At 42.4% G+C, this 144,179-nt stretch overlaps 1 protein-coding gene across 1 annotated transcript; it reads left to right on the top strand.

Annotated features, from left to right (window-relative positions):
* Positions 1–49,046: 49,046 nt before the first annotated feature.
* LOC308169571 (cadherin-18) lies at positions 49,047–113,770 on the top strand (the record flags this gene model as incomplete). The annotated part of the gene is made up of 11 exons (XM_080544252.1): positions 49,047–49,277; positions 59,539–59,833; positions 63,076–63,195; positions 73,291–73,458; positions 74,163–74,350; positions 74,936–75,189; positions 85,650–85,786; positions 101,221–101,342; positions 104,207–104,324; positions 110,819–111,070; positions 113,268–113,770. 11 exons carry the CDS (start codon positions 49,047–49,049, stop codon positions 113,768–113,770), a joined length of 2,388 nt encoding a protein of 795 aa, XP_080400378.1.
* Positions 113,771–144,179: the final 30,409 nt, after the last annotated feature.

Raw genomic sequence — 144,179 nt, 5'->3', positions numbered from 1 at the left:
TGCTTTTGTCACCTCCCGCCTGGATTATTGTAACAGAATTCTTCTTGGAGTTTCCAGCAGGGCCCTGAATCGGTTACCATGTGGCGGCAGCTGGTGAAAGGGGGAACAAGTCGGCAACCGACCAATTTAAATACATTGGAACAGAAAATGTAAGCTAATTTGTGGGTGGTGAATTAATTTATTTCAAATCACCTTTAAAAGAGCATTAATTCAAAACACATTGTTTTACTGAAACATTGAAAATCAATGACACACTCACTAGGCAAGCCAAAATCTTGCAAAGCAATGGATTTGGTGAGTAATCACCATTACTACCTAGTTAACTATAACACTATTTTACATTGTTAGCAGGCTCACAAAACAAGCTGTTAGCAAACTGGCTAGTTGTGCTAGTCCACGGTTTGAGGATGTTTTCCAATAAATGTTTTAATTGAAGTTGGCATGCAAGCTAATCTTGTTTTGTGAGCCTGCTAACAATGTCAGTAGAAGTTATGATTCATGGTAATATGATTTATTTTTTTACTGCGTTGTTTCCAAATTATCCGCAATCGTTAACGCGTTAACATTGACCGCCCTAATATATATTGTTACATATATATTTTGTGTCATAATTTGTTCCTCTTTCCAAAGATCGTTTCACTTCGACACACATTTGCAGCATGAGATTGGTCATTCAGTGGTTTTCCTTTCCCAACATCGATGTAACAAGTCGTTTATCAGCATATTGTAGCGAACGGCACTGGGAGAGTAACTCGCTCCAAGCGGGTCCCCGATCTCCCGCTTACCAACCGGCCGTGCTAACCGCAACCCTAAGAGAGTTAACTCCCTTGGTGGAGCTGCTAACAGGCCTTATACAGGTTAGTTACAATAATAGTTGTTTTCATGTACGCCTGTGGATTTCCCTTCAGCAGGAAAATACTACCGGAGAATTGTTTCGCAATAGCGGCCATTCTAAAGTTGACTTGTCATGGGAAATGCGCAATAACGTATTGGCTTAGGTCTAGTAATGAATGTATAATTTCACATAGCATCACTCATAGGCTATACGGTTGCTATTAGGATGAAATGACAGGGCTGAAGAATATCAAACGTGTTTTTTTAATAATGTAGCACTGGCCATAGCTAACGATTTAGCGCAGTTTGGTCGTTTGTTTCCTTTGTTTTGCTGTTAGAAATAGGCAATATGAGTAATCTGGGTTAGCTAGCTGGGTACCATTATCTGTCTCACCCACCCATATCTATATCTATATCTATATATATATATCTATATCTATATCTATATCTATATCTATATCTATATATATATATATATATATATATATATATATATATATATATATATATATACCCATATATACCACTATCTATCTCATCTCAAGTTGTGCAAAGAAAGAGGCGTTTCTCCGGCCTCTCTTCTTGAGCACTACAGGACGTTAGCCAACTAACCTCAGGAATGGGGTGTGGGGAGAAAAAGCTCATTTGGATTTAAAGCGACAGACACAAAAACAGCCCGTAAAGAAAAGGACTAGAACAGGGGCTTATAGAGGTTTGCTAGAATGCCTTTAGATTAAAATCTGAGTGTTTTGGGGACCCCAGAGACCTACATTAACTTGTGGAAAAAGAGCCTAATATGTTTCCTTTAAGGCACTCCACTGACCTACTCCACCCCTACACCCATGCACGTGGTCTCCCATCCTCCGACACTGACCTCCTTGTCATACCCCGCACTAGGCAACGCACACTTGGTGACCGAGCCTTTTCTGCTGCTGCACCCAAGCTGTGGAACACCCTTTCACCAGCCATCCGATGCTCCGATACTTTCAATACATTTAAGACCAGACTCGAGACCAAACTGTTCAGACCCGCCTTCCTACAGCACGGCTTGGGTCCTGAGTAACACTATTCCCTTCAGTTGCCTGAGCTCTTCCACCATTTTTGATCTGGACTACGAGTTTATGTTTTGTATTTTTGATTATTTCTTTTCTTAACAAGTGTCCTTGAGTTTTTTTTTTGTACAGTGTCCTTGAGTCTGAGAAAGATAAATAAAGATAAATATATTATTGAGATTATTGTTATTATTATTGTTGTTTTCATTGTTATTGTTATTATTATACTATATGTTAGAATGTTTTAATTATTATCAAGACGCTTAAGAATATACAGTAGATGTGGTGTTCAGATAAAGCTCTCCAGGCATAGCCATGGTCCTGATACTTACAGTGTGTCAATTCTCCCCAGTGTTACATGTACTCCCAGAAGTGGTGCTGCTGGTCTGTTTGTCAGTGTGAGGGGAGAGTGTAGAGTGGGGCTAACTAGGATCCCCTTGGACTGGGGGCCTAGCCCAGAGTGTTAACTGACATGTTGAGCAAGCTAGGCTGGAGATGTGGTAGTGGAGGGTTAGGGACAGGGATGGTGGAATAGGGGTTAAGATCTCAAAGTCAGATAACTCCGCTAAAACGACCTTTACTAGTTTTGTCACACTCATTGACTCAAAATAAACACCCATTTTGAATACATGCTTGTGATAGACCTGTGACATGATTAATCAAATGCATGAAACACAATCCAAACAATATCACTTCTTCTGGTACAGACACAACCCCTTAATGTGATGCACCCCTTCATGTCAGAAAAGAGGACGGTATTCATGACTCTGGAATTTATATCAGCACTGTTGCAAAATAGAAGCTTCTTAATCGCGTCCATTAGCTTAGTTTAAAGTAGTGAATAGATTAGTGTATTATTGGAACTAATGGGGATGTGGACTAAACGACAACTGTGACACCCGCATGGTTTAACATACTGTAGCTAGATCCCCAGGGAGCTCAAATCTAACATTGTGTGGGCCTGCCCTTGATAATCCACCCCCTTTACCATCTCTTCTTGCTCATTTTATAAATGTGTCACCCCCAGTTGACAAATCACCATGCTAGGTGACAAAAGTAGTTAGAGAAATGCTACATGTAGTTGAAGGTATTTGCATTAGGCAATTAGATACTCTATTCTTGCTCCATGCTAGCTAGTAATTGCTAAAATAAATTTTCCTTGGGAGACAAGCCTCTTTGTGCGGGGTGACCATTCTCTCTCTCTCTCTCTCTCTCTCTCTCTCTCTCTCTCTCCTCACTCTATCATTCTCTTTTCGCTCCCTCACACTTTCCCTGTGTGTGGCTCTTGCTCTCTGTCCCTCCCTCTCTCTCTCCCCCCCGCTGCGTTCTTAAACATTGTCATCTGTGTTTTTGCGGCAGCGGCAGTAGATCAACAGGGCCAGCAGCGTGGCAGCAGTCGCAGTGGCGCTGTGTGCTCCATGTCAATAAGCCCTCAGCTCAGTGGAAACCCAGGGCTCTCAGCGCGGCAGTCTGATCACACGGTGTGAGCACCAAAGAGCGCCCGAGTAACCGATGTAAATAGAACTCCCTTTGGCCCTGCAGTTGTGTAGGAGAAAGAGCACCAATGTGACAGATCGTGTGATACAAGCAAGCTACCCACTGAGCCAGGTCACTTCCATAGAATTAAGTCATTATGTGATGGAAAAACAACAACACGTTGGGGGTCATCTTCAAATCGAAAGTAAGGATTGGGACTGTTGTTGTGATGCGACGATCAGAGAGGAGAGGGTCCTTTGTCCTTTCAGAACTGTGTACAGTGCAGATACACAGCTCAGAGGACAGCCAATCGATACGGGCTGCTCGCTGGCTCCCATTACCGTTACAAGAGAATGATGAGGGAGATCATCCACTCTGCCACTCTACCCCAGCACAGGTCGCGCCAGGCCACGCCAGGCACTCCTTCTCCCATGTTTCATTTGGTTTCCCCTCGGCTCCATCCCTCTGTGGCCACTGAGTAATTCTAACATCCCAATGAGATGTCACATGTGGTCAGTGTGTATCTGGGATTGGAAAACATTGCTCAGTTCCCTCTTGTTGCTGCAATTCGAAACATTGGCATTGAATAACCCGGCGTCTTGTAAGTACTTACTCAGAGTGCCAACCTGACTGGAAATACGTACACGTCCATGTTTGTTTAATGTTTGTATGGTTTCAGAATTATCCAGTTGTTGTTGTCTTTTTGCCAAAGCTATCGGCATAAAAAGCACATTCGTTCTGACAGCATTTCATACAAGTCCTTGCACATTTGCCTTCACGTTCTTAAAAGCAAATGTAATGTGATTGAAGTGGAAGCATAACTAAGGAGAAAATGAGGGATGCCATTAGGATAACTCGGAGAGAGTGCACAACCCAATGGGAGGAGATCTATTGATTAAATCCACTGTTAACATAAAAGCTCATGGGTTGCATGTCTCTCCTGTGTTAAGGGGGATGATGAAAGCCATCAGTGACTCTAAAGCTGACTATAACAATCGGGAACTTTGCATTTGTAGTTCTCGCACTAGGTATGATCATAGTGGCATCATTAAATTGCTGTGTTGTCGTTTGAGTAAATCAAGTGTGTTTCCCCATTTATAGGGACATTCTGAGAGTGCTGACATTGCCGTAGGTCCTGGAGCTAAGAGGCTTTCTGATTTACTCTGGTAATCCCAGCTGTAAGTCCCTTACATGCGACAACTGTAAGTGTGCAGTGCTACATAAGAGAATGGAGAATAACTGTCATTACTCCCATTTAAATTCATTTTGAGGCAATTAGCAGCGTGATATTTTGACCTTGTTGGGAGTTGTTTTCATGCCACCCTCGTTACAATAGCGTGTGCATTGTACTGACAAGTGGATGTCAAAGTCATGTCTGCAGACTTTAATACAGTAATTGTTCCATGTTAAATACAGTAACTCCTCCATGTTCAGCATTCTAATGAAGGCCTTTTGAGCTAAAACCATCGATAGCATACTTTGTAATGTTCCTTTGCTTTGTTTCCAAAGCCAGAATAATGATCTCATCCAATATTGTATTCGTGGGACTTTTTATATGGTTATATGAAAGTATCATGTGGTCTTATAATTTAATCATGAGGAAGGAAACATGACCTGTCCTTTGAATGATTGGTTAGGCAAACCAACTAGAAGGCTAACAGTCTAGTAAGAAAAGTACATTTTTAGGATAATCTTTTTCCCTGGCTGGACCAATCATGGTTGTGTGTTGGAAATTGTGATTTTCAGAGATTGGGTACTGCATAATATGCATTACCAGAGTGCATAGTGGAGGAAAATGACTTTCATTAAATTACACTGAAGTTTATACATCAGTGATGATAAGGGTGGTATAGGCCAGCACTCCCCAGACATAAGATTGAAGTATTCCATCTTCTTCAATATAAAAAAAATAATGATTCTATTCATTTTCAGCAGATGGTTATATAGAGGTAAATTAAATTGGTAGATTAAGAAGAAGCAATGTGAAAGTGAAAATATGGAAACTTCATGTGCTGCACAGCTGCACTACGCAGGCAATGCAGTATTCACATTTGAATGTGGAGAACAGAGTTTGAATACTGTGTTATGAAGTATGTGATGAGTAATAATGATTACCTTGTTACCTACTTACTCATAATGATCATAATTACATTGCCTATCATAGAGACAATACAGGGAATCAGGCTGGAAAATGAACTGATGCCTGTTAACGTAATGTCATCTGTCAATACCATATGATGAAGTATGTGGTGTGTTAACTTAAAATAAGACGATAATTACATTGAAATATATGGGAACTTAATAATGCAACTTTTAACACGTTATTTCTATATTATAACCCAGTAATTAACCTTCATTATGCATGTATTACAGATTACGGTGTAATCAGTGTAGTCATGCAATAGTAATATGGATTTTAGTGAGAAGCTATTAACTGCTACAGTGTTATTACTATGTTATTACCCCTGTATTCTGTGCTGTAATAGAAATCGTTACAGATTTTTAATTAACAAATGTAAATATCATTGGATTCTGGAATAAGCTGCACAACTCCTCTCTTTCACTGTGTGTTTACAAAAACACCTTACAGCAATGAAAGGGCAACTCACAAGTGTCAACCTGCTTGTATAGCTTGTCACAGCGTATTTCAAGCATATCATACAGTTTTACCTGCTCTTCCCCAGTGGCCATTCTAGAGCTGGCAGGGACAGCTTCAGTGCTATGAGCATGTATCCCCTGTATATCCTTAGCTTACCTTGGGTGGCTGTGTTGGTAGCTGTCCCGAGATCAATTAAAGTGTGAGGTTAAGAGTCAACGGCTTCATTGTGGGGAGGAAGTGCTGCAAATTAAAGCTGGAATGCCTATGTCCGCAGTTAATTTATTACCAATTAAAACTATTGGACTTTGCACTTGTGTGATTGTCAGCTACACTGCTTTGATTGGGTCTTCATCAACAGAAATAGTGCTTCGGAGAGGAGCATCCACCATGATCCACAGGATGTATGCAGGAAGCTGGTCTAGACAAGAGGAGAGAAATATGGACATGAGAAACCGAGTTATGAATAGTTAGCCTTTTGTGCTTGTCAATTAAGAGACGGTAGCATATCCGGATGCTCCCAGATGGTTAAGGCAAGCTACCTAACAAGCCAGCATATGGAAAATCATATTCATAAATGTGGAAAACACAGTTGCCATCTGGAAATTGTGAATTTTTCTACCATGGGTTATGCATCTCCATGCTATTGATATGCAGTTTTCCTTTTTCATAACATAGAGATGGAAAGGAGGAATGTGTCCAAATGTGTTATTATTCACTGCTGTTTTATCTTTTGAGGAAGTGACGAGAGGCTAGCTTTTTGAATCAAACAAACACACTCACTCCTGCCTGAGTTTGTTGTTCCCGTAGTAGACCCACATAAACCATATCTGACTGGAGAAGGTTGAGTAGAATTGATGGAACCAGGGTTTTTATAGGGTCAAGATTCACGACCTGCCATCCCTACATCACTTCTCAGGGTGAAGGTGTTGTCGTTTAGACCGTACTGGGCCCTATTAATTTACACTGCTTCACAGAGATGTGTGTGCCTGAAGAGAAATGTTGCCAATGATCCTGATGTGTTATAAATCCTACGGTTTCAAAGCATGTGCTCCTCCTCTTTTGTTATATCATAACGTGTGTGTGTGTGTGTGTGTGTGTGTGTGTGTGTGTGTATGTGTATGTGTGTATGTGTGTATGTGTGCTCATGCTTTTGTGCATGGATAATGTGTAAAAATGGACAACACTATGCAGGGAACCATTCAAAACATGTGCGGCTGTAACTCCTCCGTTGCCGTTCACCCCTGCTCATATCGTTGACACACAGAGACGAGTGCAACAAAGGAGAAACTGTGAATAAAAATGTTTGCTGTGCATTAACTCTAAAAAAATTGGCCAGCAGCTCTTAAAGTTATTCCGGAGAGTGTGACCCTTATCTTTGCTCAGAAAACCATTTCCAACCTCTTATCAAAGTCCTTTTTATTCATTTATCATTTCCTGTCTCTCCGCAGTGCCCACTATCGGGAAGGTTGTTTGCATTTGGCCTTTTCACTGTTCATGTTTGTTAAGCAGCAGTTCGGCTTGATACCGAACCACAACACTGGGAAAAGCGATTCACCTAGAGGTGGTTGATTTGTATTACACAGGGAAAACCAAGCATACTGTAGTAGGCAGGGCAATGGCTTTAGCGTTTTTACTGTTGTTCGTCGTCTACATTTGTTTAGAGAAATATCTTCCCTATACACCCGATTCACCTGCTTGCATCAGTCCCAGCGGACTACAGTTGCTGTCAGAAGATTCAAACATACTGTAGGAGCACTAGTCACTATGTCTAGAAAAACAACTGGGTTTACTGTCAGTTCATGGTTTTCCCGTGCTTGTCAGATATTGCAAGACCGTCGTCAGGTGTACAGGAAGCTGCTGATTCATTCTTCATTTCAGACTCCGAGACAATGTGTCGTGATTTATGTTGGCCGTGTGTCCTGTCGAGATTACGGTATGTGGTTGTCATATCAAATAGCCACTCTAGAGAGAGCTAGAAAGCATATTCACATGAGTACATGCATGGACTAACATGGAAAACAGATAACGTCTCAAGGACACAAATACAGTTTATACAGTGTATATTACAGTAGAAATATACGTAAACAAATTTCAACTCTATATTCAATATTGTCAAACTGTATGAGCAGTAAGTGGCACTTGCAGTTCAAACCAATGCAGTCCACCAACAGTCCATACATTTATGAGCAATTGATGGCAGAGAGAACCAAAGAACTGACATGACAGGGTTTGACAGAGAAGTGCTATGAGAGGCTCACCTCATTTGTGTGTGTAAAGCTCACTGCCTGTTCCTCGCTCCTTAAATTGAGACATGGGCCAAACAGATGGGAAATCCATGTGGTATGAACTCAGCTATAATGTCACAAGAAAGTCTGGAGTGCATTAAGTATAAGGTCAGTGTAAAGTTCCTGATTTTATTAAGATAGCTCCCATTTTCATTAGAACAGATGCACCAGCTCCTACCATATGCACAAGGTCATAAATCCAGATTACCTACACCAAGTGTCACTGAGTGGGCCATATGGTCAGATTTAGGAGGGACACTTTACACTTAAGCTGAGGACAAAAATCCTCTAGGACCCTCTCAAATGAATACCGTTGCCATGTATTTTTCTCAATTAAAAACATTTTAATTGAGATTCTCAGTGTGTGTGCGTGTGCGTGCGTGCGTGTGTGTGTGTGTGTGTGTGTGCGTGTGTGTGTATGTGCACGTGCCACATTTGCATAACTGCTGCTATGACTACAGCTATTCTCTGACTTTGATTGTTCATCTTGCATTCCAGAAGATGACATTTCATATGTTTACCATGAAAAAGTCATCATCTGAACATGAAAGGTAAAGGGCAGATATGTCATTCCAAATACCATCCCCCCCCCCCTTTTGCACGATTTCATCCCTCACCAGGGACCAAGCATGAGACTCAGCCATCAGTATGTCTGTCCCTGTGGAGTCTTTTATCCTTGGAGATGGTTGAGGGAATATGCCTGGAGTAAGGGCTAACACACTTGCATCCTCTCTGTATAGACAGGTGTTAAGGGGGACAATTTATGGTCAGTGACTATATGACAAATTCATATAGTTCAGTCTTTTTCTTCCATGTATGAGCAGCAAATTAAACAGTTTTTCTTAAACAGTGCTTCTATCTGTCGGCCTTGGGTTTTTGTGATATTGTATGCAGGCCTCAACCACGACCCTGAGAGCATTTGATTCAGTATATCACGTCGCCCTCAGGTTCATTACCAACCACAATCGTCTGACACATCATTGTGATCTCTACTGTGGTTTTGGCTGGTTGTCATTGACAACAATCATTATGTAGGCTCAAACATTGGTACAGAATACTCTGTCTTATAAAGCCATACAGGGGAAAAAGCCACTATCTCTCTTCCTTTTTGATTAGGGCAGAAAATAAATATCAGGTACGGTCTCATGGCAATGGACTGCACTTATATAGCGCCTTTATCCAAAGCACTTTACAACGGCCTCTCATTCACCCATTCACACACACATTCACACGCCAATGGCGGCAAGCTACCATGCAAGGCGCCGGCCCACTCACTGGGAGCAATTTGGGGTTCAGTGTCTTGCCCAAGGACACTTCGACATGTGGCCAGCCAGGGCTCGAACCGCCGATCTATCAACCTTGCGTCATTAGACGGCAGGTCTACCTCCTGCGCCACAGCCGCCCCGTCTCATTCGTGCTAGCTTTTAACAGTACCTTGAGTAAGCCCTCAGTTTCTCCAGGGGCAATGTCCATGTAATTGTAAATCGCTTTGGATTAAAAGCATTAGCTAAATAACTAATTCTATTCTAATTCTAACTTTGTTGTACTGTACGTGTGTCTATAGTTTGTTCAATGTTGTGTCTGTTTATGTAAGTTGTTTTGCCTGCATCTTTCCCCTGCGGCTGTCGAAACAGGTCTCTCTTGAAAAAAAAAGATTTCATCTCAATGAGACAATCCTGCATAAATAAAGGCTAAAATAAATCTTCCATCTGGGAAGGACTGTGCAGTGGATGTCCTACATGTAAATAGCTCATCCTTATTTGGCCGAGTATACACAGAGACACACTCAGGAGACGGGAGAACCACCATGAGCAGGTGGCATTATCTCGGAAGGCCATGTGTACCAGCCAGGACCCCATAGAGAGTCCATCCCCCTCCAGGAGGTGTGCTGGCCGGGACAGATGCAGACACCTCAGCCACCCCAGGCCCCAGTGACGGAGGATCTTTCTTTGCCAGGTGGACAACCTCATTGTCTGCTTGCCTTATCTCTGCTGGGCCATTCCTCTGGGAGATCACTGAGACTGACAGAGCACAGGCATGTAATTCCTGCAGATTTTCTAGAACAGGGGGAATGCCATGAAGAAGCTTCTGGCTATGCTATGGCTATGTACTGGGGATCCACCTTTCTAAAAGACTCAGCTGCCTCCATTACCCCAATCATCACCCACATAATAAACCTCTCCATCAAACAGGGACACGTCCCCCTTGACTTTAAAATAGCAAGGGTAACCCCACTGTATAAAAAAGGAAGCAAATTAGACCCAGGCAACTACCGACCTGTTTCTATTCTTAATTCCATCTCGAAACTTATGGAAAAAATAGTTTATGAACAGGTCGATAGGTACCTTACCGAAAAAAAGCTGATGTATGAATTTCAATCAGGATTCAGAACATCCCATTCCACTGACACATGCCTTCTCTATTTGAACGACCACATCAACCATGAGGTGGACTCGGGCAAGTACTGCGGCATGGTCATGCTGGACCTCCAGAAGGCCTTCGACACAGTAGATCACCACATATTGTTAGATAAACTGAAAGCAATTGGGTTCGATAGAACATCGGTGAGCTGGATGCAATCCTACTTAGAGGGGAGGGAACAGGTGGTTAGTGTGAACGGAACACTGTCCCCCCCCCTCCCAGTGACCTGCGGCGTTCCACAAGGAAGCATTTTGGGACCTTTACTGTTCCTAATATATGTGAATGACATGTCATCAGCATGTGATTGCAATTTGTTCCTGTTCGCGGATGACTCGGCTCTGCTGGTCTCTGACAGGGACATATTGCAGGTGGAAAAAGCGCTAAGCACTGAACTGAGTAGAATCTGCATCTGGCTAGCTGACAATAAACTATCAATACACCTAGGTAAAACTGAAACCATCCTATACGGATCCCCATCTAAACTCAGAAAGGCTGAAAATTTTAAAATAAAAGTGGGTAACATTAATATCACAAGAAAAGAGGATATTACATACCTGGGCTCCATCTTAGAGGCAAATCTTTCCGGAGATAAAATGGCAGCAAAAGTAATCAAAAAAGTGAACCATAGAACTAGATTCTTGTACAGGATATCCTCACTTGTCAGTAAAAACACACTGAGGACCCTATCAGGAGCTCTCATTCAATGTCACTTCGACTATGCCGTAACATCATGGTACTATAGAACCACAAAGGCCCATAAAACAAGACTCCAGACAGCCCAAAATAAACTGGTTAGGCTTCTGCTAGGCCTCAACCCTAGGACACATCTAACCGCTGCTCATTTTTTGAGCCTTGATTGGCTACGAGTAGTTGACAGAGTGCAGCAGCTTGCACTGGGCCTGGTCTTCAAGATACGCTACACCACAAAGACACCCAAGTACCTGTCAACATACTTCCAAAAAGTGAACAACGTCCACACATACAACACCAGAGGAAGCTCCACGAACCACGTTCAACCGCGTTGCACCACAAACAAGGGGTTAAACTCGTTTGCAAACTATGCAGTAAAAATGTGGAACGCCCTTCCTATAATCTTAAAGGAGTGCAAAACACTGCCCACCTTCAAAACCACTCTCAAAAAACATTTACAGGAGGCTGCAATCCGTAACTGGACCCTCTAAATCAAAAATCAGATTAAAAGACCCGAACTACCCACTGTACATACTTTGTGTTTTGTCCCCCGCCCCCACCTGTGGTGTATGTCCCCACCTGTCCTACCCGCTGTACATACCCTATGTTTTGTTGTATTGTTCTTCCCATGATGGATGTGTGTTTATCTTGTAGATAGTAATAGTTATTTGTCTGTATTATCTTGTAGATAGTACTAGCTTTTTTGTCTGTCTTACATGTAACGATGAATTGAGAATCAAGGACCCCAATTGAAATAAGCCAGTGGCTTTCTTGGGTTTTTATCCTGTTAGTTGACCTTGTATGTAATATGTACTTTCATGTACCTACTTCTGCAAATCTTCTAATAAAGTTTTCAATCAATCAAAAAAAATCTATCCAAACACTGTCTGGATGGAGGGCCCTACTGTGGGACGGGAACGAGCCTGGCTACTGGCTCGTTTGGGACACTGGGAAGGGTTATTCTGGTACTGTGTTGCTACCTACATTTGGTTATACAGCTCTGGTGGTCCAGTCCTATTTCACCTGTTGCAACAATGCACCGTCCTGAAGAAGTGCTATGAATGTAGCCTAATCACTTGGCATGCTGTGTGGAGAATAATTGCACTACCAAGATGTGTTATCTGCACACAAAAAACACACAACATATACTATAAACAAATGATGTACATTCTCTCTATGTTAGCATGAATTAATTAAGTAATTAATAACAAAGAAAATACAGCCCTGTATTATAAACTTAACGTGCACATTCTCGTTTAAGCACTTTTCCTTATTGTCAGATTACTGTATTGATCAAGGCTATGATACAAAAAGAAGTCAGATTACAAAATAAGATAGATGAGAATAAGAGATGATCATAGCTCTATGATAACTTACTTTTATTTTGATTTACCTAGAGGTCTTCCATTTGACAAAACCGGACATAGACATTTAGCAGTGATACTGTGTTGCAAAATAACAGTGTGGTTGGTTAACATGGTCAGTTATCCAGAAGTTATGGATGAATACAGTATGGCGTATGACACCAAATGTTCAAGGTTAACTAACAGGTCACAGTTAAAAACATCATCAGTCTCTAACCCTGTGAGAAGCATTGTCCAACTTTTGATATCCTCCGTCCTGAGCTTGCGGATATTTGGGGGGTTTGAGTGACCTCTTGTGTCACAATTCGATCGCCTTTGGACACCAGCTCACATTATGTATTCTGAAGGCCGAAATATTGAAAGTGCAAAGCTAAGCACAAGCAGCAGCATATTTGTTGGGACTTAAGATGGGATGTCCTTTCATGTCCTTTCCTCCATAATTGTCCCCTCACGATAGGGCCGGCAGTGGCTCAGGAGGTAGAGCCAGCGTCTAATGATCGCAAGGTCGGCAGTTCAGCGGTTGGAACCCTGGCTGGCCATGTGTGGAGGTGTCCTTGAGCAAGGCGCTGAACCCCTAATTGCTCCAGGGTCGCCATCTATGGCCGATCCCTTGCCTAGAGCATAAAATACCAAATTCCAACAATTGACTGACGAGTTGATTGCATAGCAAAAAAACTATTAAAACTACTATAAAACGTTTTTAATAACTTTATCATGATGAAATCAGGAGGGGACTGTGGATCGACCTCTATCCGTTTGTTTGTTCGTATGTCACATACAATATCTCTGACACCACTGGGACAATTGGTAAAATGTGGGTAAATGATGTCTTGCCATAGAGATCCAGCATTTACAAAATGACACTAATTGGCCCAAAGGGGATGCTATAATAAACAATTGAAATTCCAAAATTACACTAATTGGCCCATGGGGGGAAGACCAAGTAACAACTGAAATTCCAAACTTTGAACAAGCATCTCTCCTATCTCCTGAAAATGTACTTTTCACCAATTCACACAAGGAGAGCATGGCATTAGGGTGTCAAAAAGCATTAAATCTGAGACAGCTGCACCGAGTGGCTTATGAGTATTTAAATGTAAGATGTACTTGTACATCATAATCCAAATGTAATATTCATTCACACCTACAGCACTTTTTTCCAGTTGGTGTCTTATAGCTAAAGTCGTGCTGAAATTGGAGCCTTGTCCCCACAGATTAAAAGTTTCAACGCACAAATAGCCCTATGGAAACGACATGTTGGAAATCATTTACAACAAGGTAATCCCTTTATGTGATTTATTTCCCTAAGATGATAAAGAGGGATTAGCCAAGAATTAACAGCAACCCCTGGTAGAAGAGGTTGTTCCTAAGATTATTCTCTGTTGCCTCTCAGAGAAGTCACCTCCGTGTGTGTGATTTATCATCACAAATTGCGAGAACATTGGACTACAAAGTCAACACTGTATGCTTCCCTGCCTGGGATGAGATAATTCCATGTTACACACCTTAATGAGGTAAGAGATTAACATGCTGTCCCTTCAATGGCTAAGGCTCTATTAGCACAGAGGGTTCAACATGACAAAAAAAAAAAAAAACTCACCGTCGACCCGCTCGCTGCAATGTTTGAGTAAAGTGTGATTGAGTGCTTTGCTGAATAAGACTTAAAGCTCCCATTTGAAGTTCTTGCCATTCAAAAAAAGGAGAGAATGGAGTTCAGTATGTGATCTGTGATCAGTATGGGGTTCTGTGTGTCATGAAGTACACAAGGTAGTTGAGGTTATGGTTGATATGATTGATTTATTCAGACAAGGAGTTCAAATTAAAAAAAAAAAAGTATTTGTTTATTAATGATTATTAATGAGTGAGGCATTAAAACATGTTGTCAGGAGCTTCCCCATCCCTATCTGTCCTTCACTCCAAAGGGGTCCAACTGTGCTATAATGATTAATGTAGGATAGGCAATATGCTTTGTATGAGATGTGTGTGACAGGGGGTAGGATTTATTTCAGTTTATATTAACCTCGTAGATAAAGGACCTCCACCTCCTCAGGTTAAGATTTGACTCCAAGACGCTGTTGCATAACAACACTGCGGGCTGTTCTTGGTAGTATTGATCGGCCAAACGTCGAGTCAGTTTCCAATGGGAAAAGGAGTTCACAGCTAAGATAGTTTGCCTCCTTGAACTGCTTATCAAAACCCAAGTGTCTGGAATGTGGATTCTGTCTTACTCAAATCCCACAGGGTTAGCATGTGTGTCTAACTGTAACTGTGAGAAATTCACCATGACCCCCCTAGAGATATGTGTTTTCTTTATCTGCTTTGAGGTGAGATGTGTGACCCCGTGCTTTCCAGTAATCAAGATCTTAAGATTACGCGCAGCGTTAGCCAGTCCTCCACTGTGCTGGACAGCAGTAATTGGCCTCATAAACTGTAACATTGATTACACATTACATTGTTAATAGCCGTTGTGAGTGAAGCACGGTCAGATCTATTTCTCATAAAAGGGTGAAGAGAATGATATTCTAAGAGGTGGAGAACAAACGTATCGGTTCTTCAGAGCATCAGTACCGTATTGACCAACTGGGCTGACCAATTGGGCCCATCTTGCCCCTGTGTTGACTTGACCTACTAGCGGTGCTTTGGTAATGAGGCGAAAAGCTTATCTCCCTGGTTTCTCTCAGTTATACTGTGTCGTGTTCAATGTCGGCTCTATTTAGCAACAGACGCTGCCATCCCTGACCTTTGTGTTGGTGAGACACACAAGCTGGATTACCTGGTCAAACAGTATAATGTGCTCCTGATTCTGTAATCCTAGTTCTACCAACTTCTCAAGAAGTCAACTGCATGCAGTACTGTACTTAACACGTTCACATGTTTGCACATTATGATTCTTAATCAGCATAATACACATATTTAATTAAATAGCTGCCAAAGCCAGCGACTTTAAAATATTCAGTCAGTTCTCAAATTGTTTTCCAAACATTGCCCTCATTCGGTAATGATTTTTGCCTATTAGTGTGTGGTAAAAGAAGTTGTACCTGTATGTACCTGTATGTTTGCCATATTACAAAAATAAACAGATCTAGGACATACATTTGAGCTGCTGTAGGACCCAGAGCCATTTCCTTTTAAAGGCCTGGCTTTGGTTGGACAAAACATAATGAGTGCCACCTCTGGAATAGGAACACATTGTGTGGGAGAGAGGAACTGAAGCGGACCCACATGCGGAACGAGAAGCTTGGAACATTTGTGATCCGTCTCACTTCACAGTGGGAGAGCGCCTTCTCGCTCACAGATTATGGAGCTCCCTCCCAATAGAAGAGATACTATTTTCTGGCAGCCGTGGTGAGGAAAACAAGAAGCAGGAGAAGAATGCTCCTCTCTGGCTGCATAAACAATGTCACCGATTCTGTCCTCAAAAGTGTTGTCCTCTAGCTACTGTGTCAAAGACAATGACTATGGCCAAGCTATAGGTACAAATTCATTAACATTAGGAATATAATTACATTAGGCAGAATTGCTGAAGAATCTCAGACTTGAATTTTATTATTATCACTTTATTTTCCAATGTATGTACATAAGTCTAGAGTAATCTCAAAGTAAACATTCAATAACAGCATGGTATTAGCCCATTGTTATTTAGCAATAGGTGAGTATGTGAAACAGACGTCAAATTGCTCCAAATAGTAGCCCCGCAGTTCCAGTTGCTCTGACCGATTTTTGAACTTGCGACCTCTGACATGCCAACACGTGACCGTCTCCTCAAACCATCTCCTATAATACCTGATGTAAACCATCTACATTATCTAACAGCTAGCAAATTGATAGCGCGAGTTGGGGTATTAGAACTTAATATTATTTACAGTATATGCAGGAAATAAATTCCAGTTAGGGTGTAAATATTCCTGTCTCAAGACAGATTAGCGCTTCCATGTCCACCGATTGTGGGCGAACCGACAGCATTGCAGCGAAGAGACTCCAAATCTGACAACCGTCCTCTTTGTAAAACAGTTAATCTTTTTCACTAGGATGTATAGAACTTTAATCTCATTTCACTGAGAGAGTTTTGTTCCAATGTCTTTAGAAGCACAACACAACTCTGGCACAATGTACAATATTACACTTGCATGTTCATACGAATAAAATATGGGCGGGGGTGGGGGTTCTGAAAAAGAGAAAATGGGGCTTAGGCCATAGCCAACACTAATAGGTTACTTTACCTGCTGTTATTGTTATGACACGGGGGCGAGGGAGCTCAAGGACACGACACCGGAGGCAGAATATAGTGTTAGCCCCGTAGGGTATTTATTTACAGTGCAGGTGGGTGGAAACACAGATGATGAGTCCGGAGGTTTCAGCCTGGCAGGCTGGGGGTTTCAACCTGGCGGGATGGCGGTAGTGGTTGGCATGGGCTGTGGAGGAACAGGAAAGCAGGGTAAGTCTCCACGGTAGGCCAGTACATAAGATATCAACGAATCACAAGAATAGGCACAAGAGCAAAGTTCATAACTAATCACAGAGGATACTTGCCAGGTCATTCTTAGGGAAGAACTGACGATGAATGAAGGGAGTCCAGGGTAGATGTAGCCAGAGGGTTAATTGGGAGTGGAGACAGGTGTGTTGGTTTGACTGTGGCTGGATAACCCTCCAATCACCGGGAACGAGTTTCACCTGCGGCGGAGAGCACGCTGTGCTCGAGTTGTGGGGGCGGGTGCTCGAGCTGTGGGGGCGGGGGAGGGCGTGTGTGACGGCCCAGCCGTAACAGGACCCCCCCCCGAGGGGGAGCCTCCTGGCGACCGGCCCGGAGCCTCCGGGTGGGCCCAATAGAAGTCCCTGAGGAGGACTGGGGACATGATCTGGGACCGGGGAATCCAGCTCCGTTCCTCTGGGCCATATCCTTCCCAGTCCACCAGGTACTGGAAACCCCGGCCACAGCGACGAGCCCTGAGGAGCCTCCTTACCGCCCACTGGGGGTGGCCATCCACCAACTGAGGAGGGGGCGGTGCAGGGGCTGGTGGCATCAGGTCGCTGGCGACATGGGGCTTAACCCGGGAGACGTGGAACACCGGGTGGATCCGACGGAGGGAGTGAGGGAGGACCAGCCGGATGGCAGCGGGGTTGATGACCCGGTCGATGACGTAGGGGCCGATGTACCTCGACGCCAACTTCCGGGAGGGGACATTGAGGGGGAGATCCGCCGTGGAGAGCCAGACCCTCTGGCCCACCTGGTACACCGGAGCTGGAGTGCGACGACGGTTGGCGCTTCGGGTAGTTCGGCCGGTGGCCCGAAGCAAGGCCGAGCGTACGGAGGTCCAGACCCGACGACAGCGAAGGAGGTGTGCCTGGACTGATGGTACCGACGCCTCGCCCTCCTGGGTAGAAAGCAGGGGTGGCTGGTACCCCAAGGAGCACTCGAAGGGGGACCGGCCGGTGGCTTCATTCACCATGGCGTTCAGGGAGTACTCCACCCAGGGTAGGTCCTTGCTCCAGGAGGATGGATGGAGGGAGGACATGCAGCGGAGTGCCGACTCCAGGCTCTGGTTGGCTCTCTCCGCCTGCCCATTGGTCTGGGGATGGTAGCCGGAGGAGAGGCTGGTCGTGGCCCCAATCCCAGAACAGAAGGCCTGCCACACCTTGGATGTGAACTGGGGGCCACGGTCGGAAACCACATCCTGGGGAAGCCCGTAAAGCCGGAAGACGTGGGTGGTGAGTAGCTCCGCCGTCTCCGCCGAGGTCGGTAGCTTTGCCAGAGCTACCAACCGCACGGACTTGGAGAAGCGGTCCACGATGGTGAGGATGACCGTGTTGCCTAGGGACGGGGGAAGGCCGGTCACGAAGTCCATGGCGAGGTGGGACCACGGTCGACCGGGCACGGGTAGAGGCCGCAGCAGTCCTGAAGGCGGCCGGTGGGATGCCTTGCTGCGAGCGCAGGTAGGGCAGGCCGAGACGAACTCCCTGACGTTCGCGGCCATGGTGGACCACCAGAACCGCCGGCGCAGGAAGGACAGTGTGCGTAGGGCCCCAGGATGGCAGGCGAAGCGGCTGGCGTGGCCCCACTGCATCACCTTGGTCCTGACGGCGTCCGGGACGAAGAGACGGCCGGGGGACTCCGGTCGGGGATCTGGCTGGGTGCGCTGTGCAGCTCTGACCACCGCCTCGATCTCCAGGGTGACCACTCCAACGACCCGGGAGGATGGAACGATGGTGTCCGGAGTGGTGGGTTCCTCCTCTGCGGCATGGAGCCGAGAAAGGGAGTCAGCCTTGGCGTTCAGGGAGCCCGGACGGAACGTGAGGTGGAAGTTAAACCGCCCGAGGAACAGGGCCCAGCGTGCCTGACGGGAGTTCAACCGCCTGGCCGACTTGATGTAGGTTAGGTTCTTGTGGTCCGACCAGACGGTGAAGGGGTGCTCTGCGCCCTCCAGCCAGTGCCGCCACTCGTGGAACGCCTCCACCACCGCCAGCAGCTCGCGGTTCCCGATGTCGTAGTTGGCCTCGGCGGAGGTATAACGGCGGGAGTAGAAGGCGCAGGGGTGCACGGTCTGGTCCTCCGATCGTTGAGAGAGCACGCCACCGACGCCCGTGTCTGAGGCGTCCACTTCCACGATGAAGGGCCTAGAGGGGTCTGGGTTGATTAGGACCGGCGCCGAGGTGAAGAGCCTCTTCAGGTCACTGAAGGCAGCGCTGGCTGCTGGTGTCCACGTGAACTGGCGCAGGGGGGAGGTGAGGGCAGTGAGGGGGGCGGCTACCCGGCTGAAGTCCCGGATGAATCGCCGGTAGAAGTTGGCAAAGCCGAGGAATGACTGCAGCTGTTTCCGGGTGGTAGGTTGGCCCCACTCGACGACGGCCCGAGTCTTCTTGGGGTCAGGGCGAGTCAACCCACCCTCCACGATGAGCCCCAGGAATTCCACAGAGTGAGTGTGGAACGAGCACTTCTCAGCCTTAATAAAAAGGCGATTCTCCAGTAGGCGCTGGAGGACTAGGCGGACATGTTGGACATGCTCCTCAGGGTTCCTGGAGAATACTAGGATGTCATCCAGGTAGAGGACGACAAAGATGTCCAGCATGTCCCTGAGGACGTCGTTCATGAGGGCCTGAAAGACGGAGGGAGCGTTAGTGAGACCAAAGGGCATGACAAGGTACTCATAGTGGCCACGGGGGGTCTTGAACGCCGTCTTCCACTCGTCACCCTCACGAATCCGGACCAGATGGTAGGCGTTCCGGAGGTCCAGCTTAGTGAAGATGGTGGCCCCAAGGAGGGGCTCAAAGTTGGAGCTCATGAGGGGGAGAGGATAGGTGTTCCGGACGGTGATGGCATTGAGCTCACGGTAGTCAATGCATGGCCTGAGGGTTCCATCCTTCTTCTTCACGAAGAAAAACCCCGCTGCCACCGGGGAGTGTGATGGACGGATGAGCCCCTCAGCCAGACAGTCGGAGATGTAGGTGTCCATGGCTGCCTTCTCCGGGGGGGCAAGGTTGTAGAGGCGACTGACCGGAAGTTTGTTGCCAGGGCGGAGCTCGACGGCACAGTCGTAGGGCCGGTGAGGCGGCAGGGTGCGAGCACGCTCCTTGCTGAAGGCCTCTCCGAGGTCGTGGTAGACCTCTGGGATGGAGGAGAGGTCAGGGGGAGCCGGAGGCGGTCGCAGAGGCGATGTGGGGGTATGGGCGGCACGGAGGCACCGGGCGTAGCATGCGGTACTCCAGCTCAGGATACGTCCCTCACCATAGCTGACATGGGGAATGTGGAGCTCGAGCCACGGTCGTCCCAGGATGAGCGGGGACTGGGGGGTCTTGAGGATGTAAAACCGGATCTCCTCCACATGGTTCCCAGAGACGGTCAAGGAGAGGGGTGTAGAGCGGTGGGTGAGAGGCCCCAGGCTGTGTCCGTCTAGGGCTGAGACGGAGAGGGGGGTCTCGAGGGCAACGAGGGGAACGGCAGCTGAGCGGGCCAGCTGGGCGTCCATAAAGTTCTCGTCTGCTCCCGAGTCAATAATGGCCTCGACCGTGAGGTTCTGCCCCTGCCAGGAGAGGGTGACAGAGAACCTGGCTGGGCTGGTGGTAGGTGGGGATTGAGAGACACGGCTCACCCGGATTCCCCCTTCGGGTGAGCCTGCCCTTTTGATAGGGACGGGCAGGTGTCACGGAGGTGTCCCTTCTCTCCACAGTAGAGGCACAGGCCCTGGGCCCTTCTCCTCTCCTTCTCCGCCGTGGTGAGGCGGGCTCGACCAAGCTGCATCGGCTCCTCGCCAGTGCATGGGGTGTAGGTCGACTCCCGTGCGGAGGAGGGGTTGGCTGTGACGATAGGGTCCTGGGGGCGTGGCGAGCTGGTCTGGTAGCGCCCTCTCTCTCTCCGACGCTCCCGGGAGCGCTCGTCAACGTCGATGGCTAGGGCCACTAGTTCGTCCAGGGCGGCGGGTCTGTCCCGGACGAGCTCGTCCTTGATGGCCTCACTCAGCCCCTGGCGGAAAGCAGATCGCAGTGCCCTGTCATTCCATCCGCTTCCGGCTGCCAGGGTGCGAAACTCGGTAGAGTAGGCCGCCGCGGTCCGGTTCCCCTGGTGGAGTGACATCAGTCGCGCCCCGACCTCCTGTCCTGCAGTGGGGTGGTCGAAAACCCTCTTGAACTCCGTGAGGAAGGTAGCGTAGTCACCGAACAGGTCAGGGCGGGCGCAGAGGGTGGCCTGGACCCAATTCAGGGCGTCGCCGGTGGTGAGGTTGGTGATGAACGCCACCCGGGCTGCCGGCGACCAGAACTGGCTGGGCTGATGCGAGAACACCAATTCGCACTGGAGGATGAAGCCTCGGAACTGGGCGAAGGCTCCGTCGAAGGGGCGGGGGCTGGCTAGGTGGGGCTCCCGTGGCTGTCCAGTAGGTGGTGCCGGTAGCTGGGCAGGGTCAGGGAGAGCAGGGGGGGGGGCAAAGGCTGCGAGCGCGGCCACCTGTGCTGTAAGCGCTTGGGTCGTAGAGATGAGGTGCTGCATCTGGGTGGCGCGGTGCTCCTGGTTAGCCTCCTGGGTTGTCATGCGAGTGTTCAGGGCCTGGCACGCTGTAGCGGCCGCCTGGAGGAGGTGAGTGTGTTCAGCGAGGATCTGGATAGCCGTCGGACCGGATCCAGGGGTGGGAGATGGTGCCCGGTCCTTCGTGTCGTCTGAGCCCAATTGCATGGTCAGTTCTTCTGTTATGACACGGGGGCGAGGGAGCTCAAGGACACGACACCGGAGGCAGAATATAGTGTTAGCCCCGTAGGGTATTTATTTACAGTGCAGGTGGGTGGAAACACAGATGATGAGTCCGGAGGTTTCAGCCTGGCAGGCTGGGGGTTTCAACCTGGCGGGATGGCGGTAGTGGTTGGCATGGGCTGTGGAGGAACAGGAAAGCAGGGTAAGTCTCCACGGTAGGCCAGTACATAAGATATCAACGAATCACAAGAATAGGCACAAGAGCAAAGTTCATAACTAATCACAGAGGATACTTGCCAGGTCATTCTTAGGGAAGAACTGACGATGAATGAAGGGAGTCCAGGGTAGATGTAGCCAGAGGGTTAATTGGGAGTGGAGACAGGTGTGTTGGTTTGACTGTGGCTGGATAACCCTCCAATCACCGGGAACGAGTTTCACCTGCGGCGGAGAGCACGCTGTGCTCGAGTTGTGGGGGCGGGTGCTCGAGCTGTGGGGGCGGGGGAGGGCGTGTGTGACGGCCCAGCCGTAACAGTTATTCTCTTTATTACCATGAAAGTACACAGGAACAGCACAGTAAAATGGATTGGTCGATTACCGTTTCATTTCATATGAAAATGTAATTACGGCAGACACAATTCTAGGCAATGACAAGGTTCTCTGATGATACTGTATATCACATAATGGTGTATCTGTACCGTATACTAAAGCAAGCTGTTCCCCTGTTGTTCCTGTCCACTTTCATGATCATTACTTCCAAACAGACACATAATTACAAGCACACTGTGAACTTTAAAAGTACTTATTCATTACGTTATCCCTAATTACGTTCTAGCTGTAGCCTACCATAAACTAAACCAAGCTAATTTCTTCTGTAAAAAAACAGTTTCCAAATAAATCATTTAATAGAGCTAGAAATAATAATAATTGAAAAGAGCTCAAATGTATTGGATACTTTGTGTACTATGTATACTATGTATTTATTGTACACCATTGTTTCCATTAATGCAACAGATAGCAGTGTTGGTAAGCCATACATTGTAGGTACGGTATAGTCTTTACACAATTAATTGCACGGAAACAACACAACTTCAAAAAACATAAATATTTTAGCTAGCTCTAGGCTAACTACTGTATGTTGTACAGTCACAACACAGAACATTGCTAGCTAGCCAATCATACTAAGATGGATAGATAGAGACAGAGGCAGCATTTCACTATATTACACTTTTCAATAGCAATGCTATGTCAAGGACAATCTCCAAAAATCACAACAGTATTGCCCAAAATTGTCCAAGGTTGTATAGTATCACAGGTCAATTACTTGTGGTTCACACCGAAAGCACAATACTTTAAGAAACAACCTCATCATTTGAATGCAGAATCACTGATTTGACAGCAGAGCCCATAGCCACTGTGTCAAATTAATCTGTTGCTGAATAATTGTGTGTGTGTGTGTGTGTGTGTGTGTGTGTGTGTGTGTGTGTGTGTGTGTGTGTGTGTGTGTGTGTGTGTGTGTGTGTGTGTGTGTGTGTGTGTTGTTTTTACTTGAGCTGTACAGTATCTCAGACATTGATCAGATACTGTAGCCAATGTTACTGCTGTGTTGCCTCTCTGGCCCCCTCTGAGACAGTTTAGTTACATAGGTGCCTCCCGAAAGGAGACCTAAACCTTAGTGAATTACATTTTACAATAGAGACATCTAACTATGCACTTTTGGTTGGTAGGGGTGTGCTGAGTACTCGTTACGGATTTTGAGCATTTTACGGATACAAGTATCATCCGATCATTTTCTGATATCATGCTTAATCAGAGTTGGTTGATCTAAACATACTGTAAGTGCACCATTGGCCAGTTAAGCTCAGAGCATTGAACTGTATGCTGTGTCCTCCTCCTTCTTCCCCCATGCCATCTTGTTCACCTCAGACAGACGGTTCGAAAGAACCCCCGGGGAGAAGGTGCAGCTGCAGCAGTCTGTGTTCATCTCATCTTAAAACATACCACCCAATTTTGTGTCCAAAGATAAATAGAAACTATTGATCTTTGATTTCGCGTGTCAATGAATATATGAACCCCGCATGCGTTTGAAAAAACAGGAATTTCTCAGGAGGAATAGTGACTGACATTCGCTAACATCGGTTCTGACCTACCGACACAGCTTGACTCTATTCTCAGGTGAGCGGAGTATCAATACAAGAGGTGTGTTCACCACAATGAGCAGCTCAAGTAGCATGAAAATGAAAAATACTTCTGGCATTGGAAAAAAAAGCATTTACCTCTTTTTCAGTTTTTCTCTAACACTAACATCGGAACCTCAAACACAATGACCAAAACCTGAAACTGGTGTATTTTTATCTCACACCAATTCTTCACAATGACAAACACATTTCTTGCGTATTACTCATTTTGCAGCTCTAAACCACACAGTTAACAAAACACTAAATACAAGTCTCTACATTTGGTACAATCTTCCTTGCTAAAATCTCTTGTGTTCACATGGAAAACACTACCATTCACAATGCTAAACTCAAACCACCAATCACACAATCACACTCCTCATATGGGCAAACACCTATTGCTTTTGAATTAGAAATCATAGCTTTAGCAATAAAAGATGAGCTCTCCTGAGGCCTGTGGCCAGACAGAAACTCAGAAGCTTATTGTATTGTTGTTTGTTCTGTATGAAGAACATTTTACAAATCCAACTGTGTTTGCTGAGATATATAGAGTATTTCAAATAAAAAAAACATTCTATTCTTGTATTTGTGTGTTTTATATTTGAGTATGAAGACATAACAGTTTATATAACAGGCTCTGTATGTATGTAGTGTAACACTGAAAATGCAAAAGGCCTTCTGATAATCTTATCATAGTATTGTTTTCTGCTGATCATAGTGTTTTCCATTGTGCACATCAGTGTTCAATTGGTTGTTACAAGTGTCTATTCATTTGATGGTCTGTGTTTGTCATTTGAAGACAACATTTCATTTTGAGAAGACATAACATTATTTCTAATGCAGTGTTAGCAAAGCAAACACTGCATTCAATGTTAGTCACATGAATAGACACTTGTAAGAACACAGATGAGAGCTCACCTTTGGCCCTTTTATTGCTAAAGTTAGGATTGCTAATTGAAAAGAAATAGGTGTTTGCCTATGAGGAGTGTGAGTGTGTGATTGTTGGTTTGAGTTTAGCATTGTGAATGGTAGTGTTTTCCATGTGAACACAAGGGATTTTTATCAAGGAAGATTGTGCCAAATGTAGAGAATTGTATTTAGTGTTTTGTTAAATGTGTGGTTTAGAGATGCAAAATGAGTGATAATCAAGAAATGTGTTTGTCGTTGTGATGAATTGCTGTGAGATAAAATACACCAGTTTAAGTTTTTGGCCATTGTGTTTGAGGTTCAGATGTTGTTAAAGCGATAGAGATAAACTGTAATGTACGGTTCAAGAATTAATTAATTGTATGTATGGAAAGGGTACGAGTAAATACAATCATACCATAGACTTTAGAAACGGTTTTGTAGAGAAGAAACATTCATGAGTAACATAACATGTTATTGAGAATAAAGGTCAATATCTGGCGCCATTTCCAAAGAATCAATGACCATTTCATAGTGGTTTGGTTGAGTTGTGTCATGTTTCCGTACCCATGAAACTGTAGATCTGCCAATCAGATATGAGTGTTCAGACTACCAGGCAGAAGGGGATTTGAAACAAATATGATCTGGCTTGCAGCCAAAACTGCATAAGTAGCCTCTATACTGTACTGTATGTTGTTTACAAAGCAATAATGAAATATGATTAGATGGCCTTTATTCCAGGTGTAATACTAAATAGAGTGTTTACAAAAAGAATCCTCATTGAATCCAGTATTGAATCCAGTATTTAGATATCATCACACAAACAGTCTTGTGTACAACTTTTATTACAGATGACTCACTGGCTTTGTGGTTACTATGCCTACCCTGATCTCCAAGTCGTCACTTGGTTTGCTGGGTTTGGTTTGCTTGTGAAAGGTTTGCTGTGTTGTGATGTCACACCAAGATCGCCTCCTAAATGCTTCATGCTTCCACAAGGTTATTTAACAGCACCATTCCACAAGTACCGGTAGCTTGAATACCATGGCAACTGTCCCTATGAAAATAAGGCTGGCAGCACTGTGAGGGTAATGTTTGTTGGCTTCTCCAGTGCATTTAACATCATACAGCCCTTACTACTTGTGGATAAGCTGCTGAGGTTACAGGTGGAGTCCAACAGTGTTTCCTGGATTACGAACTACCTGACCAATAGGCCACAGTTAGGGCTTTCACACCGCCAAGGAACCGCCCACCACATGTTTAGAACGTGTCTTTTTTATTTATTTATAGAAAATAGTGTTTATTTCAGATACTGTGGTGGAAGATATTATCCAGTGAAGTAGCTGCCATCTTGTTGTGACATTTTTGTTTATCCCGCCCCTTCGTCAGCCAACGTTGATGATGACACTGATGGTTCCGGTTACACTGGTATGAATGCAGGCTTGTTCGCCAGACAGCACCGAGGTTCAGAGGTTCCAGAACTGGCTTGTTTCCTGTTCACCCTCTATACCTCAGACTTCAGGTACAACACAAACAGTTCTCGGACGACTCTACTATTGTGGGATGTGTCAGTGGAGGCCAGGAGACCTATTACAGAGGACTGGTGGACAGTTTTGTTGAGTGGTGTGAGCGGAACCACCTGCTATTCAACATCAGCGAGACAAAAGAGATGGTAGTGGACTTTAGGAGAACTAGGGTATCCCTGTCTCCTGTTTCCATCCTGGGAGAGCACGCGGCGGTGGTCCAGCTCTACAAGCACCTGGACAATAAACTGGACTGGACTGGTAACACAGATGTCCTGTACAAGAGGGGCCAGAGACGGCTTTATTTCCTGAGAAGGCTCAGGTCCTTTGACTTGTGCAGGAGTATGATGAACATCTTCTACCAGTCAGTGGTGGCCAGCGCAGTCCTGTACGTGGTGGTACGCTGCCTGGCGGGGAAGCACCAAGGAAGGTGACATCAAGAGGCTGAACAAGCTTATTAGGAAAGCTGGTTCTGCCCTCGGTGTCACCCTGGAGACAGTGGAGGAGGTGGCCAATAGGAGGATGAGGACCAAACTCCTGGCCATCATGGACAATCCCTCCCATCTCCTACATGACACTGAGGCAGGGCCGAAAAGCTCCTTTAGCAACAAACTATTACGACCACGTTGCACTAAGGAGTGCTATAGGAGATATTTTTCTGCCTGCTGCAATATGACTGTACAACTCCTCATCTGGCTGGCTCGATCGGGGTGATCAGAGTCAGGTTGGGGGATGTTGAATCATACTGGACTGTTGTTACTGTATATAATGCTTCAGATGACTGTGTGTCTATTTAGTTATTTTCATTTTATTCTATTATTCAATTGTCACTTTATTTTGTTGTTGTTGTTGTTGTTGTGGTATGCTGCTGTAACGCCTTCATTTCCCCTCTGGGATCAATAAAGTACCTATCTATCTATCTAAACGTCCTTGTGTCTCCATGTGTCATTAGGGAGTATGATAAAAGCAGCACCATCCATCCCTGTAATATCCCATCATAGATTTTGTGTGTGTGTGTGTGTGTGTGTGTGTGTGTGTGTGTGTATGGTGTATGTGTGACCTAAATGAAACCCATCACTCAGACTGCCCAAGTATACTACCACGGCTAATTAGTATGGTGGTTTTGCAGTGTTGGGGCGGAATGCATGTAACCTGAATGGATAGAGTGAGACTTACATGATGAACTTGAAAACCTCTGTTCTAACCACAAAAGTAGTACCATTTTGTGTGATTTATATCATATACCATGTTTCTATGAACCTATGTCATCAGAAGTGCAGTTCTGCAAATGTGCATGTGCACATGTTGCACTCCAGATTAAGTTGCTGTTATGCTTGTGTACTGTAGTAACAGAGAACATCGTATTGGTGTGTTAGTTTACAAGTAAAGCAGTTATTGACTTAGAGAAACAAAAGTCTGTTTGTATGGCATTGTCTATAATTCAATATCAGTCGACCGAGACTTAATCAAAATTAAAGATCAGTTAAGGCACACTCTGAATTAATTGTGGAGACGATTGTAGCCTTCGAGCTTCCTTCCCCCTATGCATTCCCTGCTTACTGTACTTATGTGATGTAGGCAAACCTGGATTAATTTGTTCCTGTATCAGATTAAACCTTTTTGGATTGTATCACACATGAAATCCTCTTCTTGTCCCCTATATTGGTAGAGATATTGTCTCTACTGGACTACTAAAGGAAGTAATGGAAACAATCAACATTGTGTCTATTATGAATGGCTCCCTGGTCAACTCTGGACCCATCAGTTTTAAACAATTTCAGACCCATTTCTAAACTCCCTTTTTAAACCCTTTGTTATGTTCACCCTTTTTATCCAAAGCTAGCTTTCTGGATAGAAATGTTTTATTTGAAAAGCTACAATCTGGTATTCACCCCTGTCATCACACTTTAAGTAGAGCAGTTTCAGTCACAAAGGACCTACTTTTAGCAGATGATTCAGGTCAGTGTACCATTTTAATTCCCCTTGATTCTAGTGCAGCTTTTGATACAATCGATCATACAATTTTAATAAACCGCCTCAGATATTGTGTAAGGATTACAGACACTGCCTTAAAATGGTTCTTGTCATACCTCTCAGGTAGACAGTTCTCTGTTGGTCTAAGAAAGTGTGTCTCTTCCTCAGCCCAAGTGAACTTTGGTGTGCCACAAGGCTCCATGGTTAGGCCCAATTTTACTCTCATTAAACATGCTTTGGTCAGATTATCCGTAAACACAATATTTCATCTTACTGTTATGCGGACGCAGTTATATCTTCCTATTAGACACCATGATTCTTCCAGTCTAGCTTCTGTTAATGATTGCTTGGAAGATATTACATGTTGGATATCCCAGAACTGAATGACAGTAAATCTGAGGTAATCATATGTGACTGCAGCTGGTGAACGGGGGAAGAAGTCGGCAACCGACCAAATGTTTTATATAAATTTAAATAAATGTCAACGTTGTTGAAAATCAATGACACACTCACTAGTCAAGCCAAAATATTGCAATGCAATAGATTCGGTGAGTAATCCTGACTACTTTAAGGCTTGCAGCTGATTGTATTGCTAAGCCTGTCATGTTTTTAATCAGAGCCTCCAGACTAACTCCAACGCCAAAATCGGGAAAGCAGCCTATGTTCTCCTCCTACTGAAGGGTGGGGACCCTTCGGCCTTAGATAACCACCGCCCTATAACCAAGCTCCCTACCCTTGCCAAGATTTTAGAATCTCAAGTAAACTCTCAATTGAAACAATTGTTGGCTAACAATAATAGTTTAAGTGAAAATCATTCTGGCTTTAGTCCAGGTCATAGTACCATAACAGCGGCCATGTTGGTAACACAAAATATAATTAATGCCTCGGACTGAAAGCACCACTGTGCTGCCCTGTTAGTTGGTCTGTCCAACCCACTTGACTCTGTTGCCCTGGGCAACTTGTCCACGAGCTGCTGCTGGGCAGACTCAGTGATGTTGGCATGGGTGACATGGCTATAGAGTGGCTCAGGAACTACCTTGCAGATAGAACCCAGTGTGTATTTACAGATGGTCACAAGTCAAGCTTCACGGAGCTTCAAGGGAGTCCCCCAAGGCTCAATTCTAGCCCCTGTCTTGTTTACCGTACTATCTTTATATAATAACATTGGGAAGGACATGCTTACAGCTAAAGTGCATCTTTATGCAGACAACACAATAGTTTACTCAGTTGTCTCTTCCCAGTGCCAGTGTTGTTGATGAGCTCCAGACTGCCTTTAAACAGCTGCAGGCTTCACTATAAGATCTAAAGTTGGTTCTCAATGTTAAGAAAAACTAATTCATGATATTTCGCTCCCAGATCTTAGATTCTGTTCACACATTAGGAGGGGACTCAATTGAAAGAGTGTCATCCTATAAGTACCTGGGTATTTGAGTGGATGACAGGGTCTCTTTTTGAGTGCATATTATGAACCTAGTAAAGAGACTAAAAGTTAGGTTGGGTTTTTATTATCAAAATAAAGCCTGCCTCAATTTAGCAGCGAGGAAAACACTTGTTCAGGCTCCGTTCGTGTTCTAGACTATGGGGACATTATATTACATGCATGTTGCCTCCTCTACACTTTGCTGCCAAGACTCTGTATATCTTAGTTCTCTACGGTTCATATCCAGCTCATTATCCCGTACACATCACTGTGTATGTTATGACCTGGTTTCATGGCCTTCATTAAGCCTAAGGAGACAGCATCACTGCTACATCGTTATTTACAAAGCCATACTAGGCAAACTCCTAGTAGCTATGCAATCTCATGTCACTCACCGAAAGCTGTTATGATTTCCGTTCCACTAGATCTAGATGGTTGCTCTACCGTGTTCCCAGGTCTCGCTTGGAACTTGGCAAAGCAGTTTTCTCTTGTTTGGCGCCCTGGTCATGGAATAACCTCCAGAACACAATAAAGCTTAACGACCTCGTCACCCTAAGAGAGTTCAATGCTCTGATTGGAAATTGTGTGACAGAAATGTGCAATTGCCACTCCTAAGATGGCTTTTGTCATATTTATCTGTTATCTTTTGTCTGTTATTTAGCTATTATGTTTCATCCACCAATTGTGTAACTTGTACCTGTACTGGTGTGCTTTCTTGGCCAGGTCTCCCTCAAAAAAAAATATTGAAATAATTATTACAATACAATACATTTTATTTTCGGAATAAAAGTCTGAACATTTTGTTTGGTTGCCGACGTGTTCCCGGTTTCACCACCTGCTGTCACATATTTTGGCTTTTTGAACCAGGTGCACGTAATTGTGGGAAGGGGGAATGAGTCCATGAGTGCCCACCATGTAGTATTGATTTTGCAAATCCTTACTGATTAGAGCTTAATAAGAAGCAAAAAAAAAAATGCTTCCTCATTGGAGGATAAGAACAGAGGAGAAAGAAAAACCAACCCGGCAGCAAGAATTCTTATTCCTCCATAGCCCAAATAATCTGGGATCAAGGTTATGCAGCATTTCTGCTAGAGAATACTGGTCTCCTGCTGAGAGACTGTTGCCCCTCAGAAAAGCCTTAAGATAGAATGAGAATGTGTACATTGGAGCATGACTGATTATTGTACATTAGAGAGATGTTCAAGGTCATTGCGGAGCAATGGAGCCTCCTTTAAATCTAGAAATGTCCTGCATTTTGTTCCATTTGCCCCTGTGATTTGAAGGCTATCCAGTATCAGGCTACTGTATGCTATAACACAAGAGCCTGTTTAAGTACATAAGGGAAGCATACATTATATGAGTTGCTGATGAGTATAATCTTCAAGGGTTTGGGATTATGATAAACATTCCATATTTAATCAGGATAATCCTATTCTGGTAACAAACACATATTGTTTTTTTTCCTCTTTTTTTTCTCTTACAGTATTAGACAAAACAAAAAATGTTTTGACTGGGTAAACCAATCAGAGTTTGAGAGAAATTAGATGTTTCTGTACTTTGAAAAGATTGACACGTATGCCCTGACCCACTTACCTCTTGTTTTCATTACGTGTGTTCTATCATTCAGTTATCACTCTTGACTGCCTGTCTGCTTTCACAATTTCACTCAAGATAGCAGCTGAGAAACAGAGTAATAATACAGTATATCAGAAATAGATTTAGATAATAGAATTACAAACTATTGCCCTGGATAATTACTGTAAGCTTTTTTGAGGTTTCTGGTTTCAGTATCTCTACCTACCTACTGATAGAATGGTATGGCTCATTTTGATGCCTTGTACCTTTTTGGGGGAATACAAAACCTCACTCATTTCTATCACAGCTAATAATAATATTTTGTGACAGGTGAGAAAATGTCATATACAATACGATGCATAAAGAGGATATTTTCTGCACAATTAGCTTGTCCTGCAGTAAATAGATGAGAAGGGACAGCAATGTGTTCAGCTGTGGTTGAACCACATCTAGCCAAGCCTTGTAACTGACTCTCTTGTGGACACGAAAAGAAGAAGTAAATAGATTGTAGACTGTGCTGTCCTCCTCCAGCATGGGACTGTCATGCTAGAGTGTGGGGAGATCAAGTCTCTTGAGTCACGGTTTATGTGATTATGCACAGGGACTAGTAAGCATTGTGTGTTGCTATCCCTGCCCGCCCACTTAAACAATCATACTCTCATCCTCACCTGCTGTTGTAGTACAGTAAGACTGTCTATTTACATCTTAACAGCTATTCTGAGTGACATTTTGTTCTTTGAAGGCTACAGATTTGTTATAGAGACTTTGGTAGAACTATAGATATTTTATCATATAAAGGTGATTCATTTTTACAGAGAAAAAAATAACATATGTCTGAGCAGCTATCAGGATGACAGTATTCACTGTACTTTGAACATTGCAGTGGAACGGAAGGCTGTTTGGATTGTTAATGGAATAATGCAATGTAACCTTGATGCTTGCCCAGAAGATATAAATTAGAGAGTCATGGGAGGAAAATAAATTATTTATGCTGGCCCAGCGAAGTGTGTCTCAAAGCTCCAGTGAAGCCCACTTAGTTTGCCATTTGTCTGTGTCCCCAGCATGTCCCACGCACACACCCACCCAAACCAGTAGCTTGAAATGAGATTCACTCGACTGCATAGTCTCTCTTTTCTGCTTAGCTGTGATTAATTGACCATAAGCTTTCTTATGGAGGGACGACAGAATCATCTCACATCACATCAAATCAATGTTTTGACTTTTATGGTCACACCGGTCCATACTATTGAACCGACAAAATGGCGTTTCATGTACCGTACTCTGCTGCGATCTTCTCTTAAGTAAACAATTTGTAATCAGATGTGTCGTTAAAGTCACTCCTAGAATTAGCCCCTTTGATTAAACGATTTAGAGACCCGTCATTAAAGACCGCTCAGGGAGACGGACATCATGCAGGGAAATGACCCTGCAGATCAATACACAAGCAGACATACAGACCGTGTCATTTAGGAGCAGCGCTCTCCTCAATGACTTAATAATCAAATGACTGGAGACTGCTGACCCCCATCAATACACCATTAATAAACTCTAATCAATTTCCATCATACCAGGTGCCTGCATATTACTGCAGATGCTTGGACCATACATTTGTACATAGGGGCGGGGCGGCTGTGGCGCAGGAGGGAGAGTCGCCGTCTAATGATCACATTAGGCTCGAGCCCCGGCTGGCCACATGTCGAAGTGTCCTTGGGCAAGACACTGAACCCCAAAATTGCTCCCAGTGAGCGAGCCAGCGCCTTGCATGGCAGCTATTGGTGTGTGAATGTGTGTGTGAATGGGTGAATGAGAGGCTGTTGTAAAGCGCTTTGGAGCAGCTTTGGAGCAGCAAAAAAGGTGCTATATAAGTGCAGTCCATTTACCATTTACAGTATAAAAGGGGAGGATGGAACCCTGGGTCCCCTCTCTTGCTGAAGACAAATCTCAACGATTAGACAACCGTGCAAAGCCGGCCAGAGATGTTTAGCCATGTTTGAACATAAATGGGAAGACCTTGAAAATGCAGACTGCTCTAACAAATAGAGTCCTGCATGTATCCCAATGGTACATTGTGGCTAATTGTGCTATAGTTAGCGAGCATGCAGATGCATCTTTCAAAATCAATTTCATAATCAGCTTGCTAGCCACTTCACAACTATGAAAGATGTGTTGCTGCATATTTACTTATACATATATATTTACTTATATGACTGCATAATTGTATATCCTCCCTGTGATTAAACACTAGGACTTAAGGTGGTCTATTCAATTAAGCCATGTTGTGTGACGTCAAGAATGACACACATTACAGAAACAACTTTAAAAAAAGGTTTTCAAAATGTAACATTTGTAAAAAATATAATTTTCACATTTTCAGTGTTTATTCAATATCCCATTATGCTAATCCCATTCATAAGGCAGGAACAGTAGCATTTACACTGGAGGGGGCCTTTAAAGATGCAAGACTCTAAAAATTAAACAGAGACACATTCTGGAGGCTGAGAACTGGGTTTGGTCAATAGATGGAGGAGGCTATGTGTCGAGGGGCAAGAAAAAAACAGATGTTAAAAGACCCTAAAGGGGCTCAAAGACCTGTGATGTCTTTCTCTGTCTTTTAACATCTGTTTTTTTCTTGCCTCTTACTTTGGTCTGAGCCTCCTTGTCTCCCAAATCTAATCTGTCTCTTTACCAAGTGCCCTCTTTAGTTAGAGACCCCCACCCGCCTTCACTGTCCACTTGGCACATCCTGAACTCTCTTCTTTCTTGTCTACCTATCTAATGGATGGCTGAACACCTCGATCCATCCCTTTCGATGTGCCATGGTCCTGAAGGCCTCCCTCTCTCCCTCTGCCCGTCTCCTCCACCCCTACCCGTCTCTAAAACTCCTCTGTTCATTATTCATTAAGTTTGTCTTTGGAGCCAGAGAGAGTGAGTGTGTGTGTGTGTGTGTGTGTGTGTGTGTGTGTGTGCGTGTGTGTGTGTGCGGGTGTGTGTGGATGAATATGGGAGGTTAACATTCAGAAAGAGAGACTGAGGAAGAGAGCAAAAGAGAGTGAGAAAGAAGAGATGGAGAAGGGGAGCATAAACGACAGAGAGGGCTGGCGCAAGCCTGACAGACGTGCGTTGAGCACAAAACGGACCAATCAGCGCTCTCCCCCTGGTTGAGCCGCTGCAGCTGAGGAGCCGTAGCCAGGCAGGATTAGAGTACGGCTCAGTGCACACACTCACTCATTCCATCGTACGCACACACACCACAGAGTAAGAGAGAGAGGGAGAGAGACAGAGAGAGAGAGAGAGAGGAAATGATGAAGAATGCACAGAAAGTCCTGCACACTCCGTACATGCCGAGAGCTGTCATGCTTGTCAAAGGGAGTCCCTCCAGGTATGGAAAGATTATCACTTGTGCCATTGGTTTTGTATTGTTATGCACATGTGTGTGTGTGTGTGTGTGTGTGTGTGTGTGTGTGTGTGTGTGTGTGAGAGAGAGAGAGAGCGAGAGAGAGAGAGAGAGAGAGAAAGAGAGGGAGTGAGAGAGAGAGAGAGAGAGGGAGCGGGAGCGAGAGTGAAAGAGAGAGAGCGAAAGAGAGAGAGAGAGAGAGCGAAAGAGAGAGAGAGCGAAAGAGAGAGAGAGAGAGAGAGAGAGAGAGAGAGAGAGAGAGAGAGAGAGGGAGCGGGAGCGAGAGTGAAAGAGAGAGAGAGCGAAAGAGAGAGAGAGAGAGCGAAAGAGAGAGAGAGCGAAAGAGAGAGAGAGAGAGAGAGCGAAAGAGAGAGAGAGAGAGCGAGAGAGAGAAAGAGAGAGAGAGCGAAAGAGAGAGCAAAAGAGAGAGAGCGAAAGAGAGAGAGAGAGAGAGAGAGAGAGAGAGAGAGGGAGAGAGAGAGAAAGAAAGAGGGTGCTTTAACTCCAAAGTCATTTTTTGGGTACCAACAAGTCAACTTGAAGCTTGCTGGCTTGCCTCTATCTCCTGTAGTAATGATGTATGCACTCTATAAGCCTCTCTCCAGTTATGGATGGACTGCTGTAAGGGAAGTAAGGACATATGATCCATCTGATGCATGTGCACTGCTATTGTAGCCAGACAGAAATATAAATGCACTGCAGGAAACGGGACTCCACTCATCGATTTCATCCTTTTATTAGCTGAGGTCTTTCTACGCATTATGTTCCATCTCTCTCCCAAGAAAAAAAACACTGAAGCTGATGACGGCATACTGTAGAAGTAAGCAGAACATTTGGACTACTTTAAAATGCTGTAAAAACTACAATTGGGTTATATACGTATATAACATGTGTGAGCCAGATGCTATGTTGGGTATCTGAATCTACAGCACTTTGTCAACCACAGCGTTGCAGTGTTGATGTTGTGGTATCTTTGTCGCTGGCAAGGTATGCTAAGGAGAGGGGATGACAGTGGAGTAGTGACTATCTATACATGTTTCCACTGGGGTATAACTTTGCATTATAGGGATACTGTATACAGCTTGTAGAGGATGTGTTATGTTATTGTACTTTGTTAACAGCTGCTAAGCATTGCATCATTTAAGTGTATATTGCATGTTTCAAACACATACACTATGCATTATACAATAGTTTGTTTTAGTAGCATGGTATTTCACCTACTAATAGCAAGGAGTTTCAGCCTGCCATCATGGAGACATGCAATTCTCCTCATTACTGTAGCAGAAATCACCAGTAGTTTCCAGTACCAAGAAAGACAAACCTTATTATAAGGTTTGACTGTAAGTTTCCATGTGATTATTTTTCCTAAAAAGTGCTTGAACAGCGACGGTAGTTACTATGAAATAAGATGGTATCAAAGCTGGAAAATGCTATATCAGACCTGGTCTTAACCTCACTAAGAGAATGGTTACTTCTCAAATGTGCCTCAGTGGGGAGTAGCTAGCTCTAAGGATAGCTGTGGAGCTTGAGCCATTGGACTAGATTTGTATTCTAACTGGTCACAAAACTGTATTAAATGTTAGGTTAGGTTAATTAATTAATATGTTGTAGCTAATGTGTTGTTATTGTTGGGAATATTGTGGTGAATATCATTGGAAATGTTAGTCCAATAGAACAGCCAATTCCATTCCCAATGGCCTATGTGCTGCTGAGAAGAGAATGGAATGCATTTACGGGTAGAGCAAGCATAGTCTATAGTTACAGTATGAACATTAATAGGTGCTTTCTTTTTACTAGTCCAGCAATGGCGTCGATATTGGTAGATAAATTTGATATAGATATAGCACCATGATTACATACATCAAAAGTGCATGCTAACACTGAATTACCACCATCAACCTTAACACTCATAGTGGCCTTTGATTTAGTCAATAGACAATAATACAATAGTCTGTCTCTGACTCCCTCTACTGACCTTTTAACCTCTAGGTTATGGTTGTTTATGGTTGTTTACAGAGATCAATCCACTATTACAGGCCTTATGGAAGGCTCCTTCATGAATGCAGCAGTGCCATTAATGATGACGAGAACACGTTCAGCTTCTCAGATTGAATAGTCACACACACATAACACTGGGAACATAATGATTTACTTCTCAAACAGCATAATCAAAGTATCATTAAAACTAGCAATTGAGTGCATATTCAGGTTGCCTGTTTATTCATGGCCAACATCCAGCCTGTGCTGCTTTAGCTAGAGACAAATGTAACATGAAAGAGAATGCTGTTGGTCAGTGAATGGCTAAGTAGGAAGGCACCTACTCATTGAAAGGTTAGTATTAAGAAGAAAAGGTGGTACATTAGATGGTAAATTGAAAATAGCAGCGTTATACTAGATTTACATTTACATTTTAGCCCCTTCAGACCTGAATAATTTCCAGCCATAGGAAAAGCTTTTTTCCTATTCATATTGCATGTAGAAATGAGGCTCAAACATGACTTTTGACATTTGTAGTTTTCTCTTAAAAAGAACTGGAAAACACATTTTTGTCATTCTACTTTCCGTGAGCAGCCTTGAAACAGTTCCTGTAAGGCAAAACACACAGCTGCGACAAATTTCCATCAGACAGAAGTTCCAGGACCTCTATTGCTGTATACCCTGAATATGACAATTTCTTGGACAAATATTAACTTTTTGTACTATGCTAATACATTGTTGTTGTTGTTGTTGTTTTTTATGTCAAAACACAACTTCCATAATATAAATAGACTTGCTCAGACCTGATGTCCATTGTAATGGACAATGACTTGACACACATGTTGTTGTGCTATGAGATATATATTGCTTAAAATAAAATGTTCAATGTTTAAATATTATGTTTAACACATCAAATGTCAAAATTAATGTTTAAAAAAATATATAATGATGTTATAAAAAATCCTTTCTTCAAAGGTTCTGAGGTGCCAAGAAAAGAGGGAAAAAGGGGAAAAAAGAGAAAGAAAACAAGAAATAAAAGAACACTCCACCAAAGTTTGCAATCAGCATTGATGGCACTTTAAGTGCATTCATCTGTGTCCACAGAGACGGTGGGCTCGACTCTCCTGGAATGATTTACAAAAACTTGTAAGGTCAAAACCCAACAGAGCACTAGCAACGTTCCAAACAGACGTGCTCCCTCATTTTTCTTCTTTTTCGGCAGTGAGCAGGGCCTTTCATAATTTGAATATTATTCATATCATGATTCCTATGTTGACAGTAAGACGAGGCCTGGGAGAGAATACAAATGTGGATGATCCTGTTGATAAACATTTCATTACGGCTGCTTTGGAGGAAAACATAAGGTGGCAATTGCCAGTATGCCACTTGCTTTTCAATTGTGAGTGAGCATGATCTTGCTAGTTGCACTGTAGATTTAGACAGCGCGGATATTCGCATGATTACTTGAGAACGGGAGGATTTGTTCCTTGGGTGTGAATGCCTTGTTTGTCTTGTTGAAACGGGTGATGTTTGATGACTATCAACAGACATAGATGTGGTGGATCTGGGGCCGAGGTTATTTGCTTGTTGTTCACAAGCTTTCTTCCACGTATTCTAGAGAAGAGAAGGCTGGGCGGTGTTCACAATTTCCTATTCCACACACACACACACACACACACACACACACACACACACACCAAGCTGATTGAGAGAATGCCAAGAGTGTGCAAAAATGTCATCAAAGCTAAAGGTGGCTACTTCCTCATAAGTATAAGCTCATAAGCAGAGTTTAAGTTGCTATTTTCTGCTTTCTGGTGACTGATTCTGGTGGGAATCATGCTGTGTTTTCCTTCAAAATGGCCTTTGATGTTAGCAACCTTGCTGACCACTACTAGTTTACTGTTTGTAAACTGATTAAGCAAGCTGGCTTAGCATTGTCATGTCCAGGTAGAATGAAGCAAAATGTATCAGTCCAATTTGCATTAAACAGTGTATTTTCGGTATCAACTTTACGTTTCTTTGTAGCCATTTTATGAACGTACTTATTTGTCTTATCTGTCCTGCTTTTCGATTCACTACAACTGACGTATTAATAGTATGTTGCGCGCCAAGGAAGGGGGCTGGACTATACAGGAAATGCGGGGTGGAATTAAGAGGGAACATCTTCTTATGAATTATGTTTGGAATAGTGGGCAAAGAAATGCCAGACGGAAGAAGAAAAAAAAAATCCTTAACATTTTAATTTCACTATCAGGCTGTGGCGCAGGAGGTAGAGCCGGCGTCTAATGATCACAAGGAAGGTCGGCAGATAGGCGGTTCGAGCCCCGGCTGGCCACATGTCGAAGTGTCCTTGGGCAAGACACTGTACCCCAGATTGCTCCCAATGAGTGGGGCAGCGCCTTGCATGGTAGCTTGCCGCCATTGGTGTGTGAATGTGTGTGAATGGGTGAATGAGAGGCCGTTGTAAAGCGCTTTGGAATATGATGCTATATAAGTCAGTCTATTTACTATCAAATGGGAGTGGGAGTCGTCCCATTTCCTTGTTGTTTCCTTGAGTTTTTGTTCTGAGCTTTTAGTCAAAACCCACAGGTTTATAAGAATAGATGGTCCACCAGTACAGACAGATTCATATATTGAATAGTGTATTACATTGATTATTGTATTCCTGTGCTTTGCATAAAATGAATCAACTGGGGCAATTAATTCATTCCAGCATGGTGTTCTAGTTCTATATGAACTAATTATTTCATATTAAAGGGACAGATATAGGATGAACATGTCTTTATATCAGCACTGAAACTTAGCTCTAGATTGATCTGAAGCTTGTACAGAAACCAGAGTCACCTGAGGCATCCTAGGTTTCTGTCATAGCCTCCATGTTTGCATTAGTCTGTTAGACTAAAATAACTCCAAATGTAATTACCAAGACAGAACAAATGTCCTACTTCGTGCGGTGGATTTGAATGATGTAAACGGTTTACAATACATATTCATCACTGAGTTGGGAAGAAAAAAAGAGAATAATATATTTGCAGAAAATCTATAAAAAGAGAAATTATTGTATGACTGGCAATATGCTACCTGCATCAATATTTCATGTAGTGTAGCATTAGGGGATTGGATTTCCCCTCCTTCGCTTGAGAGTGCTCAGAGACTTCCTTCCTCTTTAAAGAGCTGTTAGGAGGAATGATTAGTATATACTGTGTGAGCTGTTCTGCTGGGAACCTCGGGGGCTGCCTCCCAGTAGTTTCCCTTCTTTCTTCTCAAATCAAGTGATGGTGGATCTGCCTCCTGGCCACCTTTCACACCATTTTTAGTCCTTACCCAGGGAACACCTGCTGTATTCACCTGGGGGGTGTTTAACACCCATCGTCCTCATCACCTCTCCTCTACAAGGGTTGAAAGAGAAGCAGTCAAATATTAGTGTATGCAGTATAAGATATGGGCTACCATTAATGTACAGTCTATAGTCTATTATTGTAGTATTTTGTACCTGAGATTATGAGAGGCATACTGAATGAACAGACGTTTAAGAGTTAATCTCATGTTGGTACGACATCCCAGGCAGAAGGAAGTTACTAGGACTAGTCAAACACTCGCCGACGTCGGAGTGCGAAGGGGAGACCTGATGTGTTTCACTGATAAAGCATCAGTTGTGCCGAGTACCTGTCAGCCCTCCTCACCCTCCGCGTGCAACGCGGAGACGGGGAAATGTGAGAGAGATGCTAATTGGACCATGCCAACGCTCGGAGAAGAGGGAGAGGGAGATGGACAGCACGTCCCTATCGATTCGCAGATCTAAGGCGAGAAGGGAGCCGCAGGATGCTGTCCACACATTACCCACTCACTTCACAATCCTGCCTCACCATCCATCCATCCTCCCCCCTCCCCCCCCCCCCCCCCCCCCCACACACTCGAACTGCAGTCTCCACTGCTTGCCCTAGCCTTTATCAGCAGCACAAGGCTGCGTATGTGTCTGTTGTCGCTCCTCTCCCCCCCTTCAGATGTCTCAGTGGGCACTTGAAAAGCTGCGCTGTAGAGGGGCTGTGAATCCTAACACCTCTCGCACTGTCTCCTCTCTCACAAGGGAATCCACCTGGCAGATCTGTGTATGAAATGCTAATGTGGATCGCCTGGCTCTACTTTGATGAGGGGAGCATAGGGGCCTCTTCTCAGTAAAAACCAACCTGCTCTGTGTATTTAGCATGTGCGTAACGGTGGAAGCTGCCAAACTCCGGTAGCTTCACCCAGAGTTTAAGCTTCCCAGACGTGAAGAGAATTCTGCCGCTGCAGGTGATAAGAATAGTATTACCGACCTGCTTATACACCATTGTTTTTTTCCTTTCTGGTTTCTATCTGAGGACTCATCTAGGTAGGATAATTCGACATTGTGTGGAACAGCGTTATATGATTAACTCTTATAATAATAATCAGAGAGATCTTGAAGATGTTGTATTCAGGATGATGATGGACTTGTCTATGGTTTGCGGCAGTACTGCAGTAAAAGTAAAAGAGAGAGGGAGAGAGAGAGGGAGAGAGAGAGAGAATACAAGAGTGGAGAGTAAATTGTGTATTTCTCCCTGCAGTGGCCAGCAGATGGGTGCTGTCTGCTATCATCCTGGCGCTCCTAGTCTATGATGAGAACTCAAGAATCCAGCCATTAAACACACAACAGATGGGACACTTTCCCTCTCCTACACAGCCCTCATTAAAAAGCCAAACAACATATAGGAAGGTTGAGGAAGTGTAGGGATGTTTTCTAATTCACCCCCAAAAAAGGTCCTCTTGCACAGATATAATTAAGCCTGGTTAATTTGGCATGTAAACACAGGGAAATGGGATCATCAGAGGCATTTCTCATCTAAGGACCTTCTCCGTCATGGCAATGCAGAACGCTGCAGCCGGGAGTCAGGTAATCAAGGCTGATGTGAGGTTAGGACAGATGGCGTTTGGAGAGTGGTGGAGGACGTGGTGTTGTTGACTTTGGGAGAGGCAGTGGGAGGGGGGTAACTGACACACCGAACCTGCCCACATGACTCAGTGGGAGACATTACTGCAATGGGCCTAATTAGCTCCCAGCCTAATCTGTGTTTAAAACCTGCTGCTGCTTTTCTTTAATTACCCATAAGTGTTGGGTAAGATTGAGAGGCGTAATGGTGCTCTCATGTCTGTTTGTGTGTGACTTATGGAAGGGCAGGTGCTGTTTCCCCCCAAAAAAGGCACAACAACGGGCGCAAGGGGGCTGGGCCCACGGGTAAATACGATGCGATGGGCCTATCCTGACCTGACAACCATTTTTCTTTTTTTTTTATAGAAAAGAAACATCTACGAGAGCATTTAGGAAAGCATTTTGGGAGAAGCAGGGCAAAGGGGTAGGAATCAATGCTCCTTTCGCCCCTACCTGTGTGTGTGTGTGTGTGTGTGTGTGTGTGTGTGTGTGTGTGTGTGTGTGTGTGTGTGTGTGTGTGTGTGTGTGTGTGTGTGTGTGTGTGTGTGTGTGTGTGTGTGTGTGTGTGTGTGCGCGCGTGTGCGTGTGCGTGTGCGTGTGTGTGTGTGTGTGTGTGTGTGGCGTACACACAATCTTTAGACCTCAGAGTGTAAATCAACATTTCTGTATTTCTTAGAATGCCAACACAAGGCCAATTGACTTGTTTAACATTCCACGGTGAAGGAGACTGACAACCAAGCAAGCGTGTCCTCATCTGTAGAATTTCCACCTCAATTTCCAACATCACTTAAGAGTCCCATTTGTTGTAGTCGGGAAAACAAAATCATTTCCCCTCACCACGTTGGAAAGGCAGTAACGGAGTAAGCCTTCTCAGATCTCAGTTTGACAGGGGGGAAAAGTAGAAGGGAACTGCAGTCTCCGTAACAAATCATAATTAATACATGATATGGAGATGTTTTTTTTCATCCTCCTTGATTTTGTGATGAAATCCAAACCGTCATCTTGTGCAGGTGCCGGGCTGTCAGCTCCATCAGCTATGCGCAAAAAAGGAAAAGTCGTTCATGCTGCTGCCAACAACATTTAAATTGATGTGAAATGTACATGAATATTCATTACGACTTCGCAATCTTTTTGACGGAAACAATACATTGCAGGGTTCAACTGGAATGTCTTGTTTCATTAACTACCAATTTGAATATGATGACCTTTATGATTAATTTGGTAAATGGATGGAGAATGTTTTTATTTTCCTCTTTCGGGGAGATAACGTTGAACAGACTGGTTGTTGTCGTTCTCTCTCTGTCTGGCGCTCTCTATTCTGGGGACAGAGCAGCAGCACAGTGATATGTGTTTGACCCTCCCATTCCTCTGCTATCTTCTGTTTGACATCAGCAGAAAGCTGATGTTGTGAAATCGAATACATCGGGTGTGCACTCAGTGGGAGTCGACGACATTAGCCATACGCGGCAGAGGACAGAGAGCGCTCTCTCTCTCTCTCTCTCTCTCTCTCTCTCTCTCTCTCTCTCTCTCTCTCTCTCTCTCTCTCTCTCTCTCTCTCTCTCTCTCTCTCTCTCTCTCTCTCTCTCTCTCTCTCTCTCTCTCTCTCTCTCTCTCTCTCTCTCTCTCTCTCTCTCTCTCTCTCTCTCTCTCTCTCTCTCTGTCTCTCTGTCTCTCTGTCTCTCTGTCTGTCTCTGTCTGTCTCTGTCTCTCTCTCTCTCTCTCTCTCTCAATTCAATTTCAATTTCAAAGGGCTTTATTGGCATGGGAAACATACATTTCCATTGCCAAAGCATGTGAAGTGTGAAGATAAAAACAAAAAGAATGTAATGTACATACATGTACATACTAGAATAAATAAATAGATTACATACTAGATTACAAATAAATAGATTACAAATAGATTACATACTAGAATAAATAAATGAAATAAAACTTATTTAAATTCTTATGGTGGTTTTAGCCCATTTGATTGCCTTTTTCTATCACAGCAGCTAACAAATCTTGCTGCTGTGTTTGCACATTGCTGTACCTCACCCAGCAGATATGGTAGCCTTTCGACATTGGTCAAGTCCTCAAAGTCTCCCTGGATGTTGGTGATCAGTGGGAAGTATGCGTCCCTGATGTCCTTGTACAGCTGGCAGGTAGTTAAGAAGTGCAGCTCTGTTTCCACCTGGTTTTGTGTGCAGTGGGTGCACAGTCTGTCTGGTCTGGGGAGCCAGGTCTGCCTGTGGCGGCATTTCTCGATGGCCAGGTTGTGTTCACTGAGTCTGTACATAGTCAAAGATTTCCTTAGCTTTGGGTCTGTCACAGTACTCAGGTATTCTGCCACTGTGTATTTTCTGTTTAGGGCCAAATAGCATTCCAATTTGCTCTGGTTTTTGGTTGATTCTTGCCAATGTGTCAGGTAGTTTTCTTTTTGTTTTCTTATAATTTGGTTTAGTCTAATAGGTGGCTCTGCTTGTGACTGTGAGAGTCCCAGAACTAGCTGGCTGAGGGGGCATCTCCCTAGAGTCTCTCTGTGGGTAAGGGCTTTGTTGTGGAGCGTGTCAGGGTGACTTTCTTTTAGGTGGTTGTAAAATGTAAACGCTCTCTTTTGATTTTTTATCATTAGTGGGTATCGTCCTAATTCTGCTCTGCATGCGTTATTTGGTGTTTTGCGTTGGATACGAAGAATGGATTTGCAGAACTCTGCATGCAGAGTCTCAATTTGGTGTTTGTCCCATTTTGCAAAATCTTGGTTGGCAGGTGGACCCCAGACCTCGCAACCATAGAGGGAAATGGGTTCTATAACGGAGTCCAATAATTTGAGCCAGATTTGAATAGGGATGTCTAACTTGATGTTCCTTTTGATGGCGTAAAAAGCCCTCCTTGCCTTATCTCTCAGGTCGTTCACAGCTTTGTTGAAGCTACCTGTGGTGCTGATGTTTAGGCCGAGGTAGGTATAATTCTTTGTATGTTCTAGGGCAATTGTATCTAGGAAGAATTTGAATTTGTGGTGCTGGAGGCTGGATCTTTTTTGGAAAATCATAATTTTCGTCTTAGTGAGATTCACTGTCAAGGCCCAGGTCTGGGAGAATTGGTATAGAAGGTCGAGGTGCTGTTGTAGCCCTTCTTTGGTTGGGGACAGCAGCACCAGGTCATCAGCAAACAGTAGACATTTGACTTCTGTGTCTACTAGGGGGATGCCAGGTGCTGCAGACTGTTCTAATGTTTTTGCCAAACTGTTGATATAGATGTTGAAGAGGGTTGGACTCAAGCTGCATCCCTGTCTAACCTCCCGGCTTTGGGAAAAGAAGTCTGTGTGGTTTTTGCCAATCTTAACAGCACACTTGTTGTTAGTGTACATTGACTTTATGATGTCGTAGGTTTTTCCTCCAACACCATTTTCCAACAGTGTGAATAGCACACCTTTGTGCCAAATTGAATCAAAGGCTTTTTTGAAATCTACGAAGCAGGCGAATAGTTTGCTTTTGTTTTTGTTTATTTGGTTGTCAATTAGGGTGCTGAGGGTGAATATATGGTCTGTTGTACGATACTTTGGTAAAAAAAACAATTTGGGATATGCTTAGGACATTGTTTACAGTGAGGTAATGTAGGAGTCTGTGGTTGATGATCATACAGAGGATTTTCCCAAGGTTGCTGTTGACATAGATCCCACGGTAGTTATTTGGAGCAGATTTATCTCCACTTTTGTGGAGCGGCGTTATCAATCCTTGGTTCCAAATATTGGGGAAGATCCCAGAGCTAAGGACAATGTTGAAGAGTTTTAATATAGCCAATTGGAATTTGACGTCTGTGAATTTTAACATTTCATTTAGGATGCCATCGACACCACAGGCCTTCTTGGTTTCGAGTGAATGTATTTTGTCCTGTACTTCCTTTAGTGTAATTGGAGAGTCTAGCGGGTTCTGGTAGTCTTTTATGGCTGACTCTAAACTTTGTAGTTTATCTTGTATGTGTCTTTGCTGTTTATTTTTCTCTATTGGACCAAAGAGATTGGAGAAGTGATTTACCCATATATCTCCATTTTGGATGGGTAGATCCTCATGTTTTTGTTTATTTAGTGTGTTCCATTTTTCCCAGAATTTGTTTGTTTTTATGGATTCCTCTATAGAGTGTAGCTGGTTTCTAACATGATGGTCCCTTTTTTTCTTTAATGTATTTTTATACAGTTTTAATGTTTCACCATAGTGAAGACGTGTGCTCTGGTTGGGTCTATGTTTCTGGTTTGATAGGTTCCTTAGTTCCTTTCTGAGGTTTTGACACTCGTTGTCGAACCATTTGTCATTGTTGTTATTTCTGGGGGGTTTTCTATTTGAGGCGTTTAGGTCAGATAAGGAGGCTGAAACGTCAAATATATTATTAAGGTTTTCTACTGCCTTGTTTACACCTTCACTGTTGTATTGAAAGGTTTTTTTCAGGAACTGGTCTAATAGTGATTGAACTTGTTGTTGTCTAATAGCGTTTTGATATGTTTCAACACTACCTTCCTTCCATTTGTAGTATTTTTTAATAGTGTGTAGTTTGGTAGGTTTTACTACTTCATGATTGGGTGTTGAACTGTTCAGGTAGACTGTGGTTTTGCTGTGGTCTGACAGGGGTGTTAATGGGCTGATTGTGAACGCTCTGAGAGACACCAGGCTAAGGTCAGTGCTGAAGTAATCTACTGTACTGTCTCTCTCTGTCTCTGTCTCTGTCTCTGTCTCTCTCTCTCTCTCTCTGTCTCTGTCTCTGTCTCAGTCTCTGTCTCTGTCTCTCTCTCTCTCTCTATCTGTCTCTCTCTCTGTCTCTGTCTCTGTCTCTCTCTCTCTGTCTCTGTCTCTCTGTCTCTGTCTCTGTCTCTGTCTCTCTCTCTCTCTCTCTCGCTCTCTCTCTCTCTCTATCTCTGTCTGTCTCTCTCTCTCTCTCTCTCTATCTCTGTCTGTCTCTCTCTCTCTCTCGTAATTAAACATCCACTTCATCACTAGCGTAATAAACAGAAACACATCATTGAGTAGGTACCTTGACATGCATCTGCGACTTTTAACTATAATCTGCATTGAAAGAATAGGCAAAAATTATATTGGCAAAGCCAGCTGCAGCTGATTTCTTGGCTATCTGAAATGTGTCAAATGATCAAACAATTAGAACACTGATTGAAGAGTTACTCAGGAGGTGCCCATTTAAAACCAATGGACAATGGGGCATACCGAAACCCAGAATAATATGTATTATAATATAATGTATATCATATAATGTATAATAATAATAATAATAATAATAATAATAATAATAATAATAATAATAATAATAATAATAAATGATAGAAGTAGTTTACAGGACTGTCCATTACCATTCCCATTCCCATTCCTCTTGATTAGAGTGTATAGTTGCTTTTTGAGGACAGATTAAAGATGTTGTTGATGAGTTGTTAGTAGATTTGCAGTGTTTGGAATATTTACATATCTTACCTGTGGAGACAGGAACTCTTGTCACAGATTATAGATGTTGACTATTTGTCTCATATTAACAGCCGTGCCATAATCAATGTTGACATGGAACAGCCTCTGCTATGTCACTCAGTGGCTGTGCTGGCAGTAGGTATTACATATTACAACTGCTCCTGTTGGAGTACATCACCAACAACTCAAGATGAGCTGCATAATTTCCATGTAGATTTTTGAAACATGGGGATTAGTCAAGGATTGTAACCATATTTTAATCCATGTATTATTCTAAAGGGATTCTGTGATCATCCCCCCAAGTGTGTGACAGCCATGACTCTATTAATACCGTGTCTTGGTAAAATACTATTTCAAAACATTACATTGCAAGTAAGTGGTAGCATCAGAGTAGTTGGCTTTGAAAGTGGCTAGTTCCTATATCCATCTAAACATCAAACCAAGTTGTTGTCCTCTCAATCTTTTAATTTCAATTTTAATCTTAATTATACACTGGTACTTTGTGAACAATATTATGTAGATGTACTGTTTACCTGTGTTGGATGTTAAACACGTTCTATTGTTGTCGTTGTTCCATTTTGCTTATGATTGGTCTGTCATCACTGATCTAATAAGACAGTTGTAATCTACTACAGTATGTACACATGTATGTGACTTTACAACTAATATGCTTATTCAAGAGGCCTTCATTAATCCTTTATAAGATTGGGACCAATATTTCCCTCTCCCTCACTCTTGAACACAACAGTCTTCAAACTTCAAACTCAAACCATGAATAACTAGTATATTATATGTATTTTGTATAGGTCTGAAGGTTCATTTTAATAATGTATATTACATTAAACATTAATGTAGTGTACATGTGCAATAGCAACAGTACAGGATACATCAAAACGATAAATACAGTCATATCTTATTACGGAAATGTCTTCAATATGTAATTACAATTTTTGAAAAAGGGCATTTATCTGGGCATTTATTGTGGATCTGTGTTTTCTCTTGTTATTGCTATGCCTACCGAATTCACAGTCTGCCATGCACTTTCAGTGGCTTAATGTCCTTATCACTGAAAAGGTATTTCTTTCTGTCCTGGTTACAGTGCACAAGAAACGAGTAAACCATTTTCTGATATTTTTCAACAAAACCAACTCATGTTGTGTGAGTAACTGGTATGGCCCTGTGCTGGCCTGATACATGGATCAGAACTCATTGGGCAATATCGTTCTCCAAATAGCTCCCTGACCTCACAGGCACAGACAACCTTTGAAAATAACTGAGCGACTCATCACATCCCAAATTGTTTTCATCTTTCATTTGCTGAAAGTGTGGAGAATACTGAACAGTGTCTTCAAGTCTGTTTGAACTGCTTGAAATGCTCGCCCATCACAAGCGTTTTTATGGGTTGAAATGTATATCTTTTTTTTTTACGTTTAACTCACAACTGTATTGAATTAATCTCTCTCTCTGTCTGTCTGTCTTCCTCTCTCCCTCTCCTAGGAAACACAAAATGGTCATGGTAATCAACGTCTGTCCTTGGTAAAACTATCCAACATTCGTCGACCAACAGTTGTTTTTTTTCATCAAGACCCTGGATGTTCCATGATGTAAATGTAGCTTGGTCGTTACCCTCAGTTGACGGCTAGGCCATGAGCCTTAGAGGATCTACCTGGACCAGGCCTTTCTCTGTTTGGATTTAGTGCCACTCTTGTCGAGACCGCCAATAGAGGCTGCAGCGGTGGCTGGTGGTGGCGGCGGCGGCAGTGGTGGGAGGACCTTCACACACACAGACATTGGGATATATTTACAAAAGCACGTTCCACCATGAGGATATCCACCAGCTCCTGTCTCTGTCCTTTCCTTGTCTGCCTCTGTTTCTTCCAGAGGTGCTCTGGAGCCAGCCACCATGGCCCAATCAAAGTGCCCACCAAGAACCAGACCAAACTGGCCAATGGAGAGACAGAGGTGCACCACAGGCCTAAGAGGGGATGGATCTGGAATCAATTCTTTGTTTTAGAAGAACACATGGGACCAGACGCTCAGTATGTGGGAAAGGTATTGTTTGTCCTACTTTAAAACAAAATGTGTATATAACGAATGTAATAATTCATAATCATTTCAGTGCATATGTTAAATAGCTTTTTGATCCCAGGAAACTTGAATAGCTAGCTTGCTCTGTCTTTTTCTGTGTTCTTGCACATTGGAAATATGTGTTGTGGCAGGAACAGGTTCTTTTTTTAAGGAGATTGTCTTGTTGGTATTCCAGCTGCTTTTGTTCTCTCTACTTATGTGGTAGAAAATATCATTTGTGAATATTTCAAGACGTCTGACCAAGCTCTTCTCATGTTAAAGTGCAATGTATTATTCAGTCCAATTAAGGACTCTCATCAGAAAGTCTAGCACTTTAGGCACCTCTGCTAGGGTGGATGAGGTTTGACTGTGAAAATAGAGATCTACATCAAACCTTCAGTTCCAAAAATATAAAAACGTTGCCTCTCTTTTGGAATGAGCCACAGTATGAAAATTGGCCGGCGATACATTATGGGGCCTCGGGCTCTTGCTTGCATTAATAGTTAAAATACTGTAATATATGAATGCCACACTTGCAATTTGTCACCCAGACTGGGAGAGAGAGAGAGAAACAGGAGATAACTGGTCTCTTATTCAGAGGGCAAGAGTATCCTAGCAGGTCTGGTCAGCGGTCACCGCAGTGACTTATGTGTTAGTTCCACAATAAGCCAAGGGAGACTGGTTAAGACCTATGCTTGCAGATTGCCTTGCCCTTATCTCCTGAAATGTTGAAATGTGTTTCTCTGCTGCAGTGATCATTATTCTCGGCACTCAGGCACAAGCTAATCCCCTCAACCGCACTCAGAGAGACAGAGAACGAGGGAGGCGGATCACTCCTTTGACTGCCCCGTATGTCTGTATTTCAACAAGAGCATGGTGCGGAAAAAAATTAAAGGTCCGGAGGGACGACAGATAGAGGGGGGGAAAAAGGATGAGAAAACAAACAGTAAAACCTCAATATCCTCTGAATATTATCATGACAACAGAGCATACATGCATGCATGTCTTAATCACAGATGCCCTGCAGGAAAACATGTATACTTAAAGGTGATATTTATTAGTGAAACATGACATGCTAACATTACATACGTAGATAACATAGATGCCTGACTGAACAATACAATCCCAAGGTGCCACCAAAACATCCTCTTAGCTGGAGAAGTATTAGCTGAAGAATTCTGATCGAAATGGTATTATTTTATAATGGTTAGCCTAATCAGTGCACTAATTGCATGAAAGAGTAATTACTTTCATGGATTATATTATCATTAAATACAGCAGCTTGCTTTGAAGTTTCTGATTGTTTAGCAGGCTCTATCATGTTGAAATAAAATTGGCCATCCCCCTTGCTCACCTTTGTGTGTGTGTGTGTGTGTGTGTGTGTGTGTGTGTGTGTGTGTGTGTGTGTATGTATGTGTGTGTGTGTGTGTGTGTGTGTGTATGTGTGTGTGTATGCATACAGTATGTGACATAAATACATCAAAATATATATGTAAAAATATGTATAACATAGATATTGGAAATATATGTAGATACACAAACCTACAAACCTTTCATCTCATCCATTGGGAGCAGCAAAATCTACCACTTAAACTAAATTATTTTAAGGGATGTTCCACTCTAAATAAACTAAAATATTGTCCACTTACCTTGGCTACAGCTGACTCTCCAAGACAATATTGAAGAACATTTTAAAATGCAGTCATGTGATTAGTTTAGTGTAGTTTATTTCAAAAATATATTTAAATCCATTTTGTTACTAATACATTTTATAAACTTAGTATATAGACATACACTCACCGGCCACTTTATTATGTACACCTTTTCAACTGCATGTTAACGCAAATATTTAATCAGCCAATCATGTGGCAGCAGTTCAATGCATTTAGGCATGTAGACATGGTCAAGACGATCTGCTGAAGTTCAAACCAGCATCAGAATGGGAAAGAAAGGTGATTTAAGTGACTTTGAACATGGCCTGGGTGTTGGTGCCAGACGGGCTGTTTTGAGTATTTCAGAAAGTGCTGATCTACTGGGATTTTCCTGCACAACCATCTCTAGGGGTAACTTTTTTTTTCTTCTGAAAATGGTCAGAAAAAGAGAAAATATCCAGTGAGCGGCAGTTCTCTGGGCAAAAATGGTGGTGATGGTGTAATGGTGTGAGGGATATTTTCTTGGCACAAATCTTCAGCAACTGTCTGATGTTATAATGTCAATATAGACCGAAATCTCAGGAATGTTTCCAGCACGTTGTTGAAACTATGCCATGAAGAATTAAGGCAATTCTGAAGGCAAAAGAGGGGGTCCAACCCGGTACCAGCAAGGTGTACCTAATAAAGTGGCCGGTGAGTGTATATATAAATAAATGTGGATTTTCTACCATATATTTAAATATATTTTCATCCATTACCTTTCCAAATGGGTTTCCCTGTAGGTGAATGGCTCTTTTTGATGTCAATGTTCATAGTGCTGTAATAGTAGGTTTTGAAGATCAAGAATGACAGTCAACAACAATCAACGAATCAACAATACAATATAATATATGTACAAATAAAACAGTGACAATAGTAGTAATAATATAGTGTAGTGTAGTGTAAGTACTGCAGCAGCAGAAATGGTTGCAATTTGATGGCAGCTACTAGATTGTTATCATAAGTGCAATATTGAAATACAACTGTGAACATTTCAAACCTGCAAACTGCGACACTTTAAATGAATGTGCAATAATACTATGTGCAATAATACTATGTGCAATAATACTATGTGCAATATGACAACCCTTGTGTACATAAGGTTCAGAGATAGGAAATGTTAGGATATTTATAGCATAGCATAGAGTACAGCACAGTGTTTTATTTGTATAGTATAGTAGTATAGTATAGTGGATAAGTGGATATAGCCTTTATTTATGTAAACCAGCTCTTTTCCCTCCTTGTTTTTAGTATAATTATTTTTTTCCAAGCACCAGGGGAGCCCCCCCCCCCTCCTAAATGTCGTTGTATGGTACCTGTACTGTATTAATGACAATAAAGACCATTCATTCATTCATTCATTCATTCAATAATAACAACATAGGCCTACTATTTACTAGACATTGTATTATTAGTTAGTAATACAATGTCAAGAGCATGCAACAGCAATAGTTACTGTACATTATTGCGAAGAATAAATCGCGAAGTAAAAAAGCATTGGATGTGCACTGTAATGTGTTTAAAGTCAAACATTACACAATCCAACCACATGCTGAGAATTACTCTGCAGTTGCCAATGTGTACGTATCTCTTCCCCACACACAGGAGAATGGATGCAGGCAGGACAGAATGACTTCTGGGAATGAGAGCGAAGGCCAGTCTGTCAATCTCATTTAATCCCCCTGGTGGTATCCTACATAATCCCCAGTGACACCCCTCTGGGGACTGATGCATTTGGGGAAATGACAGGTCTATGTTGAGTGAAAGGCAAATGCAAGGCAGGGGACAGGCCTTGTGAAGATATGTTCAGTAGAGACTAGAGACACCCATTGGGAAGAATGACTGTCTACATGCCACTCAGAACACCACCCGATGCCATGATGTTGTTCAACTTGTACAGCAGTATGCTTTCCTTAGATGACAATGCCTGTGCAATGTTGATGGTCGGTAATGAGCTGTTGTGGGATTTCAATTGTACTGTATTCTGTCGAGTTGTCTTTCTGTAAGTAGTTTGGATATAATGGAATGTAATTTGTGATTAGGTACTTACAATATGTGTTACTGAGCCTCTCAAAAGAACAGTTGACAGTTGAAAAAAAAGAAAAAAAGATTTGTCCAAAACCAGAAATGTCCTACATGCAGTTTTAGACATTTGAATGGCTTTTGATAGATCTGGTGCTTAAAAGTAGACTAAGAGGAATCACCCCTGTGTGTCTTATTCAATGTTCATTTGCAGAACAAAATGCCAACGTCTACGAAAGGTGGCTAAATGTTTTATTCATACAGCTATAAATGGATTGTGCTTTGACAGAATCAGGCAACTGTCTTGTATTTAATGGTACGACGGTGGAAAAAGTGAAGTAAGGGTTTTACTTAAATTGCTTTTCTTCCATGCTTTGCAAAATAGGAGCTGAGCGCTTGCTGAGTTCTGAATGCTCATTACCCATTGAGTGGTAATTTAGAATGAAATAAAATACACTGCCACAGCTCATACCACTCCTTGTTTGTAATAGAGAAAAGCTAAGATAATTGCTCTTTAGAGAACCCAAACCCAATTAAAGTTATACTGTATCATCTCAGTATATAAGATTGTGTGCTTGTGTTTGCGTGCATATGTGTGTGTGTGTGTGTGTGTGTGTGTGTGCATGTGTGCATGTGTGTGTGTGTGTGTGTGTGTGTGTGTGTGTGTGTGTGTGTGTGTGTGTGTGCGCGTGCGCGTCTGCGTGTGCGTGTGTGTGTATGTGAAGTGATGGAGAGATGCATTGATTTTTCTCTGGCTGGGATCTTGGGGATCAGATCAGAAAGCTTCACAACTGCTCTGTTCCAGATAGGGTCATGGTGTGAACAACCACAGGTGATTACATAATGCAGGCCGTGGATCACACACTGGTAGACCAAGGCCAACTTACCAATTCATCTACTCCATTGCAGGAGGCACTATTTGAAAACCGCTGTTTTGCAAACGTCTTATTGGTGTTTAAGTTAATTTCCCTTTCATCTGTAACCCAGATGTTCGATTTTCAGCAAAGCTTGTCATGTTAGTGCCACATAGACCCCTCCGATTGAAAACTGCTGTAAGGTCCATTGATTGCTAGCTATGGAAACATGCAGCAGAATGTCCATGTTCCCAAAGTTGATCAGCTAGCGTTTTCATTTCTGTATCATTAACTCAACACCGAGATGCAGCAGTGAGTGGCGGCAGTATTAAATAAGTGTCAAGACTGATTCCCAGACTCTAATAATCTCATTACTGTACATCAAGAAGTCAACCATCCCGCAGGGAGACAACGTTTCATTTTAGCTCTCTCTAGCAGAAGTCAAAATGGAGGACAACCATTAAGGGTGGATCACAGTGATGTGCATCAACGGCACGTCTTTATCACGCCCCCATCGCAATCTCCCGACGCACGGTCATTAGCCACGTGCTCCATCATCAAGGTGCCGCTGACTGTGACTGTTACGAATCAATCGCAGAGAGAGAGAGCTCTGAGGATTTGATTGGGGGAAGCATGGCCGAAACGCAGCGATAATCAGACAATCAAGCGCACCCACATAAAAAGTGATTAAGTCCTCTTGAGCGAAGAATAAGGGCTGAGATTTAATCAGAAACCAGCCCTCCTCACTAATTGCAAATATGAGGCCCTGCCTGACACTGATGATGATCCAACCCCCGTTTTTTCCGAACACCGTCCCTCTCCTCTCCACGCCCCCTGTTTCTGGAATGAGTGCCCCTCCTCATCCCACACACACACACACACAAGCTCACACACCATCAACTCCAACCTTCCTATCAGCACTTTCCCATTCCAAGATTGCAGAGTTTAAATTCTTTAAAGTCATACGTGTGGTGTCAAGTTAAGCAGGAGTTCGATCCGTCCCTTCCGAATACAGTTGTGTCTGTCTGATTGCTGCAGCTGGTGTATGTGACAGCGTAGAAAGCAATATGGGCATAAACACATGCATACACACACACACACACACACACACACACACACACACACACACAACAACACGATAATCAGTTCAGATAATCACATCCCAATGAGTAGACATGCATTCTAATGTGGCAAAGGAAATGTCAAAGGGTAGAGCAGCACACCCTCTCTGGCTGTTTGATGAAGTCTGTCTGAGGTTTGTCTAAGGACATGTCAGTTCCAGCCACTGACTTTAGACCCCCAGACTCTCTGATCCCTTTAAACTCCAGTGTAATGCATTGCCTGCAGACAGCCACCAGCCACACGCCAGTCATCCATTCGTTTTAGGCCTTATAAACGTACCATACAGAGAGATCAACACCCCACTCCCACTCTGCAGCCAAATAGAGGTCTATGTCTTCCTGGGTAGAAAACATAAAACCCAACCAAGATCATAGAGGTCACCCCCCTGCCCCAGTAGCCAATCATAACATCTAATGACGTTTTGCCTGCCTTGAGGAACGCTCTTTGTTTCTTTGTTTTGTCTATGTGGCTTGGCCCACACATACCCTCTGTAGGGCATTGCAGTCATATTTTATTGGCCTTTAAGATTCCCCCACACACACTGGGGTCTGGGGATGTATATTAAACTCTTATCCAGCCAGTTTCATGGATGAACAAAACTGACACTAATTACATTCAATAGTCAGAGAGTCATGACATTTTCATTAATAAACTATAAATAAAAGATCCTAGTAGCTGAAGCTATAAGAAGTAGGCCTACACTCAACAGAAATCGAGCTGTGTGTGCAGGACTATGTGACAGCACATGGTGCCTGTCACAGGCCGGGAGATGAATGATGTAGTCCCTAGCCACTGATCTTAGATCATTTGCATTTTTCCACCAAATGGTTAAGGATATGAGTTGTAAACTGATCCGAGATCTGTCCCGAGAGTGCAACTTCCTAGGGCCACAGGTCCAGACTATCAGTATTGATCTGATTAGGTGATATGATTTATATGCCACTGGGGTGGTTCTCGGGTGGCCTAACAGTGTCTTGCCCCAGTGTTTGATGTCAGTGTAATGACCCGCAACCCGTCAGCACTTTTTATCTCCCATAGCTTTGGGAAGGGAACAATCACCATAGGCTATGCATCAGTGGTTCAGGCTTTACCCAGAATGATATATTAGCCATTGCCAAATAAGTCAATGGCTAAATTAGCACTCTGACTGCAGACCTAAATGAAATGTATGTGCTTCTGTTGTGGAGTACTTTTTTGACCATGTAAGTGGTTCCATCCATTTTGTAAGGAGGAGTGTGCAGCACCTCCTGAGATATAGAGTGTTCATTTTGGGACCCTTCTTTAGATTTGGTCTGGTTTGGCCATGTTGGTCATTTTGACTAAAATAGCCTGAAGCTTTAGTCATATTTTTCAAAATGATGAAAACTATGGGACGTTTTAGTGGACTCTCATTTCATTTGAGTCACGTCACATTTGTATTGCCTCACTAACCCATAGTAAACATGACTGACCTCCTTGTGTGAAAACCTATAGCTTGCCCTACTAACATATTTATAACATTATTCTCTTCCCCCCCAATTTGCATAATTAGCAGCATAACACATAACTCTCGAGCAGATTGCAAATCACACTCATGGGCAGGGCACATAAAGGGCAGTAAGCCTGATCAATGCAAAAACAAGGTCTGTATTTGAGATGGTCAGCCTCAGCAAGGCAATGTGCATATTCACTGTTATGACTTTACAGCAGTTGATTTGTTAATCAGTCATTCTGAACGGCATTCTCAAACGCCAAGACTGTCTTGAGATTTGTCGTGGGTGCGAAAGCTTTCTTCTCCCATGGAAACTTTGCATTCTTGTTTGGTCGACATGATAACTAGCCCCTTTTTCTGCCAATAGTAAGTGTGTGCCTGTTTGCGTCAATATCTGCTTTTCAACAGTGGTGCCAGTGGGTGCAAAGGCTTACTGACGACCAGCTACTGCTCAAATCCCGGTGCTTGGAGCCTAGTGAAGAAGCCTGTTCAAATGTTGCTTTCTACTCCCACCTGTATGGTTTTCAGTTTGTTTACATTCTGCAGTTTGCAAGGTGGCGAACTATGGAGACACTACCAACACATTGCATCAAATTCCCAACAGGTCCTGGTAACTTAAGCCCTTCATGACAATTGTATTAGCAAAAATATGCTATTCAAATCCAGTTGGTTGTGTAGTTACAGCTAACTAACTTGGATTATGCTTGCCACTCTCCAAATTCACTAAGCACTTGGATGATAAGAATATCCTTAAAACCGTGCCCCTATACCTTGTTGGTAGGACTGAGGGGGCTAGAGCACCGGATAGGCCTGAAGCAAGCCCTGTTGAAGCCCGGGAGTGACTGTGGAAAAGCAATCGGCATACTTGCAAATGACCTGGGAATATTATTTTTGCTGCCAATAACGACATTAATGCAACATTGCAATGACAACATGTTATAATTCCGCTAATGTCATGCAAAATCACCTCCACCTCTCCCAAAACTATTTTTTTCAGATTTTAGTCACAGAGATAATTTTGTCTGATTTGGTTTAATCTTGTTTTAGTCAAATAAAATGAAACATTCCAGGCTAGAGCACAACATCGATTGTTTTGTGTGGTATGGTTCATAGTTTTATCCTGGTCCTAAATAAGAGCTCACATTCAATGGGAACTTTGACTCCCACCTAATTACAGGTTTGATGTTTACCACAGAAAGGACAATTTGCTCTCATCAAGAGGTAAGCTTGCAATCAGCAGCAGCTTTTTAATTGGTGTTTAATTTGCTCAGTTTTGATTAGATTTGGCCTCAGCACCTTCACTGCTCACGTTGTGAAATAAAGGGTGAGGGTGGGTGGTTCCTACTGTAGAATGAAACAGTTATTAGGCCTGTTTTGGATGTCCTGTCTTGCTATTTTGTATTTGTCTAAGTTGGAATATAATTGGAATTCAATAGCCTGTTAATGCCAGTGCAAATCAGATGATGACTGGACTGTGACTTCAATGTGCCCTGGGGGAGCTGTCCTCCAGGCCTTGAGTTCTTTGTCAATACAGTATATCACAGCCAACAAGAACAAGCCTTGCTGCAGTGTGTGTCACTCAGTCAAGCTCATAGGCTCAATGGTTGACTACATGATTCTGCAATGAATGTTGAGAAGTTGCTAATGAGGACAGTGCTAATACACTTAGCAACAACACGTAATTACAGTATGCCTGAATTCAAAATAATCTATTTAGCCACATGGCTAGCTAATTGATGATTAACATTCTAATTCAATAAGAACATTGGAATGAAAAATAATATTCAAATCTACTTGCTGTGTTAGAGCACAATGTACATGATGAAGACTTGCCTATTACTTTGCACCTTATCTCCTTTGAAATCAGTTGTGAGTTGTTGTTGTCATGTATTATTGATGAGAAAGAATGGTAAATGGTTTGGATGGTAATGTTGCTCTTGTTGTACAGTGTCCTGGTTTGGAAATGCAGGGGAATATTATTAAATGTGACAGCAGCTGGTGAAACCAAGGACAAGTCGCCAACCAATCAAAATGTTCAGACTTTTATTCAGAAAAGTTGTTGAAAATCAATGACACACTTGCTAGTCAAGCCAAAACATTGCAATGCAATTGCAATAACTAGGTAGTAGTGGGAATGGGGATTACTCACCGAATCCATTGCATTGCAATGTTTTGGCTTGACTACCGAGTGTGCCATTGATTTTCAACAACGCTGACATTTATTTACATTTTTCAGAATAACAGTCAGAATGGTCCGTCGGTTGGCGACTGTTCCCAGTTTCACCAGCTGCTGTCACAAATGTCTATATCATGAAGTTTTACTGAAACCCTGCAATGTAATTTGCACACATGATACAATCCTCCAGCTACCAATTATAGTAGTTTTCCTCTCCGTCTTAGTGGAATAAGAAGCAGCAGTCAGTTTATAAGGATTTCACTAAACGAAAACTTTAATCTGAAAAGATGTCACACTTACCCAGACCCACCTAAATGATACAGGCTACTGTGATGCTTAAATAGGAGATATTGAATATGCTATGAGTTATCTATCACTATCTAACAGAGGTTTGCCTCATCACCGTGCTCTGTAGCATTGGGCCATGCATATACAGCTTCTCTCCCAAATCTCTCCATACCTTCTTGTATTTTTGACTGACATATATTTAAAAAGTCTCAAAATAGATACAACTTCAAAGATGAACTAATCTAAGACGTGTGGTTTAGCAATGCGTTTAGTCATGTTCCATGTCTGGTTTCAATGCGTTTAGTCATGTTCCATGTCTGGTTTCAATGCGTTTAGTCATGTTCCATGTCTGGTTTCAATGCGTTTAGTCATGTTCCATGTCTGGTTTCAATGCGTTTAGTCATGTTCCATGTCTGGTTTCAATGCGTTTAGTCATGTTCCATGTCTGGTTTCAATGCGTTTAGTCATGTTCCATGTCTGGTTTCAATGCCCTTTAGTCATGTTCCATGTCTGGTTTCAATGCGTTTAGTCATGTTCCATGTCTGGTTTCAATGCGTTTAGTCATGTTCCATGTCTGGTTTCAATGCGTTTAGTCATGTTCCATGTCTGGTTTCTTTTCCAGCTGCACTCCAACTCAGACAAAGGGGATGGATCCGTGCGGTACATTCTGAGTGGGGACGGTGCTGGGACTATATTTGTCATTGATGAGGTGACGGGAGACATTCACGCCACGAAGAGTCTGGATCGGGAAAGGAAAGGTCACTATGTCCTACACGCACAAGCCTTCGACCGTCACACTGAAAAGGCCCTGGAACCAAAGTCGGAATTCATCATCAAAGTCCAAGACATCAATGACAATGCCCCAAAATTTCTGGATGGCCCCTTTGTAGCTTCTGTGCCTGAGATGTCAGAATTGGGTAAGGACTGCCCAGTTATATTTGTCATGTGGTTCCAATGAGTGTACTTGTGTTTTGCAATATGACTTCTGAAGGATAAGACTTGGCAGCCATTTTGGTTTGGCCGTTCTACGTGAGCAACCTTTATCTAAGAAATGCACGCTAAGCAACACTTATTTTGGCTAGATACATGTTTGTTCATCTCTTTTATTTTAGGAGGCATCAGAATCTCAAGGTAGAGACACTTTGGTTTGGTATTGCTGTAGAACAACAAAGTTTGACACATCTTTTGCCTACTCTATATAGTTGAATTACACACTGTATCATTATATAAAATGGTTAAAGTCAACGTGTCAATGGTAAAAGCCTTACATAGACAGGCACTACATCTGGACAGTGAAAATGTGTAAAATGTTCAATTGAATTCCTTTCCCCCCCTCTTGGTGGTTTTGTTTCATTTCCATATATTCATCTTCTGCACTCGAATGGAGTCTTCTTCTTTTTTGTTTTTATTTTCCTACTCCGGCTCTGATGGTTCCCTGGGGTGGGCAGGTCTTTATGAAGAACTCTATAGTGCCTCCCCATCATCCCACCGCCGAGACTGTGGAATCCTCCACATCAACAGAGAAAAATCCTCCACTCACCTCCTCTGAGACAGTTGCTCCTGAAATGCCCAGCATCATGTGGCAAACATCTTTGTTAATCTAATTTATTCTACCCATTCCCTTTTTAGCTCGGGTGAACAAAAGCCACTCTTCTTTCAGTCCAATGGACTCTGCCTTGCAGTGGAATAGAAATAGATTGTTGTGCTGAAAACCTTTCAGACTGGATCTCAAAAGGTCTGCTTGTTGTCCAAATGGTGACGAGCTTTTGTCATGGTCTTTTTTCCTCAGAAAGATGTAGGACCGTTGGATTCAGTTGCCATGGTTGTCCCATAAATGTCACCTTTTGTGTTCCTTGAGCCACTGTCAATATGTCCAAATTCATATTTTTTTGTGGTCCTAAAAAATCTCTCCTCTTTGGACATTTTCAAAACCTCATTGAAGAATTGTGTGGGTATTGAAGAGAACGGTGAACACCAATGGCAGGACCCCGACGTTTTCTTCGAATTTGGGGCCATGTCCTTCCTGAAACATTGTGCCGTCTCGCACTACACACATTGTGTTGTGTAGACATTCATTATTAGGCTCTGCCAGAGAGATTCACCCTTTTCAAAGTTTCCCTGTTGGCTGCAGACTTCAATGCCAGGTACACATGTAGAATCCATCACCGATGCCCCAAGGCGAAGGAATCAAGGACCGCGAAGGGGAAAATAATTACCCTTTCTTCCCGCCCCTCCTTTTTGCTACTGTCCATTAAAGCCATTCCTCTTCGGCTTGGCGTCTGTGGCGTCAAATCGGCTGTAACAATCAACTGTCCTCACCCTCCAGAGCACTAATCCGCCTGCATTTGTCAATACGGGTGCTCTCCAGCGCAGGAAGGGGCTGTCTGGGAGTGTGGCGGCTAATTGCCCGTGATGTTCTTTTTTTCGGTCTAAATTGATTAACTGGGCACGTGCCAGGTACTCCAACATTACCATTTCAACTCTCTCATTCAACTGAAGATTCTAAATTTCTGAGTGCCAGATGAAAGGGGGTATCAATTTCCCTTTTCATCTCCAGCACTCCTGTTTAACGATCTAAATGGATATACAGGAGGTGAAACGAAATCTATCTTTTCTTTCTGTCATATCACTGACTATATCCACAGCTGCAGGAAATGTTTATGTTAAAAAGATGGCAGAGGATGGCAGAGTATTTAGGCGGTTTTCATCCAATAAATATAAGATGTTAACAATCATTTGTGGTTATTTTGAAATTGCATTAGAGGAAATATTTTCTAGAACCTGTGAGTAAAGAAAGAGGTTTAAGACCCCCATACAAAAGATGAAACACAATTCAATCTCTCTCCTTTCCTCAACCTCAACACTTCTCAAGTGAGAAATGGGCTTTCCAATAGATGCTGTCACCCATCATAAAATACAGATCAATGCTACCGCAGAGTAGCCGGCGAGATAAAAGTAATTTTGTATACGACGGAGTGGTTTTACATTTCTCCAGCCGTATTACATGAAAACTTATTTTTGAGATGCTGTTTTACTAGGAGGATTTAAATGTCTCTTTCTTCCTGTCTGTTGCGGTCCGATTACCCTGTCAGTCTTCAGAGACACTCATCAGTCTGAGAGCCCAGGAAGAATGTTTGTAGCACCTACTTTTCTTGTGGAAGTTGGATAGCACACTTGTATTCAGTTAGCAACATCAATAGGCTAAGCGGTAAAGCAATTCATCAAGGCTTTGGTTAAATGTTGTCTTCCTACAAGAAGTGGCAATGTGGGCAGTCTCTGTTTTGCTGCGTTAGGTTGATTTTCACACAAGACAAGGAATAAAAAGAGCCTGGTCACTTTGAAACCCATTTCAGTTGGCCAACTTGAGCTTTCAAAACTGCATTACGTGTTTTGTGGTTGAGGCAATAAGTCAACATCAGACAGTATAGATAGATGGATTGAAACCAATGGGAGGTAATGAAAGTGAACGTGGACGAGCTAGGGGTAAGAATAAGATGAGATATGTGACCTGGGTTGTAAGAGGGAAAAGATGAGCTACCATCTGGGCCATACCACCAATGAAAGGAGAAATACCACCATACCACCAATGAAAGGAACATGTGCATTACAACAACTGTGTACCTTTGGACCATTTAAAATGGTAGCTAACAATGATAGATGTGTTCTTTTTTATACCCAAGGGAAGGTACTGTACATTCCTGCTGTAGATTTAAGAGCAGTAGTTTGGGGGAAAATATTATAGTATTTTACACTTGATGTCATTTATGTTGATGAGCTCTTAATTGTGTTGTCATTCCTTGGGGGGGGGGGATATGTAATTTGGTTCATAACAAAATATAGAGCTGCATGAAAACACAAAAACTACAGTGTAGTGAGAAATATTACATTCCCATTGTATCTTGGTAATTAAAATCTAATTATGAATAGATTAAATTGCACAAATAGCTATTGTTTTCTGAGACGTTGATCAGAAAATGTACAATAATACTATGTCCTTTATCTTTCATGAACTTGATCATTTTCGACTAAAGCATGTGGATAATTTATTAGCAGTACAAATCATCCATAAAGACAAAATCAAATAATCATATGGAGATTCAGAGAAAAAAATCAGAGAAGTCTAATGCTTGATTTTTTATAATATGATGTTTCTTTTCAGGTACGAGTGTATTCAAAGTTACTGCAACAGATGCTGATGACCCCACCTATGGAAACAGTGCCAGGGTTGTCTACAGTATTCTCCAAGGACAGCCATATTTCTCTGTTGATCCCAAATCTGGTAAGACAGAAGTATACTCATTCCCTGACCTTGACTGTGTATACGCCTACACATACTGTAATGTGTGTCCACTGTGTCTAACGTTATCATGTGTATTTCCATGAACACCACAGGGGGTACACTATCATTGTTATAGGCTACTTACAATGTTTATATGTACATATGCAGCTGTTTGTTTTCACAACATTTCAAGGCATACCGTGTAAATAGATCTCCCCGCTATGAAACCTTGGTAACAAAGAGATTATTATAGCATTTCTGAGATCATAAAAAAACAGATGTAACCACTGTATAGCAATATAGCTCCACATGGTTTAGCACCCTATCTATAGTACTCTCTATCTGGGCCAACTAATGCTGTCCCCTTGGGGTCACAGGAAGCGTTTGTCTAGAAGCTCTCACAGACCCATTGTTTCTCGGCTTTAAAAAAGAAACAACTGACATAAAGTGCTTTGAAATAGTTTAAAACTGGAACTGTTTGCAAAATGCATCTTTTTGTCTGAGAGGTTCTTACAAGAATCTATAAAATGTTAATAGAGAAGAAGCCAAAGTACAGTATATTGTGTGTGTGTGTGTGTGTGTGTGTGTGTGTGTGTGTGTGTGTGTGTGTGTGTGTGTGTGTGTGTGTGTCTGTGTGTGTGTGGGTGGGTGGGTGGGTGGGTGGGTGGGTGGGTGGGTGTGCGTGTGCGTGTGTAAATGGTGTTTGTGCCTGAGTCTGTGATTGTTCAACATGAATAACATTTCACAAGAATTCTTGAGATTGAGTGCTGCAATTTCCATGAGCCCCCTCTGAACCTAACAAAAAGAACACTACAATGACGACATACATGAATCGATAAAGTTGACGTGAATGTAATTCCAAAAATGTCCCAGGGGAAAAACACAACTTGCAGAGACACAGCAATTTAACCAATGTATTGCAATAACATATACAATATCACGTAGGATAAAACTTTTTTTTCCCGCAATGTACCGGTATGTATGTCTGATGAAACTAAGATGGTTCCATCATCTAATTTATACCGGTGTCTTGAAACCTCAGCAAAAATCGGTTATTGTGTGTAAAATAACGTCTAGGCAAGTGTAACGGCCATATCTCTCTCCATATCCAGAATGCACTTGGTCATATCAGATGGGTTGTTCCGCTTGGACTGCCTTGGTATCTTGTCTGCATTGTAATTCAGCGTGGGGCACGCGGGGAGGCACAGGGACGTGATCGAAGACCTAGCCAGCTGCTCCTTCCTCCCCGCCGCAGCCTTACACCCAGGCATAATAACGCCCTGTCTCCTGTTGTTTTAACTACCAGCACCCCACCCCCTCCTCCCACAAACTAGGACATGCAACTCTCATCGGAACCATAGGACAAAAGGGCATGTGTTTCCTACCTATGTAACCTGTGATATTCAAAGGGAGGTTCTCTGAGGTTTCTGGCCCGGTGCCGCAGATGAGCCCTGCTATAGTAAACACTTTGCATCTGTTCGGGGGAGCACGTTAGCTTGCCAATATGTCCTCCTTTCTACATGCATCTGACTCCCGTGCTACGACTGTGCCACTCTCCCGGCCAAATCCTCTCTCTCATGTAGTACTAGGTAGATCAAACGGCCTGTTGTTTTGAGGTAGACTTTGTAACAAACCTGATCAGAGGAAATGCTACACAGAGGAGATAAATATAGTGTTGGGCCCCTGGGGCCTACACAGGAGTTCTGGAAGGATCCCTGAAGGAGTTTCTTAAATTTGACGCAAATCCTCAAAAGCGATAGAGAACATCAACAACAAACCGTTATGCAGTAGAACAGAAACAGAGAAGACAACAAACAGCTTCATCTGAAACGGCTCTCTCCTCTGAAATCCTCTGAGTCATGACTGTAGGAAAAAAAAAACTATTGCTGTTGCAAAATGATGTGAAACACTTCGTGTTACTGTCTATAACATTATTGATAGGCTTACCTTACTTTTTGATAGTCAACATCTAAGTCATGTCCTGAGGTGCAATTACCCTCATCATGGTAATTAGAAGCTTAGTTATTAATAGCTTACGCATTTCAACTGTAATGGGTTGTACGCATAGATAGAAAGACAGTGACAGTTGTTTGCACGATCAATGCGCACTTACATGTGAATCAAAGCCAGCAAGCACCCAGCCTCCAAAGAAGAGACACACACCCTGCATCACACCAGTATGTTGAAACGCTGGCTTATTGTTTTGCTGTTTTTCTCTCAGTCTATTTAGACCTTGTTTTCAATGAGCACCCTTATGATATTTCTCATGTGTGTGTATGGTACAGTATATGTGTCTGCGTAAAGGACTATGATGTTGATAATAACACCAAAAGTGGGCAGTCAATGTGTAATGATGTGGATAATGAATGAGCAAGCTCCCCGGATTTGTGGCTTATACCTGGCCAAAATAGTAACTAGAACAATTTTTTCCAATAAATCATTTAATTTGGGGGACATAATTATGCAATTATGCTACTTCACCTATGCTTTGGGCCAGCTTGATCTGAAAAGGATACATTAACCATGTTAATATTATTATTTTATTTATTATTATTATTATTATTATTATTATTTGTTCAATTGAAGTGGGGAATCTATTAAACAATGAATCAAGTTTGTATGGCCTGTGGCAATATTTTGACTGACTTATAATGGCTAATCATAACTCACATTCAGATGATCTGTTCCAAGTAACTTCCTCTAGTCTGTTCTCTCAGTGCAAAAAATCTCTTGTGCAAACACTGTGAGAAACTACACCCCAAGCGTGAGGCACCAATTATTGAAATGACTGTTTTCCAATTAAAATCTGCCAAAGGTATAACTTCAGGTAGACGTCAAGAGTTTACATGGTGATGGGCTTGCACAATCTATGCTCTTAGCTCCAACAACCATGACTTGTGTCAGTCTGCATTTGACATTATGACCTCTAATCACAATAAATCACTCTGGTCACTAAATGCAAGCTGTCATGTGGCAACCATGAATATACCTGATACCAAGTGCATGGCTGGAACAACTTGTATTAGAATGATCTGACCACTAATCTGACCACTGAAGATTTTCAGCGCCTTATCCTCACATTTATGGCATGTCAAGCAACTGGTGTGGTTCTATATCATTTTATACTGAGAAATAGAGAATCGCGAAATTTGGCGAATCTAGAGCAAAGAAGGCCAATTTCCTTCCTGTAAGTGGCGCAGTGAATAATTCTGACTACGGACACGGCCCATAACTTGTGTATTCACAGATTTGTATGATTGGTCCCCAAGAATAGTGACTTCATGACCAAGGACAGTTCTATAAATATGAGTCCCACCCATCGTTGGGGGCTTTTTGCTTTTTGCCTTGGCTTTGATGCCTGTTTGTCTGCTACTTTCTCTCTGCGCTCATGTGACTATGCTTAATAAAAGGCCTCTTTGGAGACAATTGATTTAAGCTCTTTGTGCTTTATAAGTTTTACTCAATCTATTAAGAATCAATTGAATCCACGACACAACATATTGTCTTTAATTGAACAGGAATATTTGTTTTGAATATATTATTTTCATCCTGACTAATGTCTCAAGTAGGCCTACACACAAAATAGATAAGTGTGATATATGCAATATTTAAGCAATATCACACTCAAGGTTGTGCTGTTATACTGAATATCAGCACGGCTGCGAGGCCGCAGGCCGAGTACAGAAGACAATCACAGCCGTGCTGATATTCAGTATGACAGCACAACCTCGCGTGTGATATTGCTTAAATATTACATATATCACGCCTACTTGAGACATTGCTAATCTTTCCTGAAGTACAATCCCCATGTACTTTACATGTACTTTACAGAGCTCTTCTGTAAAAGAGACTCAAGTCTCCGTAAGATCTGCCTGTATAAATAATAGATACATAAATACACTTTTAGATAGCTGCCATTCTCCATGGGATATAAACCTTAAAGAGTTGACATTTCAAACACTATCTGTAAGGATGTCAGAGATGACAGGCAAGGGAACAAGAAGGGTTAACAATGTAGATGATCCTGAAGAGATGGAGGAATAGATCAATTCCTCAATTCCCCATTCTTGCTTGATGTACGACTTCAGTTGCTCAAAAGTCTGGGGTCTCTGTTGTCGTATTTTGCGCTTCATAACGCGCCACACATTTTCAGTGGGAGACAGGTCTGGACTGCAGGCAGGCCAGTCTAGTACCCGCCATCTTTTACTACGAAGCCACACTGTTGTAACACGTGCAGAATGTGGCTTGGCATTGTCTTGCTGAAATAAGCAGGGACGTCCCTGAAAAAGACATCGCCTGGATGGCAGCGTATTTGCTTCATAACCTGTATGTACCGTTCAGCATTAATGGTGCCTTCACAGATGTGTAAGTTACCCATGCCACACCAATTTCTCCAATTTCTGTGCGTACTCATAGGTCCCAATGTGCGTGGAGGAGCACACATTTTCAATTAATATTAATGCGGGTTTCAAGTGAGGGTTTGCAGTTGAGGAGAACCACCAGGTTTCTGGCAAGGGATTAGATATTAACCTCTACTCCATCAATTGTGATACCAAAGTCCTGGGCTTTGTTGAGGAGGGTCTTGGACCAGATTAAGAGAATTTCAGTCTTGTCTCAGGTAAGCTTCAGAGAGCTCTTATATTATATTATATATATATATATATATATATATATATATATGTTACGGTACATGTGGGAATACGGTACATGTGGGAAAACTAGAATTAGGGTTAGGTGCTACGTCCACTTGGTACATGCTGCTGGCATGTCTAACCCTACCCCTAACCCTAATCTTAACCCTAACCCTACCCCTAACCCTAACCTTAACCGTCGCACCTTAGCACCTAACCCTAACCCTAGTTTTCCCACATGTACCGTTTTCCCACATGTACCGTAACATATATATATATATATATATATTTCTTTTAATAATATACATTTATCATTTTTCATAAAATAGTAAGAGAAATGGACTCACTTGATTACACAGTTTGCCAATCCCAAAACTGCAAGCTAACTCTTTTCAGAGCTTAAATGTTTCAGCAGAGGAATGGGAATTACTTAATTTATCCTATTTAATAGCTGGGTTATACCTCCTGTCTCTCCCATCACTAGTGAGTATCTATCACTTAGCCTAGGAAATAAAAGGATGTTCCCGAAGAGCCTATGTGTCTGATGGCCCTGGCCCCCTCAACCCTGCCCCCTGCTTCCCTTCACATTTTAAGTGGGCTAATTTCTCTGCTGATTTGGGATTTGGGCGTGTTCGGCTCAATTGAAGGAGCTGACACAGATCGAGCCGTCTCTCAGAGCATGGATTAAGTTCTGCTCCCAGTTAGATCAACTTAAATGCTGTCACTTTGTCAGTCAATTGTTGGCCTACCATTCAAGCATCCCACTTTACCATACTTACATGTAGTTAACTGTTAATAACCTTCATTAGTGGAGGTCTACTGCTAAATCAATAAGGTGGGAAACATCTTCACGAAACACTTTATCAACAAACATAATGTAGTCTAGTGTGATATAGGCATATTTGAATATATTTTAAGTACAGTCTATGTCAGACCTGGGCATTGTACGGCCAGAATAAAAGTCTGGAAAAGAAAAGTTTCTGAATACAAAGAAAAAGAAAGTGATCACAAGTGTATGTCAGTAGATTTGTATATAAAGAACCTTTCGCTTGATATCACCAGTCCTAGCCATCATTTCAGAAGGTAGAAATACTACACTGTGACTCATAATGTTAATAAATAATAGGCACAAACTGATGTTGCAAAAGGTCAAAACTATAGCTGCATTGACTTCCCTGTGTTTAAATGAGTCCTCTTGCTCTTCTATATTTGACCTACTCCACATTTTCATAGCCTTATCGTAGTATTGTATTGCACATGTATTCTTACCAGTAGCAGCTAGTCAAAACCATATAATTTACTGCTTTTTATAAAGCAATAAAAGTAATATTGAGCAGAATTAAGTTCAGCCTACTGGTCCGGCCCTCCACAATAGTCCCGGTTTCTCTTGTGGCCCATTGTGAAAATGAATTGCCCACCCCTGGTCTATATTGTGTTTGGAGTGATGCAAGTAAGCATCTGAACAACAATTTCTAATGGTTGAGGCACTTTCACATGGTTCTGTAAAGGACTACTGTAAGAAATACTGAAATAGTATCTCAGAAAAAGGCAAGCTCAGAGGTGTGCCATCAACGAGGTCTCCATGTTTAGCACTGAAGCCCTAGACACGTGTCCCTCACTGCATAAGACAAAAAGCTGATTCTGCACTGATAAAACCAACCCATTGTGTATCAGACAAATATTGGCCAAGTGTGTTCAGACTCCAGAGTGCATTAGTCTGTCCCAAGGATCTTGGTTCATAATATTAAAAAAGAGCTATACAAAGACTACACTCTGCTCTATGGACCAAAGGGCCCCGAAGCAGGCGAAGGAAGAGAGCTTTGGTAATCTTCCATAATCCTTTTTGTTCACCCAGGAGATTGTCCTCCTTTAGAAGTTTCCAGCCAGACAAAGAGGTGGATAGTGCGATAGTATCATGTCTAATAGACTGGGGGTTGAGGGAAAGGCTAACCATCTCACTCTGTCAAACGGACCTGGGTTCAAGGAAGCCAGTTCTTTCTCAATTATTTTCTAAATTAACAGGCTCATCCCATTGAGACCTCGCCCAGACAATCAGGGATGTCGCTACTCAGGAAAAGTCGGGGAGGAGACTCAAGGAGAGAGTTTCTGTCAGAGTCAAGATACCTTCCAGGACCATTAATTATGCTCAGACAACTAATCTTGAGCTCCTTGAGGTGACATATGTTGGATAGTATGCACACCATGGCCGTCCTCTTTGTGTGATATGCCCTTGAAAGAAGCCCTTTACAATTCAGGGACAGGGATGTTGTGGGGTGTAAACTCATGGTGAATAGCCCCATCAAGGCATGTTTAACAGGTTGTGTCGCAGACATAGGAGATTACTCATAGTGTAGCTATAACGTTGAGTTTGTTATTTGTCTAGTGGGCTTTAAAGAAAAAAGTAATCTTCATGACTGAATTGTAATCATCAGAAGAAGCTTCTTTTGTGTCAAAAAGTAAATGGGAAAAGTGCAGAATATCCTAGCCACAAGACGTTTCATATTTCTTTGTGTGCTCACTGTTCCTAAACAATATGCAATGAGTGATTGCTCAGGAGTGATGCACCTTTATGACTAAAGTGGAAAAAAAGAGACTTGAAAGGTCAGATCATCCGTCTTTGTGTTGTTTTAATGGAAAAGTGTGGCCAAGGTCTCTGTTTCTTTAGGACCCCAAGTTAAGTAATGCTGGCGCTCCAGTTAATATCTTGCAACTTTCAATAGCCTCTGTGGAGCCACCAATACATTCAGGGAATATGTTTAGAAATATCACATATCAGAGGAATATGAACATGAGATGCTTTAATAAAATGAATGAATAGAAAAGGTTAGGGTTAATCCATGCCCCAGTGCTGGACCAAGGTTAAATCAAGCTGTACTTTTCCCCATCTATGCAGCACCACATTTTGAAAGGTTACATTATTTTAGATGATCTTCAATTCTTCACAATGCTTCCTTTTACAATAAAAAGGGAGTGTGGCATATAGAACAGACAGGTGCATATCTGTGTACCTCCTTTATACAGTGGCATTCACATAACCTCCATTTGAGATGACAAATTATTTCTACACCTGGCGGTCAAAGATATTGGCCAGCACAACATATCCATTGTTGGTTTAATGTCATCTTTCTTTCTCTCTGCTATCAGTTGGTGGGTTTGTAGATCAGCTGGCCAGGATGAGAGAAAGACACGACTGCTTTCTCCTTTCTCCCGTGTGACAAATGATGTGCAACCTCAGATGCCTTGGATGTTAATACTGTTGGCTGGCTTGCTTCTTGACCCACTTGTAATGATCATTCCGCTTGCTCAAGGCAAGTGGATTAGATCCTGAAGAGAAAAAGAGAAAAGGGTCTGTCAGAAAAACTATATTCGTGCCTTTATTGTCAAAACAGGAAATGATAAGGCTTGATAGGATCTAAATGTGTCTTCTCCCTGTTACCGTACTTAGAGTCCCGCTATTATACAGTTAACTATGAATGAACAATGCAGGACAAGTAATGCAATGCAATGCATGTACTGTCATCTGTTTTCATATTGACTCCTCAAGCATAGAGTGTCAATTTAATACATATTGTATGTTTCTGTTTGGGGGGGTTTTGTACAGAAGATTTGTACTGTACAATAGATAAAGTAATTATTGTTGTAGTTGTACTGATATAGATAGATACTGTAAATAATCCTATAAATTATATTGTACAACGTGTACACCTGGTACACCTGTCTATGGTGTGTACCTTCGAGCTCCACATTTCTTGTGCACACCCATGCACATTGATGTGATGTCAATGTGACATTGAAACAGAGGAAATGGTAACTACTTGTGTTTTCTTCTTTTTGTGGATTTTTTACTCCCTAACAAAACAAACCATTCTTCATGGCTAATCTTCTGTGTCTGTCCCTTAAGCAATGAGTGAGAAAAAGTAGAATAAATTGCACATTATTTCAGATAACTGACTGAATTTCTCACAAATGTTCTCTATATTGTCAGAAGTAAACAATTCGTATCCAGCGGACTCCCTCCGAGATTGACACATTTTTCAAAGGCCTCTTACAGATTAAATCATGCAATGTGACCGCCAATCTATTCTATAACCTTATCATCGGTCGGCTGTGGTACCAAATAATACACACTTATCTCCAGACACAGGAGAAAAGTCGATTTCATTTCTTGATCAATGTGTTAACATCACAGCAGACCCTGCTGTTCTCTGTATGTTATTGTTTCAGCCATAGAGGTCATAAGTTCACAAGAACACAAGTTCACCGCTTGCTTCAGGGTTTAGCCTCTGGGAGAGAAAAAAACTGACAAGAGAGAGAATGTCAGAGATTGAGAGTCAGAATTGAGGTAACAGGCAGCAGATGTTAAATCGGGGTCCTTGATGTGGTTTCAGTAGGTGAGACAGAATATCAACGGACACACACACACACCCACACAAAGTAAACGCAGCTACACATGTTATTTTCCCCTCAATATTTATAATATAGCGTAGTTTAAACTCACACGGCATCTGCATAGATTATTTAAAAATAAATGACCTACGGCCATAATGCTTGGCATTTTCTCCATGTACCGTTGTAACCTAGGATGCATCGATGCAGCCAGATATCTGTTGTTTGTGTTTTATCCTAGTGAAAGTACATGGCAGTGTTTTCTCTGTTATAGGAGTGATAAACATGATTGAATAGATGGAATGGTTCATTCTCTGTCCCACGAAGGTTGCATAGTCATTTGAAATATAATGAAACGTGGAGAAAGGCTAACCTTGGCAATGAAAGACTGGGAAAATCAAGATAGAAAGGCTATTGTAGGGGCCTATATGTGTATGTTGTGTGTCTTTTATAACTGTCACACTGTATGATTATTCCACAGAGTACTTGAGAAAATGTTTCTCCTAGACACTAGACAGTAATGGCATATTGGTTTCACTTCCGAACATTCTACCCTCCTGCAATAAGACATCCTTATGTCTTTTGTTATCAGTAAAATTACAGTGCAGACTGTAATAGATGTAGATGTAGATGTAATGTTTGTCACTTCTCTGAATATATCTCTGAATGTATGTCAAAAAGGACTAATCCATTTGATTTATTTGAGTGTTTCTTAGAAATAATTGAGCTCTACTGATCTTTATCAATGTATCATCAATATTTATAATAAATCTTTATAAACCATTGGGTGCACTATGAAACACTTTGGTACTACAGTACCGAAAACGTCCCTCCATGTTGAACTGGAGTGGGCTGTAGTGGAGGGGGGTACCCGCTACCCTTTTGTACTTTCTTCGAAATAGCATAATGGCTGTGATCCACAGGGCTATAGGGGCCAGTCAACACTAGGATTGGGTTAGATCCTTCAGTACGCTATGTTCTGTATTGGAGCTCAGCAGGCTCCTAACTAACACCACTTTTTTTGTCTTGTAATCATTCTGCTTTGGTGTAGAGGCTCACAGCCATTCTTTTGTTTTAGGTGTCATCAGGACTGCCTTAGCAAACATGGACCGGGAGGCAAGAGAACACTATTCTGTTCTCATTCAAGCCAAAGATATGGCGGGGCAGGTTGGAGGACTTTCCGGTTCCACGACTGTCAACATCACCTTAACGGACGTCAACGACAACCCTCCCAAGTTCCCACAAAGTATGTACACTATTTTATTCAATTTCCGAACTTGACTTTGGGGAAAAGCTGCATATTTCTGCTGAATACTTTGATGAATACAATTCTTTTCAGACATCATGTAGCAAGACATCAATTTGAAGGTATTTTTAGAGGGCTAATTACATATCAAGAGTTCTCATCTATAAACGATCATGATATGCTTCCCTCTCATGTGGATTCTGGTTTATTATGGTTCGACTCATCAGGCTGATAGTGTTCCGAGGCGAATTCTTTGTATAATTAGCAGAAGACAGACTTTAGACAAGCATAAATTGAGCAAAATTACGATTTCTATGCTATCTCCCCTTTTAATAATATATGTAACAATGTAATCACATATTGATATGACATGTTTTCTCAATGTAATTACGTCTCGCCATCTCGCCATATTTCCCTCATAAATATAGCTTGCAGTCTTTCCCTTAGGGACACGTGTTGTAACAGTCAAATTGCTCTACAATAATTGCATCTGCATATACGTATGTGCAATCTATCCATCTGCACAAACACATTTCAGAATGAAATGTTCATTTACGTGGATTGACATATTTCCAATGACATGTCAATTCTATTGTTCTGGGTACAACATGTTCCATAACTTCAAAAGGACAATCCACAAAAGATATGGCACCAACCAGAGATCAAGTTGTTTCTTAATGTACATTGGTCTGGTTTGTCCGCAGAAAATTACCAGCTGTATGTCCCTGAATCGGCGCAGGTGGGTAAACCGGTGGGGAAGATCAAAGCCAATGATGAGGACCTTGGCTCCAATGCTGAGATCAAGTACAGCATCACCAACTCCGAGGGGGCAGCCATGTTCTCTATATATACAGACAGGGACACCAGAGAGGGTGTCATCAGTCTGAAAAAGGTAATAGTAATATTACTGTCTTTTACATAAAGCACATTGTGACGTTAGAATTATAAGGTTCTATGGTCAAAATTGAGTTTTTTACATAATCTGATTCATTATGGGCCGGTTTCAGAGACAAGGCTTAAGCCTAGTCCTGGACTAAATCACACGTTCAATGTAAAATCTCCATTGAAGATGTTTTTTAGTCTAGGATTAGGCTTAAGCCTTGTCTGTGAAACCGGCCAGGTGTTTTTTACATTGACATTTTTACATTAACATTTTTTAGTTAGTAATTAATAAAATACAAAGATTCCATCTCACAAAACATAATGGAATGTAAAAACGTTGACGCTCAATATCTCTGAACTACCCTAAACGGAGATAAAACCTTATAATTCTAAGCTCACGACATGGTGCAGCTCTTCGAGCACATCTCAACACTTAAAAAAAAATGTTTTTTAAGACTCATCATTGCTGCTCTTATTCAGTATCACTTTGTAATACAAATGACCATTTTAATGTTTCTTTGCATATTTAGTTTTCCACCTACTGCATCTAGTCCCTTGATTAATCCTGTATACTGTTGCCTTGTTCTTTGAATAGCCGTTGAACTATGAGAGGAAGAAGATCTACACACTTCAGATCGAGGGAGTGAATCCACACCTCGACCCCCGTTTCTCCTACCTTGGCCCATTCAAAGACACAGCCACCCTTAAAATCACTGTGGGAGATGTGGACGAGCCCCCGGTTTTCTCGATGGATTATTATATCATGGATGTTTATGAAAACACTAAGATTGGCACAGAGGTCGGGGCTGTAACAGCCCGGGATCCTGACAACAGAAACAGTCCTGTCAGGTAAGCGGTCGGAGCCCATTATCTCTCAGTGGTGACCTGATGTATTTCTTTCCACAGCTGCTGTGTCTAACAACTCAATGTCAATGCGCAAGGTTTTCCACATTAACTTTATCAATGTGATCTACCCAGTGTTTGCTATATATATGATGCTGAGCTACAGTAGCACTCATCTTAGTATATTTTTCCTTTATTTTTGTTTATTTCTGTGGCAGATAAGCATGCTCCAGTTAAGAATCAAGGATATAGGGCCAATCCTTGGTCCTAGCTTGGGCTAAGGCTAGATCTACTGATTTATGCAGGTGCCATATTATGAAAAACTCACCTTTTCAGTGCCTGTGCTATACATTTGGGTCTCTGATGACCCTACTAACACAGAAACTGTGAAATAAAGCACTTCGGTCAGTTGTTTGTGGGTTGGGTATTTCAGAAAACATGCGATTCAACAAGCCATTCAGATTTGCCTCTCGGCCTTACACTGGGGTAGAGTGGCGTCAGCGCGTATTGACATCTAATTGTATTAAATTGGGCGCTGTGTTGAACATTTCCCCCACCATGTTCATCCGTCCACTCAGATCGTTTCCATTTAAATGGTTTTAGATTCCTTGTTTTGTGGGGAACACAGGGATATTTGTTTTTTAATTTTATTTCCCCAGGAACTGTGTTTTTGCGTCACAGCAAATCCGCAGAAAACCGCTGATGATTTCCTGTCCTGTGAAACAGCCCGTCCAAAAGAGGACTAAAATAGAGGCATGTTTGAATGCCTTTAGATTAAAATCTGAGTGGTATGTTTCAATGACATGTTTTGGGGACCGCAGACTCCTACATTAACTTGTAGAAAAAAAGCATAATAGGTCTCCTTTAAACACTATCTCTGATTCTCTCAACATGTTGGAAATCAGTTGAATCACAATAGTTCCTCTCCCTTTCTGTCTTAACAGATTAAAAATACACCTTTAACCAACATTTTGTCTCTGCAGACTACCTATTGGAAAGAGACTTTGATTTAAATGTCCCCGATCAGACTTATAGCCTATAGGCTAGGTACTGTAACCTGTTTAGCCTGATAGCTGCCCCTTTGGACAACAATTCTCCATCAGTTGTGTTTCTACCAAGGAAGTGTTTGATGAGTTGTATATGATTGCTGGGGTCTACAGGGGTTGACATGCTTGATCCGTATCTGCTGCAGATCTCTGCCCTACTAATAGTTGAACCTCTGGCTCATATTTCTAACATGACAATGGACTACATGCACTAGCCGTTGTGACGTACTTCCGAATCAAATTAATACGGCTTCGAGACTTCCGGTCCCTTCGTCAGCCGCTTAGCTAGTGTGAAAATCTCATCATGAGTGTGCGTTAAAAAGTAAAAAATGTTCTAAAACATTTTCAACAACAAAAACAGGAGAAGAAATACTCAAAGCATTGCTCTGTACCACTTTGTTCTGTGTCAGCCAAGTTTGACGGAACACTACGTTTCCACGGCTTTCCGAGTGCGACCGATCCCGACCTGAGAACAAAATGGCTAGTAAAAATACACCGGGAAAATTTCATTATCACCTCTCACACTAAGGTCTGCAGCAGACACTTTGCCACTAATCAGCTCATAGAGCCAAAAACCCTTGATGGTCGAAGAAAGGCTTGTTAAAGGTGCGAAGAAGGCTTGTTAAAGGTGCTGTACCAATGCTCTTCGAATGGAACGGCTATACCATTGAAACACCACGGCGTAGTGTGTGGGATGAACAACACGGCCCACTGAACCAGTCCCTCCTGAGGAGCAACAACAGGACATCGATGGTCCATGGGATCACGACTACGCCTCAGTCCCCGAACCGTCTGCACTGGACATCATGTCATCATCAGCTGTAGAAGACATGTCAAAAGAAATGGAGGATCTGAGGAAGGAATTGCAGGAGTTGCGTGTCCAGCGGGAGTTTGGGTTACAGCCGTTTGCTGGCTCCAACGCCGACATCCGATTCTGTACCAGGTAGGTCTAAGAATCAGAATCAGCAGCATTTAGGAGCCGGATGGCTGTGGGGAAAAAGCTGTGTGCATGTGTGCTGTGTGCATGCCTTCACAGTTTTTAGAGAGCGCACCCTCCTGCCTGAGGGGAGCGGGGCGAAGAGACCGTGTCCTGGGTGTGCGGGGTGTGCGGAAGTTGTAGGCTATCTAGTCCAGCTAACTGCTTGACATTAACCGCGGTAAACACAAGTTCAATTATACAAATGCTGTCATCAGTGTAGCCTAATACAACGTTTGTTTACCTATGTCATAATTAATCCATGACCTGGTGTAGCCCATGTCTTTGGTTTTTGATTGAGCCTTCCATTTATAAAGTGGTCCGAGTCACAAGAGCCAAGTCAGCTGCCGAGACGAATGAAGTGGTCACTCATGCACGTCTGTCAACGGTAGGCTAGACATTGGCGCAATGAATGGTCTATGGCAGGACAGTACACCAGGGTATAGTAGTTACAGAGCCAGAGATGGGGATATTCATATGGAGTTGGTAGTGCTACTAGCTTAAGGAGTAACCATTTTTTCTGAGCCAATCGACAAGTTCTTTCTTTTCCTTGTCTTTTGAAGGAGAGAGACCTGGCGCATCGATTTAATGTACACCAATCCGCAGTGAGCCGCATTATTGCAACATGGACACGTTTTCTAGCCACTGCACTGGGGTCACAATTCATTTGGCTTACACCTGCAGAAATAGAAGCTTATCTACCTGCGGTATTCGCCGATTTCTCAGACACCCAGGTGATCCTCGATTGTCCAGAGCTGAGGTGTCAAACACCTTCTGCACCCCTCCTCCAAAGTGAGATGTACTCTGCTTACAAATCCAACTGCACCATGAAAGCCCTGCATGGTTGGCATAGCTACACACGGTGCAGTGAAATCTATATGGTGGTTCGGTTAGTGATAAGGAGATATTCAAACAGTCAGGAATAGCTGGGATGTTGACTGAAGATGTGGCAGTGATGATAGATAAGAGGTTCCTAATCAGTGATTGTTAATACAAATTACACAAATACAAGGTGTGCTGCCCACCCTTTCTGTCCAGGTGTGCAGAAGCAAATGCCAGCCTACCAGGTTAGGGAGACACCGGCCATAGCCAGACTGAGGGCGCATGTAGAGCGTGTTATTAGGAGGATCAAACAAAACAAGCTTTTTGATAGCGTCATCCCCCTTTCACATGCCTACAACATCAACCAGCTGTTTTCAGTAGCATGTATGCTGTCAAATGACCAGAACAAGGCATTAGTAAAAAAAAAAAAAAGGGCTAAGTGAGACATAACACATGGATTAGGGCTTCACTACCGGTGGCCCTAGTGACCATCACTAACCAAACCGCCATATAGATTAGAGATGAATGTCACTGCACTGTTACTGTAGGGGCCGGTTGCATAAAGATTAGACCCAGTCTTAGACATAGATCTCACTTTAAGTCAGTCTTGCTATAGACTCTAAAATGTTCCTGTTGCATAAAGCTAGCCTATGAGTGACTAATGTAAGACGGACTTAGATAGCCTGTCACGCAATGCATTCTAGGTAAAATAAGACACTTGACAGAAGAAAAAAACATGAAGATATGAGAGATCAACTCAATTTTCTTCTGCTGAAAACGTATGTATATATTGGAGGAATATAATGTGGAGATAAGTATACTGCTTAGCAGTTTTAACCAGTGAAGTAGTTTACCGCACTGGAGTTACAGTGTTAGCTAGCTACTAGCCCAGACTAAAATGAATTAATTAGACTGGTCTAACCTGAGAATATAAGACTAGTCTAAGGCTCAGACCAGTCTTAATCTTCTTTATGCAACCGGCCATAGGAACAGCAACCTCCTCCCAGATGTGTGTACAGTAAATAGTAGAGTAGAATAAGTCAAATATGATAAACAATCCTAAAAAAAAAGAGGAGAAAATAGAGTACATCATTGTACATCGCTATTTGCAGAGATATGTATGTTTCTATACGAGTAATCCTGATGAATCCTGTCAAAGGGTCAGATACTTCTTATATAAATTATATTAATGAATGGCTGTACAGATTATACATATGTAAATAAAAGTGTGCGGACCCCTTGAACATGAGATGCTTCATCTCAAGGGGTTATTCCCAATAACGAATTTCAATATATAATAAATAAATATATTGTTATTGTTAATAAACAAATATATGCATTTTTACAGCTCAAATTACCATATTCCGGTCTGGACCATCCTGTTTTGTACTGGCTTGGTGAACACCATAGAGTTTATGGGTCCTGGCTTCACACCATAATAAAGAACACTTTTACTGTGGCCGGAGTCACTTTAAATCAAAACACAGTGTCCAATAAATAAACTTTAACACTTTAACCTAATTTAAATTACAGTTTGTTCGTGGTTTGTGCCACTACTGTTCTGATTCTGTGCACAGGGGGCACAAATGTCACATTAAGTTGTGAGTAAGTAGCCGTTTGGAATAACAATGCCACTGTGTGACTGCACAAAACAGTCCCTGCCACACAGGAGCACCGGTTGTGCGTCATCACCACTGGCGAGGCATCCCGTAGCTTGATCTAAGAAAGAAAAAAAAAATACTGATTAGAAATGCCTGATGGTGTATATCAGCAGTGGTCACTTATTGTATTTGTCTAGCTAACTCTTAACTGAACGGGGATGTACGTACAGTTACCCAGCTTCCTGCCTACACTGAAACTGTGTGGTGTCTCAGTCTTCCTCATAGACTTGTAGCACAAGGCTCTCACGCAGATCTCTCCTGGCACCCTGTCTTTATTGGACACTGAATACAACAACAGATGCAATCAAGAGTCTCGTCTCTTTAGTTCTCTTTCCAAGAGTTTGGAAGGCAGCCAATGTACTTCCTCTTCATACGGGGGGTTATCCCAGTGATTTTGAATAATTCCTGCCCAATTTCGAGGCGTTCTTGTTTAGCTAAAATATTGTCCCTGATCGATTCTAAAATGCAGCCCTTTTTTATCAATAAATTGCAATCATTTGGTGAGGGATCTGTTTAGGGAGGATTGTACATGTGGGTAGTGTTGTGTCTTCCATTGAGGTGTTCTTATAAACTGTGGTATTTTATTGTGTCTTTCTTTGATTTGTTTGTTCCCTGTAACAGGACACCTGCTGAAAAGGAGACACTGGTCTCAGTCAGGTGTTTCCCTGTATAAATACAACGGTGGTTGCCTTGGTGGTGGGGGGTTGGTCCGTGGGGATCACAGAGTGGGACAGGGAGAGGTTGAATAATGTCCCTGAACACGGCTGCCTACTTGTCTGCACATGCTCTGGGGACGCCACCGGGTATCTCATCTAGACCCGCTGCTTTGCTGTCCAATGTCTGTTCCACTTAACACTAGAACAGCCGTGCCTTTTTTACCTACTAAAGGAGCCGCCACGGGGGTCACATCACATGATGCTCAAGATGCTGATCCTCTTTACAACAGTCAAGCTGCCATTTACACACAACGGCGACTAGTTGGCCGCTTGTAAATTAGCCTGCTTCCTACACGGAAAAACGACAAAATAGCTTGAAATTCGCTTATCCTGATGTGCTTTTGAAAATGGAAGGATACTCACAGGGGTCACCCCTCGTGGCTGCTCTAGTGTCAGCTGAAAAGAAAACGTCAAACGTTAATCAAATCAAACGTTAAACTTGTACACAGTATAGCTCATTTCATACATGAAGGAAACACAAAGAGCTTCACAGGAAAATAACAAATAAATAAAGGCAGAAAAGATAATAAAATTAACAAGACACTAGGACAACACTAAAGGATATGGATATACCGGCCACAGAGGTTCAAACAGTAAACCATAAAAGGACCGTAGAGACTAATGCATGGTAAACTAAAACCTCAAATGTAATAAAAGGAATGAGATAAAGTAACTGAGTGACTAATGACTGAAAGACCAGGAGGACTAACAATAAAGTAGGTAAAAATAGATCAAATTGGATTATAAAACACACAAAAAAAGTTAAAAGGGTATGTCTATGCAGGATTGCACCCTCTTTTGACTGCAATGACAATTCAGAATAGTGTCTCCTCCTCTCTCTCCCTCCACTTGCTCAATGCAAACTACTTTTAACTGAAACAATGAATCTGTCAATAATTCTGATGCTGTTATCCAGCAAATGTCTCTGTTACATGGCCTTGAAACTAGCAAAGGAACTGTGTGGTTGAGAATGCAGTTGTTATTTAGATTGGAAATGTTTGCGGAAACATGAACAGGGAAATGAGCCAGCCAGCAGAGTTTCAAGTGTAAGAGGGTAAAATGTGTAGGCTTCAGTTCCTTTACATTGCAGCGCAAAGACAATAAGGCAAGATAAGTCAAGATAAATAAAGTGACAATAGTTACAAGACATAAGTGAGCAACTGGACAAGTGACACGTTGTGAGTGCAAATAAGACAGGACACCATTTAGCAGTACAAATCGTACAAAATAAAATAGTACAGAGTATAAATGTCATGAGTATTGCACCCGTTGAATAAAGTGACTGTGTGCTTAAGGGTAGGTAGTCTGCATACATGGGAAGTGCTTGGGGATAATAGTAATTTGTATTCAGTAGGCTTGTTTATGAGCCTGATCACCTGGGGGAAGTAGCTGTCGGTTAGCCTCTGAGTTTTGTCCCTGAGGCTCCGGAAGAGGCTTTGACTTTTGGACGGCATCAGTTCGAACACACTGTGGTTGGGGTGGCTGGGGAAGCTCACATCCACTGATGCGCTCGGCTGTCCACACCACCCTCTGCAGTGCTTTGCGGTTGAGGGCAGTGCATCTTGTTCTGGAGCGGAAATGTGAATCGCGCTCCAATGGCATGATGTATTCTGTGGTTGGGTCGGCATAGGCACACTTGGCTGGCGTGCTCACGCACATTCTCAACTCTCTCCACAGGTGTAGTTCTGTCCTGCTTCAAGTCAGCCATCATTGTCCCTGTGGCGAAAGAGAACAAGGTAACTTGCCTAAATGACTATCGCCCTGTTGCTCTCACTTCCGAAGTGAGCAGACAACCTCTCTCTCAACACTGACAAGACCAAGGAGCTGGTGGTGGACTTCAGGAGGAGTGGTCGGCCTGGAATGGCAACTGCACTGCCCTCAACTGCACTGCCCTCAACTGCACTGCCCTCAACTGCAAAGCAAATACAGAGGATGTACGGACAGCCAAGCGCATCACCGGATGTAAGCTTCCCTCCATCCAGGATAGATCCGACAAACAGTGTGTCAGCAAAGCCTGGAGGATCATCAAAGACCCCAGCCATCCCAACCACAGCCTGTTCAAACCGATGCCATCCAAAAGACGAGGCGTCTTCCGGAGCCTCAGGCTGAGGCCAAGACTCAAAGGCTAACAAACAGCTAGGCGATCAGGCTCTTGAATAAGCCCACTGTAGACAATTGACTATCTTCCCCTAACTCTCCCCATGTACATGGACTACAGTAATCCTAAACTCAAGCCACTTTACTACTATGAACTCTCTATTATCACTAGTGGCACCATTAGTGTAACCTGTCTTGTCTTACCGGTACTATTGCCACCATATCTTGTAGTATGCCTATTTTTTTATGTCCTGTACACTTTTTCATCTTTAATTATGCTTGAATTATTATGCCCTATGTCTTGTGCTGCAATGCAATGTCAGGATCCGAAGCCTACGAATTTTACTCTGTTACACTTGTGTAATGTGACGTAACAATAAACTTGAAACTTGAACAGCACATCGGCATAATAGCAATTTCTTTGTTATGCTTGTTATAAAGAAAAGGTCTATAATACATTGTACAAATTACATTAAAGTAAGATAATACAATTGTTATCATCATTTTTCAAATCTTTACCAATGATGAAAAATAAAAAGAATTACATTTGTGGTTGTTGATGATTCGCAAGGCATTCTGGGATTTCACAAGACACAGGGCTATGGCTCCATTCAGAGTCTGGTCATCAAAAATCTCAGATCGGAGCTGTAGGAAGCCCTACCCCTACGTGAAAACAAGAATTGAGACACCTTTACCCTGCAAGTGAACGTGTAAAAAGGGGCCGTAGGGATGAACACAGAGCCGTAGGGGCCTAAGTGAAGGGGAAAACACGACACATTGCATCTGTATGGACCACAATATAATGGAATGCGCTTGGCTATTAGCTAAGTCCTTTATGTTTTCCCAAGCCAGTGCAATACAGGAGCTTTACCATATGTGACAGTGTCCTCAAGTAGGGCAAGGTCATTTTTCTGTTTTTTTCCAGATTATGAAAGTGCAGATTGTATTGATGTGTCATACACAGAAATCAGAAAATAGTTGAAGCAGACATGCTTATTTGAATGTTGGTAGGCTACACCTCAAACAGAGAATGGGAGAAACTCACTCTGAATCAAAACACACGCAAAACAGCTGCTAGTAGCGGCAGGTAAGAAGGCACATCGCTATGAACATCTAACTGCATGTTTGGCACATCACAACATTATGATGATAGAACATCCAACAACTAGAGGATCACACAGTCCTTGCTTTTGAACACGTCCTAAAACGTACGTTTGTTTACAAGCCATTCACTTAGCCAGTAGCCTACGGCTCCCTATGATACAGGGAATCCAATTCACAAATTATTAAGTATTTAGTGATCCTAAAATTGTTGTTTGTTATATCGAGTGAGCTCATCTAACAACTTTCATAATATTATTATTATTATTTAATTTTTTAAAGAAGCTTTTTGGTCATTTGTGCGACTTGAGAATTGCCAACATGCCGACCTTCTCACCAGACCATGTCAAATGCAGTCTGCCCCCAGCCCCCTTCGATAGGCATCAACCAATAGTTGATTCACGTGTCCAGACAACATAGACACCACTCACGAGTGGTGTGTCAACTCAGTTACTAGTGGCACTATTAGATATGTCACACATTTCCACTCACACAGCTATCTAACGTCTATCTCTAATGCATTTATTATTGAAGCCCCCATCTGTCGTTCAAACATGTTTGTCTAAAGTTAGCTCTTTAGGCCACTATGAATAATAACAGATGTTCAAGTAGGTGGTGGGTAATAACAATTAAATGGTTGATACACATAATAATCTTAAGATATGTAAAAGTATTTGAGGTGAACAAAAGAACATCTAAATATGAAAGGGTCCTACAGTCCTCCCCTTCGTCCATGTTTTTCTTACTGCTCCCTCAATGTTCATCACAGACAGGGGAAGACAATTTGAAGTGCTTGGATAAGATGCATTTGAACTGAAAAAGAAATGAATAAACAACGCACGCAAAAACATTCCGTGAGTTGGCGTCGGAATGCAATAGGGACTGATATTGCCTGTCTTTGATCATTGGTGTTGCTTTTGCTCATTATTACGATTCTATGAAGCAATGCTACTTTTTACTGACATTTCAAATGTTGATATGCAAGTGCCATGTTTTATTGCCAAACAAGGTGGGGGAGTCTTATATAACCCTAGAGGCCAGAGTGCTTTCATTCATGACACCTCCATGATGCATACAGTAGCTGACAACTCCATGGTTCAGCAGTCAGGACCATCTAACCATTGGCAAATTTCAGATTTGTGAAATAGGGAGTGTACCTTCACTGGCTTTGTTGTATCATTGTTCTATCCATCAATTTGGACTAGACCATAACAATAATAACATAGCTAGTGTTAACAACAGACCACATACCTCCAGCACTTGAAACTGTATACATTTTAAACTAATTGTTATTAAATGCCATTCATGAGAGGGTCTTCCTTGGTAGAAACACAACGGATGGAGAATATTGGGTCATTGTTGGTGAAAGAGGAAGCTATCAGGCTGAACAAGATACATAGTGATACCATACCAGGCATTGTAGATGATATTTTGAAATCAATACTATTTTCGTGTACTGTCCCTTTGTACTGGATATCAGAACAGCATTGCTAATTGGCCATGAAACCACCATGTTGTTTTTATTTTCTTCAAAGTAATCTTGCTGCAAAGCATTTCTGCTGAGTGCCTGCTACACTTAGCACGCTATGCGAGGATTAATTAATTATGTCAAATGAATGCAATCCTTGCTTTATTACGTTTTCCCCGTTGCATCTTCCAATTACTGTAGTATTTTGTTCATGTCAATTGGAAATTGCCAACATGTATTAGTTAGGAAAATGAATGCTGGATTAGAGGTGTAAATGGATCATTAAAAAGTAAATTAGCAAGTACACAGTCAGTATTAATTTCATTCATTTAGTCACAAGGACAACAGCTGAAACTGTCATTTTAATTCTTTTGTTTGACTAGAAAACCATTAATACAATGTTACTATCACACAAAACAATACATGAAACACACATACATGCCATAGAGTAAATCTTCAACACAAGTGGATAGTACCAAGTAGTCAATGTCACGTCAACAAGATGCACACAGATGTCTGACATGAGTGTGAAGAGTCGATAATCATGCACTTCTAAGCTTGCCTTTCCTCTCAAAATAGATATTTCATCGACCGCAGTGATGATGGCGATAAGTATTTCCACATTGATGTGGAAAGCGGAGTCATAAAGACAACCCAGAGCCTGGACAGAGAGGACATGCCATGGCACAACATTACCGTGATGGCCTCGGAGGTTGGTAGGTACACCCAGGTTTCCATCCATATAATCTTGTGTGTGTGCATGATTTTAAAGCTGCTTTTAGAGCTGCATGTGAGGGTTGCTGGGGGTGACTGGGCTGCTGGGGAAGGGCCTTGAGAAGGAGGACAGAGGTGTAGACTTCCTTGTCCTTCATGCTCATCTTCACGGCCTGATACCTCAAGCATACCTATACATAAACCTATACATTCATAAAGGCACCGCAGATTTCTAGTAGAGATAACCTAACGCCCCAGGAGAATTGTAGGTCTGTCGGTGGAAAAGTTACATTGTAGCATAGACTTGCCAAGGCTATCCTGGGTGAGGCTCAATCGTCTCCGGACCGGCGTCGGGCGTTTCCGCTCATCAATGCATAGATGGGGCTTGGCCCCAAATGCGTCGTGCGAGTGTGGCGCAGAGGACCAAACCGCAGACCATATTATCCTGGATTGCCCGGTGTACCACCCACCCAACGGGATGCATGGTCTGTCGGTACTAGATGACGAGACGATGACGTGGCTTCTGGAGGGGTGTCCAGAAATATAGCCCGGGTGAGCCCCTCAACCAGGTCTCGGGGTGGTAAAAGGGTAGCCCCTCGGCCCCGAGCCTGGTGGAGTGGAGAGGAAGAACAACAACCCATACGCCGAAGAAGAAGAAGAATTGTAGCTAGCTACAAGAATACAATTAGAGTACACTTTGGACAGTCAACGAATGTGGAGTGAAAGGATGAAATTGCCACATCCTTTATTGGGTGAGTGGGTCTGTGCTAGGCGTGATTGAATAGGGATCCTCAACGAAAGGTACACAAGAGCATGTGTCCAATAGTGAGGAGTCAAACCGAGTCGACTGAAAGAGAATCGATCATCAATTATTTTCCACTCTTAGCGAGCCTTCACATAGCCCTGGGGTACCCCGTGCTACGGAGGTAGAGCTTTCTCACTATGAGAATGATGAGAGTGACGTCTCTGTATGCGTCCAACAACTTCTCCATGGGGAAGATGGACGAGGCTCTTGGAAAAGAGGCCCCCCCCTCTACTCAACATGAGTCACACAGGGAAGTACGTGTGGTGAGCCTATCATATATGCCACAGTGAAACTCAATGTTGTTGGTTCCTGGGCCATCCCCATCCATGAAAAGGAGCAGTCTCCCCCTGGGTTTTATGCACAGTGGTACAGGGATACAGACTGCAATCTGTGCATGGAAGTGTTGGCTCACAAAAAAAAGTTAGTTCTGAAACTACAGATGGTAAGCTTTCAAATGATGTGTCATACATTGAAATCTGAAAAACGTTGAAGACGATACGTGACACCAGACAGTGTTTTGATAAACCAGTTGCTTACATGTTCTGAAACTACAGATTGTAAGCTTTCAAATGATGTGTCATACATTGAAATCTGAAAAAAGGTTGAAGAGGGTAGGCCTATACGTATTTGAATGTTGGTACACCTCAAACACAGCATGGGAGAAAAGTGACTACAACAAAGTAACTGCAACAAAGGCTGCTGTGAGCTAGCGGCTAACAATGGCACATCACTACGAACGTCTAACTGCATTTTTATAACATTACAACATGCTGATAGAACATCAACATGCTAAAAACACATAACTACACCAAATTAGATGATCAAACAGTCCTTGCTTTTGAACACATCCCAAAACGAAAGTATGTTTACAAATCAAGTCTCCCTTACCAGTAGCCTAGGCAAACGAGAACAGTGACCGTGTTAAACTGTTGTTTATTATATCGAATGGGTACATCAAAACTTCGAGTTGCGTATTATGAAAAAAAACAAAAAACAGATGTTGTTGACACAATAACTTTCACTTTCATTTTCGAGCCTTTCGGGCTTGCGACTGGTTTACCTCTAGACTGGCTTGCGTCACATATGCGTATTTGAATGTTGGTACCCCTGAAATCACAAACCTAAGAAAAAGCCTTTTAAGGATCTAGTTTTTCACACTTCTGCACAGCCAAGTAATGGGCAGTAACAATAGCTGGTTAACCTCACCCACCTCCTCACTAGACTGACAGTTGTCAGCTGTCAATATCTGACAGTGTAGTCACTTGGTCAGATAGGCCAGGCCTTGGTCAGATTAGCCAGCTTCTTATTATGGAGGCATTATGGTTGTTGCTGAGAAGACTATACGCAGATAAGAATGTAAGGTCTGTGAATTGACTACCAATAACTAATCAATTATGACACAGTTCAAAATGCTGTATCTATGCCCAACTATTCTTCTTATTCAGCAAAATATTTCCAGAGAGTGTGGTGTATTTCAATGAGCACTCGGTTTCTATTGAGGCTGTTGATGATGCTCTTGTTATTACGTAGGCTAATTAGCCAGCTTAAATCTCTGGCTTTCTAACACTGCACTTTATTGCCTTTCCAGAGCAATGCCTTGACTGAAGAGACTGCAGCAACTGAATGTGATGTGATGTCAACTGACACTGTTATTATTGAAATGATTCAACCAAGATTGCGTGAACTCAAAACATAAATCAACACAGACAATTGTAAATGTGTGTGGCACAAAGGAGAATGTAATAAGTGTGACTAATAACACAGCAAACAAACAAAAGTGGCTGCGGTGTGCGAGAGGATCTGCTGTGCCTTGGTCCTGCAGCTACAAACAGACAGTCATGTTCTGAGCTTCTGTGGAGTCTGGTGAGGTGGGGGGGGGGGGGGTGATGTCTTTTCTGCATCAAAGCTGCAATAGAAGGAAGATAGTACAGTAAAATATTGCCCACAGTTACTGGCACTCCATATTCCTAAAATACTACCACACCATGTTCATAAAATAAATTAGCTAATACATGACAATGATAATTAGCTAAAGTGCTGGTAACTAGGCATGTTTTTCCAACTCCATAGTTGGTGAAGAAATGATCCAGGTAGTTGAATACTGCATTGCTGCCCTTGATGAGGGTCAGCGGGGAAGTGGGCCTAAGAGAGAAGACGATAATAGAAAAAAAAGAGGAAGAGAAGTAGTGAGTTTGGCGTTAGCCAACTAGCGACTAGCTCGTTCATAACAAAGCAAGCAACACGACAGTTCCCAAAACATCTTCATTTATTATGAGTAGTCGATGTCCAACGTTTGGGTGTCCACAGATTGTTTAGAGCTGTGGTAAGCCTCTGTATTGTAAACAATACATTGAAAACTATCAAATGTAAACAGACAACTGTAAACAGTGTAGCATGCTTGTGTATCCTCCTCCCTCGCTCAGCCATAGGCTACCCCGTTTGCGGGTGGTTTACCGGGTGGTTTACCCTCACATATGCATTCCTTCTTGTCAGCCTCGTTTCTCCCACTCTGGACAGAGTGAGGACGTGCGGTCTATCCCTTCTCTTGATTTCATCGCACTGGCCTAGAAAACCTTGATGAGCGGAGTTAGCTCAGTTTCTTTACGCATTAGGTACGGGGCCCACCCGCTGTGCCGACGGACCACGATGCCGACAGTTTATTAGCGGATTTCTGCGAGAGCTGACAAGACGGTACATGTGGGAAAACTAGGGTTAGGGTTAGGTGCTAGGGTGCTACGGTTAAGGTTAGGGTTGGGGTTAGGGGTAGGGTTAGGGTTAGGGATAGGATTTAGGGTTAGGGTTAGACATGCCAGCATGTACCAAGTCGACGTAGCACCTAACCCTAACCGTAGTTTTCCCACATGTACCGTCTTCCCACATGTACCGTAACAGAGAAGCGGAGAGCATTCACATGCAGGGAGGGCTGTCGGCACAACGGTCCGTCGGCCTATTGATGCGACACCTTAGGTACAGGGACAAATATTCCACCCAAACCACAAGTTGATGGATCTATGGGTTTGGCACGTGGAAGTTCCAACTCTGAATGCTTGTCCCGAATATGATTGGCACAATTCAAAGGGCTAGAGCCTCCTCTGCAAGGAATCTATACGATCTCAAGTGCAGGGTGTTGGGTTGGTGTGAGAGACGTGGTGTGGTGCCTTTTCTGTGCTCTAGCCCTATGGCTGTAATAGGCTTTATAGGCTGGGTGGAGTCATTAATGCAATTTGCTCCCAGCCTGTTCCAAGCGTGTTGAATAGGGTCTCAGGGAATATGGAAGGCAGGAGTACATATCCCATAGTGACATGTCTCCTCATCTCCTCCTGAGAAACAAAGTTACATACTGTCACCCAAAGATTCAAACAAGGAAGCGGTCACTGCGCCACAGTGGGTCTTACAGGGATTATAGTAGCTTGTGTTCTGATGAGGTAAGACAGTTACACTAAATGCATTAAGAATTGATGTTATATTATTCAAGAATCAATTGCTACTGTATATGTGACACACGCAAATGAGCAAAAAGCTTTTTAAAATATGTATAATTATAATAATAATAGATTGGATTTAAAAGCGCCTTTCTCAAACTCAAGGACACTGTACAGAAAAAAGAAGAGAAGCAGGACAATAAACAAAAAGAAACACAACAAACAAAAAGGCAGCTATGGGGGTTAGTGTTAGTCAGGCCCCATGCCGTGCTGTACGAAGTAAAGTCTAAACAGACAGCGTCTTGAGTCTGGTCTTGAATGTGAGTATCAGAGCATTGGATGGCTGGTAGAAGAGTGTTCCACAGCTTGGGTGCAGCAACAGAAAAGGCATGGTCGCCAAGTGTGCATATCCTAGTGCGGGGTATGACGAGGAGATCAACATCGCGAGGATCAGAGACCACGTGCAGGGGTGTAGGGTTGAAATAGGTCAGTTAGGTAAGCAGGAGCCAGGCCATGGAGTGCCTTAAAGGTGAGGAGGAGGATCTTGAAGGAGATGATGTGTTTTATGGGGAGCCAGTGAAGTCGTTGCAGGGTGGGGGTGATGTGCTCCCAAGGTTTAGTTTTGGATATTGTAGCCGGTTCAGGACTCAATGACTCTGTTGCAATAATCCAGGCGGAAAAATGTATTTTTTTTTAACCTTTATTTATACAGGTAAAGAACACATTTTCAAGTGTGACCTGTTCACAGGCATACAACATCCACCACAAACAAATACAATACAAAACCTGGCCTACATAGTCTAAAAACTAAACTAAAAACTAAAACTAAAAATAGTCTAAGATAATCTAAACTTTCCATCAATATAGACTGAAACTAAACTAAAACTACATAGTCTGAAACAAAAACTAGTCTAAAACAGTCTAAGATAATCTAAAACTAAACTAAAACTACAAAAACCTAAAACTAGACAGCTAAAGATCTAGGGACATGTATATAAAAGCATGTATTAATGTTTTGGCAAGGTATCAGAGTGAGGGTCGGAGGCGGGAGATGGTTTTGAGGTGGAAGAAGGAAGAAGGCAGACTTGACCGTATGGTTCAAAGGAAAAGGTTGGGTCCCGCAAGACCCCCAGGTTCCTGACCTCCGTGGAAGGGCATCAAAATAATTTTTACCACATTCAGAAAGCAATCTTTAATCTATTCAAGACGTATAATCATCTAGAAAGGCCAAATATGAGACACAGGTCAAATAAATAAACGATTATTTTCTCTTGTTTTAGGACATCATTAAACATTATGCCATGAAGTAAACACGTCTAAATATTGGATTGCTGACTCACTTATGTTTATTTCACCCTTTCAACTGAGGTCTTTGTGCTACAAAGATGCCTGATGTCTCAGGTCAAACTACAAAGGGGGTAATCCTGTAGTTTTATCTCCTGTTCCCATGGCAAATAATATGAGTAGAATGTCAGGTGGGCCATCACACCTGGGAGAGTTACCATGGACACAGAGACGATGATAGAAGGGGAGCCTAGGGAATGCTCACACAATGCTTACAGTATGTGTACTCTTCAACAAACATCTAACCCCTAGCCCCTTTCTCTGGTGTTCACAGACCATCCATAAAGAATGTACATTTGCATGTAAAGGTTTGGAGAAATGTTTTAGGATGTATGAAACATTACTTATGAGATTTGAATTAGAACACGTCTTTTTTGGGAGCTCAAAGACACTCTTCCATCTGAGGTTTCCAAACACTCTTAATAATGTGTTGATATGTTACGGTACATGTGGGAATACGGTACATGTGGGAAAACTAGGATTAGGGTTAGGTGCTACGTCCACTTGGTACATGCTGGCATCAGTGGCGGCTGGCCAATAGAGGGCGCTAGGGTGCCGCCCCCACCTTCCAACGCAGCCCCACTTCTTGTAAAAGATTTTTTTAAATAAACATTGTTTATTCATAAAATGCGGCTGATATTCTGTCGGCGCCTATCAGCATTCATTAAAAATCCTCCAATACAATAAACATTTTATCTGTGTGTGTGTAAAATTCACTGTGAAAATACATAGGGGAGGAGTCAGGGCACCGGCCGAATGGCAGTCAATGGCACTGCAAATACTTTTGGCTTACACGTGAGCTGTAGCAGCGCTCCAATTGGCTGTCTCCTATTTCCCGGCCGGGGCGCAGAAAAGTGCGCCCCGAGCATGCGCAGATTATAGGCTTACCTAAGCTGCAGCCTAGGGCCACTACCGCTAGGGGTAGTAAAAAATAAAAAAATGCGTGAGACTTGAGAGACCTGAATATCCGGTTGTTAAGTCTGACGTCAAACTTGACGTTTTGCAATTTCCGGTTTCAAACCCGAAATTCTCCGCACCAGAATACCAGTGTACTACAGCGGTAGAATGACAGTTTAATTGTTTTTTAGACTCGGATCTATTCATACAACAAGGGACAGAGCAGCACTTTCCCGTTTTCCCCATATTGTCAGGGTATTTGAGCCTTGGAAAAGCGCTATATAAATATAATTTATTATTATTATTATTATTATTGCGGCATTTCGAAGACAGCGCCTCAGCCAACGTTGGACCCGGAAACACGTCGCGACTTAACAACCGATATTCGGACAGACAACAGGAGAGGACAGCAACAGAGAGACAGACAACAGGACAGCAACAGAGAGACAGACAACAGGACAGCAACAGAGAGACAGACAACAGGACAGCAACAGAGAGACAGACAACAGGACAGCAACAGAGAGACAGACAACAGGACAGCAACAGAGAGACAGACAACAGGACAGCAACAGAGAGACAGACAACAGGACAGCAACAGAGAGACAGACAACAGGAGAGGAGAGCAACAGAGAGACAGACAACAGGAGAGGAGAGCAACAGAGAGACAGACAACAGGAGAGGAGAGCAATAGAGACAGAACTGAAGTGAGGTGCGCAACAGAGATAGTTCAGGATGATAACAAACAGTTCAGTATGACAGAGACAACTAATAGAAAGACAACTGTATGATTATAGAGTTTACATGTTCAAGGAAATATTGTATGATAATAGAAAGGTACACTTTAATTTAATTAAAGAAGTAACAAAGAACACATTTATTATCACAATTGCATTGTGTTCCATGTCTTTCTCCATTGAATAAATAATGCCTAAACAAGACAACTGTCTGGACAGTACTGCTAGAATTATTCACCTTAACGCTGCACAGATAGACAAAGGGTATAAGTCCATTCTGTTAACATTAGGTCTACTCTGCTAACAAAGACTATTCCAGTTGATTTGTCAGTTGTTGTGCATTATTATTTTGTTGTGTTTGCAGTTTGCCCTTTAATAAGTTATATATAAAAATAATTAAGTTATATATATATTCTCATGCTAAAATCGACTGTAAATCCAGATTTTAAAGTTGATATTCTTCCCCGTGGAGCATGCCCCCATAACCTGTGCCCCACCCAACATTTTTATCACCAGCCGCCACTGGCTGGCATGTCTAACTAGGGTTGGGTACCGAAAATCGGTACCGGTAGGTACCGGTTACTTTACATTCGGTATGTACCCGTACCGAATCGCAAAGGAGATTTCGGTACCTCATTTCGGTACTTTTCGCCTGTTAAATTTCCACTCAGTGAAAGCAGCGAGTACGGAAGGATACCGAGAAGGTTGCTAATAGCAACTTCCGCTAGCGGGTTGGCGTAACGCGACTCTCGACTTATGGGTGCGTTCGGTAAACTCGTTCTGGAATTCTGATCACCACTCGTGGAATGCCTTCTGTCCAATCAAATGACTTGCTCCCCTTATGACGTCGGGCCCAGTGTGCGCTGCGACGCTCTCAGAGCGAGTTTACGAACGCAAGCCTTTGATTGGACAGTGCACTCCAGGATTCGACGCGTCTGTTGATGACGTAGTGCGGATGTGTGTCTGCGTCTCTGCGAGGTGGACAACATGATCGGGGATCTCTTGATATTCGGGTACTGTCCTTATCCTACTACTGTGTCTGAAAAATCAATCGTCATGTCTTAATGTTGTCGACCGTGTTATATATATATATATATATGTCATTTTAAAAACTCAAAAGTACCGAATTAAGTACCGTTTTGGTACCGGTACCGTTTTTAAAGTATCGGTTAGGTACCGGTACCGGATAAAACCCAAACGGTACCCAACCCTATGTCTAACCCTACCCCTACCCCTAACCTTAACCGTAGCACCCTAGCACCTAACCCTAACCCTAGTTTTCCCACATGTACCGCAACAGATACACTCCTTATCACAAATCCCTGCTCTACTAGGGGATTTTGATCCACTCCTCATTGGGAGTCCTATCTCTGAAATGTTTTGACACGATCAGACATTGCAAGCAACCCATGCTGTTCTGTGAATGAGACGAGCATTGAGTGATGACTGCCTACTGCCAAATATAATTACAGCAAACATTTTGGTAGCTTGGCATCTGTTCTCTGAACGACATCAAGAGCCACATTCCGACATTTGGTTTCCTTTTTTGGTTTTCGCGACTTCAAAATAAAAGCACGAGCTAAGCGATCACTGGAAACCGATGGGATCATATTATAGCTATGTATATATAGATATATATATCTATATAGATAGACAATAGCACCCCGCGAAGTGAGGCTAAGTTTGCATCGAAGCGCACCTCCCCCCCAGGTAGCAGGTGTCTCTGCCCGCAACAGGCACATCTCTCACCCGGCCGTTGCGCGTCTCTCTACTGGGTAAAAGCACCGGGGATTCCCAGGTGGTCTCCCATCCAGGTACTAATCCAGCCCAACCCTGCTTAGCTTCCGAAGTCAGACGTGAGAATAATGTCACCGATCATCCATACAGAACAACCGTGGGCACCTCCACACGCTGCTGGCGAGCGAGACTGCCCTGCCCGATCGGACCCTTTTTCGGGAGCGGGGAACATAGGACCCTTTTTCGGGAGGGAGCTAAGATACCGGGGAACATAGGACCCGGGGAACATAGGACCCGGGGAACATAGGACCCGGGGAACATAGGACCCGGGGAACATAGGGATGACCCCGCTAGCTAGCTAACAAGCTAACACTTGTTTGGCTAACATAGTAAAGAGGAGGTGGGATCATAATATCGACGAAGGATAGCTGGTGCTTAAACACGAAAACTGTAAGTAGCCACTGCTCACCAGACCTAGAATACTTGACTGTTAAATGCCGACCCACATACCTGCCTAGGGAGTTTAACGCGGTGCTAATTACATGTGTGTATATTGCACCTAGCTCAGACAGCAAAGTAGCATTGGCGCGACTATACGACGTCATTAGTAGCCAACAAAGTACTGATCCACAGGCTATCCACATCATAGCGGGGGACTTTAATCATGTCGACCTGAAGGCAGTACTACCCAAGTTCTACCAGCATGTAAAATGTGCAACGAGAGGAGAAAAAACACTGGATAAGGTATACACCAACATCAAACGTGCTTACAAGGCTAGTCCGCTAGCTCATCTAGGCATGTCTGACCATGTGTCAATCCTCCTGATTCCTGCATACACCACAATGGGGAAAAGTGCTCCCACCACCACTAAGACTGTCAGAACCTGGCCAGAAGGGTCCGCTCCACTGCAGATCTGCCTAAATGACACCCTATGGCAGGAATATGAGCATGAGGACCTGGAACAGTACACGTCGTCGGTTCTGAACCACATAGTGAACTGCACCAACTCAGTCACCGTGGACAAACGGGTCCGGGTCTACCCCAACACGAAGCCATGGATGACTGGGAAGGTCCAAAAACTGTTAAATGAGAGGGACAACGCCTTCTTCGCAGGGAAGCGCACACCGCTGTACAGCTCCACCAGGGCCAACCTAAAGCGCGGCATCAAAGCGGCCAAGGCAGAGCACAGAGAGAAGATTGAGGAATGCCTCCTGAGCAACGACTCCAGGCGGATGTGGCAGGGGGTTCAGCAGATGACAAACTTCAGAGCCAACAGGCTCACAGCCGCAGAGGACGACCCCCTGCTGGCGGGAAAGCTGAACACCTTCTACGCCCGGTTCGACGAGGGGCGAACGGAGGTAACCACAACACAGACACCACTCTCTCCAGCTCTCAGCAGCCTCACCCTCACAGAGCACGAGGTGAGACGCGTACTGAAGGCGGTGGACCCCAGGAAAGCCTCGGGGCCGGATGGCGTCCTGGGACGGGTGCTGAGAGACTGCGCCGACCAGCTGGCCGGGGTTTTCACCAACATCTTTAACCAGTCCCTGTCCCAGGCCACCGTCCCACCCTGCCTGAAAACCTCAACTATCATCCCAGTCCCGAAAAAAAGCACGGTGAGCTGCCTAAACGACTACCGCCCGGTGGCACTCACACCAATCATCATGAAGTGCTTCGAGAAACTAGTCCGGGCCCACATACTCACACGCCTCCCGCCCAACCTGGATCCATACCAGTTCGCCTACAGAGCCCACAGGTCCACAGAGGACGCCATAGCGACGACTCTCCACGCCACTCTATCCCACCTGGAGAGGGGAAACAGCTACGCGAGACTGCTCTTCGTGGACTTCAGCTCCGCCTTTAACACCATCCTTCCAGACAGGCTAGTGACCAAACTACTAGACCTGGGTCTATCACACTCTATATGTGCGTGGATCAAGGACTTCCTGACCGACCGCCCCCAGAGGGTGCGGGTGGGCCCCCACACCTCCACAGCCCTCAGCCTCAGCACTGGGTCACCCCAGGGCTGCGTGCTAAGCCCCATCCTCTACAACCTCTACACCCACGACTTCACCCCCATCCACCCCAGCAACTACATCGTAAAGTTTGCAGACGACACCACCGTGGTGGGATGTATCTCGGGGGGGGACGAGGCGGCGTACAGGGATGAGGTAGAGCAATTGAGCAAGCTGTGCAAGGTAAACAACCTGCTGCTAAACAAGTCAAAGACCCAGGAATTCATCGTAGACTACAGGAGGAAAAAGTCCGAGATCCTGCCCCTGCTCATCGACGGAGAGAGCGTGGAGATGGTCTCAAACCTCCGTTTCCTGGGACACATCATGCGGGATGACCTGGCCTGGAAGGACAACACTAAAGGCACCATCAAGAGGGCACAACAGCGGCTATACACCCTGAGATGCCTCAAGAAACAACACAGCAAGCAGGAGATGCTGGTGGCCTTCTACCACGGCGCAGTGGAGAGCATCCTCACCTTCGGCATCTCCAACTGGTACCACAGCTGCACGGCAGCGGAGAGAAACGATCTACAGAGAGTCGTGAGAACAGCACAGGGGATCACCGGCGCCACCCTCCCCTCTCTGGAGGAGCTGTACAAAACACGCTGTCTCAGGAGGGCCTCCAAGATCTCCAAGGACCCGACCCACCCTGGGCACGAACACTTTGTCAAGCTGCCCTCGAACAGGAGGTACAGGACCCCGGCCGCTAGGACAAACAGACTGAAGGACAGCTTCTACCACAGGGCCGTCAAGGCCCTGAACACAGAAAAGGCCTAAGTTCTGGGCCCAGGACAAGTCCGGACGGATTGTATGGCAGCTAGTGCTGAGGCACAAACATGTACATTTTCAAGCCTGCAAACTGTGACACTTTAAAAAAATGTGAAAAAATACTTTCTTGTGAAATATGACAACCCTATTTGACTATCTGTGCAGTATAGTACAGTGGATTGTGTACATAGCCTCTATTGATGTAAACCAGCTCCTTATCTTCTTGTGATTTTATGCATCTATGCTTTTTCCAAAATGTGTTTCTTTTTCCTTTCTTAAACACCAGGGGAGCCTCCCCTCCTAAATTTCGTTGTTTGGTACCTGTACTGTAACAATGACAAATAAAGTCTATCTATCTATCTAAACACACACGCAAAATAACTTGTGTACTTTCTTACACAACAAACAAAACCATGCTAACAAAAAACAAACAAACAAGCTTCTAACAAAGCTAGCTAGCTAACAAGCTAACACCTATGTGGTTAGCCTATTAAACACTGACACAGCTTAGCATGTAACTCAGTACACTAGTTAACAAACTAGCACGTTTGGCTATGGAATTTAACTCACTGTCGGTGTGTCTGCAACAAACATACATACACACAGCTTAGTAAACAACGCATGTAACTCAAAAAAACAAAGCAGAAGGTGTATTGACAGACCACAGTCCTGTGAATAATATATTGATTGACAAAACCTTTTTCAGTGGCAGCAGTCTTGTCAACAAACAGACACGCGCAAATGGCTTTTATGCATTTATGAGGATGTGGGTCGAGAGTACTGCAAGGGACAGAAATATTAATACTACCCCCACCCAAGTTTGCCAACAAACTGTAGGTATTTAGTGAATGCAAAACTGTTGGTTATGATATTGCGTGGGCCAAGATTGGCTCGGTTTCACAATTCCCAACATGAAGATGCTTTTCACCAAGCCGTGTCACATATTTGCTTGAAGGTGTATATACACCAGTCATTTTCTTTTTACTTTTTTGTGGCTCTATCCTATACTTTTGTTGTTCTCTTGGCTCTATACTTGAGACCTCTGCAGGCTCTCCCAACATCTGACTACTATGTTTATGTAAAAAGCACAACAATACAACCTTATCCAATACAATAAGTATCATCATCATAATCAAATTCATTAGGATGCATCATCATATAGTCTGGTCATTGAGGAACCTGATAATTTGCAGTATCACTGATCACTTTATTGTGGAGCAATTAGGAGCACCTATACACCTTCTCATTCATCCACGTGGTGTAATGGTTTGGGGAATGTTTTCTTGGCACACTTTGGGCCCGTTAATACCTATCGATCATCTCTTGTATGCCACAGCCTATTTGAGTAGAGTTGTTGCTGACCATGTGCACCCTTCATGGCCACAACGTGCACATCTTCTAATGCCTACTTCCAGCATGATAATGCACCAAGTCGTCTCAAACTGGTTTCATTAACATCACAATGAGTTCAGTGTTCTTCAGTGGCCTTCCCAGTCACCGGATCTGAATCCAATAGACATAACACCTTTGTAATGTGGTGGAACGGGGGATTCACAGCTTGAAAGTGCACCTGAAAAATCTGCAGGAATTGCGTTGTTGATGAAATGCAATCATGTCATCATGGACCAGAATCTCAAAGGAATGTTTCCAACATCTTGTGGAATCAATGCCACAAAGATTTGAGGCTGTTTTGAGAGCAAAGGGAGGCCCTACCCAGTATTAGTATGGTGTTCCTAATAAAGTGTTTGTGAGTTTAGTCTAGCTTCTTCCTAGTTCTCTGCTCTGTGATGACCTGATTTGGGGTTCAGGCCAACAATGGAGCCTGGTTCCAAAACGCAATATGTATGTTTTGAGTCACTTTCTTCTAACAGTGTACCATCAGTGTAGTGCAGTCTACACCTTTATCTGGGGCAAAACCCACTTTAGAAGATCAATCTCCTTCACCTCATCTCACATTGCCCAATGTAAAAAATACCCTAATCCCTTTTCTACACCATGCTTCTAGCTATTGTATTTATCGTATATTGCGAGAACATTGTTGAATTAACAAAATTAATCATTAAACCATGAACACTATTATCATTACAATTATGAAGAAAACCTCAGAATTAATGGTGAGGAATATGCATTTGAATGTATGGAAAAAAAACATTCTTGAACGCTATGTGAACAAGACTTAGTGCTATAATTTGCATATTTATGTTTAAATAGAATAGTCAGACTTTATTTCCTTAAATTTGGCATTGGATAATCAACTAACAAATCAAATTAGTCATTGCTTCAGTGGGTCTTTGTATTCCTAATACTATGTTCAAAAATTAATTAAATCAATTCAGGCCCCAATGACTTCAAGAATTCCTATCAGGTAATTTGGGTAATTTGTAATCACAATTAGGCAAATCCCTAACCAGCTGACAAGGGTGCTGCATACAAATGTGCTTTTATCTATCTGCCTCTCTTTAGTAAGATACAATGACATGTTTAAACATTTCTTCTCAAAAGGTTAAATTAACGTTTTTACCAAGTTTGATTATTCTTAGTGGAGGGTATACCATAAAACTTCTTGAGGGTTAGGGTTATTTTGATGTATTGTAATGCTTTATAAACACAACATTATGTGACAGGATCTGGTGAAAAAGTCCTCAAGTAGGGCAAGGTCATTTTCAGTTTTTCCAGCTTATTTGAATGTCCTCAAACCAAATACCGGAGAAACCCGTTCTGAATCGAAACACACGCAAAACAGCTGCTAGTAGCTAGCAGCTAAGAAGAAACATCGCTATGAACATCTAACTGCATAATAGATATAATTAGATGATCACACAGTCTTTGCTTTTGAACACATCCTAATATGTACGTTTTTACAAACCATGTATCACCTACCCAGTAGCCTATGGCAGACGATACAGTGAATCCAATTCACAAGTTATAAGTATTTAGTGATCCTAAAACTGTTGTTCTTCACACTTCATACTAAGCTTTTTAGTCATTTGTGCGTCTTGAGAATTGCCGACATGCAGACCTTTTCACCAGACTCTGTCACATATTACAGCTAAGGGTGTGCCTTATTGACCATTGCTTTAGTGCAAAGTCTCCCTTATTATTATTATTATTAGTAGTAGTAGTAGTAGTAGTAGTAGTAGTAGTAGTAGTAGTAGTAGTAGTAGTAGTAGTAGTAGTAGTAGTAGTAGTAGTAGTAGTAGTAGTAGTAGTAGCAGTAGTAGTAGTAGTATTATTATGCAAACTGCACAGAAGTGCAACCAAGCTTGGTTATTTTTCAGGCAGTGAGTGGCACATTTACACCTGATAAACAACCACACATGATTTAGTGGCTTCGGTCCTCTGTGCGTTCTGCTGGATAATTGTTCATACAAGCGCTGGGGCAAATGAGGATCCATCACAACAACAAGCTAACTAAAGCAACTGAAACCACCACAGACCTGTTGTTGCTCGTGTTAACCTTCTGTCCACACATTTCTGCCTTTTATGATATGTCCTTCCACTATTCCTAGTCTGGTATATTACATTGCTGAATACTGGTCCACATCACAAGTCCATTCAACGATGAACGGTTCGGAGGATATTATAGCCAGGATGCCAGTTTGTGGCAGTTATATTTATGTCAGATACCTTTATCATTCCCCAAGTGCTTTACAGTTTGTTCATTGACACGTATGTTAATCTTCATTGGCGTTTGTGTTTCTACTTTATTCCAGACAACCCAAGCCTCCTTAGTCACGTCCCTGTCACTGTGCAGGTCCTAGACGTGAACGACAACCTGCCAGAAATAGCCACAGATGAGGAGGTCATTGTGTGCGAGAGCTCAAGGCCAGGACAGGTGAATATCAAGCGTTCTGCTAGCACGATCCATAATGCCCCACTCTCTCTCTCTCTCTCTCTCTCTCTCTCTCTCTCTCTCTCTCTCTCTCTCTCTCTCTCTCTCTCTCTCTCTCTCTCTCTCTCTCTCTCTCTCTCTCTCTCTCTCTCTCTCTCTCTCTCTCTCTCTCTCTCTCTCTCTCTCTCTCTCTCTCTCTCTCTCTCTCTCTCTCTCTCTCTCTTTCTCAAACACACACACACACACACACACACACAGAAGGTGCTGAGAGCTGTGGATTATGTCCCGGTGCCTGTTTCAGGCGGTCCTGACCACATGCATAATGCAGAGGTCTGTTGTTTTCCCCTAGCAGTTTGGGGAGCTCTGAGATAGCAAAGCAGAGATCGGAGAGGGTGAGTTGGTTAATCATCACTCATTCAGAATGAGTATCTAGAGCAGCAAAGCATGACTGCTCTGACTCTCAGCTCATTCCAATTTGCTCTCGGTCGTTTTTTATTTATTTGTATTAAGAAGTCTGCAGAGCTACAGCACAATCCAGACCAGGGAAGGGGGCAGGAGCTGATGGGTGAAGCAGACGGGGGGTTTTAGCACTAGCTAAATCCTATTTAAGAATATTAATAATAGTGCCACCATGGCAACCAATGTTTGAGCTGTGAAGGTTTGTTTTCAAAAAGTGGTCTCAGTTTGATTGGAAGTGTATCTCAACTAAGGAATTGCTAAATGCAATGTTAACCTCATCGGCCAAATCACAAGTCACAAAAAAAGATATAATCTCAATAAGACAATACAAAATAGACGTAGATGTTACATGCTGAGTAGCAGAAGACATTTAGTGTAACATCTGTTGGCCAACCCTGTGTGAGTTAGGGTACAGACTTACTGTGGGCAGTAGAGGTAATAGATTGGTAGTCAAAGCCATTATCTCTCATGCAATCAGAACAGCAGGCATTGGCAAGATATAGTGGGTCACCCCTCTCCCAAGGTGGCTCTCCCTTCTTTCTTATTGAGCCTCTTACCAATTAAGGGTAACAAGCTGACAAAAACAGCACAGGGGTCGCAATGACAGAACCCCAGTCTTGCCTATGATGCCAACTCCTGCTGGCTACAGACGGGCATGCTCACATGTTTCCTTTTCACACACACAACACACACTCACACACACACACGTAGCCACACACACACAAACTATGACTAGTGGAGAAATATCCAGATGGCTTTGTAGAATAATTATTTCAATGAGACTGGCTTACAGTTTTTCACTTTTCACATCGCTTTGACATGTTTTCTCAAAGCATAGCTACTTTTCTCTAAATCCTTTTCTAAATCCAAAAACTCACACACAAAACCCTAAACTCCACAGATCGCTTACAAAAGCAAACACTGCATTCAAAATAATGTTATGTCTTCTCAAAATGAAATTCTGTCAACACACGCACCATCAAATGAATAGACACTTGTAAGAACCAATTGAACCCTGATGTGCACAATGGAAAACACTATGATCAGCAGAAAACAGTACTATGATAAGATTACCAGTAAGCCTTTTGCATTTTCAGTGTTACAATACATACATACAGTAGCCTGTTATATAAACTGTTATGTTTTGATACTCAAATATAAAACCCCCAAATACAAGAATAGAACGTTTTTTTTATTCTGAAATACTGTACACATCTCAGCAATGACAGTTGGATTTGTAAAGTGTTCTTCATGCAGAACAAACAATAGAAAAAAGAAGATAAGCCTTCTGCATATACTCTACACAAGGGCCACAACAGCTCCTCGACATCACAGACAATGTTCTCCCTGGCCAAGCAGAGGGGAAAGTATCGCCTGGCATGACGAATTCAGCCCTGATATACTTCTGATATATTTCACTTTGATTTTTTATTGCTAAAGCTATGATTGCTAATTGAAAGGCAACAGGTGTTTTCCCATAATGAGGAGTGTGATTGTGTGATTGGTGGTTTGAGTTTAGCATTCTAAATGGTAGTGTCACAAGAGATTTTAAGAGTGTTTTGTTAAATGTGTGGTTTAGAGCTGCAAAATTAGTAATAAGCAAGAAATGTGTTTGTCGTTGTGATGAATTGGTGTGAGATAAAATACACTAGTTTCAGTTTTTGGCCATTGTGTTTGAGGTTCAGATGTTAGTGTTAAAGCGATAGAGAAAAAACTGTAATTAAGAGATGATGACGCATATCAGATGGATGTGGTATGTCTAGGCATGGGATTAGAATGAAAACTAAACTGGATTATTCAGCAATTTGTCATTGAACTGTGCTTCCCATCATTGCTAATTTAATACTCCATTGTTAGTTATGTTTATATAGAGATGCACCGAAAGTTCGCCCAGCGAAATTATACTGCCGAACATAGCAAAATTTGGTGTTCGGACGAATGTGTGAAAAGACTGAATGTTTACCGAATACAAGACGTTTTGTTGATGACGTGATCAAACAGTGCAAGCAACCCATGCTGTTCTGTGAATAAGATGAGCATTGAGTCATATAATTACAGAAAACATGTGACAGCTGCTGGTGAAAGGGGTAACAAGCCAGCATCCAATTTAATGTTCAGACTTTTATTTAGAAAAATGTAAATACTGTACATTTCAGTTGTTGAAAATCGGTACTCGGTATTTGGATTTCGGCTTCGGCCAAGAATTTTCATTTCGGTGCATCCCTATTTATATATCAATAACTTATCTCTCATGAAAGTATTTTCTGAAAAATACTCACATTTCACAAATTCACATGCTGTACAACGTTTTGGTTTCACAGTTCTTATTGAGAGTCTAAGATACGGAGGTTGACAGCCTATTAATGTGTCCTACTGCACCTCTTTGTGTGTCTTCTGCTAAACAATAGGTGATCCAGACCATCTCTGCGCTAGATAAGGATGATTTTGCAAACGGCCAGCGATTCTCCTTCTCTTTGCCGAGCGGGATCCCAGTTAATCCCAACTTCACCCTCAAGGACAATGAAGGTATTTATTGCATTCATTATGTTTGTGTGCACTTCTTATGAGTTTTTTTCCCCCCTGCTCTGCCCTTTAGGCACATCCCCACCCTAGCTTTCATATTCAAACATCAATACCTTGTGATGATATTCAGATACCTTAGAGCCGTAATTATAATTAGACTGTGCAATCACACAGAGGTATTGTTGACATACCTCAGGACCGAAATTGACAGGGGACTGACTGGGGTCTTATGTCTTTTTTCTGAAAACATACAGGCATGGAGGAGGGCTGGCATGGTTGGCCATGTGTTGTCTAATGCATTACCTGCTCTCTCAGTCTCTGCTTGCTTGCCTTATTGTGTACCGGCAAAGGCCAATGGCAGGGGTTACCATGGCAACTGGCCCAAGTCTCAGGTGGATACCTAGCCCCCCAGGTTGGTCTCAGTCTGCAATCACAGGGCTTTTAAAGCTCTCAGCCAGCAGGCCCCATGGCAGCCCAGGGAGAAGAGTTCACACAACTCTGGAGTATTGCCTGAGCCGGAGAGTAAGAAGAGAAAATCAATGTGATAATAGGAGATAAGTCTGTTGAGCCCGTAGTCCTCCAGCTCCGCTCCGCTAACCTTGGCTACCCCACTATCCGTTTATACCAGGGGAGAGTCAAGTTTTTACCATATGTACCCCAAGTGGCACTCACATACCCTCCTCACCTCCTCTCAGCAGCCGACCTTTCTGGAATGTGGTTAGTTCAACAAGCCAAGTGCTGGTGGTTTTCGGGTTGGTGGTTGACGCAAATAACAGCCTTCCGAATGTGTCCACCTCCAACAGCCAAAACAATCCACAATATAGCAAACAGTTTGTCTCACTGTCCTTGAATTGTCTGTCCACTTTGACATTGTGATACTTGTCATGCAATCTGTGACTTCTGTATGTCTGTATCCAATCCACACAGAATGTTACCTCATCTGACCCTACAGTAGCTACTCAATGCTCCATGGTATTACTGTATGCTTGGATTTTACGCATCACGGAATGGTGGTGCCTCACCTTGGAGCGAGTTCTAAGAGCATAGAGCTTGAATGTGCTTTAGTGTTGTTGTAACCTGGTGTATTGGCTGGCTGGATGTGTTAGAAATGGCATCGGTCCCAATGCCGCTTGCTAACGGCATGTGTCTAATTAACAGGTTCCCTGTGCTAAAGCAGAATGCCTGTGTGCACCCTTTAAAAAAGGGGTTAAGCATTCTGCACCACAGCTAGCCAGGGCAGGGAGAGATTGATAGGCTAGGTTCTACATCAATAAGCAGCTTGCCACACTGATTATTATATACTGAGATATACTGTCTGTATCCTCAGTTGTTATGATGTAATTTTACTTTGAATGGTAAAAGTACATACTGTAGTAATATCAAATATCATCATATCCTGTCAGTTTCTCAAAGGAATCCACCATTGAACTATGTTGAGTGTTTTGGTGCAGACTAAATGCTTACACAAAGCTAACAAACCCCTCCTCAGCCTGAGGGAGTGGTAGCAATTATGGGACATTTCAGCTGGGTATTACCAGAGAGAGTGGGATTCACTAGTGTGACACTCTGGCAAATTAGTCAGTATTCAGGCACCTAAAGGAGGGTTCCAGTCTTTTCCTCATGCTGGTCACGTAAGTCCACACTTCTTGTCCGTTGACAGAGCAAGTTGTTGTATTTTAATGGAAATGCGTTGCTTTTAAGGGTCTCCTGTCATTGTGTATTACGCAGGCTATTTTCAGTACTCACAGTAGCTGAGAGTGATGCATAGAACCCTGCAAGTGCTGTGTCGACTCCTGTGTTTGAAAGAGGGAAGCTCTCCCCAATTATACCCTCTTTCATCCCTGTTTCACTACACAGACAGGCGGTAGACAATGTATTCCAGTGTGTAGAATGCTTCCTTGTTTTTGTGAAACGGATGAAAATCCACCGCCCCCCCCCCCCTTCTTATGGCCTCTCTACCTCCTCAAGTTATGGAAAAATAGAGTAATGAATGAATGGTCTTTATTGTCATTGCTATAGTACAGGTACCAAACAACGAAATTTAGGTGGGTTGGCTCCCCTCCTAAATTATTTATTAGTTATTATTTATTAATTATTTATTAGTTATGTTCCAAATACGTCCTCATTGAACTACATGTCTATGAATTGCTGCTGCTGCTGCACAGACTTTTCACCGACAAAAAGAGTTGAGCTTCAGGCTGAGGCAATGAATGGCATTTTTGTTAAGGATGTTAGTTGGGCTCTCTCATGTTTCAGCTGTCAGCTAACATTTGTGAGTTTTTAAAACTCCCATTAAAGCATTGTGGCTGCTTCACAGGCCCATTTCTCGGGCTGCTTGCAACCACATCTGAATCTCTAAAAGCTATTATGAATGTTTTGATTCCATTGCTGCTGCTCTCTGAAAATATTGCATGCAATGAGTAGTAATGGCTATTTCAAGCTACAGCATTAAAAAGTGATATATCCGGTGATTGTTACAGCAGCCGTGGATATGTTTTGTCTGCTTCTAATTGTACTAATTTATTTTAATATATATATATCAGAAATATAATCTAAGTGCCTTGCTATTTCATCTATACAGTAAGATACACACTTTCAAGTTGTTGTGTGTATGTTAGAGAATGGATCTTTTCAGAGGTGTTATTAAAGATGCTATACAGAGGCTTGACATGGAGGAAAACATTTGTAACCTTCCATTTTGAGCTTGAAATTGAGCTATGGTCCGGTATATCTATAATGCATCATAAGGATCACTCTCTTGCCAGATAAGTAGAACTTTTCCTAAAGCAATTTCCTGGGCTACACATCATAGATGTGATTCGAAGGTAGAACCGCCTATGTGAATCTTTTTCACAATTGCAGCTAAAATAAATTCCATATATCGATAGAATGGCTGCTTTTAATCTATTAGATCTACTATAATGCTAGTTTAATGTTTTAGTTTCAAAGATTTTCTCTGAGCAAGCGAGCAGTGAGCAGAGACAGTTTAGAGCCACCCCAGGGTACTTAAGGTAGTTTAATAACATCAAATATAATTTTCAGCCACAAAATATGCAGATATCCAAAATAACTGCTATTCGCTCTTGAACATATTTGCATGTTTCCATAACCTTTATTCCACTTGAGTCAAACATATTCTATTTCAATTTTGTTAAGGGGAGAGCAGTGACACTTAATGCGAATTGAGCTTTCAGTACATTCCATGAGCATGCAGCTCATGCACAACACAAACATGCAGAGATGACTAATGAGGTTGTAATATTCTAAATATGAAGCGTGCACACCTTGTGTGCATGTGGCATGTCTGGTGTGTTTGAGGCTGATGGAGTACACCATGTTCGGGTCTACAGGTTCACTAGCTCACTAGTAAAGTGCCACTTTTTAAAAAAAAAATTGTAAAAAGCTTGCTTGTGCATCTTTAAGTAGAAGACACAATTTAAAATAGACTTCAAATGCGTAACATTCAGGTCAAGTATTCAGACGTTGTAATGGTTTATGGTGTAATGGTTTATTTCATCATTGTTTACACATGATTAAAAAGGATACTGTGTCTTGCCTATGCCTTCTCTACAATTACTTTATGTATTACATTACACTATCCTTTGATACAATTTTGTGCAAAAGCATTCTGATGACATTTGTTTTTTTTAAATCACTTAATTGGAGGCTATGATATCTAAACAACCAATACCTTTAATAGATCAATTGATTTTTTTAAGGCATCTTTCTCCACTTTGCATACAGAGGACCTTTTATTATTCTAACTAATCAGCTTGGTTGATAGCAGTGCTGTTTTAATGAGCTTGTACTACATTTCATTCATGCTTCACTTGCCGATTGTGCAATATTTCTAACATTTGAAACCTTGTTAAAGGATTTAAGTCAGTGAGTTTGGCATAATGTACAACAAAAACCTTCTGTGCAAGATAATGGTGGCAATACTATACTACTACTGTAGTTTACTGTAGAGCAGCCTCTTTCATTCACTATTAAAGTACAACTGGGTTGCGCTTTGCATGCTTCTATCGTTTTGGCCCACCACTGCCAATAGTTTTAAACATCTGCAATGGCTCTTTAAATTGCATTACTTTACACAGATGAAAAGGAACATTAGTTGTGCAAGTACTGTCTCCCTGAGTGGTAATATTCTAGATAATCTGAAATACTCCCAAATAATCTGGCTGGATAGAAATGAAGCCATTTGCCAGTGAGTGGTTCATTCAGTACTTGTGCTTAACGAAGCCAGTGCTGTTGGAATCCCCAAAAGTCTCTCAACCGCACGCGCGCGCGCACATACACACACACACACACACAGTCACACACACACACACACACACACACACAGTCACACACACACACAGTCACACACACACACACACACACACACACTAACACACACACACACAGTCACACACACACACACACACACACACACACACACTAACACACACACACACAGTTACACTCACACACACACACACACACAAACACACACTCACACTCACACACACACACACACACACACACACACACACACACACACACACACACACACTCACACTCACACACACACACACACAGTCACACACTCACACTCACACTCACACACACACACACACACTCTAACACAGAGCCGGTTACATAATGGGAAACTTGGCACATGAAAAACAGTTTCCACTGCCTACATCAGCCTACATCAAGGGTCAAGGGCTCTCTATATGATAGTAATTGAAAACCTCAGTATTACTGAATCGTTGAAACATTCGGGAAAACCAAAAACATTACTGTTATTTGTGGGTTGGCTCTAAATTTCACACACACAGTATCTCTCCCATGTTCCAGAGTGTCTCCTCATTAGGAGATGTTGTTTAGGGTATTGTATGTGCTGACACAATGCTGTTTATCTGTCTTCATCTTAGTCTTTATTATAATGCTGTCACAGACGAGCTTTGAGAGCTGGTTAACGAGCGTGATGTCCCCATCTACCCACCCCAGAGCAGTGCAGTGGATGATATGATATAAACTATGTTGTAATTGAACCCCCCCCTCCCCTCTCTCTCTCTCTCTCTCCCCCCCCCCTCTCTGCATCTCTCACTCTCTTTCTACCCCCTACCGTCTTAGCGTTAATGTGATATCGTGAGTCTGAGTAGCTACGGATCTCCCCCCACCCCCCCCCCCTCCCCTTCTTTTTGGTTTTGGGCTTTAGATATAACTCACCCACCCCCTCCCTCCCTCCCTCCGCTCTCTTTCTACCCCCTCCCTTCTCAGCGATAACGTGATACTGTGAGTCTGAGTTAATAAAGCTTGAAGTACGTGTTGTCATTCCAACTGTCGATCATTCTAATTATTCATAGATGGAGCAGATATTGGAGTGGGAGGTGAGGTTTCAGAGCAGCAGTTTGATGCAGTATGGAGGATGTGTTTTCACACTCAGAGACACTCTCTCAGCCAAGCCTGCATACTGGATAATATTACCTGTGCGGCTTGTGTAAAAATATGCCACAGAGATGTGCCAATACCATGTCATAATAGGGAATACAGTATGTTTAGACTTCCATGTCTAATAGAAAGTATAGTATATGGTCTTTAGGCATATAGCAGTAACCACAATTCCACCGATGCTGTTGACTGAAAGTTGATGTTCACGTATATTCTTATTTATTTCTGTTTTACAGTAACGTAATTAGTTTAGATGTCCCGTGCACTGGCGTGGTCATGCCAATTAGGAGCCTGTGTTCTATCATTCAACGGTCTGATCGTTTTCTGTATGTCAGAGCTCCTTTGACGCTGATGGTAGATGACTCGGTCGGTGTGTTGGGGGTGAGAGGAGAGTTCCACGTGAAGAGAGAACAGACATCAGTGCCTCTGACTAACAACCACTGGATTACAGCGATTGTTTCCTCTTTTTTTTGTTCACTTCTCTTTCTCACCTGTCTCTGTTAACCTTAACTTCATTAGCAGCGTGGCCCTGTGGAGGTTCAAGGTGAAGTGTTCATTTGCAGCTACAGTATGTGTATATACCATACGCCCTGGAAATGGAATGAAGACGAAGCGTACGGAGAAACAATAAAGGACAGAGGCAGAGAGAGAGACGTTTATGAACTTGAGAGAGATCGTTGCCTGGATGGTAGGGTTGTGTGTTTATTGGTGGAGTATTTCAGTTTTTTCTCCATTGTAAAGAAAAACTGTCGACTGCACACTTGCAAAAAACCACTGAATCCTACAACCTCTGGCATTTCGGTCAAGACACTCGCTCCGAGGGCGAAACACTTACAGTATCATGTCCAATACTGCTCCTGCAGTGACAATGTCAGGTGTGCAGATATTTTTCTTTTACTCAATTTCTCCATTAAAAATCCATCTGCTGAAATGGGCTAGAATGAACACTATGGACTGAATAGAGTGGGAGATGAGAGTAGTACCAGAACGAGAGCACTCCTCTTCTGCTCCAATATTATGGCTAATTTCCCTTAACGAGTTGCATTCTCTCATTGCAGACAACACGGCCAGCATCATTGCCCGGCGGAGGCGTTTCAACCAGCTGGCCCAGGAGCTGTATGAGCTCCCCATCGTGGTGTGGGACGGAGGGGAGCCATCGCTGAGCAGCACAAGCACATTGACCCTGCGGGTGTGCCCGTGCCAGCGCAACGGGAGGGTCCGCGCATGCCAGAGCGAGGCGTTCCTCTCCTCAGCGGGCCTCAGCACGGGGGCTCTCATCGCCATCCTGCTGTGCATCGTCATCCTACTCGGTAGGCCGGGGGGGGGGGGGAAGGGGGGGCTGCCTGGTGGGCATGCTTAGTGGGCCATGGAAGAGAGATGACAAGGCAAGGGCAAAGGAGAAGAAGAGAGGGGGGAATGTCAGGGCAAGGGGGGAGGGATCAATGTAGGGGTGAGGATGGAGATGGAATGCAAAATGAGGATGGGGAGAGCTGGAGAGTGACAGAAAAATGAGGAGGTGTTTAGGGGCTTAGGACAGTGGAAAGGTGGAGAGTGGGTAGTAGATGGTTGAAGACACCGGGAAAGGAAAAAGACAATAGAAAGACGCACATTATACAAAGAAAGGGACAAGGAGATTTGGAGAGGGGTGCATGGAGGTAGACAGGGTCTGGGCTAGGTTTGACTAATCATCTTCCTCCACACGTTGTTTTCTGTTCTCCCTGTTTACAGCGTAATAAGATTCCGCAGACTACTTGAGAAAATTAATTGACTCTATAGTGCTAAATGGTTTATAGTCTGAGATCAAAGAGTATTCATCAAACCTGCCATAGAAAAGTCAGCCAAAGGGAGAGATGGAAATGCCTCTGCCAAATACAAACAAATACCCTCTAGTGCAAACAGAACAGCGGTAGGACAGGGGAAGAGAGTGTGTATAATGAACACAATCCACCATCACCTACTCCCTGCCCCCCTCCCCTTGATTGTGTGTGGACAATGGTGCGTGAAGGGTGGTGCATATTCATATCAGCAGTCATACCACGCTATGGCAGAGTCTGTGGCTCCGGTGGAACAAAAGGCCATCGTCACTGTTTGGAGTGAACGCATGAGTGAGAGACAGCACATGCATGACCAATCGTCAGCAGGAGACACCGAGTGACAAAGAGGGAGACAGAGAGAGAGAGAGGCATTGCTGGACACCTGAATAGAGGGTTTAGGGAGATACTGGAGCTGGTGTGGAAGATTGAGACGAGGTGAATGTGAGACAAAGATCAGTGTATTGATGCAATAGATGGTAAGATGGTTGAAAGTGTCATTAAGCTAGAGATCCCTGATCCCTGATGTGTACATCCCCTGTCTCGCTCTCGCTCCCTTTCATTCTCTCTCCATCTCTCTGTGTCTCTCTGACTATTTCCAGATGCTAAAGATACACCCGCCACCTCTTAACCACTCTGGGCCTTCATCAGAGATGAGAAAGCTCTCACCTTTTGCATGTGTTAAAATACGTCTCATCGTGTGAAGTGGTGCGTAACGCACTGGCAGGCTGCTGTATTTCTAAAGATAGACAGGCACTTGTTAAACGGTGTTCCCTGTTGAATATTTATTAGCAAGTTACAGTAAAAGCAATTGTGTACTGTACAAGGATTCACTCTCGGTGTTTCAACACTAACTTTGTGCCATAACTGCTCAACATAATTATATGACGAAGTAAAGGTCATAAGCATTAATGATTCACCAAGATGGAAGATCTTCTCTTGGTCTTCTCTTTTCATGTAGCATGATTATCAAATTTGTTGCGATTATTAGCTGAATATGCACTTGCATGACATGTCATTAAATGGATGATTGTGTTAACATCACACCGTCATCATTAAATCACTCAGAGGGATAACACTCATTAACTGCAGAAGCAAGTTCATGTAGGTTCCATTTCAGCAAATCCAACTTTTTTTTACGAGCACGATAGAGCAAATGTATGTCAAATGATGTGGGGAAAATTATAATTTCTATTGAAGCATACAAGCATGAAAAGGTTTGGATTGTTTTGCTGTTACAGTGTACCTTTCTCTCACTCCCACACAATAGTGTATTTTGACTGGATGGGATGTTAAATCTGCTCTAGTAAGGCTAATGAGGAGACTCTTATCACCCTACCAGGTTCCATTCAGAGAATCATCTCAGCTAATGCTAATGATAGCTAATGTGTATTACTGATTTACAACTCTTCAACGCTTGGGTAGCTTTTGTCTCCTAATGGAAAACCAGATAAATATTCACATAAAAAGTGCTAGGCTCCCATTTGGTTAAGCTGTTTATGAACCACAACATGTTAATTCATTATGAGCAATGAATTAACAAACAACGTAGCATTATGCAGAGAATAGCATTAGCATACAATCAGGCTGAATATTGTACCGTTCAACTGCTGTAATGACATGGTGTTCTTCAACAGTGGTTTTGTTGATGTTTATTTCACTAGTGTTGTCTAATACACTCCTCTGTCTCGTGCAGCAATCGTCGTTCTGTTCATCACCCTGCGGAGGAGCAAAAAAGAGCCGCTCATCATCTCAGAGGAGGATATCCGCGAGAACGTGGTCACGTATGACGACGAGGGAGGTGGCGAGGAAGACACAGAGGCATTCGACATCATCGCCCTGCGGAACCCCGCCGCCGCTGAGGAGCTGAAGTTCCGGCGGGACGTGCGGCCCGAGGTAAGGCAACGCGGGCCGCCTCGCGGATACCACAGCCCTACCCTGGAGCTGGACCAAGTGGACGTGCAGGAGTTTATCAAACAGAGACTGGTGGAGGCCGACATGGACACCAGCGTTCCGCCCTACGACTCCCTGCAGACGTACGCTTACGAGGGGCAGTGCTCGCCGGCAGGCTCCATCAGCTCTCTGGACTCCCCGGGAACACACTCAGAGCAGGATTATAACTACCTGGACGACTGGGGGCCGGAGTTTCAGAAACTGGCAGAACTCTACGGAGAGGCAGAGTCGGATGTGGCGACCTAGCCTGTCTCACTGTTAAAACCAAAACCTATTCTCCTCTCCTCATTTTAACAATTAACAGAACATGCTTTTGAACTGTTTCAGCTGTTCTACTTCTACTGTTGAATTGACTGGCCTTTTTTGAATTTTTTTCTTTTTTTCATTTTGGACCATGGGTCGTAGGCCGACATTCGGAAGAATTCAAACCGATTTTGGGATGGAAAATAAGGCTAACGGAAAATATTTTCCTTGGTGTATATTTTTTATTGCTCAATAAAGTCCTGAATTCCATATGAGTGGATGTATGTGATACAAAGTGTTAACTTGTTTTTCTGTGAGAAGATGCATATTTATGGTTCTCACAATAGAGGTATTCAGTCGAGAATTGTTTTAATTGTTCAAAGTTTTAATGATTAGATGCACAATGCAGTTTATTCGGCATACACTCTAACTTGAAAGGAGTATAATTGATTGATAATACAGTACACACATCTGCTGTGAGTGAAGGCAAACTAACATTTTAAAATAACTTTACAGAGAAGTGTAATCCAATCACACCTTTCACACCTTTGTTTTACATAATTAACATCTCTTATGAAATTGCCATTTCTGGCAGCCTTCTCCATCTGATTGACAACTGTCATTCTAACCCTATTAGGGGTGTAATGGTTCACCTATTCATACCGAAAATCTTCGGTATGGGCCGTTCGGTTCGGTTCACCTGTGTACTTTATAAGAAAGTACAAACTACGGTTGTCCACGACCTATCCAAGGCATCTGCTTACGCTCTAACGACCGATGGGTGGACATCTAGGGCCACCCAGAGTTATTTAACAGTAACTGTGCACCACATCACACCCGACTGCCACTGGAACATGCAAAGCCACGTCCTGCAAATTCGCCCCATTTATGAACAGCACACAAGCACACATCTGGCAGAGGTACTGAAGGAGGTAGTGTCAGAATGGAAATTGGAGAGGCCAGGAAGCACAGTTCCAGTCACAATAGATAATGCTAGAAATATTGTCAATGTAATCAGTGAAGCTGGACTGGGCCCCCAAATTGGATGCTTTGCACACACAATTAATTTAGCAGCACAAAAAGAACCAGGAACCCACCAGGTGTCCAGGCTGCTAGGCAGTCAGAAGTGGTGTCTTTCTTACACCATAGCACAACAGCTGCACATTTATTGCATAGAAAATACAATGAATGTCCGTACAAGCTGGCAAGTCCTAAATAAATGCATATGTGAATACAAGTACAGTACAGCTCAAGTTCAGTGAATTTTCTAAATGCTGCACCTTAATGGATGGTTATTTTATTATATTCTTTATTGAGAATATTCATTTGATTTACTTTTCTGTAAATTGTACTTTTTTACTAGTAGGTTGCAGCTGGTTGCAACAGTACTGACAGACTTTATTTTATTTAAGAAAGAAAGGCCTACTTTTTGTTAAACCACTGTTTAATACCGTATTGACCCGAATATAAGACAGGTTTTTTATCCCGGAAATACGTCTGAAAAAGTTGCAACGTCTTATATTCACGCCCTAGAGTTTTACACGTCAATATTCATTCACAATAACGTATGGCGCCAAAGGACTGATCCCCACGCGAGCCACTGTGTTTCTCCCTCTCCCTCTCACACACACCCCAGTGACAGGTGCCTGGAGAGATGGAGAGACACTCGGACCAGCTCGGACAAAGTGGCTCTAAAGTTGGTCAAGTTAACAAACAACAAGGAGTTACGATGCCAATTTTAAGACCATGGTGATCAATGAAGCAGAGGCATCAAACATCTGTCGAGCAGTCAAGAAATATGATATTACAGAGTGTAATGTTAGAAGATGGCGAGCCCAAAAAGATTAGCTTAAGAATGCTAACAGTCAGAGAAAAGTGTTTCGCTGGCCGCAAGGCGGCCTCTTCCAGGAAATTGACAGGAGGGTGTGTGAATACGTGACTGAAAAACGTATGTAAAATGTATGCCCATACCCCAAGATTATAAAAATAACATACATTGTTCAGGGCTGCCAAGTTTCACCAAAATTTTGGAGTGAGATTTGGCGGTGGAGCGACCCAAAACTGTGGCAGCGGCGGCCCCTCTCTCACACCCAATTATTTGTGATAGTTTCCTGCAATTTTACATGTTGTTCATAATAAACCAGCACAACAAATGAAAATAATGAACATTTTATAAAACAAGACAAAATATGAAATCTTAATAAACAGCCTACAGACTCTAAAAGAAAATTGGGCCCCATCAACAGGACTCAGCCCCTTGGTCAGAAGCAGAAAGACCCTTGGTCATCATCTTATATACATACAGTGCATTGCTCATAGATGGCTATCATGTTATACAGTACATACCAGGGTTTTTCCTGGGTCAGAATGAGGGCCTGGTGGTTGATCTTGTGCGTGCGCAGCGCTCCCCAGTTTTTTTTGAGGGACCCCCAATTGTTGTATTTGTATTGTAAATTGTAATTATTATTATTAATGTACCATGTACCTGGTTATGTTACAGTAGAGAAACAAAAAACAGTTACCAAAACGGAGTATTTACTAGCTAATTGGCAAAAGATTGGCGTGGTGCAACTGAAATTAGTAAACAACTAGTTTGAAACTAGCTAGTAACAACTAGGGGTTTAGTAACTACTAAATGCCTGCATTTAGTAATGACTTACGCCAAATTGGTGCAACCCAGTCCAGTAGGCTACCAGATACGATGTTGTAATGTATGCACATATTTTGCTACCACGGTTGCCAGATGGAATTGACAATGTCCAGCCCAACCGGTCTAAAAGCTGCCGAATCCACCCGTCCAGTGTGACCAAAAGTAGCTCAATCTGGCAACACTGCTTGCTACGTTCTTGCAGCTCGCGTGAACACAGGTTCTTCCATCAGCGCTCGCCTGCCGCTTCGATTGCAGACTCAAGTTAACGCGCGTGCAGAAAGATGCCACGAAACTCATGTCCGGTAGCTTTCTTTCAAGGAATTTCAAAAATATATTTTTTTTCTTTTTTTCGCCGTGAGAAATAGAGATGCGGCGTGAGAGCGTGAGAACTGGTTGAAATGCGTGAGTCTCACGGCGATTGCGTGAGACTTGGCAGCTCTGAATCATTGTTTTATTCAATGTGAATACAAATTAAATTATTTTCTTCAAAAAAAGATTTCATCTTCAAAAAAGTAATTTTCCATTCTTATATTCGGGTCAATACGGTAATAATAATTCCCCAAAAATGTTTGGTGATAATTTTTACCCTGCTATACCAAAAATGTACCGAAGTGTGACTTAAAAACCGAGGTACATACTGAACCGAAATATTTGTGAACCGTTCCACCCCTAAACCCTATACGTTCTATTCTGGTTAACTCTCAGAAACTATTCTTTATTGATGGGTGAAATATTGCATTATCTCTATACTTAGTACTTAGTACTAGTACTTTTTAAGCCACCGGGGAGGCATAACATATTGAAAAGACACTACTATCAAAGCTGACCCCAGAACTAGGACAAATGTCATCAGTTCCATGGTATTTTATACATGCAGTTTAATATTGAGAATCCCTGGAGGCTTGTCCTAAGGTCTGTCACGCATTCCTGGGGCCTGTGCCATGGCTGCTCCTGAAATGCTGCCTGGATGCAGGGAATGAGAGAGTGATGAAAAGTTCAGAGACCCCCTTTCTCTCTTTCTCTTTCCCTCTCCCTATCACGCTTCCTCTCTCTGTCCTGCTCTCCCTCTCCCTCTGATTCCCTTTCTTCCCCACTTTCTCTCTCTTCCCCCCAGGATCATATATATAAAAAAGAGAGTGAGGAGAGACTGTCTTGCCGTGCCACATTTGTGTTAAAACATTGAGAGATGGATAGGGAAACATTGTGTGTGTGTGTGTGTGTGTGTGTGTGTGTGTGTGTGTGTATGTGTGTATGTGTGTGTGTGTGTGTGTGTGTGTGTGTGTGTGTGTGTGTGTGTGTGTGTGTGTGTGTGTGCGTGTGTGTGTGTGTGTGTGGCCGTGTGTGTGGCCGTGTGTGTTGCCATGGTACATTAATATTTGTATGCACAGAATTTAATTTGTTTTGCATTTTGACAAGCTTTAAACTGGTTGGCTGACTCATCAAATTTCTTCTCTGTGCTCTATATAATGATTGGGTCATTCTAGTCCTGCCCCTGAAAACACATCTCCTGCCACCTCTAATTGATCGAGTAGTTGCATAATTAACAAATGTCAACGTGTCCAATTAAAAATCCCATTTACAGTAAACAGGAGGTAATAAATCTGATCTAAATGGTGTGTTTCAGTGTCTCAAAGCTCTGGTAATAACATGTCATCAACATTTCCTCCTGCCATTACAGTGTGTGTGTGTGTGTGTGTGTATGTGTGTGTGTGTGTGTGTGTGTGTGTGTGTGTGTGTGTGTGTGCACCTCACACTCAAACCTAACACACTGGAGGATTAATCTAGTGTCAAAAACACTTTAACAAGGGGGTGTTTCATACATGACTGGCAAATCTAATCTCCTCGCAATTAGTCACGTGTTGGTTAATTAGGCGTACACAGTACTTCACAGGTAGCAATTCGTGAGCTTAGAATTATAAGGTTCTATCTCCGTTTAGGGCAGTTCAGAGATATTGAGCGTCAACGGTTTTACATTCCATTATGTTTTGTGAGATGGAACCTTTGTATTTGATTAATTACTAACTAAAACATTTCAACATTTTAAAAATAACACCACACAGGAATTAATAAACACCCAATGGATCAGATTATGTAAAAAAACTAAATTTTGACAAAAATGGAGATAGAACCTTATAATTCTAACGTCATGAATTGAGAAACAAACCTGTGTTTAATTAATTCCAATATGGTATAAGGTTGTTGTGGGGATGCCAAGTCCTGCCTTTGCATTTGTGTGCAGAAGTAAGATAATATGGAAAAGGAGCAGATGTTAAAAGTGGTTTTATGCTCAAATTGATATGTTGTTCCTTGAACAAAGATAACTATAGAACCATTATCTAATAAAAGTTGTCCATACGTTTCTGATATAATGCAGAACTATATGTTACCATCACTGCAAGGATGTTAGTCCAAATACAGTGATATAATAATGTGTCAACAATGGCAGCATTGTTTATCTAACACGATCCCACTGGGACCATACTGAATGTAGTATGCACTCACTGCAATGTAAGTCGCTTTGGATAAGAGTGTCAGCTAAATGGGATATATTATTCTACATTATATTACAATCCATTTAAACACTTCAGTGCCACTAGTGATGTTTCAATTATAACTCCATTTTGCGAACCTTTCCTTGTCATCACAAAATATCTCTGAGCCATGAAAATCATTTCATTTAAATGGAACTCATTATAATGCTGTTCCAGTTTGTCCACTCGGTGTCTGTTTTTTGGTAAGATCAGCAAGAGAAATTTCACTCTATGGAAATGCTTAACTTTCCTAGGTCTTCAAGTGTATGGAGGTGCATTGGAAGTGAAACATGAAAGACTTCACTCCCCCCGTAATTCAATATACTTTAGTTTGCAGTGGAAAAGCTAAATTATGAACAGTTACATTTTTTGTTACGCCGACATTTCACTTCACACATACACACACACACTCAAGGTTTTTACATTTTCTGTTCCATTTTTTTTGTTGAAGCTAGAATTATCCTTGACCTTATTCAGTTATCAACTCAACATGGACAGAAAGAGAGTCGACTGAAAAGAGTCAACTGAAAATCATGAATTATTCTGAAACCAGAAGTATTCCATTTCAGTAATGTAAACAAAGAAAAGATAACTAAGTCAACAAAATATTCAAAGATTCTTCTCCTAATGGAATACTGTCTATGTCTAATGGATGCATGGAATTTGCTCTGAGGCAAAAAGAGAATGAGCCTTTACACTCGTTGATAAAAACATGTCCACGGTGACAATAATCTCCAGAGGAACCACAATAAAGTAAATTACTGTGAATTTCAAATCATGGTTTAGAATGCCTCTGTCAGCAAGATGGGCGACCTGCAATAGCCCGATCCACTTGGGGACGTCTGTCACAGTGAATGAATAATTTTAGCAAATGCACCATTTTCAGGAACTTCTCCATGAGTATGAGATACATACAAATCACTTATTCTAAAAAACTAATCAAGGAATGTTAATATAACATGGAGTGACTTAAATACATATCATGTTTATTCATGTTTACCAGAATGTACTGGATCATTCCTATACCTGGAGCGGCTATACGAATGTCAACTACAACCATCATTCACTACTTGCTACTACCACCAGTAAACCCAGTTGTAAAGTACCCTTGCTCTACTTTACAACATTACATTATTGCTTTAATGCACAGCGGAGAGCCATACAACGTCAACCTACAGTGCACCATTTACAAATCTGTCACAGCACAGTGTGTGCAATTTCTTTTTTAAATGTAAACTCTGAAGGTTAGGGTCAAGAACAAACTGAAACATTTGGCATAAAATATATAACTCAATTCATGTTGAGGATATTTGAATACCTTTCCAGTGGATAAGAGAATGCCTCTATATGGTTGCTATGGATAAAGTTTCCTTTTCAAAGGCCTGTTCAGTTGTGCCACTGTCACAATTGGCCACAATAAACTACTATGAACAAAGTCCATTGTAGCATTCTGGAGGGGCGAGCAACATTAAAACTAGAGACAAACGAATGATCCTATGAAAAACAAACAATGGTTGTTTCATTATCATGCAGTGACATTGTTTAATCTACATATGGAACTGTATTCCGAGTGCTTGTTCATGCCACAGAAAACAACAAATGTTTACGTATGCCTTACATAAGCCTCCGTCTAATTATTGTTGCTTATGCTAATATTTGCTAATGCCTTACCCTGACAACTTACCCAAACCATAACCACTTAAAGTGAATGCCTAATACTGTCTAACCGCCAGGCAAGTCGTAATTCACGTGGTCAAGCATACAAGCATACATAATTCATATAAAACAACATAATAAAAAAAGAAAAACATAATTCATATATTGTGAGCTGGAACATTCTTACGTATGGGCATGAGATCAGGCTGGCAGGCAAGACAACACAATGGTATTCTCACCTGTTACCAGCGACACAAATTGCAGATATGCCTGTATTTGGACCACCATCTAATAAGATAAAACCAATCCCCACCTTTCGACTGGCATCATGTCTTCACCTATACCATGTCTATACACATCTGAGTTGGTGTCATTGGCAGTGGTTCATCTCGTGTTTGTAATAGGGAAGGCAGAAAATCTCGTCTCCTGGGTAGAAGAAAGTAATGTTTCCAACATGCTGCTAAGCCACCGGACATTCACTTCCAATTCCACACATACTGTTCTCTACTCGTCACGAGCTCTACTCAGCTCTACATGGCAAACTAAGAATAAAGTCACCAAAGGGGAGCGAAAAGTCCTTCCTTTAAAGAATAAAGGTCTGCCTGGCATATGAAATAGCTTGTTTGATCACCTACCCATTTATCTCCGGTGAGAGGAAAGCACACTCACCCTCATGTTCCTCAATGACAGCCTTGCAGGGGGATGCCAGGAGCACTCATTTGTGTTGAAATCATTTAAAATTAAGAGGATAATGAGCTCTTTAGGGAATCACTTTTTAGAGAGTCATTTTTTACTGAAACCCCATTGAACAGAGGACAGAGTGTAAACCACCTTGATTGATTTGCCCTTGATGTCCCTCCATGATATGCATAAGAGACAGGAGGAAGGGATTCTGATATGGATGTAAAACATCAGCACTGCAGTACATTCATTTGACATTCGTTCAGCCATGTCATTTAGTCTACTGTCCTGTAGTGTTCCTGTAGTGTACAGGCTACATGGGAATGTCAAAGTGGTCCATGGGGAGAGCCCATTGTATTGGCTGTTTTGTTTACGTTATGGATCGTCTGAATCCAGTTTGCATTCTTAAACTGTCTGAAGACATATATAGAGTGATTCTTATGTGCAGAGAGAAACAACAAACTCTATAGGTGATCATGTGAAATTGTGTGATTATGTGTAACTGTATGCACGGCACATGGGGACTTATTATTTTCACCGATATGGAGATACAAAGACAGGAGTGGCCTTGAGGGACGTTCTTCGCCAGTGCTGTCCACATTTCCTGTGGTGTTTTTGTTTAGGAGAAACATGGCGCAGTGCATATATGACATATCTATACTAAGCACCACATTGCTGCATTCTAAATCAGCACAAACCCCCAGAGATCAAGGGCCAACATATGCAGATAATGAAGGAACAATGAACAATAGGGCATTGGGAAATTTAACAGTTATGGAAATGTAGCTAAAAGAGAAAGCATATCCCTTAACAGCTTTTGTAAAATGTCATAAACTTTGCAAAGTGTACAACATGTACAGAAGCGTGTTTGGGTCTTGAAAATGTTTTGATTTGTTATGGAAATGGGAAAATGTGGGAGTGGTTTCTTCACCAGTGAGATAATTTAGATAGTAATAGAAAACAGAACTTTCATTGACATTCATGTACAGTACTGCAGGTACTAACTATAGCCTTTATATACACGAAGCTCTTTTCCTACTGTCAAGCTCTTCAGGGAAATGGTAGCCCAATGTTTTTGTTAAATATTGAAATTCCACCGCAATGTTGAGTCTTGCCTACTTCCTCTCAGAGGCTGATTTCTTCTGCCTGTGCAACTATTGCCTGATAGCACCAGTCCCCGTGGGTATCCAAATCTCAGAGGAGAGTTTATTTAATATGACTCTTTGAAAGAAATAAACAACCTGCTACAAAGCACTTTATTATCACTTGCAATGTATTCCCTCAGCAACTGTGGTTTTTATGGCCCCAAAGGGTCTACATTGTGTTATGGGTATACGGACCCTTATTTCTATATCTGCCCTTATAGTAGGCCCAGTACTCTGTTGCAGATCTACTGTACAGTACAGTATGTACAAATTAGACTGGGGCTCTCATGGAGCGATGAAGAGGTGAAATGGAAATATGGGCGGACGACTTCATAAAAGAACAGCTCGAGAAAACACGTACAATTCGTGAGCTTAGAATGATAAGGTTCTATCTCCGTTTAGGGCAGTTCAGAGATATTGAGCGTCAACGTTTTTACATTCCATTATGTTTTGTGAGATGGAACTTTTGTATTTTTATTAATTACTAACAAAAAAATGTCAACATTTTAAAGATAACACCACACAGGCATTAATAAACACCTAATGGATCAGTTATGTACAAAACTAAATTTTGACCAAAAGTTTAGATAGAACCGTATAATTTTAACATCACGAAATACCGAAACATTCAACATGTTTAGTAACAGCTTGCGCAACGGGTTTTCATCGAACCGGGGAGCAGTGTTGCTTAAGTAGATCAAGATGCACCATGTCCTCAGGAGAAATGGCAGCTCAGGGGATGAGAAGGACAAGTTCCCACTATGATGACCTGCAAAAAAAACTAGGGAGAATACCAAAAAGTATCCCACACAACATTATCAGTCATTTCTCAAGAACCCTCTGGGTCTTACACAATTATCTTTGCTCATTCATAGATGACCCAGACAGTGATGAGCTATTCAATGATTATGTAAGTGTATGCCCCTTCTTTTAAGAATATAGATTTTTGTTTTGGCCTTTTTGTGCTTGTGACTGTGTGTCCTTTTGATAACCTGGAACATACGTAACATCACGGGTGGAAAAGATGAATACAACACCAGTGCAGTGCTTCTCTGTGTCTCTTGTTGTGAAGTGTGGGATTTGTGTGGGATTTTGATTTGGGTTTGTTGAACCTTCGCTACATGTCTGAGCGAAGGATCCTGCATCAGGACATGGTTTTGAACTGTGGTGGCTTCTGGGTAATGTGAACGAAATGAAAAAAATACAGTGTAACAACCAAGCAAACTTTGAGTCGAACTTTAGCAAACGAACTAGGTGTGAAAGCCCTTAATGTACATAACCATCTGTCAGATGGCATCTGAAGTTAATAGGGAATAAATGTACAGCTCTTATCTCTATTTCTGTACCTTTTCTCTTCAAAGGCTACTCCACCTGCATCCAAAACTCTCAATTTCAAGAGATGCAAACATGATGCAATTAAGTCATAATCTGCTGACTGCTTCACAGTCATATGCAGCTGCATTATTAACAAACACCACAGATATCACTGTAGGATGTCAGCCTCCATATGACAACCTGCTCCTCCTCTTAGCCTTATGATTATTTTTTGCTGACTTGATTTCTTTTACCAAAGTGAGGCATATTCAAGACAACCTCAGCTTAGTTGGGTTTCCATCTATAATCTGATGTTAGGAGAGGACATTAGAATATGACTAGAACATCACTAGACTAAATTAGAACATGTTTTAGCATGATTTTGAAATGATATTTTCTTTGATGAGGTTTCATTGGAATATTTTATAGTTTTCATATGATATGATAAAAAGCTGCTCTGCTCTCTGAACAGATAGCGATGGGCTCCATTATTGTAGAACATATATGGGGTTTTTACCCTGAGAATAAATGTACGCAAATCAATTGATGGCTTATGGCTTCAGTGTGAATCTGTGATGTAATGTGATGTAAGATAACCTGATATACAGTAGTGCAGGGCTTTCATGATTTATATACGAAAATGGAGGCAGAAGCCTTGTTAAAGTCTTCTGAGTTATGGCTGTGATATTAACCCTTTACCCTCTAATGTTGAAGCCCTGACCCTTACATCTCATCACCACTAATTTAAGTCATTTCGCTACAATGGGATTCAGAAACATGACCGTAATGTAAAAAGAAAACGGATGCGACGATTATCTTGGGAGAGAAATACTGTATCACTTATGCCAAATTCAAACATGGTGGTATAGTCCTCCTAACCTGAAAGGTAGTGATCTACTGAAATACCCCAGGGCTCTCATCGGTGGAAAATTGAAAATCCTGAGACTGCTGGCTAGGCACTTTAATGTGCAAAAGCCCTATGGTCACACTTTGAGGAATACGAAGTATCTTAATGCAACAGCTATAATGATATGAGAAGACTATCAATCTTGCGTCCTTGCCTCCCTACCTCATAACCCCTCTCTCATGCAGTAAATATGTTGAGTAACTAAAAGGCTTTAGGCCTACTTTACACCCAGGGTGTGTTCTGCAAACATACGCTATCACAGAGGAAACTCTGAAATGTTACATTCTGTACTACACATTTTTGTACACTATATTGAAGATACTCTGTCTGTTCCGTGAGATAAATCACTTTCCCACTGGTTTTCATCATTGCCTGATAACCACTCTTACGGAACTGTGCTTCTACTTGGAAATGTCTTCCAGGAGCCTAGCCCGCCTCCTCCAACGTCTCCCACTGCCCAGTGCGCACCCCCTCTTCTCGTCTGAAGCAGACGACATGTAGAAACTCATACTCCTTTAGATTTAGCCTACTTTATCCCAAAACGACTTTACAACACTACTTCATCCAAAAACTAATTCACAACACTTACTGTGATATATCAGTTTTTTTAACCTTTAAGCAAGCCTAGAGAGGCAACAGGGGAAACAATCGACAATATGCTAAAACACAGCTCGAAACGAACCGATATTATGTCAAGAGCATTGGTGATGTAGTTAGGTTTCTGTGTGTGGACGAGTTAGGGCTCCGTGGAACAACAGAACAATTAACGTGACCACCGGAACACCGATGAGGATGTTGATGACATTGCTGCGGGTCTTTTACTCAACTTTTTGAATATACCCTAGAGAAGGATGACAAGCTAGCTGATATTGCTCAGGGTATACCTAAAAATGCCAGGTACACCTCTAAGGTTATTCAAAACGAGATAATTGAAATACTGGCAAACATTCTTGGAGAGGTCAGGAAAAAGGTATGCAAACGCTGGTTTTGCATAAATAGTGACGGGACTAGGGACAGAATGTTGAGAATTTGTCCATAATGATTCGGTTTGTATGTGATTCCATGCCAGAGGAGCATCTGATTGGGTTGCTTGACTTAAATCAACTTGATGCTGAGTAGGCTACATGTCCACTGAAATATTGAGACATATTTCTAATGCTGGTAGTGGTTACAGTGCTGACAACATAGTTAGCCAGTGTTATGATGGAGCATCGGTGATGAATGGAATACGAGGTGGTGTGCAAGCATTGCTTCAAAAGAAGCTTGCTAGACATATTCCATATATCCACTGTTATAACCACCAGTTACACTTAGTGGTTGTGCATGCCATGCAGGGTGAGCCATGTGCCAAAAGGTTTTTCGACCTCTCTAGTTCCCTGTATAAATTATTCCATCACCACTATGGGCCCTATTATGCACTTCTTAACTTGCCGTCTTAAGTCTTAATTAAGACGCACCGCCAGGTTAAGACCTACCGCCATCCTTATTATGCGCTTCATACGCGCTACTGCTATTATGCAGGTGTCGATAGGCGCCCACACATAAGACGTAAAACTCCCGTGCATATATTACTCATTGTGGGAGTGTTCATATGTTAATGAAGTGCACTAGGCGCCCCTGCTATTATGCGATCTGACTTTGCTCCTAGCGCTAAGAAGTGGTTTGAAAAGTTCTTAAGTTTAGACTTCATGCAAGTTTTGAAACACGAGTGCGCCTCCGCGGTTTGCGCATGCATGTGGGCACACATGAACACGCACGTGGCTCCACGGCAAGACGTCAATTACGGTCACAGTATAAATGCCGCCACTGGCAAATGTTAAACCAGAGAGAGAGAACAATGGAATATATCCTAGGAAGGAATTATGATAGACGAAGACGGCGCGCCGAGCCACCCCTCCTAAATTTCGTTGTTTGGTACCTGTACTGTAGCAATGACAAATAAAGTCCATTCCATTCCATATACCGGCAACGACTTTGTTACCTCCTGGATTCGTGATCTAAGCATTTTAGCGCTTTCAATTGGTGATCCAACTGTTAATAATGCTATAATATATTGCAATTACAATTATATTATAGCCTATTATTAAAATATGTATAATATAGCCTATATATATATTCTTTTATTCTGTTTACAGAGCAGCAATGCTTGTATGAGCTGCGCTTCACCCGTCAGGCAGTAACTGACATATGTCGTTTGGTCAGCAATGACCTCATGCACGAGCTTGTTACTTTCTTCTGCAGAGAAGCGCGCTGACCTCCTTCTTAGGACCTCCATAATAGCATAGCGCTAAAGACTCAACGCAGCCGGTTCTTAAAGGGAATGGCACCTGGCACGCTGATTGGGTTGATTGAGAAGACGCCCAAAACACACCCATGACTAATTTCTTTGCTTAGCGCCGGGTTTTAGGCGCCCACTACCGCACGCATAATAGCAAAGTGGCCTTGACCACGCCTCCACGTCTTAAGTTTAGATCTACCGCCTCGTCTTATTGCTTAAGACTTATGAAGTGCATAATAGGGCCCTAAGTGTCTCAAAAGACTGCTTGAAATTCGCTGGACAAGCCATTATGATGTGACAAGGAGCATTGTTGAGAATACTATCACTATCCTGTCAGAGATCTCAGAGGATGATGAGGCATTAGGCCTTTTAATTCAAATTAAGAGACATCATTTATTTCAGGCACATTTCTAGTGCGGGTGCTTGGTGTCTTGAAACCAGCCAAAGCAATTCTACAGTCTCAGTCTGTTGATATGTGCGCTGCTTGTGAGGTTGTTGGTGCATCAGATGATTGGACAGAGCTTTCTCAGGCAGCTGCTGAGGATGATTCACTTCCTCCAAAGAGAAGCAGAACATTGAGTAAACACCTTTGGGAAAGTGTTGTGCTCTCAACTGTGGGTCATACTGATTCTGATGATCCCACCATCACCCCCAGTCAGTCTCTGACAAGCAAATGGAAAACAGATTTTTAGAGAAGAATGTAGACCTCATGACAGCCATATCCAGTCTCATACCCAAATCTAGTGCATTTCTAGATGATTCCACCTTGTTGCGCCCTCTGCATGTGTTTGCTGCTGGCACTTCGGCAGACGATGTGAGTCTGAAAAATGAAATTCTTGTTGCCAAACCAATGTTCAAATGAAACAGACCTGTCAACTGTGTGTAAAAAGTATAAGAAATATTTTCCTGTGTTGCATAAATTATATGTAACAGCCCTAGTAATTGGTGTGTCTTCAGCATCATGTGAGAGTTCCTTCTCTAATCTCTACACCAGGGGTCGGCAATAGGCGGCCCGTGGGCCATTGCTGGCCCGTCACCAATAATATTTGGCCCAGCAGATTATTTTGAGAATCCACTTCTTTTTTTTTTTTTTTTTTTTTTTTTTACAATATCGGACCGACAGTCCAACACCGCGCCTATAATGTCCGAATAGAGAATCTACCTCCACCTGAATAATGCGTATTGTACTTGTATCCATGTTGAGAGTGAATGACACAGGGACAGACAATCAGGCAGCAGGGTGCACCGAAGCGCACTGACGCTGAACCCCTCATAGTGAATCATAAGTAGGTGGACAAGGCGTGGTGCTGAAATAGCCAACATGCGGTGTGTGGTTTGAAAAAAACAACATCAGCTCATTAAATCATTCAAACGTAATGTTTACGTATGTGACTGCAACACACATATGAACAGTAACAAAGCAAATTCTGTTTAATTTTCTGAAAAACATTGACAACAAAATCGGCGCAAAGTGGTGGTAGGCCTATGCTCCTGAAACGACAGAGCAAACGCGCTATTAGGGATAATAAGTACAATGAGCCATTCATTCAAAATATACAAAATACAATTAGGTTATTAAATACAATAACGACAGGCTTGGTACTCACTTAATGTGAAAAGTGGCATCTCCCATCGGTCACTATTTGCTTGATATCTGGTGATATTGACGTCACTTTAATCCGCAGGCAGTTTATTTTTATTTTTATGCATCAATCGATTCCTCTCGTGCGTCTTTATCACATTCATTGACGAAAAGGACGACTTGTATAGAAAGGGAACATCGTGAGCACGGAAGATGTGAGTCTCACAACGGCTCTGCATTGATGAAACCAGGTAGGATGAACGGATAGTTCGCTGTCCATTCCTCTTTAAATGCCCTGTTTCCACCGTCAACTTTCCTCTTTAGACCTTTGGAGAGTAACATGATGTTTCTCTTGCTAGCAGGTTAACTGTTTAGCTAACTTCACCCGGCACGCAAACAACCAATCCAATAATAAATAATGTGACCTTGTCTGGGAGGAGGGGGGAATAATTCAGAATAAAACGTTAAATGTTAAATAATTATTAGAATAAGTTAGGCTGCGATACATCGTCAGTCCACATATTTATTATTCAAAACTATGGAAAAGGGTGAAACTACGTTTCAACGTTGTTGAGAATCACAACACAAACTTGCTAGTCAAGCCTAATACTGCAACGTTATGGATTGGACTGCTACCTAGTTAACTAGAACACTACTTTACATTGTTAGCAGGCTCACAAAACAAGCTGTGTTAGTTGACTAGCGATGTGTACATTTTTCGAAAGAAAAGTCAAAGCATTAGAACGTGTCACATTTTTTAACAATCAATTACTTAAATTAGCCTTTGATTATGTTCTGGCCCGCCATCTAGTGGCTCAAAAAAAATTGGGCCCGAGGCCAAACCTAATTGCCGACCCCTGCTCTACACTGTCACAAGTCCTAACCTCCTATCGTCGCACCATGTTACATGAAAGAAAGAGGAATTTGGTAATCTTGGCCCATGAGAAATCAATAACAAATACCATAGACATGGATTAATTTGTTAGAATCTTTGCCAAGGGCAACAGGAGACTCATGTTGTAGATAACCAGACTGATGTGATAGATAAACAGGAGACATGATAAATAAAAACAGGAGACTGATGTGATAACCAATTACTAGGGCTGTTATATCCCGATATAAAACTGAATGATTTCAGCGTGGCAAGTGCAGCAGGGACGGAAAGAGATACATTTGAGACAAACAGAAGAAGGTTGTCCGTGTAAAGGGAGACCTTCCGCTCTGTGCCATTCCTGGTTTCCCAGTGATGCGGGGGTTAGAGCGAAGCAAGATGGCGAGGGGCTCAATAATGACGGCGAACAATAGGGGGCTCAATGGGCATCCTTGTCTGGTAGACCTTTGAAGAGGAATACTTCTGACTGAGTATTATTTGTTCGTTATCCGGCCACTGTGTAGCTGCTAGCTCCAGCTCATACTTAGTTTGCGGGGTGTTCCTTTTTTTGTAGTGGTTCTACTGACTCCCTCCTTTGTTGTTCTTTGCGGAGTCAAAGTAGTATTAAAAAAATGCAGAAATGGTCAGAGATAGGGATGTTAGATACTGAAAGATTTACGATGTGAAGCCCTAATGACATCACCAAATCTAGCGAGTTACCATGTTGGTGAGTAGGTTGAGTGACATTGAATTAGCTCAAAGCTGTGAATTCAACAGTTTTGGTATCATTTTGTTGATGGAAAGTCCCCATTTAAAATGATACTGTCATATTTAGTGAAAGCAATAGACACTAGTTCAGTGAAATACAATAAAAATAGTGATAGTTGCTTTGGTGGCTTATATAGAGTAATGATAAGTACTGTAATTTCAGCCTTGAGTTAAAATGCAAGATGTTAAAAGGATGAGGAATTGCCTAAATTAATCTTAGTACAAGTGAACTGGTTTGAGTATGAGACAGCAATTCCTCTTTTGTCATGTCTATGTATGCAGTATGGCAGTAGCAACTGTGTGATCAATTACCTCAGCATGTCACCAATAGAAGCCATTGTTTTCTATCCATAGAAAGCAGTACTATCCAGTAAAAAATCCAGGAGACACAGAGCACGAAGGTGCACCCACAAGGCTCACTCAACACACACCTGGGAAGTAGGCAGCCGCTTATTCCTACTTGTAAGTAGGTGCGCTTCTGTGTGTCGTGTATTGTGCGGGTGTTACTGCAGAAGAGAGTGTGCTGGTTGTGCGTCTCTCGTGCCCTGGTCTAGAGCGGAAGCAGTAGGCCCCATAGGATCACGTTCCACCTAGCCTTGACACGGCCCCATTTTTTGCTATGGGTTGCTTCTATGGTTGTTACATGAACTTTGCACTGGCCAGTTTTTGTTCTCTCTTGTTTTGGCAGTTGCGGGGGACCATGAAGGAGCGGGAAGCGTGGATCGGCGGAGCCAGGGGTGATGCCGACGTACGCTCCCGCACCCAGGCGTGGACGGACTGTATGAGATGGAGGACAATGCTGAGGATTTGGACAATTTTATAATGAGATTATTTTAAAGAGAATTGATTTAAAATGTATTTCTATTTTAAACTGCTCTAGACTTTGCTTCTTCTGGGTATTTCACACGCTGCTCCTCCCTCCCAAAACGAACTCTGTGCTAATGGTATAAGATTCGGTTGAGCTTTTATGTTAGTAGGATAAATTGAGCCCCTAGCTGCTACAAACTAGGTGGCGGTTCACACAGCAATCCACACACATCAATTGTGCCAAAAGCTCTCTCATTGACAGCCAAATGGCCTGACCCTGGTCTCGCTTAGAGCTTCCCCCACCCCAGACAGACACATGTCCTTGAACGGATGTCTGCAGATGTTTTTTTCCCAGCCACATGGGTTTCATACTGGGAACGTTTCCTGCTGGGACCTTTAAAACATGTCATGCAGTCACTGCAATGTAAGTCACTTTGGGTAAAAGCATCAGCCAAATGGCCTATATATATTATCATACCACACGTGTCTGAGGTTCTTGGGCTTAATGGCTTCATTGATTGTGGTAGTTCAGCTTGACCTCCTCCTCATACAAGACTTCCAGTGTGGGTGCTGGGTAGGTATTTGTTACACCCTTGACCCAAGCTGATGGACTTTGGCCTGTGAGAGGTCCAACCTAGACTCGAAGGGCTTCCAAATATGGTTGCCATGTGTGCTAGGGCGCCATCCACCAGGGGTGTTTATAACCTGAAATGGAGGCTTTTTAGTGTGCCTTTTCAGAGCTCTCTTGCTCAGTGATCCTCTCCTTCTTATAGGTCCTGCTCGATAAGGGCAAAGCCTTCGCAACGGTGAAAGACTACCTGGCTACTGTCTCGGCGTGCCATTTAGGTTTCAGTGGGATGACTGCTGGGATGCAGAGTGCGTGTCCCATAGTGAGGGGTCTCCCTCATCTCCTTCCACCTGGGTTACATTTGTGACCTCTAGGTCTCAAATAACCAAGGAAGTAAGGTCGTTTTAAATAATATACTGTAGCTAGTGTGTTTTGACCAAACCATATGAAAAATGTAACTGTATAGCTGCTGCCACTTTGCTATACCAGTGTGAGAATTGTGCTTCAGTCATCCCGCAGTGAAGTAAACCTTTGGTCCTGATTGCATTGACTAGTACACATGCCAGGGCAGGTATCAAGATCATTGTGTTACCCAGGGAGCAGGAAATGTATAGCAAACATAACTATAGCATGACGCTCTCATGTGCCACTATTGCATTCAATTGCTAATGTAATGTAATCCTTGCCCCTTCCTGGAGGATCCACATACAAAGATCCCTAACCTCCATCAATTTATCAGACCATAGTTTATCGACTTCCCTCCAAGCACCCACACACGGAGAAAGACACAGACACACACACACACACACACACACACACACACACACACTATCTCATTACATCATTCTGGGTTATATCTTCCTGTTATCGTTATTTATATGAAAGGACAAAGGTTCCCACACTCCATTATCTACGGTGGCTGCTCAATTTCTGTCAGACATGAGGCAGGAGCTATCAGAAGGCCATGCTGTAATGTATTTATGTGCGATTGTGTGAACACAGCGCTTCATTAGACCTCTTGCGCCCCAGCTCCCAGCAGTCCCCTTGAAACACAATCTGACTGCTCCACTGAGAGGCCTAGCAGCCGTACTCGAGCTGTTCATGATCATGGGCGGCTTGGACCTTTGTACGTTGCAACATCTGCACAATGGCTCTCCGTGACAAGGTCTCTCTCTTCAACCCCCCCGCTACACCGGCCCGAACCTGATCCCCGGATGCTTTATCCCTCCCTCTCTTTATCTCTCCCTCTCTCTCAATTACTCACCATTTATTTTCCCTTTTTTTGTGTTTGTTTTTAACAAGACTTTGTGTCTTCCCCCGGTTTTGTCTTTCCCACACCTATTTGTCTTTCCCTCTGTTGTTCTTTTCCCCCTGGTCTTCATCCCTGGCTCTATCTGTCTTCCTCTCGCTCCTTTCTAAACGTGTCTCTCATCCTCTCTAAGCACCTCCTGACACTCTTTCTCTTTGACTCCCTGCCTCCATCTCTCCCTCCTGCAGTGCTAGAGCTGTCTGACCCACCACCTGCACAGTCCTTGGAGAACGCTGACTTATTTTCTGGCACGGACTGCAGCTGCGTGGAGCACTTCACACTGGAGTGGGGAAGGGCGGTAACAACGTTAGACATATGCTGCTTGTCAGACATAGAGAGCTGATGCAACATCCCTTGAAATGGCAGACAAAAATGCATTATTATTTTGCTTGCTCTATGTCCCCCCGGTGTGTTCGTGAGGAATTTGTAGAAGACATGCTGATGTACAGTATCAGTAACTCACTTCTGCAAAGCATATGGCATGTATTAAACTGTTGATTTATTGTTTATAGATCATTAAAGTGATGACTTTTCAGCCGATGATGTTGCATGAGTCATCAAGAAGCACTTCAGACGAAGATAAGAGACGCCCTACGCAAAATTCCCTTTTACACATGCAATGAAACTGCTTGCCATTTTGCAATAACTCGAGGCTTTAAGTTTATCATTCAGTTTGTAAGTTTGTTGTACATTATAACCCAGTGCACACAGCAGACAGACTTAGTGTATAGACCCTGTCATAACACAGCTGAGTGTACTGTGTGTACACTCTTATCTGCCTGTCATCCCTCTCTCTACGCTCTAATGATTAATGAGTCATTGAGTTGAGGGCCAACTCCGTTCATGTCAATGTCACCGACTCTGTGTACATACTCCCAACTCTACATCATGACACTAGTTAATTTCCATCTGCGGTATCCGGTCATCCAAATAGCTCAGTCCAAATAAAGTCTCTAAATGTCCCTGTCAATTACCAACTGGGGAGTTTTGAAAGGTAACAAGTACCATTCCTACAGACAAGGACTGACATTAACAAGCCCAGCCTCTACAGTTTGAGGAGAGAGGCTGCTCTATCTCACTTCCCACTGGCTCGTAATGGCAGGCAGAGCCTGGCAGTAATAGCCTCTCTATGCAACGCAGAGAGTAGTCACATATTAATGAATGCTGCTATTTGCATGCACAAGCGGTTTCTGAGGGTCTATCAAAGCAAATTGCTTCATCCGGAGTGAACGTGACCCTATGCGAACTACTGGGTTTTGTAAATAAGCCATTATCCATCTAAAACATAATTACATCACTAATGGCGGTGCGTTGAAGGTCCTCACTGCCCTGACTGGACATATACCTGGGCCTAATTGATAAACTTCAGCATACTTCAGCATTTATACAACATAGGACTGAAATGTAGCTTAGTTAGGGTGAGCACACTATCAGGATGAACAAATGGATAAGACGACCTGTGATCGATGAGTTATTTTCGGGGACCTGGGAGAAGAATGAGAGTCATACTTACTCATGCGTATTTCTGTCATATACTTATATTATGAATATCATTCATTACACTGTATCTAGGGCTGGATAATTTCTTGACTACCTGACTGGTCACATCATCACAGTTCTTCTCGATTGACCATTTGTATGAAACTGAAGTTCACATGACCACAGCAATAACATGAGCACAACAGTAACATTTTCAGCAAAACGGTTAGTCATTTCTCATTGCTTTACCCACAGTTAAAATGTTAAGCACGTTTTTGTAAAACACTCATGAGACCCAAAAAAATATTGAGTAAGTGTTGACATACATGTAGACTCTCATCTAACAATCAGTCTGTAATGAAGTACATCAGTAACGTAACATGTGGCGTGGCAGACAGGAGAGTGGGCACTTTTCGTGTCCTACACGTTAAGAATATTTTCGTATGAATTTGATTCATATTCATAGTAAGCAATCATATTCACTCTTATAGTGCATTTGGCAAAAGAAATGTGGTGTTTTGGCAAACGTGTTAACTGTAACATGCTCAAGCAATCAACACAACTGTAATATGTAATTGAAAGCCTATTCTCAAAGCATCTCCACAGTCTTGGCGGTTTCCAAGTATTCCTTTGTTTGTTTGTTTTCATGCGGTGGATTAAACCAAACTAAAGACATAACATTATACCTAGACTGGAAACACCAATTTATTCAAAATGTGTTCCTGTTCTTCAGGCATGCAATTCTACAGCTAGCAACTGATTTTCGCACATTAAAGAGGCAAACTTGGGTTCAAACAACAAAGCTGTCCCCCTGCCACATTTTTGGGTAAACAGTTGAGGGTTACCACTCTCAAATGCATAAAGGGAGCTGTGAATGCAAGGGTTGACCATTCATGCATGACCTTAATGTCACGGGGTGATATAAAGAAAATGACATGTCCTTGTTGTATTGCTGTCTCTTCTGCCACCCTTGGTTAAGTGCACACACGGAACCTTCTATTTGTATTCTGTTTCCCTCCTTTCTGTAGAAGCGCACCCTTTGTGTTGTTGTTGCTACTCCTCTCCTGTACACACCTGGTGCTAGTTAGCATTGATTGGGGACTGGGGGTGGCACGGTTCCCCATGATCTCTATTTAAGATGCCGGAAAGCAGTAGGAGGCGAGAGTGGTTCTGGAACGAGTGGTTCCAGGTATTTGTTGATGTTTTGGTTGTGTTTTGTTATTTTGGAGATTGAAGGCTAACCCTATTGTCTAGCCTTGCTGGGAGTTAGTTGATGAACTGTGGGATTGTCTATCACCCCGTGTACCACCTGCTGAGTCACTCTCTCCTGTCCTCAGCAGAATTATTGGAGCTACACTGGGCCGTGGGACGTGCCGGGCCTCCCCAGCCGGGAGTTTACCCTGGGCGGTGCCCGGGTCAAGATCTTATTGGATTATCCTACCCCATCAGACCCTGTTGTTTTTAAAGACTCTTTTGCTAGCTCTTACTATGTATTCAAATAAAGCTTTCTTTTGCACTGTTCCTGGCCTCCTGACTCTTCAACAGTATCCTCTTAGAAGGCAGGGGGTGGTTGACAGGCTCTAGGTCCGCCCCTGCCCCGTTACATTAACATTTTACATTGTTTACCAACTATGGAGTGAAACAAGCTTTGGGGTTCTGATGGAGTAACACAGTTGAATTACGCTCATAAGGAATTTATCAACTATATTCAAGAATCAATGGCTAAATAGCATGAATTAAATGAAGTAAAAAATGGTGTGTACCAATCCCAGATTGCCGCTTTAAATTTGCATACCTGATCGCTGTCTTTCCATGACCATTGTTAAAAGATATGTTTAAATCCTAGTTATCGTTTTAGGCACTAGTGTATGTCGTGCTCTTGGTGCTGTGGGATGGAACTACCAGGAAAAAAAACAAGTCAAGAATTTCTCTGGGCCTTACTTGTATTATCCTTGGTAATCCTGTAAAGCCTACTCTATTTAGGTGACATGATGGCAGTGAGTAAAGGTACTCTGTTTCATTCAACATCTTTTTACATGCCTAACAGTATGTGGCTATTCATAATCCAAATACCATATTTAGCAAGTGACACAAATGTATTTATGATGGGAAATATGAGTGACTCCATTAAGGGGTTTGATGAAAACCATGAGTTGAGCTCCTGAGTTGTTTTGAGTTGGGTGGCTCATCATTAGCACAGGTATCATGCTGAGAGGAGACAACACATTTGTAAAGTGTCCTTGGGTTCCGTGAAAGGTGCTATACACAACCAAGATATTATTATTATTATTATTATAATTAATAATAAAAATAATGATAATAGTATAACAGGCAGGGAGAATCCTTTCTTCACTGTGTGTCAGCATGCCATCACAGCCTGTGTGTTTAGAGATGTCACCACTAATGGGCTGCTCCCAACTTCAATTGTTGGTATAAACTGACTGAGACTGCCATGGAATAGCCTCACCCTACTCATAAAACGGTGTCTGTAAATATTTTAGTTTTTTTTTTTTTTTTTTTCAGATACAGCTATGCATGTTTTACATTTAAGCATGAAAAGTGGAGATTGGTGCTTTAAACAAAAGTCCATTCATCTAAACTGAACTAAAAGCTTGACATTTTAGAACAGAAATATAGGCTGTCAGACTTTGACAACTTAGCACATGAAGTGTTCTCTATTATCAAACTACAACTCTTACACCCGTTTGATTATGGATATTGTGTCTAATCCAACCCCCCTGCCCAGGTTACTTTGTTGTGGATAGAGGTCATTTCTCCAACTCCAGTCTTAAATTGCTCCTTTACTCGTTGGGGCATACTTAAGAAGGCAAAGGCAATTCCGTATTTTGCCTTTCAGCTGTTATTTTACTCCTGTTGTGACTCACACATGAGTTATTGCATCCATAGAAAATCCCTACAAATAGGATGTGTGCAAGGTTTCCTCTTCCCTATTCACAGTATGTAATTCATGCAGAAATTACTGCAGTTTTGTCTGCTAAGATACTGTAACAAAGGATGTTGAGTAATTGTGGCCCTTCAATTAACTTGAATATATTGTTGACAGTGCGTGCATGGAATGTTCATATAGTACATGTACAGGTCATAGGGTGTACATTGTGCAATGTACATTCAGAACCTTTACAACGGCAGGTTGTATACATTGCATTGAAGTGAAGATAATGTGCCAATATGTAGACATGTGTCGTCATTGTGACTGTGTTCCGTGAATGCGTACTCAACAATAGAACCGCAACATCTAAATAAAGTACATAACACAAAGAGAAAGCTAACAAGCCACCACAAACAGAGAGATGTGTGAGACGGGGTGAAGGGAGAGTACATGCGTTCCCTTTGTGTGATAAACAAAAATGTAATACCCTTGTTGTGCTTCACCCGTGTTTAATGTCCTCACAGCCAGCCAGCTATGCTAATGTGGCATATGTGAGGAGTAGCCATCTCTCCCCCTGGGGATAGCTTACAATAGAAAGGTATTTTAGGTGCAAGTTTTTCAAAAAATCTGAGTACAGAGGGTCAGATTTCTGAAGTGGTGGGTAATTAATTGCAAAATGGGATTAAGCAGTGTACTAGACTCCATGATTCCGTGGGATTCCAGCAACGTGCTGAGCACTCACTAAAGCTGCTGTGTAACAGTGCAGTATAAATGATATGAGATTAAGGCTAGATATTGTTTACTGATAATTACCACTAAATTCCACAGTAATCCCTTTCTGTTGTGAGTAGGCAGGTAGCTGTAGTATTTCTGTATTGGGTACCAGGGTGGCCTCAATTCCATACAGTACTAGTGTTTAGCCTACTGGAAACCTTGACAGTGGAAGCCTATATCACCCAGCCAAAATGCTGTTTCTGAGGTTGATGTTGTTGAAACTTTCTTAAACCCTATTCGCACTGGATTAGTATAGCCGGGTATGATGTCAGGGCTCTGTGTAACATCCGCTTGATGAACAGCAAGCGTAATGGCTGCTAAGAAGAATAACAGGCATTGGACACGCGAAGAGTCATTTATAATACAATTTCAATTTCAATAAATAACAAATAAACAAACAAGTAATATATTGTTTCCATCGCAGTCTCCATTATTCTCTGTTCGCACATTTGATGTAGTAAACCGTGGCCTTGCTTTCTTTCTTTTTTCTCTTTGTGGCCACTCCAGGCCTCCGTAGTTCTCAAACTCACCCCAAATCACAGACATGCCGTTTCGCACAGGATTAGTATTATAACAGGACCTCTGAGTTCGACGAATCATAGTAGGTAATTTGCGCTGGAATTTTTACGGACATGGCCAATTTGCACGGGATTAAGAACACAGACAACCTCCGTAATTATTACAAATGATCAGAGGTCCCAAGATAATACTACCGGTAATCTCGTGCGAATAGGGCCTTAGTCTCTTTTTAGGCTCAGTAATGCATAAGGCTTACCAATAGTCTAGCATAGTATTTGAATCAGCACGTTCTTCATGAATGCATTATAAACCCAAAATAGCATACTAGAACAAATCAATGTTCTTGCTTCTTGAAGTTAAATGCAGATCTGATAGATATCAGCGGATGATACTGATAAGGACATCCTTTGTATACACTTCTATGTGGTTTATACCACTAGTTTAAACAAAGCCCTTTTTTATGAAACCAGGATTGAAATGGACACAGCTGGGAATTTAGTAATCTATATTTCTAATCATTCAAGGTGGAATAATAAACCACACACTGGGCTCCAAATTAGAATCGTGAACTGAAAATCAAAGGCTTTTTCAAAGATGTGAAATCTTGATAAAAAATACTTCTAAATGACATGCTGCTGGACCGTGACAATGCAGTTATATTCATCATTATTTTTCAGCACAAGGCTATTGTTCCTAATTGACCGTGGACTTCTCCTAGTGATATCTGATGGAAGATTCATGTTGGTTCTACTTCTACACAACTGTGTCAATACCACTGTGTCAGTGCTCATCGTGCTTACTGGCGTTGGGCAATCTAAGCTGTATGACATCTCACTGTACTCTTTTAACCACTTTTGTCCTATTTCAGAGTTAACTAGTCATGCTTACAGATGTGTACATTCATACCCAGCATCTTATGTCGTCTCCAGGGTGACAGACAAGATTGGCTGATAAGATAGCTGTTGTGTTATGGATGCTCCGTGGGGCAGTTCAGGCATGTACAGTACGTTACATTCCACCATGGGCCAACTTCTGTACATCAGTCTGTATGTTGATAATGTGTAAAGACCTCAATGGGATGACCAGGAAGTGTCTATACAAAACAGGGTAACAATGTCAAATGTAATTAGTAGTATGTGCATCTTTCAATGTATTGTACCAAGCAATTATGCAGTTAAAAGTTGAGCAAATACATTAAATATTTCTTCAGCCTACTAAGACACAATGTATGCAAGCAGCTAAAAGTCATCAAAGAAACAATAATGAGTTGCCATGCTGGTTTTTTCCTTGTTGCGGAGATGATTGAATTAAAATGTGTTTTAGTGGTTATAATCTGAATGCCTTGCCACTGTGCTTAATGTCACTGTACAATGATGAATACTCTCTTTGGAAATGTATTGGGTGATTCATTCATTAGGCATTAACTTCTAGTGGTTAAGGTTAGGGTTAGGTTAACACTAGAACAGCCGCCTCTATTTTACCTACTATAAGAGCCGCCTCTGTCAAATGACCATAGTCTTTACAATGGGAATCTGCTACTTACACACAAAGACCACTAGTTGGCACGTCTTGTAACCTGCCTCTTACACAGAAAATATGCGAAATAGCGAAATAGCTTCATACTAGCTTATCCTGATGTGATTTAGAAAATGTAAGGATACTGGGTGGTAGAACGCACATATCTAGGAAAAGTCATGAAAGGAGGGTACAGAAATTTGATCGAGTGCAAAGATATACTTTTTTTTTTCTCACATGGTCAAATGACCCCAACCATGGCTGTTCTAGTGTTAAGGGTTGGGCATTGACTATGAGTGGTTTGGGTTCTGGTTAGGGTTAGTGTAACTCACGTTTTGGTATGAACACCGATGACTAGAATATGTATAGTGAATTTGTGTATGGAGCAGATATCAGAAGATAAAGACTTGTTCAGGAGAGGGTGGGTTGCATAAACTAGAATAAACCACACAGCGACATAATGCTATATTTAAAAGGTAAGAGAATGTTTTTGTTTCTTTCTTTCCTTGTCTTCTTTCCTTTTCTCTTCCTTCAATTGCATTTTCTTTTGAAAACTAGAAAATCAACACACAAAATAACATTTTAAGTGTAAAATGATTCAGTGAAAATATCAGTAAACCCTGAAATGCCAGTAATCAACACGTTTTTCTTTAACAGTACAACCCAAGGCATTCCATTTTGTGTGAGATAAGTATGACTAATTATTCATTTACCCATATGGTTAGTTATTTTTAGAACCTGATCCCACAGGAATGTTTATATTATTTAACACCTTACTTTTGTTTTAATAATAAGTATTTTAGTTTAAGATACTAATTGTTTTGAGTTTGTATAACACAGTTGTATAACACTTTAATCTATTTTGGTACCACCCAGGTCTTTTGGTATTTTAGTTAAATTACTGCTTAGTAGTTATTAAACCTTGAACATTTTAAACAGAACTTATTTTGAAATGGATTCAACCACAAGATTGTAAAGTACCAAAATCAAATATTCACATCCCACCATCAAATATCACTGTCAATACATGGATAATCTGCACTCAAACATCTATAAACATTTAACAGTGCCACTCTCCAATGAGTGGATGAGGAGATTTGTGATAACTGCATTCACACCTGGGGGCTATTCCACGTACGTTGGATTAGTATATCGGCGATTAAAATAAAAGCCTTGTTCAGGCAACTCGTGATTGGGATTCAAGTGATTCCTCGAACGAGGATCAGCCTTGTGTCATCAGTGTTCACAGAACACCGGTTTGGAAATACTCAATTTGGGCACGTGCACGCAGACATAAAGAGCCCAGAAGAGCCGACTGTCGAAATGAAGATAGCCTGCGCAGCGCAGAGGTTCTACTTATTGATCTTTATGAAGCCGAAAAATAAGATGTAAAATAGTGCAATACTGCCGCAATTAACAAGGCGAGGGAAATGGTTTGGCAAGAAATTGCTGACCGATTTAATGCGTAGGTCATACTAGCCCCGGTTATTGTTATATGTTCATATTTCAATAAATTAATATTTACTACTGTGGTGATATCAGCAGCAGGCTACACACAGTTATATTGTTACGATGGCATAGTGGTATTGATCGCTGCCATGGTATTATTTTGTCATTTTAAGACGGTGGTTCAAATCCCTCTTCTGACACACTTTTTACTGCATTTCGTTGTCTGAATCTAATCTAAAATCTCATCTAAAAAAGTATGTAGGCTATAAAATGATGGTGTAACCTTCGTCAGCCCTAACCTCCAACTTATCATGTTTTCTATCAGTGTGAAAATAACCTTTTATGATGTGTTGAATAGGATTTTTACTTTTTATCAATAGCGATGAGAATTACGTCTTATAATATGACAAATTGGAAAGTAAATATTTGCATCTGCAGCTTATGATACAGGGCTGCCCTTATAGACAATCATACATGCATTGACCATAGCTACAGTAACACATGCCTTACAAAGATATTTATGCTTTTGCTCCTTTTACACATGCTTTGGTTCTCTTTTGATGACCTGTACAGCACCAATTTCCCAATCAAATGTGGATTTGTTGAAGTGATATGATGGTTCCTTTATGCCTATTTTTTTCTGGCTCATGCCTCCGAAATGCAACACTGTACCTGCAATGTTTTGTTAAGGAAAAGTATATGCATTCAAATGATCTATTTGGTACAGGAACACAAGCTGTCTATGACAATAAAAAAGACATGACAAAAAAACGGCCTTCCTTTCCGAGAGAAATTGCATTTTCAGACTGTACTTCACAGGACCTATTGCCAATGTTCTCCAATACAAAGCTGGGCTGATTCTGTCAGCCACAGTTGCATCCTCTATTATCATCCAGTTGATGAAGAGTGACCCTGTGGTCATCACCCCGGCCACAGAGCCCATCAGTCCCATGTTGTCATTGTGTTTATGTAAATAGAGAAGTGAATCTTTGGGCAGGTGTAAAAACAGAGACTTAAAAGTGCAGCTTTAAAACATATTAGCTGGTATTCCTGCAAGCCAATCCCGGGGAAAACAGGAGGTTCATCAGGATAGCTAAGTCACCATGATTGGGAAATGTTGAGTCCAGGAACGAAACACCAAAATAATGTTGAATTATTGATAAGTACGAGCTCGCTAAATACCGTCATTACAATACACATCAGAGCCATGGAGAGATGATTAAAGCTGATAAGGGTGCCTGCCATCATAATTAATCAATTAAGCTTGTCTGCATAATTAATGAGGGATGTTTTCTTAGCTTTGGTTAATAACTTTGCATACATTTGCGTGCATTAGTCTTTCATCTGAGTCACATGTGTGTAGACTCTCCTTCAGGGACATAATAGGCTTGACTGCCTGAGAGATGTTAATAGTTTAGATGCTGTCAAGATTAATTTATCCATCACTGTGATCGGTCAGGCCTCTCTGTGTTTGACAAGCTGAAAGGAGGGATGAAAAGGTACAATGAACTGAAGCAAACAGGGTCAACCAGTTCATCACAACATCATTTTGATGGAATCGCAGCACCAAGAGAGATTATTTCATCGTTGGTGATGGACATGGTACACACACAGACAGGCTCGTTAATGTACAATGAGAGGTCGGAGGTGTGAAGTATTGCCAATTGCCAAACCTATTTCCACACAGTCACACATTGTGTGAAAATATTATTTCTGAAGATATCCCCCTGCCCAGGGCTCTACACCTCCACAAGTCAAGAACTAAATATCTAATCTATTCCTCCCATGACAAAGAAATACACAACATCTGTCAATGTTGTGTTCTTTTTTCCCCGATTGCTCTCCATAATAAAATGGAGAGCACGTCAACACAATTAAATGATTATCTGAGGGATTATATTTCCTATATTACCATATATGCTAGATAGCGAAGGCGGTAAGAGGGTGTCAAAGTTTGGTCTAATCTGATCTAATCGGTATATTTTAATTAACAGGCCGACAACGGGACGATCAACAGTGATAGAACTAATTTCCTCGGGTTTGAAACTAAAAGCACCCAGAGCATTTAACTTGGCTTATATTTAAGTTGATTTATATCAGACGAACACTAACAGGAAGGGAAGAGATGAACTAGACACATCACTCTCACTCCTGGGTGACTTCAGCATCCAGTCAGAGACGTTTCACTCGTCTGGAGCACTTGACCTTCTCTCCTCCTTCGACCTCGCCCTGTCCCACTCTCGTCCAACTAATAAGGATCAGCTCGACCTTGTCTCCACCAGGTCCTTCCGTAACTCCAACCTTACTGTTACCCCCTTTCCAGTTTCGGATCATCATTTTGCATCCTTCTCCCTTCCCCCCAAATCCACCTCCTCCCAGTCAGACTCTACCCACACTGTATCCTCTCATCGTAACCTGTGTAGCCCTCTCCCTTTACCACTCTCTCTTCCTTTGTCTTATCCTCCCTACCCTCTATTGAATCATTCTCCCTTCTTTCCCCTGATGAAGCCTCCTCCACCCTCCTGTCCACTCTTTCCTCATCCGTCGGCTCTCTCTGACCACTAATCTCATTGGCAGTCTGAAACCCTGCAAGTTTGTAGAATAGGGCTCCGGGCAACTGAGAGGAAATGGAGAAAAAAATGGCCTCCCTGACGGCCTAAAACCTTATCACTCTTTCCTCTTCAACCACCCCTCCTCTGCATCAGCTGCTAAAGCTTCT

This window comes from Nansenia antarctica (genome assembly GCF_963989245.1).
Source record: "Nansenia antarctica genome assembly, chromosome: 13".
Lineage (NCBI taxonomy): Eukaryota > Metazoa > Chordata > Actinopteri > Argentiniformes > Microstomatidae > Nansenia > Nansenia antarctica.
This window is presented reverse-complemented; position numbering and strand designations above follow the sequence as displayed.